At 37.8% G+C, this 144,179-nt stretch overlaps 8 protein-coding genes, 1 long non-coding RNA gene and 1 pseudogene across 17 annotated transcripts; 3 read left to right on the top strand and 7 right to left on the bottom strand.

The window, feature by feature from the left end:
- Positions 1 to 8,259: 8,259 nt before the first annotated feature.
- Positions 8,260 to 15,434, bottom strand: LOC116196491 (2-isopropylmalate synthase 2, chloroplastic-like). Its single transcript, XM_031526232.1, has 12 exons — positions 14,623 to 15,434; positions 13,432 to 13,645; positions 13,270 to 13,350; positions 12,739 to 12,831; positions 12,578 to 12,664; positions 12,051 to 12,151; positions 11,799 to 11,832; positions 11,625 to 11,699; positions 11,104 to 11,187; positions 10,761 to 10,895; positions 9,291 to 9,436; positions 8,260 to 8,724 (listed from the first exon to the last, which is right to left on the bottom strand). Exons 1-12 carry the CDS (start codon positions 15,324 to 15,326, stop codon positions 8,589 to 8,591), a joined length of 1,890 nt encoding a protein of 629 aa, XP_031382092.1. The 5' UTR covers positions 15,327 to 15,434; the 3' UTR covers positions 8,260 to 8,588.
- A 24,790-nt stretch (positions 15,435 to 40,224) lies between these two features.
- LOC116196838 (uncharacterized protein At3g49140) lies at positions 40,225 to 46,906 on the bottom strand. Of its 4 annotated transcripts, XM_031526748.1 has the most exons (13): positions 46,686 to 46,906; positions 46,470 to 46,588; positions 45,713 to 45,827; positions 44,840 to 45,059; positions 44,474 to 44,576; positions 44,314 to 44,378; positions 43,763 to 43,876; positions 43,328 to 43,426; positions 42,845 to 43,001; positions 42,409 to 42,515; positions 42,157 to 42,306; positions 41,052 to 41,147; positions 40,225 to 40,698 (listed from the first exon to the last, which is right to left on the bottom strand). In XM_031526748.1, exons 2-13 carry the CDS (start codon positions 46,501 to 46,503, stop codon positions 40,585 to 40,587), a joined length of 1,374 nt encoding a protein of 457 aa, XP_031382608.1. In that variant the 5' UTR covers positions 46,504 to 46,588; positions 46,686 to 46,906; the 3' UTR covers positions 40,225 to 40,584. The 4 variants fall into 4 exon arrangements, with proteins under 4 accessions (XP_031382608.1, XP_031382607.1, XP_031382609.1 ...); XM_031526747.1 differs by lacking the exon at positions 46,686 to 46,906 and having other exon boundaries at positions 46,470 to 46,633; XM_031526749.1 differs by lacking the exons at positions 43,328 to 43,426; positions 46,686 to 46,906 and having other exon boundaries at positions 46,470 to 46,633.
- An 8,174-nt stretch (positions 46,907 to 55,080) lies between these two features.
- Positions 55,081 to 55,578, top strand: LOC116193809 (glycine-rich protein 5-like). The gene has a single exon (XM_031522556.1). It carries the CDS (start codon positions 55,081 to 55,083, stop codon positions 55,576 to 55,578), a length of 498 nt encoding a protein of 165 aa, XP_031378416.1.
- A 30,533-nt stretch (positions 55,579 to 86,111) lies between these two features.
- Positions 86,112 to 86,638, bottom strand: LOC116193806 (prostatic spermine-binding protein-like). Its single transcript, XM_031522550.1, has 2 exons — positions 86,596 to 86,638; positions 86,112 to 86,422 (listed from the first exon to the last, which is right to left on the bottom strand). Exons 1-2 carry the CDS (start codon positions 86,636 to 86,638, stop codon positions 86,112 to 86,114), a joined length of 354 nt encoding a protein of 117 aa, XP_031378410.1.
- Positions 86,639 to 87,498: 860 nt separating this feature from the next.
- On the top strand, positions 87,499 to 92,827 carry LOC116197786 (2,3-dimethylmalate lyase). 4 transcript variants are annotated; one of them, XM_031528036.1, is made up of 9 exons: positions 87,499 to 88,009; positions 88,133 to 88,344; positions 88,840 to 89,121; positions 89,724 to 89,846; positions 89,979 to 90,129; positions 90,628 to 90,848; positions 90,977 to 91,013; positions 91,806 to 91,955; positions 92,524 to 92,827. In XM_031528036.1, the coding sequence occupies exons 1-8, from the start codon at positions 87,514 to 87,516 to the stop codon at positions 91,922 to 91,924; spliced, it is 1,641 nt and encodes a 546-aa protein (XP_031383896.1). In that variant the 5' UTR covers positions 87,499 to 87,513; the 3' UTR covers positions 91,925 to 91,955; positions 92,524 to 92,827. The 4 variants fall into 4 exon arrangements, with proteins under 4 accessions (XP_031383896.1, XP_031383895.1, XP_031383894.1 ...); XM_031528035.1 differs by having other exon boundaries at positions 91,806 to 91,966; XM_031528034.1 differs by lacking the exon at positions 91,806 to 91,955.
- A 536-nt stretch (positions 92,828 to 93,363) lies between these two features.
- Positions 93,364 to 101,714, bottom strand: LOC116197785 (clathrin interactor EPSIN 2-like). 3 transcript variants are annotated; one of them, XM_031528032.1, is made up of 14 exons: positions 101,481 to 101,714; positions 101,297 to 101,358; positions 100,495 to 100,580; positions 100,191 to 100,242; positions 99,592 to 99,671; positions 99,432 to 99,510; positions 99,130 to 99,213; positions 98,837 to 98,982; positions 97,766 to 98,068; positions 97,264 to 97,359; positions 97,018 to 97,172; positions 96,737 to 96,897; positions 94,810 to 96,415; positions 93,364 to 94,364 (listed from the first exon to the last, which is right to left on the bottom strand). In XM_031528032.1, exons 3-14 carry the CDS (start codon positions 100,527 to 100,529, stop codon positions 93,808 to 93,810), a joined length of 3,354 nt encoding a protein of 1,117 aa, XP_031383892.1. In that variant the 5' UTR covers positions 100,530 to 100,580; positions 101,297 to 101,358; positions 101,481 to 101,714; the 3' UTR covers positions 93,364 to 93,807. The 3 variants fall into 3 exon arrangements, with proteins under 3 accessions (XP_031383892.1, XP_031383893.1, XP_031383891.1); XM_031528033.1 differs by having other exon boundaries at positions 101,297 to 101,353; XM_031528031.1 differs by lacking the exon at positions 101,297 to 101,358.
- A 2,446-nt stretch (positions 101,715 to 104,160) lies between these two features.
- On the top strand, positions 104,161 to 104,716 carry LOC116193805 (annotated as a pseudogene).
- Positions 104,717 to 108,527: 3,811 nt separating this feature from the next.
- Positions 108,528 to 111,638, bottom strand: LOC116198108 (mitochondrial import inner membrane translocase subunit PAM16 like 2). Its single transcript, XM_031528452.1, has 4 exons — positions 111,377 to 111,638; positions 110,137 to 110,224; positions 109,003 to 109,136; positions 108,528 to 108,881 (listed from the first exon to the last, which is right to left on the bottom strand). The coding sequence occupies exons 1-4, from the start codon at positions 111,377 to 111,379 to the stop codon at positions 108,756 to 108,758; spliced, it is 351 nt and encodes a 116-aa protein (XP_031384312.1). The 5' UTR covers positions 111,380 to 111,638; the 3' UTR covers positions 108,528 to 108,755.
- A 1,631-nt stretch (positions 111,639 to 113,269) lies between these two features.
- LOC116197616 (extensin-2-like) lies at positions 113,270 to 118,734 on the bottom strand. Its single transcript, XM_031527795.1, has 3 exons — positions 117,425 to 118,734; positions 113,924 to 116,313; positions 113,270 to 113,806 (listed from the first exon to the last, which is right to left on the bottom strand). Exons 1-2 carry the CDS (start codon positions 118,596 to 118,598, stop codon positions 113,960 to 113,962), a joined length of 3,528 nt encoding a protein of 1,175 aa, XP_031383655.1. The 5' UTR covers positions 118,599 to 118,734; the 3' UTR covers positions 113,270 to 113,806; positions 113,924 to 113,959.
- A 2,635-nt stretch (positions 118,735 to 121,369) lies between these two features.
- On the bottom strand, positions 121,370 to 124,532 carry LOC116195083. The gene is made up of 2 exons (XR_004154577.1): positions 124,208 to 124,532; positions 121,370 to 121,690 (listed from the first exon to the last, which is right to left on the bottom strand). It is a non-coding gene; the product is annotated as an uncharacterized LOC116195083 (long non-coding RNA).
- Positions 124,533 to 144,179: the final 19,647 nt, after the last annotated feature.

The raw sequence follows: 144,179 nt of genomic DNA, 5'->3' as shown, positions 1-144,179 counted from the left end.
AAATTAATGGGGACAGAATTTCGGACTTTGACCCTATGCGACCCAAAAGGTCTAGCAATCCGGACGAGGCTCAATGAGATCCAAATCGGTCATTCACGAGATAGGTCCAATCCTCCTAGCAAGACCCACTCACAAGGCTCACTGGCGAGGGCCTGCCAGTGTGAGTTATTATGAGGAATTTTCTACAACGACAATATACACTTCATAATATACCGATGCATAAGATTGGAAAATATACTGAATATCTCGTCATGGTGGTAACACAATTTATCTCTAAACCCTCTATAAATATACGCACTTTACATGTTTTTAGGGTTGATCAACAATTTATCATTTTTACTAATATTCATGGCTCACACTAACCTGAGCGTCGAAGAAGGAAATCAGGCACCACCTTCAATCTCCCCTTGTGCAGGTGTTCGAGGCTAAACGTGGGCTGTGGATCAGGTCTCTTCATCGATGAAATGCACGCGAGTCACTCGTGATTTGGACTCGAATTTTGTGGTCCTAACATTGGAAAACGTTTGTGGGAAACGACACGCAAGGCTAGTGCTTTTCCCAATTTTACGTTCAAAAGCTTAGCAAGATGGTTTTTACTAGAAGTCAGGCTAATTCAGCACGTACCCGTCCCGGAGCTAGGGGCTCTGTCCATGACCCTGAAACACAGTTGCCCTCTGGTAATGGCGGCCAACAACCCTCGCTGATCACCAAGCCCTAAGCTACGACGGTCCTTCTCGCCAACAGCCAACGAACGACTCCCTTCTCCTCTGCTCCTCACCACCTTGCTTGAAAGAGATTCTCAGGCTGAAAAAGAGTTGTTGGAGGCCTTCCCACCGGAGACGAGGATCAGGTACGGGCCACCCTTCACTAATACAAGCAGATGGTTCTAAAGAATGTCCTCAGTGCTCCATAGGGCTCTCAAAGCATGTCGAACGCGAAGGACATCGAGCTTAATCAGAGTGTGGGGAATTGCTCGAGAAGTTCTAGAAGGACAAGAGGAAGAATAGAGGCCCACGCCTAGAAGAACCTTCGCTCTGTGAGGGGGATCTGCTGTTCCCCTAAAGATGGAGATGACAGTTGAAGAGCTTTAATAAACTTATAGAAAAGGATCAAAAGCACGACATTTACAATTTTTTCTTAAATATGGCATAACCTTTAGAAAATAGCACAAAAAAGCACGGCCTTTGTATTTTTTTCCTTAGCATGACATTTGCAGAATAGCATATAAATGCACGACCTTTACACTATTTCCTAAATAATCATGACCTTTACAAAATAACACCGAAATGTACGACTTTCTAGTTGAGATGCAATTCTAGCACGGCGTCAATTAGTCCGTCAAATATAAGACAACAGTTAGCGAGAGTTAACGATGCACAATATAATTGAACGAGTAGCAACTTGGCACCGTGAGCTCCATGTTAACTATTATCGTTCAATCATGTGGGGTCTACTCATCTAATAATATTATGTCACGTGACACCATTAACTTCACGTTAGCTGTTATGGATACAATTTGGCTAAATAATTTACATTATGCTAAATACACAACTAAACCCAAATGTCGTGCTATATTTAGAAAAAAATATAAAAGTCGTACCTTTATATGCTACTCTCCAAATGTCATGCTACATTTAAGAAAAAAATACAAAGGTCGTGCTATATTAAGGAAAAAGTGCAAATATCTTACTTTTTTAGGTAATTAAGCCCATAAAGAATTGAATTATGGAGAATGAGAAGAAGAAGCAGGGCATTATGCTCTTTGATGTAGACAATAAGAGTCCCCTAGCAAAGGAAATCCTCTTCACCACCATACCATGAAGGTTCGCTTTTTCCAGATGACCCCCTATGATGGCAAGTCCGACCCAAATGACCATATCTGCAGGCACATTATCTTGCTGTTGGGAAGAACTTTTGATGAGAGGGTGAAGTGTTTACTCTTCCTGAAGACTTTGACTGGGTTAGCAGCACAATGGTTCTACTCACTCTCCACAGGGCCTATCTCCAACTTCAACTGACTATGGGAGTCGTTGGTGCAGAGGTTCGCGGGCAACCAGAGAAAAATACAAGGATGTGAACTACCTATTCAGTATGGAGCAGAGACAGGGAGAGGTGCTTCGCGCTTGGTACGAACACTTCCTTGGTATGAACACTTCTTTGGAGGGGTTGCAGAGGTACCAGAGGTCACCGTGCATGAAACCATATCTGGATTCCAAGAGGATGCAGGCAGGGAGATTTCAAGAAGGACCTCATCGTACACTGCGCTCAAGACCTAGGCGACCTCTTTGCGAGGGCCAAGAGATACACGACCTGAAAGAGTCGCTGGCTGCAGAAAAGAAGTGTAACGACCGGTTAGGAGAAAAGCGAAAGGATCCCTCTAAGGACAAAAGATGCCAAGGGAAACGTCCGGAATAGTTTACTCCTCTCATTGCCCCTCGCTCTCTCGTTCTTTGTGAGGTGGCACAGCTAGGCCTGATCAAGCCACCTCCGCCACCCAAGAAAGGCGCAAATTTGGGCAATGACCTGTCCAGCTATATGTAACGTTAAAGAAAAAAAGGAAGGAAAAGTGGGGATATCATTGGCTCAACAACTAATCCTAGAAACATTGGAGAAGCCGACACAGTTGATTGGTTCAAACGGTTCAGCGCTTATTCCGCTTAAATAAGGTTTCAGGTTTGAGTAATTGTGAATGCAGAGTTGGGAGAACTTTATCTCTTAGTGGGTAGACCTGACTATACTGAATTAGTCGGGACTTAATTGGGCTTCCAGATACCAAGTTTCACACCGAAAAAAAAAGATGCAATTTTCTACAGATTGTTTGGGCTTTGAACCCTCCTTCAAAGACCCCATCAAAGGCCCAAACCCCTTTTGCCACCCTAGGTTAGCTTATTTTGAAGGAAGCCCATGGAGCTGGACAGGCGCACCAGGTAAACCAGACAATATCTTCCCTTCTTTTCATTTCTGATCTGGAAGTTCTGGGCTTCTGATGGCCTACAGCCTTCTCCTCTCCTCCTCCTCCTCTCTCTTGTCTGCCCATCGAGACCTCCTTCTTCCCTTCTGCCATACGATGCTATCCTTGCTGATGCTGAGGGGGACCCTATCCCTTTGTTGGAGCTTTCGTCCAGCGATAACAGGTTGATGCCCTCAGATGAGCCGGTGACACCGGCAGTGGAGGCACACAGATTGAAGTTCCCACGACGCCGTGAGTTTGCTACGGAAGGGGGAGCATACCCAAGAAATTTCACTGTAGAAGCCATGCAGAGGAAATGATGCAGTTAGATTCTAATAAGCTGATAGTGTTTTCTCGAGAGGGAGGAGAGCAAGTAATCACAGAAGAAGCACGGGAGGAGTTCCTACGGTCGCTATTTATGTAGTGGATGTTTAAAAATGCTCATACTATAAGGAGAGGTGATGGGTATTGCACCCAAGAATTTTTTGACGCTACTCTTATGCGATTTTTTGAAGCGATGAGATTAGGAGAACTTGATGGCAAGGATGTAGTGGTAGTAGTAGTAGTTCAGGAAAAGACGATCGACAGAGATGGTGAATGAGTTAAAAAGGCTTGCTTGAATGTTCTGTTAACTATGAGAGAGTAGCAAGGCCATTGAGGATCGGCGATTGTGGTGGGTATATGTGGGAAGAGTTCTCCATGAATCAGCTCAATATCGTTTTATGGAATGTCAGGGGCCTTAATGACCCTTCCAAACGTTGTTCGGTAAGAAGTCAATTGAAGGTCTAAAAAGGGGATTTAGGCCCGTTTGAAATTTGAAACTGATTTTACAATTGTGATTTTGATTTTAACTCTACCCACTAAACAACAAAAACACACGTTTTCCAAGTCAAATTTATAATACCATCTCATTTGTTTTTTTCCACAATCAAAATCAAAATCAAAGTTACTTTAACTCTGAAATCAAACGCCCCTTAGTTTGTTTACAACAGACAAAGCTGAATTCTAGTGATAGTAGTAGGGTGGCAAGCTCCATTGTTGTTGGATTGAGAGGATGGAAATGGAAGGAGTTGGGTGCGAGTGAAGCTTCTGGAGGTGTATTGTGTACTGGGAACAATCTCCACTTGGGTTGCTGGAGGGAGTGACTCTCCGTGTATGAGGGAGTTTCGACAACTCATTGTTTCGTTGATTGGAGGTTCTATGGTTGCAATTGATCCTATTCTTTTGGTTCCTTGAACAATGGATTCGGTTGATCAAGTCATTAGAAACACTAATTTTAAAGGGAAAACCGCTACGGTGGTTTCACAATTTGTTAGATTTTTCTGGGAGATGCTAATATAAGTCGCTGAAACTTAAGCATGGTTGATTGACCTAACTTATCTTTTTTCGGTGTGCATCACCTGGTATTTGGGAGCCTAATAAGCCCGAACTTGTCAGCTCACAAGCTCACTTAATCGTGGTATTTTTTTTTTTCCGTTCACAAGATTCAAAACTGAGACCTTGCGCACGAGGTGGTGGAACCAACCGATGTCGGTTCATAGTCTCACCTATTTAACTAGTTTGAGACAATCGCGTATGTAATACCAAAATGAGTCTAAAAGAGTATCAAAACTACTAAAACGTGATCGAAATAGTCTAGACTCTCCGGGACACTGAACTTGACCTAAAAACTATTGAAAACACAACTTCATCCAGAAATAGAATCCCAAAACCAAGAACCAAAGTGGGATGGCTAGCTAATAATGGGTGAAAACTGAATGTTGCCGCAGCAGCGGCATTTTTATGTTGGAACCAGCACTCTACTAAGGGCTAAGGCAATGTCCCCTTTTGCCGTAGCAACAGGTGGGCTGAACAAATTGAAGCACCAACAGCTTCCTTTTCCTTGATTCTTCAGTCGATCCAATGAGTCCCCAAAACTCCCAGGATCGTAATAACATCGAAATGCAAGGCACAGCTTCAACAAGAGTGGGAGAGAACCTGCATGTGAGGGATTTGGCTGGCGAGGTGGACACTGGAAGCTCCCAGGAATCGAAAATTAATGGAGCAGGATAAACCCGAGAACGAGTTGGTTTTGGCTAGCACGTCAAATAAGCAGGCCTCGGATTTGGTTGCTAGAGCTAGGCAGTGGTTCAACGGTTCGGGTCAAGACAGGTTGAACAGAAATTTGCTAAAATGAAATGAGACTTCTTTACCTTCATGATTTATCAGAAAATTGAGTTAGCAATATATGAAGCTTTCTTAAACTCATTAATGTACTTATAATGTTATTGACTAAAATAAAGTTTTTTCTGTCCTGAAGGCTGAGGCACCACGTTGGTCTTCGCCAGGAATAATTAACTTCTGAAAGAAGTGTGTCGACTAAAATGTAGAGCTACTCGAAAAAAAAAAAGTTTTTTTTTTGCTTGTTTCTCCTACATAAAATCTTGGATTTGACCCTTATGAATAGAGAAAATTATTTCTTAGTGTGTCGACTCGACTCAAAACTAAATTAATTGGGGCCCATTAAATTTTCTGATAGCAGGGTACACATCGAAAAAAAAGTCATTGATCTACTTTATCACCCCTTGATAGTAATTTACATTAGCATTCGAGTGGGAATATTAGAGTGAAAATGTGGATTGTCATGGCCCAACCAAACATTAAAACCATGTGGGCTTATAAAATTTAAAACAACTTTCCCAGGAGTCCACATATATTCTCACGTATCAAACGCCACCTTAGGTTTTTTTTTTAAATGGGACAGTAGTCACAACAACTTTTTCACCCCTCATTACGCAATGTTCAGACTCTCTTATTCAATAGCGAACATATCAGTTGAACTAAGCAATCAGCACAAGTGATGACCCTGTTAGTATAGCACCACCGAAAGCTTAGTATAGTTAATAGAAGTTGGTGTCCTCTAAGCCCAATGAAGGGCACACTTCTAGTAAATGTTTTGACACAAATACATGGAGGGATTTGAACTCTGGACCAATGTTATTAAAATCAGATCGGATGTCGAACTAGTGAAGTTATGGGTTCATGGGTCAATAGGTTCAATTGAAGGTTTGATGAGTCGAATCGCACGTTTAATTAAATACTAGATCGTGCACCTGCGGTACGTGCGGAACTCACACTTGCACGTATACGATATGTATCTTTTTTTTTTCGTTTAATCATCATGTATCTACACTCTTCGACCTTGCGCATGCAACATAATTTGATTTTTTTCTCCCCTAAATTCTTCGTAATTGGATTGATTTGGAAGAAGGAAAAAAATTGAAGTTAAAAGAAAAAAAATGAAAACAGAGGAAAGCAAATTGACCAAGAAGGTAGCCCCTTTCCTGATGAGTGAGAGGTAGAGAGAGAGAGAGAGAGGAGAGTAGAGGAGGGCACGAGAGATGAGGAGAGAGAGGGGAGGAGAGAAGAGAGACGAGGAGAGAGAGGGGAGGAGAGAAGAGAGAGTAGTTTTTTGTGTAAGTTTATAATTATATTCTTAATTTAACGGTCCTTAAATAATATAATGTAAATTATAGAGGTAAAATAGGAAACAAAAAGTTAGACGAAGGAGCTTCATCTCCTTTTTGAAGTAATATAGATTGTGATGAATTTTTATATTATGAAAAGTATTATAAAATAAAAATAGTTCATAAATTAAGTAAAAGTTTATTTGATTTTTAAATTACAATTCTACTTTGCTTTTTTTTTTCAGTTCAACACAATTATTTTATTTTATTTTTTTTAATTTAATAATAAATTCTCCCACATATTTTTTCTTAACCATTATTATAACTGATATTTAAATACTAAATTCTCTCAACTATTCATTACTTTTTTGTCATTTTCTCCAATCTTATAATAAATTATCTCGCATATTTTTTTAACAATTATTACAATCAATTTTTAAATAATAAATTCTCTTAACTATTTTGTCTTCATTTTCTTGAAGTGGAGTAAAGTTAAGAAGATTAATAACTCTACTCCAAAACCAAATGCAAACTAAAAAATTTAATTGTTATTAAGAGGTTTAAGGTTCAAACCTCCTTTGTCACACCAATTTTGCTAATATATTAAAATTTTAAAAATCTCTAGAACCGGCCAGTTCACACTCGAGTTGGTGCTAAAGAGGAATCAATGAAAGGACAACAATTCAAATTCTGGATTTTTGAATTGAGAGAGAGAAAGAATTCTCACTATTTCTTAGTTTCATGGACCCTCAGCTCAAAACCAATCGGTTTAATGGGGTCATGGGTTTAATTGTGCACATTAGGTCCAAGAAAACAAAATCGGACACGGATGGGGCATCCGTTCCTGGTCGAATCGGTTGGTTAGGTCCGATTTCAATAATAGCGCCCGAGACCTTAGGTTAGCAAACCACATGGGAGTAAGGTTAGAATCAATAGACCATCACTTTTGGTAGTTAGGATTTTAGGGTGTTGCTAGGGTAAAAGCCTTATTTAAAGTATAATTATATACCAAAGTTGGTTGGTTCAAGCGGTTAAATATAATTCTCCTTAGACAAGATCTCAGGTTCAAGTCTTGTAAATGAAGAAAATTCACGCTGGAGAGTTTTACCCTTTGATGGGTTGACCGACTCGATTGTATTAGTCGAAAGCTCATTGAATTTCCGAATACCGAGATGCACATCAAGAAAAAAAAGTGCAATTTTAAGGAGGCTAACTCTTACTATTTTGCAAGATAACTTGTTATTCAGAAAGAGTTTAGTTAAATTTTCAATTAATAAGTTTCTTACATAAAATCAAAGTAACTTTCTTATTATTTAACAAATATTTATTATATTAAAAAACAATAAGTTTCTTATTATTTAATAAGGTAGTTCACTGAAATTCGTTCGACGCACTATGACCTGCGATTAGGCTCTGAAAACTCTGAGGCACCGAATTGAAGATAAACCGCTCTATTGAAGAGAATACAACTTCCATTTCTCAAACAGCCCCAAACGTTTCCTTCTTATTTTGGATATAGCACTTCAGGTATTAAGTAATAATATTGAATCAACAGTGTCTATAATCTAGTGAGAATCCCAGTATATCCAATAATAAAAAAAGAAGAAGACAAATTTCCGTTTCACGAAATATCTAACTGCCAGTTCTTCGACAGCATACAATGTGACAATTCTCGATTGACCTCCAAGAAAAATACTCAGCTTTCCCTTAATGCACCGGACCGATTCGAACTTGATCAACCAGAACCCATTGAGCTTTCAAATATTATGGGACATACCGAGAAAAATCACTCAGCTTTAGGAGGTCCCCGATAGATTAAGCTGGAATGAATTTGTACTTGGGAAAAATAATATGCATGGACGATGACAAATGCTAGGAGAATATATATAGTTCGGATTAAACAGCTTCAGGAACAATAACCTTCTCATTCATTCTACAGTCCAGCTCAATCAATGATTTTGGAAGTCGAGTTTTTTCTTCACATATGTCAACGAAGACTATTCCACATTCTGCTTAAGACCTCACCCACCCTACACACAAAAGCTACATGTAAAAAGATCCAAGTCTGGTCCACTTGATTTCGGCAGATTTGATGCTTGTTGGTTCCGAACAAAGCAATCAAAGCTCCATGAACGGAATTGTTAAGAACTTGTTATCCCCAATACTTGGCTTCTCTATTTTTGCTTCAGTTTTCAAGCAGACACGGAGACTTTTTTGGCAGGTTCAACTGCCGTGGATGGACTGTTCACATACCCCAGCATCTTGTTTAATGCTCCGATATAGGCCTTCACACTCGAAACAACAATGTCCATTCCGGCACCGGTTCCACTGAAAATCGAGAAAAGAATGACTTGCTATGAGTTGAAATATTACAAAAGGGAGCTGGGCCTCCTGAACCCATGTAAAGAGAGAACAGTCGTACTGAAGAAAGTTCCAAGTTTCACAACTGAAAATGCTGCATCCAACAGATGTAAGTAAAGAGAGACCAGTTGAATTAAAAGAGAGATTCAAGTCTACCAAGAGAAAGCTTCACCCAACAGATTTTCAAGGTTCATGCAGATTTCGAAGTTTTTTCCTGGTTCATTGCGAAAATAAGATGGACAAGCTGAGAATATGTACGTGGAACATGATAATGGGCGTGTAAAAGGACTTTTATAAATTACCCCAGAAAATGAGTACTCAAGAACTGTCCACAAACAAAATAATATTAGGCTTCCATTTTATTACTTCCGAATTCAGAAGTTATATTGTCGATTGGCGATTTGGAACGTAGAAGAACAGATTCTTTAGGCCTTTTGTTGAGTTCAATCAGTTGTAAGATGATGCAAACTTCCAGGAACGAGTTCTATATGCAACAAAGAAAACCCTTCAAGTCCAAAAGCTTGTTCTTATACCTGAATGTCCGGTTTACTTGCTCCCCAGTTAAAGCATGTGTAGCCGTTAGATTGTTCTCTCCTCGAATCAAAACACGTGTAGTAGCTATTGCGTCAATGCCTTCTGTAACAGCGCTCATGGAATATTCAAGAAGGGTCACCGGTGCCTGCAAGTAAGGGAGAAATGTTCTATTATAACTTAGTGAAGTACTTGCAATAAAGGAGAATGCCAAATTAGTCCTACTACTTATAGGCCAGGACCGATTTGAGTCCCTTGAACATATTTTAGTTCAATTTAATTTCTTAACTCAATTCTGGGATGCCTCCATTGCCAGCATCATTGATGTGGTGGCTTGTTTTCTGTTAAATAACTTAACGTTTTTGGTTGATGGCATGAACCTGCAAACTGAAATTGATTACCAACCTGACCTGTTGATTATATTTGGGTTGGGCCCATACACTAAGGTCATGTTTCCTGGGCTATATAACCCTCACTGTCTTAGGGGCTGTCATGGCAGCCAATGAAATAAAAATTAGGGAAAAGTACAAAAACCCCCTATTGTGATTTGGGGTCCGGACCCCATTGTGGTTTGGGGTCCAAACAACTTGCACCCTGTGCTTTTCTTAGGAACAATCAGCCCCCTGTAATGTACTCTGTTAGCCATAGAGGGTTACGACATAATTTATTTTTTTTTCATTTTTAGTCCTCAATCTTTATCCTTTTAATCATTTTGGTTTCAATTTTTTTTCTTTTATTATTTCTATTCTCAACTTTCAATTTTTTCATTTTAGTCCTAGGAAAGAAAATAGAAAGGGAAGGAGGGGTCGGGGTCGCTGATTGAAGGCCCCAATCCCCGAATCGACCGGAAACTCCGACCCAACCCCTCCACCGAGGTCGCCGGCGTCCTCCATGGGTACCGACGACCTCGATGGAGGGGTCGGGGTCACTGATTGGCGGCCCCAACCCCCTAATGGAGCGGGGACTCTGAGTTGGAGTACCTGATCGATTTGCGGGCTAAGGCCGCCAATTAGAGACCCCGACACCTCCAACGAGGTCGCTGACGCCCTCCATGGGTACCAGCGACCTTGGTGGAGGGGTCGGGTGGTGGCCCCGACCCCTCTTTCCCTTTAGATTTTATTTCTAGGACTAAAATGAAAAAAAGGAAAGTAGAGGATAGAAATGATAAAAGAAAAAAAATGATTAAAAGGCTAAAGATTGAGGACTAAAAATGAAAAAAAAAAACTGACCTCCTATAGCTAACGAAATACACCACATGAGGCTAATTGTCCCAAACAAAAACACATGGTGCAATTTGTCCCGATCCCAAACCACAAGGGAGGTTTTTGTACTTTTCCCTAAAAATTATTGTCTTGTTGCAGAAACATGCCATGAAATAGATTGGCGACGGCAATGATACCAAGGAAACCAACATTTGAGGTGGTGCAAATATGGTGGCCAAAAATAATCTAATGGTGATTTCTCAATCGAACCTTCACGATTAGATCTACAGCTTTGTAGGCAGAATCTACTGGTCCAGTGCCTACAGAACAAGCAACATGTTCCTTCCCTTCAGCATCAAGCAGCTTAACAGTTGCCGTAGAAAGACCAAGAGTCCCACAAGTAACCTGCAGTGAGATACATTTTTCACTATCAATTTCTCTCTTCAATATTATAAAGCTGCAGTTATATCTTGGTCAGAATAATTTTTAGATACAGGTCTATATTATCACAAAGCACTGGAATTTAAAGAAAAATATTATCCATGATTCATTGTTGGTGAAGCAAGGCTGTAAACTTGAGAATCATTTAAAGAAGGATAGATTTAACAGGAACCTGAAGATCATGAAGCTTCCATACAACTGCTGGTTGGAAAACTTCATCAGATACGAGTGCTCTGATGTCAGCATCAGTTACACGCTGGGACACCATAAACAAGTATTAAAGACAAGAGCATCAAAGAGAGAGAAAAAGTGAATCCAATAATTACGATCTGCATGGCAAGGATGAAAATGAAATAAGTTATTTAAAAGAAAAAGAAGCTTCAGGCATATTACTAATCATTAGCTGTTTAAAAGCCTGTAATGTAATCACAAGCGTGCTATATTTACTGTTTCAACAGTATATGCGGTGAATGGGTGGTAGATTAGTTAAGGCCTAACGGCAACTAAATGAGAAGGCAGACGAGGGGTACGGAGACTTGAATGAAGCATAATCTTTTTGGAGATTAATGTAATTTTTTTTAATAAAAAAAGAAAAAAAGACTACTGTAAACTATTGCATTGCTGAGAAAAGGAACTTCATCAGGCAATCTGGATCCAAATGAGAGAAACAGACAGAATAAGTTAGAATTTTACCTTTTTCTGCTCAGCCACTTCTTTAAAACGCCAGAAAATATTCGCAAATTGTTCACTTTCTAGATCATAGCCCAGCTGAAAAGACAGAAGAGCATCGAAAACAAAGAATAAGTTGACCAGCAATGAAAATAATAAAGATTTTATGTTCCCAGGAGATGATCAATTGTTGCTCACCTCGATAAGTTTCATTTTCAAAGCATGACGACCACTGTACCAAGGAAACAAATTAAAAGAATAAATTAAGTTCACAACTTTTTTGTACCTTAGTAGATAGAGAAACACAGTTCCTAGATCAGGAAACCAACTGGCATTATCTTATGTGGAAATACATTATCCAAGAGATTTGGTTATCACTTCAAGAAACACGAATACTTATTAAGTAAAGGAACTCAAAATATGCTGAAACACTAGCATAAGGTGACATACCTAAGTTTTCCGAGGACAATACCAGCTTCATTTGATCTTTCGAGACCGATATCCTCTGGAGATATTATTTCATATGTTCCTTTGTGTTTAAGCATCCCATCCTACATATGTAGAATTATTCTTCAGTGGGGAATGACAGAAAACTGAAGAGTTATTTGCCAAACGAACAACAAATCGAGAACATTCAGAACACTCACCCACTGTAAGCAGAAAAGAAGTGCTATTACTACGTAAGAGTGCAACAATATCATTAAATTAAATTTGCAGAATTATCTCTCAAGGGGATTTTTCATTTGAGTATGAAGATTCCACAACATATGGATAATATACCTAACAAACCATGGAACGGACAAGATTGATCACAAGAATTACCAGACAAAACCACCAAATTACATAAACAGACAATTCAAGCAACATTTTATGTAAATCATAACGTAAAAATTCAAAAAATGATCTGCTGACCATCTTCAAGTAGTTCTAGTACGACAAGTATAAGGCTCAAATGACAATTTTATATTGCCACATACTTGATGAATACCACTTTCATGAGCAAAAGCGTTGGCTCCAACAATTGCTTTGTGTGGTTGAACATGCAAACCAGAGTACTCCTCCACCTACGAATGTATATCCTTTAGATTGAGCTATGAAATAAAAAAAAAGTGAGACAACAAAAGGTAATAAAAGATACCATCTTGCTGGTCAGGGTGATGTGATGTGTATTTATTCCTGTATACAGACCTCCCAGCGTATGGTCTCCTTTGCATTTTATGGCCATTACAACCTGAGACATTTTAGACATAAACATTTGCATCGCATGTCAGCATTGGAGGAAGACAAGATGTCAAAGAAAGATGAATAAAGCCCATAAAAGCTGATCTCCACATGACACACGTTTGATGGCCAGTGGTCCTACAAGAAGCCTATGTAAGTAACTTGCTTCTCCAACTCAATGGTAGAAAGGTTGAAATCATGAAATCAGGATGCAGAAATAGATTACCACAATCCAGTAAGGATACCACAAGACAGTATCCTAATTGACAAAGGGGTCAACCAAGCATATATTTATTTGACAATCGAGGAATGAAATAAGCAAGGAAGATCTGTTAAAATGAAGGAATGAAATAAGCAAGGAAAATTTGTTCCATTATCAAGTATTCATACACAATCACTTTCTCTTTATTTGTCCACCTCCTAAAACATTCAGAACTCAAACTCATACCTCCTCCAAGGATGCATTCCCAGCTCTTTCACCAATACCATTGATAGTTACTTCCACCTGTCTTGCCCCTGCATATGCTCCCTGAGGAAAGAGTTATTAAGACACAACTACCATAAAATAAATCAGTGAAAGCAAAATGTACCATAATTAGGAAAATCATACCGCCAAGGTATTGGCAGTGGAAAGCCCAAGATCATTCTGACAATGCGTAGAGATGATGACATTTTCGATTCCAGGGGTATTGGCCTTGATGTCAGCAATCAGTTTCCCAAATTCTTCTGGCAAGGTAATACCCACAGTGTCGGGTATGTTCAAAGTCGTTGCACCAGCCTTTATAACTTCCCCCAGGATCTCATATAGAAAATCTCTTTCAGATCTGAAATGAAATTGAGAAACATACGTAATGTAATATAGTAATTAAACATGAATCGAGAACTAAGTTCTCCAAGTCTTATCTTATTAACTCAATTGACTTCAAGGATATCGTTCGACCTACATAAAACACTCAATGATTAAAAAATGTATTACTTATTTGAAATGGTACTGATTGCCCAGTAATTCCCATCAATTTGGCGTTTCTCTTGTAAATCTTCTGAGTACAGTGTGCACCCTCTTGGTGCTCCATTAATAAAATTGGACCCTTTCATTGATTAAAGAATATGTATTTAAAACAACATTCTAGACAAATTTCACCGGAACTTGGAATCCCACATCTCACATATATCAACAGGAAATCCTAATAAAACTATTACGATTGTTGACAAGATAGTGTTTGAGTTATCATGGTACATGTTTGAGTCCTTACGCGCGCCCCCCCCCCCCCCCCCCCCCCCCACCCCCCCCATTCCTCAGATTGCCTGTCCTAGACCAAGCCGGACCAGGGACAGGAGTGAACTACCAAACCATAATGTCATACCTTCAAGTAAAGACTTATTTCCAGACAAGTAAGCAAGTGGTAGCTCAAACCCGATAACTAACATTATTGTTACATTTGTAAACGCAATTACAGTACAAGAATTCAAATTTACTCCCCTGGATATAGGAACACAAACCAAGCAAAAATTAACCCATGGTTATGCTAAAAACGACCTTATGGCACTTCTAATTAGCATTTCTACTAGCACAAGGATGAGTAACCTGTTTCACTAGTAAATGGACAGCTGCATGGTTTGGCTTGCATCTAGAAAATGAGCTGACTCCAACATAGTACCATGAAACAGAACATCCTCCTAAGCACAAAGACAAAAAGTGTTCCTTAATTAAAATAAGGAACAAAAAACTCAATCCTAAGTTTATCATCTGCAATTTCTAAATAGACCCACAAGAACAAAAAACGGGGAAATGGGGCCTAACCTGCCAGCGTCCTCGGGGCTGAACTCGACGTCCTCGCAACCCAAGCTTCTCGCATACCTCACCATGCTCCTTGCAATCTCGATAACCTGGTCCTTGCTCTTCTTCAGCTTGTACTCCATGTGGATTGGGCTCGTGGCGATGAAAGTGTGGATCCTCGGCCTCTTCGCGTACTTCACAGCCTCCCACGCAGCCTTGATGTCCCTATCATTGCACCTCGAAAGCCCGCATATAACCGGAACGTAGCCGTCACTGTCGACCGCGTTCCCCACCTCCTGCGCGATCATCTTCACGGCCTCGAAGTCGTCCTTGGAGGAGGCAGGGAATCCGGCCTCGATTATGTCGACCCCGAGCTTCGCCAGCTGCCGGGCGATGTCGAGCTTCTCCTTGGAGGTCATGGTGGCCCCGGGGGACTGCTCGCCGTCCCTGAGGGTGGTGTCGAAAATGCGGACGTAGTTGGGGTCGGAGATGCGGTTGGGGATGTATTCGGGGCGGCGGGAGGGTGGCGGCGGGGTGGGAGTGGAAGAGCATTTGATGGCGGCGGCGGAGGAGGAGCCGGTTCTGTAGAGAAAGAGAGGGGTCCCTGTTGGGGTAATGAAGGGTCTGGGTAAGTGGAAGTGACGGAGAAGGAGAGAGGAGCTCCGGTGGGGGAAAGAGGAGAAGTGGGTAGGGGAAACCTTAGGGCTTGTGATGACAGAAGACGCCATGGGAGGCGCTGCGAAGGGGAGACTGAGTTGAGTTGAAAGCAGGAAGAAGACAGCAAGGGAGAGAGTGAGCGAGAGAGGTATTAAGCGCGACAGTGAGGGATGGCTGGCCGGCTCTGACTCAGACCGTCAGAATGGGAATTTTTTTTTTTCCTATATTCGAAAGTCCAATTAAATATCAACAAACTCGGTAGAATCAGGTTCACCCATTAAAAAATTCTCGCAATGTGAATATTCGAAATCTTAATTAAACGGAACAAACGTCGAATTATTTAAATTAATACTTTTTAAATAATAAGTAAATGATATAATCATATAATTATTTCTTGCCAAAAAAAATTGTAAAATTATTATGCTGATAATGGCCAAAAAAAATTATTATATCAATAAATACGGCAGCCCAGAGTAACGGAAGTGGATCAGCTGGATACGGCTCTAGGGATCGGGGTCAAATGGAACACTAATGGTGGGGTCAAATGGAAACACCAATGGCTGATACACCACCATATTTTGAAAAATTTTATAACATAATATATATTGTATTAACTTCACCAAATTATATAATATTTTGAAATCTTTCATGTTATGATACGGCGTCAATTCTTTAATGGAAAGCTGAAATGACCGATGATGTGAGTCCACCTTGCACAACTAGACTTTTTGTGGGCATTGAAACTTGTCACAGTATAGCATGAAACTTTAAAAATTTTCACAATATGACACATATAGTATTAAAGGTCACGTTAGCTCTCCATTAAAGAATTTATGGAAAATTGACGTCATACTATGTCATGAAAAAATTTTAAAATATCGTGCAATCGTGCTGCAAATGAAATTAACCCTAAGGATAAGCGATGACTCGAGGGCTTTGCTCGTAATCTTGGCCTTGCCATGATAGTAGCAGCGGAACTTCAGGCCGTTAGTATTCGACTGGATGTGGCATGGGCTTTCGGCTTTCGAAGGATCTAATAAATTAAAACAGGGAGAGTGGGGTGCTTTTCCCCCACACGCGGATTTCACCCCTTCTCTTCTTTTTCTTTTTATTTTAAAATTTTATTAGTTAATTTGATATCCATAAGTTTTTTTTTTTTATGTATGATATCAAGAAGTCCATTGAGTCAAATAAATTTAGGTTCGAGCAATGTCAACCTATTAAGGGATAAAACTCTTCACATCGTGATTTTTTTCTAATTACAAGACTCGCACTGAGGCCTTACTTAATTATGTATACATACAATTTTTTTAGTGTGTACCACTTGAGATTTGAAAATTCAATGGGTCAGATTAATCTAGAGTCAAGCGAGGTCAACCCACTAAAAGATAAAAGCTCCCAATCGTGATTTTCCCTATCAAAAGATCCACATTTGAGACGTCACCTAATAGAAACAAACGCGAACCACCTAAAAATAAACGACATTGGTAAAAAACATATTTCAATTTATCACTAATCTAAGTAATTTCTACTTATTTGCAATGTTATAAATGTCCTTATATTTTTTTTACGAAATTCAAGATTACGCTAGCTTATTAACTGAGACCAATTCTCACTTAAGTATACTTAGTAGTGACAACGAGATGTTTTTAATAAACTTTGAACTCTTAGTACAAATAAAATTAGTTCACTTAAAATCAGTGGGTCACTTAAGACCTATTGTATAATGCTCATGATTTTCTAATTTAAAATATTAAAAATTGAAATTAAGATTACCTCAGAGAAATATTGGCTTTTTTACCACAAGAGGATTGATTAGTATAATCTTTTGGAAAATCTATTTATTATCAATCGAGGGGTCATGATTTTTAAGAATAAGTGATTTTATTATTAATTTTAGTTATAATCTAAATTAGTTATCATACAAACGATTATGGTAAACCAAATATTTTAAGCAAATTTTTTTCGACCCTCGTGGGTGTACACCCTAGTTATTTATAATAGACGTAGATTTCAATATAGTTTGTCAACTTAATTCAAGCTAGAGGACTATGCACCTACTATATGTTTTTGCTCGTGATGGCTATGCGGAGATTCATATCTAGCCTTTTAAGAGCCAGTAGAATAGTATCTCTAACATGTATTAAAAATGGGGGTGTAAACGAGACAAGCCAACTCATCGAGATTGATTAGAGGATAACTTGAACACGACTCGGCCTTATCAAGCTCGAGCCGAGCTATTTTTTATGCGAGTCCAATCGAGCTCGATGGTACTCGACTCGATCAAGCTCGTGAGTCTAACCTAGTTTTACATAAGATTAAATATATATCATTTTATTCGTGGACTTAGGCTGCCAAGTTCGTAATTCATGGACTGGACTAAATTATCTCATTATTTTTAAGCCCAAGTCTTAAAATAAATAAAATTTGAAATTTTGAAAAAAAAATAATATATAAAATATTCCAAACCCTAATATAAGACTTCAGACTTCAGTTCAGCCAGATTGTTCATTGCGTCCCTCCTTTCTTCTTGTGGGAACACCGAGCTCCACCGCGGCTAGCTGTTGCTCTAGCCTCCTCTTCCAAGCTCTAACTACTATCATGCTCCGGCTCTCATTCCATCGTGACCTTCCATTGTCTAAATCTTTGCAAGAAGAAACACTCAAACTCTTCTCAGAATCCCTAGTTCCTTTATCCTCCCGTTCTGTCGAACTCTAAGGCTATGTTTGGATTGAGGGATTAGGAGGAATTATGAGGGGTGGGATTAAATAATGTTTGGACGTTTATTTTAAGTGGAGGGGACGGGTTAGGAATGATTAGTTACTCTTCCAAACCCTATAAAACTCTATTCCACCAGTAGAGAGATAGGGTTTTTACCCTATCATTCTCCTCAGTGCCCGCTCCTGCCCGTGCTTGGCTGTCACCTTCTCGCTAAATCCATGTCTTCTCCTCAGTCCTTCCTCCCTCAGTGTTCTCTTAGGCAGTGAACTGCTATTGCCTCCACCTTCAATGATTTGTTCATTTTATTGTTGATTGCTTAATTGGTTGAATTTGAGTTCTTCAATGGTGTGCAAATCCGAATTTCGTCTTGTCGAAGCCCGCATGCATGCACACCAATCGCATGGGTTAGGAATGTCCACATTCTCAGAGGACATGTGATGGATACACGTGAGAAGGAGTCGCCACTACCTGTCTACGATCCTGAGGTCGAGGGTCGGTGAGTTGCTCTAGTCTAGGGGGCAATGGTTACACCTAGTTTGCTAAGGCATATGGTCTAGGGAACCGAGAGTTCCAAATTCGGAGGTTCTGTTACGTGCGAGCCTATATCCAGCACGCCCTATCGGTACTCTAGTTTGTCTAAAGCTTGTTGTTTTTAATTTATTTACTGCTTTATTAGATTTGGCTTACCTCGCTTGTTTTGACATCATAAATTCATGGAAATGATCGATTCAACTTAAGGGACCGAAAGAGGAGCGGATCCTCGGGTCAGGGGATTGGTCCACCGTCCTCGTATCTCGGCTAACTAGGCTATGATGGCCGGTTCACCGCATGGATCGGGCCCATGACTCGTGTGGTCTCGCTCATCTCGGTTAGACTCTACGCTTGCCGACCGAGATCGTTACATAAATAAATGTACAAATAAATATCTCACAATGTACTCTCCAATAGTAAATACAAATTATAACACATGGATCCCGACTGACTCACATTCGGCCAATATTCCACTCGCACTCATCGTGAGTTTTTAAAAAGATCGAAACCGAAATTAATGCGACGCGAGCTCATGAGAGCTGAGGATCGGGTTCGACTGAACCAACGGGTCCCAGGATGACTGAATGATCATTGAGATAGCCGTTTGACCAATCGAGCTCCTCGGGTGATTGAGATTAGACCCCATGCCGTACTCTGGTCATGCGCACTCAATGCTTGGGGACGTTGGATCCCGTGATTGATACTTGGGGCGTTGGACCCCCTATGAACTGTATATTATGGGTTCGGACTTAAACCATCAAGAAATAGACAAAAAGCAAACAAAAACAGACAAAGACAGATGAAAACAAATGAAAACAAACAACTTATGTGTTAATTACCGTGTTTATGTGATTATCAAATTATGAATCGGGGTTACTTAATAGACATGTTTCTATCCTACACAGATAAGACAAAGCAAGCATTCATGGTAAGAATCGGCCATGGGCCACCTTGGAGGAGCATTTAGCATTCGACATTGCTAAAAAAGGACTTGACAAACATGATGTCTATTGTTAAGTTCTAAGTATATGGATTTCTTTAAAATTCTTATGTTTTGTGGCACTAATAGATTAGCAAATTATGACAAATGTGTGTTTTGTTTGAATCCTAAACCTAGGGTTTTGCCCGCCCATTTCCCTGTGTTTACTTTATCGAGTGTGTGATTAATCTGATTTTGTGTTTTATTATAGATAAATCCAATCCAATTACAAACCTAGGGAAGTAGGAAAGCCAAACACCACGGGGTGCCAAGGTCTCATCTCATGCCTAATGAAGGGTCGGACAACCTTTCACGAGCCGTTCCCACTCACGTCTCTGGTCCACCTCCCTAAGCACTCGAATCTACGTCAGAATGATAGGAACACTTCGATTGGTAAAATAGGGCTATGCAGATAAGACCTGCGCCTGCACAGGCCATCCATATTTACTCGTGACTTAGAGTATTTCGATCACTCTAACCCAAGGATTATCGGTAAATCATAAACAAATAATCTTGCGCTTAAAACGACAAATTATTTTTTTGCAAAGATGAGACTGAGTGATGTGGGCCATCTCGGTCGATAGCCGGTATCGACCGATCCCTTAGATCCTCCAGGATCATGCGTAAACCCCAAGGGAGTCTAAAGACCGGTCGGTCTGCCCGGAAGTAGTCTAGGAAGAACTCCCTGTTCCAACCTGAGCCACCTCAAATCGGGCCCAGACTCGACTCAGGACACGTAAGTCCTTCCTAGATATCCATGCTACATGGACCATACGTCTCGATATTTGTAAAGAAAATGGGTTTGGAAAAGGCAGGGCAGCATCCATGGTATGATTGAAAAACAAGAAACGGATGTCCACAAGGATTTGATAGGTTTCAGGCTTGTGCAGCTCTGATACCATGTGAAAAAATAAGACCGAACTGATTGGAAAACCATACTGTCATTTGTTGTATTGGTTTGTATAGGGCAAATTATTACAATGTGCATATAAAGCAAATATATACGGAAGGAATTATGCCATGAGACTAGCCAATAATACACTGACTATACAAAGAAACATCTTATTGTATCCTAAAGTATAGAATGAGAAAATCTCGGTAAATATCTCAGAGATATTCCATATCCCGTGATAGCCACCTACCCCAATAATCGAGATCGGCAACCATCACTATTATGTTCAAGATACTCCATGTACTAATTCATAATTACATATCTCATTAACCGTGCTATAATATGATTGATTGTATCGATTCTTTTGGCAGGTTTATGCAAAAGTCAATATTTTTCACTGTGGTGCATGGAATGGCATCCCCATTAGATATGGGGGCTGGAGGAATTCTTTAGGTCGAGCTAATCAATGGCCGTCACGTGGCAATCATTGCTGCTGCACTGCATTGCACTTATAACAACAATTTTTTTTTAATTAAGGGACAACATCTTTTTTGCTCGTGTGAGCCGCTGCTCTCGTCGCGTGGCATATAGTGGGTCACGCATTTAAAGGCCTACTAGTTTCACGGGGTTTACATAAGAGTAGAAGAAGGAGAAAGTCAAAATTTTCTACCTGTGAAACTAACCCAAGACATACTATAAGAAGAGAAGTAGAATTATTGATCGAGTGCCCTAAGCGTGACGCATCTACAAGTATCCACACTAACTTCGTCGATGGATCTACGAGATCGGCTATTCTAGCAACCAACTCTCGGAAGAAGCATCGGTGCGACAACTAATTATTTAGACTAATAGGCCCATATATACCCACATGTATATATATATATATATATATATATGCACACATACTCGTCCATACAAACTCAATACTTGAGCTCTTATATTTATATATAAGAATGGGGCTTCCTCTTGATGAATGGCCAGCGTGGGATGGCTTAAAATAAGCCTCCCAAGCTGCCATTTGGATGCCCCTTTTATGCATGCTAGGTGGCCATGCAAGTATAGAATAGGTAGCTCCATTTTGGGCCATGATGTGTCTCTATTTATGTGTAAATCGGATCCAATTAATCTAATAAATTTGGTTCAATTAATCGGTCGCACCTTAACTTGTCGAATCTCTATTAGATAATTTTATTGTTTCAAAATTATCCCATCGATTTAGTCGTGTGTGACCCTGTAGGTTCCCGATTACGTTGACCGTAATATTGAAATCTCTATTTCAATATCACAAACAGTGAGCGGCATCTAGCAATACATCACTATTACTCAAGTAATTGGAAAGTCAATTTCTCGATGAACCCTGTGACTTATGTTACCATATAGTATTATCCATCTGTGCTCTATATCTCTATTGAGCCCAATGCATGGTCGATGTTATCCTTGTATAGCTCAATCTCTCTTTCTTAGTACTGGGTAAGTCTATCATAATAAATAAGCTCGATATCCCTATATCGACTCATTTGAGTATGCATACACTTTTAGACTTCATCCATCAAGTGGTTGTGAGATATTGCTCCCGTTACATAATAGAGACAAATCATATCTTGGTCGCTCATATTCTTCTCCATGCTCTATGGCATACACAATTATTGTCTTTATAACTAGTCTGTTACGATAACGTTTGACAATATTAAAGTATACGACATAACATGCAAGAATCCATAGTGACCTTAAATCAAAGGATCACTACACCATAGTTACTATGAGACTTGCTAATGACAGTCACGAAACAACCCATGTAGCAGTCTCATGGCGGGTCAGTCAACTACGCATTACTCCTAATGTATACGTACGATGTGACTCGATGTCTCCATATCCATGATCTGTGAAACTTGGTTATCAATAAATACCCGTACTAGTCTAACTGCGTTATCGTCGTCCTAATTAATGATAATACATTGACTACGGGCATTTAGGAATAATGTTCAATAATTATATGATCTCACAATCAAGTCACACTTAATGCCAATTGAACCAACCATTCCAAGGACGTTATCGTGTAAAATAACATTTAGCGTAATCCACACAATAACAAAAATGTCTCGTATTATTAAAAAAATACATGTCATATTACATAACTAATGACAGATTGCCTTTAGGGCTTACACCGATTTCCAACAATCTCCCACTTGCACTAGAGCAAATCTTGCATCTCCCTAATGCCTAAGGATCTAGCGTGAGTCTCATGCTACAAGAGCCATCGTAAGTGGATCTGCGAGATTCTCATATGTCGGTACTCTGTATATCTTCACATCTCTTCTGTCGATAATCTCACAGACAAGATGGAAGCGCCTAAGTATATATTTGGATCGCTGGTGAGGTCTGGATTCATTAGCCTGCGGAATGGCTCTAGTATTATCACAATAGAGATCCACTAGGTCTACGATGCTAGGAACTACACCAAATTCTATTACGAACTTCTTGATCCAAACGACCTCCTTTGCGGTATTAGAGGCATCGATATACTAGGCATATGTGGTAGAGTCGGCTGCTGTCTCCTACTTGGAACTCTTCTAACTCACAGTACCTCCATTCATGCAGAACACATACCCTAATTGTGATATTCTATTGTCCTTATTAGACTAGAAGCTAGCATTGGTGTAACTTCTTACAACGAACTTTTCTTTGCTTCCATATACCAAGAACATCTCCTTAGTTCTTCGTAAGTACTTGAGGATGTTCTTTACTGTAATCTAGTGTCTCTCACCTAGATCTGATCGGTACCGACTCGTTAAGCTCAAAGCATAGAAGACATCAGGTCATGTGCATAGCATAGCATACTTGATGGATCCAATACTTGATGCATATGTAATACTTCTCATGCGGTGCCTCTCTTCCTGAGTAGAAAGACTCTGAGCCTTCGAAAGGCTTATTCCATGCAACATAGGCGGCGATCTTTTTTTATAATCTTGCATGCTAAAGTGCCTAAGCACTTTGTCTATATATGCACTCTGATTCAGGTCAAGTAATCTTCTGGATCTATCTCTGTAGATCCTGATACCTAACACATAGGTAGTTTCGCATACGCCCTTCATAGAGAAATATCTTCCCAACCACATCTTCACAGACTATAGGGAAGGAATATCACTCCCGAGCAAAAGTATGTCATCTACATACAACTCCAAGAATACCATTGCGTTCCTACTAGCCTTCTTGTAAACACAACATTCATTTTCGTTCTTAGTTAAGCCAAACTAGTTGACTGCATTGTCAAAACGAAGATTTCAGCTCCTGGAAGCTTGTTTCAATCGATAAATAGACCGTTACAACTTGCAAACCTTTCCGATACTCTGTGGATCGACAAATCCCTTAGCTTGTATCATAGACACATCCTCGAGGAGCTTCCTATTCAGGAAAACTGTTTTGACATCAATATGCTAGATCTCATAATCATAGTAACTTGTAATCTCAAGCAAGATCCATATGGATTTAAGCATAACCACCGAGGAAAAGGTCTCCTCATAGTTAACACCATGATCTTGTCTGAAACATTTTGCCAATAAGTGGCCCATAAAGGTAATCACATTACCATCCATGTCAGTCTTATTCTTGAACACCCACTGACACTCAATGGGCTTTATCCTTTTAGGTGGATGAATCAAGGTCTATACCTAATTGTCACACATGGACTCATCTCAGATTTCAAGGTCTTAAGTTATTTCTCAGAGTCTAGGCCTGTCACGGCTTCCACATAGGTTGTGGGCTCATCATTATCTATGAGCAATATGTCATTATTTTGAGTCACGAGAAATACCATATCTCTCGGGCTCACGACCTATCCTAGCAGACCTATAACACCTTGTGGTACTTACTCTGTAACCTTGTCAGTCGACTAGTCAATGTCATTTTATGGTAGAAGTTCCCTAAATTTTAATTTCCTTCCACCGGTTCCTTTGAAGAGAAATTCTCTCTTAAAAAATATGGTAGTTCAAGCGACAAATACTTTTCCCTTGGTAGGATTATAGAAGTAGTATCCTCGAGTTTCCTTAGGATACCCCACAAAGTAACATTTGTCTAACTTTGAGCCAATCTTATTTGAAGACAATCTCTTCACATAAGCTTCGCAACCCCATATCTTTAGAAAAGACATATCGGGACGCTTTCCATACGACATCTCATATGGTGTCTTTTCAATTGATTTCGACGGAGTATGGTTTAATATGAGAGTTGTTGTCTATAGAGCATATTCGTAGAAGTAGTCGGGTAAGTCTGCATGACTCATCAAAGATCGAACCATATCTAATAAGGTTTGATTTCTCCTCTCAGCTAAACCATTCTACTGTGGTGTTCTGGGAGGAGTTTGTAATATCCGAAATTTTTTACATGATGAAATAGATAAAACCATATGAATTTCCATACAAATAAAGAATATTTAGAAAATTACAATCTCAACCGAATGAGTCAAAATCCCGAAAAATGCCAATGTTCCACCGCCATTTAGACTTGTAAAACACTGAGAATATATTTAGGGGTGAGCTTGACGTCCAGTGAATAACCATAACCTAAACGAGTCGGATCTTAACACGGGTTCAATAATATCATAAAAATATTGTTGAGACTTCCAAAATTCAGATCATCCTTGTGCCCCTTCCCAGCTCCCGACCGCAGTGGCGGCTCCACACTAGCAGCATCTCTGCTCCAGGCAGCCCTTTTATACTGCTCGGCTTACGACTGGCTTAGGGCACCACATGACTCACTAACTCCCATCAATCTTAATTGCATAACTCAAACCTGACTATCTCATTTCCAATATCATAATCGATCGCATAAATTACATGCATGATCCGTAACACTGACCTGGCCATGACAATGCAGTTCTAAAAATACCGACATAATGATAATAAAAGTACTAGTTTAAGAATAGGTTACTCACATTGACAAGCCCTAATACTCCGAAACATCGAACAATAATCGAATTTCTAATTTTCTAAAATAATAATTTTTTTTCCACTCAAAGCTCTCTGCTCCTCTCCATCTCTCGACCTCTCTCTCAATCTCAATTTTTAAGAATGACTTAAATGAATGGACGAATGAATGAGGTCAATATAAAGAGCACAAAAGTATGGCGGTGAAATATGCTGATGAGGTAATGATTTTAAAAGCAATATCGACACCTGTAAAGTTAAACATCAAGTCTATCTCATTAATCTTAATGATAAATGCAAACTAATTCTTTTAAATTGAAATATGTAATAAATTCGTATAGTTTCATATAATATTTTTCATCAAACAATATCTTTACAAAGTCATATGATATAAGGAAATTTGGGATGTTACAAGTCAGTTGGGATAAAATCCCAGTCTGTCTAAGATAGTCAACAAACTCATAACTCAAGTATTCACCTCCTCGATATGATCGAAGAACTTTAATGCTCTTACCTAACTAATTCTACACTTTATTTTTAAATTCTTTGAATTTTTTAAAGTAATTGGATTTGTGCTCCATCAAATGCACTTATCCAAATCTACTGAAATCATCAGTAAATGTAATGAAGTAGAGATACCCACCTCTAGCAAGCTTGTTCATTGGTCCACAAATATTGATATGTATGAGAGCTAGAAAATCACTAGCTTGCTCACCCTTTCCGGTAAAGGGACCTTAGTCATTTTCCCCATTAAGCAAGGTTCATATGTCTCGATTGATTCTAAATCAAATGAGTTCGGTAATCCATCTTTATGGAGTCTGGAGATGTGACTCTCGCTATTATGACATAAATGACAGTGCCAGAGCTAAGTCGAGGTCGAATCATTCGATTTGAGTCATTTGGTTTCCGCGATATAAATGGGCAAGTCAAGATCGAGAACATACAAACTATTACTCATACGTGCACTGTCAAAATATATATCACTCATGTACATAGAACAACATTTGTTCCTAATAGTGAAACAAAATCATTTCTTGTCTAAATAAGAAACAAATATTATGTTTATACTAATAACAGACACATAATAACAGTCGTCAAGATCTAGTACAAGTCTAGTAAGCAAAAACAGGTGATAAGTCCCTGCAGCTAATGCAGCGATTCTTGCTCCATTCTCAGCTTGTAGGTCCACTTCGCCCTTTGCTAACGATCTATTATTCCTTAAGTCCTGCACATTTTCACAAATGTGAGCACCACATCCGGTATCTAATACCCAAAATGTAGAAGCAGTAGATACATTGATTTCTATAACATGAATAAATGAAGTAGAAGTCTCACTTCCCTCTTTTTCATCAACTCCTAGAGGTATATCTTACAATTCCACTTCTTGTGGCCAATGCTGCTACAATGGAAATAGTAGGCATCTTTACCACCTTAGCTTTGGGCGTCAATGCACCCAAGTCATACTTAGATGCACCCTTAGCCTTCTTGCCTTTCTTCTTGCCCTTGCCCCAGGGACCATCATAACAGGCGACCCCATGCTGATATTCTGCTTAGTTGTTCTCAACATCTAAGCAATTTAGGCAATAGTTTATTGTACTCGCTCATGTTATAGTTCTTGACGAACTAACTATAACTATTGGGCAGCGACTACAAGATTAAGTATATGGGCAACTCTTGACCTAGAGGGAACCCCAGTCATTCTAGTGTCTCCACATACCCAATCATCTTGAGTACATGAGGACCTACAGGGCCACCCTCAGTCAACCTTGCTTGGAAAAGAGCCTTTGATACCTCAAACCTCTCATGTCAGGCATGCTCTTGATAGAATTGCCCGAGATGTACAATCATATCGTATGCCCCCATGTTCTTGTGCTACTTCTGTAGTTCTGGGTCTATTGTGGCAAGCACGATACGTCCGTTGTTCATGGCATCTTCTTGATGCTTCCTGTAAGCATCTTTATCAGCTCGGGTAGCATTGTCAAGCCGTGGCGCAGGAAGAGGTTGCTCCAAGACATAAAATTTTTTCTCCTATTTGAGAACAGTTCTTAAGTTTCGGTACCAACCCAGAAAATTATTCTCGGTCAATTTTGTCCTTCTCAAGGATTGATCGCAAACAGAAGGCACCAGTAGTGTTCACCGCCATGGAAATTACCACAAAAGTACGCTGAATAAGTATTATGACATAACAATATTAAATGAGAACTTTATTAAATATTGCTCTCACTATTTTTATCAAATCAATGACTCTCACCATTAATTCGGAGAATCTCATTCTCATAGTGGTTCAAGATTCATATTTCACCAAGTTCCGAGTTAGGGAGGGCTGATTCACCCAGAACTAACTATTTAAGTAGGGAACCCCATTTTCCCAATTGCATCACATGCAACTCTTGGTTAGTTGGGTGAATAACTCTTTATTCCGATCTATCCTATAGATTGATGCCCAACTCATTGCCTCTGAACTCATAATCTTATTAGGCTTGCTTAGTTAAGTTTGACCCACCGGTAAACACCACGCCTTACCAGAATAGATGAGGGGATCCTACGAGGGCAAAGCCTACACACTCATCGATCTTAGTCTTGATGAACGTTACACGGTGGAAGGTAATGGACTTAATGTTTTTGAGAAATTTTGTCAATATTTAAATCGATCTCATTATATACTATTATGTAACCATTACATAATAGTAACTATGTATAACTATTATACCAATACAACTATAGCCTAATCTAGATCTAACAGTCATGCATGCACACACTCATTGCAAGCATCAGGGACAAGCACACAAATACCAAGCATAAAATCTTATTTCATACTTTTATATACTCAAATTCTAACTAGTTAGGCTATGATATCAATTGCTAGTTTCTAGGGGTCTATAGAAAAGTAGAAGAATGAGAAATTTAAAATTTGGGCAAATTAAAAAAAAAACCAAAGTTTTGTAAAATGTCTCAGTTTTGTCCTAAATTTTGTTTTGTAACAAAAAAAACCATAAGTTTTCTAAAATGTCTAAAAAATGACCTCCGTTATAACTTCCGTCAATTTTTGCCTACGTGTGACTTACGTGGACTATTAAAGAGACCCACTAGCCTACGTGTGACCTACGTCGACTGTTAAAGGGACCCACCATCAGCAGCAAAAATTGACGGAAGTTATAACGGAGGTCATTTTTGAGACATTTTAGAAAACTTATGGTTTTTTTTGTTACAAAACAAAATTTAGGACAAAATTGAGACATTTTACAAAATTTGGGTTTTTTTGTAATTTACCCTTAAAATTTCTTATCCGTGAAACTAAAACTAACTCCAACACCTACTAAAAGAAGAGGAGACAAAAGTTTACCAAGAATTTTTCAATCGTCAATTGAGCGCCTCACGTGTGACACCTCTACAAGTATCCATACCAATTTCGTTGACTGGTCTTCGAGATCGGTGGTGCTAGAGGCCAACTCTCGAAGGAAACACCGATGCGACACCTAATTATTTAAACTAATAGACCCATATATACACACATGTATGTATATATATATTTATATTTATGAACACATACTCATCCATAGAAGCTCAACACGTGAGCTTTTATATATATATATATAAAAGCATGGGGGCTCCTCTTGATGAATGGCCATGTGGGATGGCTTAAAATAAGCCTCCCAAGCTATCATTTGAATGCCCCTTTTATGCGTGCAAGGTTGCCATCAAATGGTCATGCATGTGGCCATGCAAATATAGAACATGCGGCTTCATTTCGGACCTCGATGTGTCTCTATTTCATGTATAAATCAGGTCCAATTAATCTAATAAATTTGGTCCAATTAATTGACAAATTTAATCTCATTAAATCTTCGATTAATCGGTTGTACCTTAACTCGTCTAATCTCTATTAGACGATTTTATTGTTTCAAAATTATCTCGTCGATTTACTCGTGTGTGACCCTGTACCCTGTTTGTTCCCGATTACGTTTATAGTAATATTGAAATCTCTATTTCAATATCACAAACAATGAGCGACATTTAGCAATGCATCACTGTTACTCAAGTAATTGGAAAGTCAATTTATCGACGAACCTTGTGTTACCGTACAGTATAACCTCCATGTGCTCTATATCTCTATTAAGCCAAAGGCATGGTTGATGTTATCCTTGTATAGTTCAATCTCTCTTTCTTGGTATCAGGTAAGTCTATCATAACAAATAATCTCAATATCCCTATATCGACTCATTGGGTATGCATACACTTTTAGACTTCACTCACCAAGTGGCTGTGAGATATCGCACATGTTACGTAGGAGGGACAAATCATATCTTGGTCCTTCGCATTCCTATCCATGCGCTGTGACATACTCAATTATTGTTTTTAGGTTTTTGGCCTAAAAAACACATACTTTACAAAAAATTCCCTAATCTAGCACAAACTTTTAAAATTTTCTATAAATGCACGAAGTTAAAAAATTGTCCCACATCTAGCATGCCATTACCTTCTGTCCATGGAATGTCGTGAAATGCTTACGTGGCTGTTAAAGATTGTCTAGTTGGCCGTTATCGGCCACGTGTGTCCACCCCATTGGCCGGTCCGTTTTTCTTTTCCATTTTTGGCCTAAAAAAGCATGTACTTTACAAAAATTCCCTAATCTAGCACAAAGTTTTAAATTTTCTGTAAATGCACGAAGTTTCAAAATTGTCCCACATGTAGCATGTCGTTAGCCTCTGTCCATCCACCTCCGTTAAAAGCTGACGTGGCCGTCAAATTTGCTTAGTTAGTCGTCAATTGCCACTTGTAACCATCCCATTTGCGACACTTTTTTTCCCCTTGCAAATATTCCATTTTTCCACCGTTCTCTTCCTTATCCTCAATTGCACTACCAATACCACTATTGCCACCACTTCCAAACCCTCCGTTGAATTGTAGCCACCATTTGCTCGAACAACTTTGGGAAAGCAGATACAACGAACTCGAGCTCGTGGAGGAGGCTCGAGCAGCAGCTGCAATAGCTCAGGGGAGGCCTGAAAGAGGATGGACAGCGGCACAATAATAGCTTAGCAGGGAGCAGAGAGGCCTTCAGTAGCAGCGAATAATGGAGCGGTGTAAAGCACCAAGAAAAACAGTAGCACATAGATGGTGATGTCGATAACCTTCGAGGGGAGGAGATGGAAGGGTTTTGCTGGTATCAGAAATGACGAATGAAATGGGGGTGATGGTGGTGGTTGCTGCTACTGCTTGTATCCTTCTCCTTCGAGTTGTTGTTCCTCTGCTCGGCTGGGAGGGAAAAGAAAAATAGACCAGTCAATGGGGAGGACACACGTGGCAGATAACGCCCAGTTGACAGCTGTTAACAGCCATGTAAGAATTTCGCGGCATTCCATGGACGGAAGGTAACGACATGCTAGATGTGGGATAATTTTGGAACTTCATGCATTTACAGAAAATTTTAAAAGTTTGTGCTATATTAGGAAATTTTTGTAAAGTACGTGGTTTTTTAGTCCAAAAACTCTTGTTTTTATAATCAGCTTGTTACGGTAACATTTGATAGTATCAAAGTATACGACATTACATCCAGGAATCCATGGTGAACTTAAATCAAAGGACTGTTGCACCATAGTCACTATGAGAGTTGCTAATGACAGTCACGTAACAACCCATGCAGCAGTCTCATGGTGGATCACTCCAGTACACATTATTCCTAATGTATACTTGCGGTGTGACTAGATGTCTCCACATTCATGACCTGTGAGTCTTGATCATCATTCAACACCCGCCCTAGTCTAACTGCATTATTGTCGTCCTAATTAACGATAATACTTTGAGTAAGAACATTTAGGAATAATGTTCAGTAATTATATGATCTTACAATCATGTCATACTTGATGCCTATTGAACCAACTATCAAATGGTCATGCATGTGGCCACGCAAGTATAGAACAGGTGGCTCCATTTCGGGCCCCGATGTGTCTCTATTTCCTATATAAAACTGGTCTAATTAATCGAATAAACTTTGGTTCAATTAATCGGCAAAATTAACCTTATTAAATTTCTAATTATTCGGTTGCACCTTAACTCGTCTAATCTCCATTAGACAATTTTATTATTTTAAAATTATCATATCGATTTAGTTGTCGTGTGTGACCCTGTAAGTTTTCGATTACATTGACAGTAATATCGACATCTCTATTTTCAATATCACAAAAAATGAGCGGCATCTCGCAATGCATTAGTGTTACTCAACTAATCGAAAAATTAATTTCACAGCGAACCTTGTGTCCTATGTTACCGTGCAGTATAATTTCTTTGTGCTCTATATCTCTATTGAGCCTAAGGCATGGTTCAATCACTCTTTCTTAGTACCGGGTAAGTCTATCAGAACAAATGAGTTTGATATTTTTATATCGACTCATTTGGGTATGTATACACTTTCACACTTCCCCTATCCAACGGCCGTGAGATATTGCTCCCGTTACGTATGAGAGACAAATCCTATCTTGGTCACTTACATTAAAATCTTTATGCTCTATGGCTACCCAATTATTGTCTTTATAACCAACCTGTTACGGTAGCGTTTAATATCATCAAAGTATACAATATTACATGTAGGAATCCATGGTGACTTCAAGTCAAAGGACCAATGTACCATAGTCACTATGAGACTTGCTAAGACAGTCACTCAACAACTCATGTAGCAGTCTTACGGCGGGCTAGTCTAGTACACATCACTCCTAATGTATACCTTCAGTGTGACTTAATATCTCCACATCCATGACCTATGAGACTTGGTCATCAATAACACCCGCACTAGTCAAATCGCATTATCATCGTCCTAATTAATTATAATACTTTGATTGGGGACATTTAGAAATAATGTTCAGTAATCATATGATCTCGTAATCAAGTCACACTTAATGCCTATTGAACCAACTATTCCAAGGATATTATTGTGTAAAATAATATTTCGCGCAATCCACATAATAACAGAAATGCCTCGTATTATAAAGAAATATATCGCAAAACCGATGACAGATTGCCTTCAGACATACACCAATTACCAACAAGGCCAACATTATTATTTTTATTTTTAAATATAAAAAGTGTGGTCTGCTACTCTTGTTGCGTGGCTGTATCACGGGCGTGGTTTTTAGGCTTTCGCTACTGACTTCGAGGTGTTTTATTAGTACACGTGGCATGAGACCCAATTCAGGATTGGAGTTGCTACTACATCATTTAATTTGGCTAGTGAGCCACCTAAAGTGACCTACATGATCGGGGTACTAACTGTCTAAGGATTTTAAGTTTGACTCGATCTTTCTAGCCATAGAAATGGGTCTGGGAGTTTTGTTACGAGATTAGAGGCCTGCTAACCAATAACTCGCCATTTTGGTACCTTCCTAGGCTCTTGATTGTTCTAACACTTTTTATTCATTAAAGTCGAGTTATTCAATTCTAGGGTCAAGTCTACATTCGCAAATGTACAAGAAAATTAAAGAATGAACTATAGACTCCGCACGATACACATGCTTATAGAATTATACAGTCCGACTTAAAATGGGTCACATATTTAGCCAAGAAAGAACAAAGAAGGTCATACTTTCAGGCCGATCATATGTGGACCATACATTCAGGTCAAAATTCACACAGTGGGCCGAGTGGCCAAGAAATGGGCTAAGGCTCAAAAGAGAAAAATGGACTTAGGGTCCCCAACCTAGAAAAATTCTAAGTTATTTTCCTATATCTACTTATTTTATTCACGATTTCCTGATTTTATTCACATGGCCATATTTACGTGAATTAGTCGATTAATCTCCAAAATTTTACAAATAAGTGATCTTAATCCCTCAAGGTCAATTTGACCTTCAATTTGAATCTTAAGACTCAGTTAATGGGTTAATCACCCTTGATCCCCATGACATGTGTCAATATATATGATTATCCATCTTAATCTTGATTAGCCCAAGATTCACAAAAGAATGGGTTTTATTACATAATTAATTGATAATTAGCCGAATTAAAGACTTTAATCAATTTTAGAGTTATCATGACTCACCTCAAGGTCTCATAGACCTTTTTAAGGCCTAAGATGCCTAATTAGTGTCTAATTATCCCCAATCCCACATAATTAGTCTCAGTTTACGTGTGTCAGCACCCTATTTCGGCCCACCGGCTCCATAGGGGCAAAATCGTCATTTTTGTCATCCATCAAAGGAAAATATTTTCGGCTAATCGCTCAAGACGCACGACTTCTAAAAATGAGGAATTTTCATAATTCAACACCAATTTTATGATCTTTCAAAAAAATAATGCTATTTGGGATTTCATTGGATTTCCCGCGCGTCAGCGTCAATTTTTATGATCCGGGACCAAAGTTAAGGCCGAAAAATATTTTATTGCATAACATTGATCCATAAATTTTTATGAACACAATGCCGGTCCCGGATTATTTTTTTTTACATCCAATTGTAAAGATGAGAATTTTAATCTCTACGCGTGTTAAATTCGAATTTCTAAATCTAAAAATAAAAAGGTACAGCTGTAGGGTTGGTCAGAGTCGATCAGAAGCCCTGACCGGCTTCTAACCGTTACCCTTTTAAAAAAAAATTCAAAATCAGAGGCAACAGTCAACTCCTGACCGTTGCCCCCTCCTCCCCCCATTTTTTTGTCCTCTTCTTCCTTCCTCTTTTTCTCCTGAGCCAAGAAAAAAAGAAAAACCCTAGAACGAAAAAAAACTAAATGAAAGAGGAAAACCCTAACGACACTCTCTCTTTCTCTCTCTCATGTTTGCTCCTCCACAACTCCCTCCAGCTCACGCAAAACCCTAATGGAAAAATCCTAGCCGCCACACTCTTCTCCTCTCTTTCTTTCTTCTTCTTTTTTTCAACCGAATAAAAAAAATCGAAGGAAAGAAACCCTAGCTCTATACTCTCCCTCTCTCTTGGATTCTCTCATCGGATTCGGTCAAAACCCTGGCTGCTCTCCTCTTCTTCTTTCTTCTTCCCCACAGCAGAGAAAAGGACCTGAAAAAAAAAACCCTAGAGGAAAAAAACCCTAAGCTCCTATTCCACCCAGTCTTCCCTCTCAACTTCCTCTCAGCTCCGGTTCTTTAGTTCCCTTAGCTCCCTCACCAACGCATCCCTCTCCTTCGGTTAAAGTCCCTTAGCTTACGCTCGTCCTCCGTTTGCTCACAACTCATCCGCTCCACCTCCAGCTGACCCTCCCTCCTTCTGCAGCTCCACATTCACGCATGAGACTTCTCAACTCGAGCCCACTCTGTCCCAGACTTCCCTCAGCTCAGAGTTTTTCGGCCATCCTCAGTTTCTCCCTCATACGGGCGGACCCGAGCTCCCTCGACCAATGAACCACCTCCAGCGGTGCCCAGGAGTCTCCCGGGGTCGGGTGCAGCCGTGCCTAGCCACCATAGCCGCCCGAACCATCTCTTCCTCTTATCGATTTTCATATCAATCTCACGGGTTCTTGTGACTGTTTCAGATCAACACAAATTCTTGGTGCCCACGAGCCATTTGCAGCGGTGCTTGGGGATTTTCAAAGAGCTCAGACCTTCCTCGTCAAGTTGGAGAAGTAGTTTGGGTAGCCCAAACTAGCCACTCGCACTCCCAGACGCCATTTGCACCAGTCGGGTCTGCCAGACTCGATTGAGCCGCCCGACCCGACTAGCTAGAACCCATTCCCAGATTCCGAATTTTCCTCCCGAGATAAGGTATAAATCTCAACTTAGTATCATGCTAGGAGCCTTTTTTTTTGTATATTTATGCTCGTTGAGATGATGATAATCAGAGATGAATGATTGTGACCATGGAGATGAGCGGGTTTTGCATAGAACCCGATTTTATGAACTTTTCGATTTGTTTCATTTCAGTCCTGGGGGCATTTTTCGTTTCTTCTCAAATCAGTCCTGAACTTCTTGATGCGTTTCAAATAAGTCCTGGGTCATTTTTAGCATTTTTCGATCAGTCTCTGAATTTTCCAGAACTTTTAATCATTCCAGGGAACTTTTCAATCTGTTTCATTTTAGTCCCTGGAAGATTTTCCACCTTTCAGATCAGCCCCCAACTTCCAAATGCATTTCAAACAAGTCCTGGGCCACTTTTAGCATTTTCCGATCAGTCTCTGAATTTTTCAAAATTTTTAATCATTCCAGGAAACTTTTCAATCTGTTTCAGTTTAGTCACTGGAATATTTTCCACCTTTTAGATCAGCCCCCAACTTCCAAATGCATTTCAAACAAGTCCTGGGCCACTTTTAGCATTTTCCGATCAGTCTCTGAACTTTCCAGAATTTTTAATCATTCCAATAAACTTTTCAATTTATTTCAGTTCAGTCTCTATGACATTTTCCACTTTTTCAGGTCAGCCCCGCACTTTAAAATATATTTCAATCAAGCCCTGGGCCATTTTCAACATTTTCAGTTCATCCATAGAATTTTCTAATGATTTAAACTTTTAAATTTGTTTTAGTTCAATCCCAGTGATATATTCCATTTTTTTCAGATCAGTCCCGAACTTTAAAATCTGTTTCAATAAGGTCCCAGGCCATTATTAATTCCCATTCAGCCACAGAACTTTTCAAACGTTCCAAATTAGTCCAGGAAACATTTCAAGTTGTCTCAAATCAGTCCCCAAGATTTTAGCCGAATTTCCAAATCAGTCCCCGTTCCGTCGAAATTATTCTAATTCGATCTTTGAACAATTTATAAAATGTGTCTCATGATCGTGATTTATATATGATTGCATGCAATCGTACTTGATGTTTGGTTTTTGATTGGATGTAATCGTAAGTTAAATGCGTTAGATTTAAGCAAATCGCTTCGTAAACCCATAGAATCTAAGGCAAAGAATACATCAAAACGATTTAATTGATCACTTGGACTTAAACCGATGAATTAATTTTATTGTGTTCATTTTTGCCCATAGTCATGTGCTTGGAATGTTTTGAATGTGTCTTTGATTAAAACCTCACATGAATCGGTTTAATCACATAAATTTGATTAAAAATTGGATTTAACCCCCAAGACGGTTGAAAATTAGAGTTTTCTTTGGGCGGTCCACCAATGACCGTTCCGGTGGCTCGAGACCCACAAATTAATGCATTCGGTAAATTTCTAATTAACCTAAAATTCCACACATGGGGTAATTGGGACGTTAAATTTGGCTAAATTAAATCACTCGACTCTTTAAAATGAATTGCACGAACTGATTAATAATTTGTAATCGCGTCGATAGTTCAAGAATTGCTAGTCATGCCCTTTTAAAATTCATAATTTCAAAAACACCGCGCGTAGCATGGATATTTAGGGAGTACTCGTATGTCTTGACTTAAGTCTAGGCCCGATTTGAGGCGGCTCAAGTCGAGGCATACGAGTCCTTTTTGGACCACTTCCGGGCTGAGCGACTGGTCTCTTGGTTCTTTCGGGGTCCTCACGACCCCGATGGACCCAAGGGATCGGTCAACACCAGCTACCAACTTTCGATAGTCCGTGCCACATAATCTTGATTTTCCATGCACACACATATTTTCCGATTCAAGGGCTTGACTACCGGTTCTTATCTTGCTGTGACCCTAGTGTAGATTTGGGCGCTTAGGGAATTGGACTAGAGGCACGAGCGGGGATGGCCCGTGAAAGGTTGTCCGGTCCCACATGGGTCATGTGCAGAGATTTTGGCATCCACGTGGTGTTTGGTGCTCCTATTTCCCTAGGTTTGTGCTTAGAATGGGTCAAAACACGAAAAAACGGATTAATTACAAACTCGGCTTAATTAAACACGGGCAAATAGTCAAGTAAATGGTTGGGTTTTGGGTTTCAGAAAAAAAAAAACTTGTCATAACTGTAAAAACCATATTGTCACAATACATAAGAATCTAAAAACAACACACACATCCGAGACTTGACTACAAACATCATGTTTGTCGGGTCCACCAAAATAACGCCGAACACTACACGTCCTCTCTATCACCCCGCTTTGGTTGTTTTAGGATAAAATTTGCATGCCAAGATACCTCGGTTAATAATTAGTTAATTCACGTAAATTCGGCAATAATAAAACTCCATTGTCTGTTTATTTGTGCTTACTTGTTACATTCTCGCACTTGTTTGTTTTGCGGATCGAGTCCGATCCTTAGGATACAATTTACATGGGTCCAACGCCCCTAACCATCGATCACGGTGTCCAAGGCCCCCATACACCGAGTGTGCATCTTAATTTAATTTTCAGTCTTTTCCAAACCACACGATGAGCACTAGTGGAATAATGACTGAAAGCGAACCGATCGGGATTCAGTCGTTGTAATTTGTATTTTTATTTATTTGAGAGAACAATGTAAGGGTTTATGTGGTGCATTTATTCATGTAATAATTCCGATTGGAGAGTGGACGGTTTGAGAGTTTTTTTGAATTTACGGTGTCAAAACGAGCGAGTCAAGTGCAACTCTAAATCATGCGGTAAATAAATAAAAATGACAAGCTTAGCAAGTTAGAGTACCAAAAGGACGTGTAGGATATAGGCCCACATGTAATAGAACCCCCGAATTCGGAATTTTCGGTTCCGTACAGACCATTGCCTTAGCCTACTAGGTGTATCCCATACCTCTAGACCTAGGCAACTCACCGGCCCTCGACCTTCGGGTTGTAAACAGGTAGTGGCAACTCCTTCTCACATGCGTCCGTCGCGCGTCCCCGGAAAGGTGGACACTCCCAGCCGAGTTGCATAGGCGCGCGCATGTATGCCCCGACGAGACGAAATTCAGGTGTGCACAACATGATTAAATTCAACTGGACTCGAATTGACACAATTGATTATGCAATCGATTGGCCACGTGTATACACGAACAGTCCAACCTATGTGCTCCAAATTACATTCAATTAGACTATCATTACAAGTGGCCACAACCTAATTTGCTAATTTTCACTTGATTAAGCCTAATTGGACTATAACTTGTGAAATCAAACCTAATTAACATCTAATCAAGTCTAATCCCACTCGGCCATCGATACATCCATCATCATAAATTCACCACATATCAATTAGGAAAGAAATTGGAGGAATTTACAATATTTACAAATCCCCTAGCCTATTCAAGCTTAAGGAACCACTAATTTTCCTAATTAACAACTAATTGAGGCTAATTAACCACGAACTCAAGCAATTGAGGCCACGGGTCAATTCAGCACAGAGCGTACAGCATGCATATAAGGTCCATTTCGTGCTAATTTGGTGGATTTAAGCGAATTCAAGTATAATCGCAAATGGCTACAATCATAATTAGTCCAATTGTACACAAATCGAGTCAAATTGCATCTAATTGACCTCGAATTAGACCTAATTACTACACGACCAGAACGTCAACACGAGCAATTAAGCAAGATTAGACCTAATTAGCACTTACATAGACTAGTTACAACTAATTAGTACTAATTACACCTAATTATGCGCAAATTAACACAATTAACACCAAATCAGTCCAATTAATCATGCAATGAGTCTTTCTCGAGTACAATTAAGATTGATTAGCCAAATTTGACCCTAATTAAGTAAGATACTACTCAATTAATCCTAATTAAGCTCTAATTTATGCAATCTATCATCTTAGGCATTTAATCTTCGCATAATTACTCTAATTAAGCAAGTATCCATCGAAATACAAGCTAAATAGCTTGATTTCAGCTCTGGACAGAGGCTTGGAGCCTCGCATTACCTTGATTCCAAGAAATTTTTTACCGCAAATTCGGCGAAATCGGGATTCAAGCTCTAAACTATCCTACTAATTAAAGGAACCAAGGCTCAATTAAGGGATTTGGGTCGGTAATTTGGCAGCACTTCAGCACATGAAATTGGCCAAAACGTTCTTAATTTGAAAAATGGTCTTCTATTTATAGAGAAAGGGGGCTCGTGATTATTTTGTAATTTTCGAAACTGCAAGGATGAAAATGAAAGGATTTTTCAAATTTTGGTACTCCGGAGGGTGCCAGCTGTCTGAGCCTGTCCGTTGGCGGCAACTAGCTCGCAGTAACCACATCGTGCAGTTACTTACCACGCCTCCATAAAGAGACGTGGAAGGAAACCGCGCCAATGTCTAAAATTCCACCTTGGTGTTCGCGCCAATTAGAAAAATATTTTTCACTAGAAATCACCTTGTCGTGAATATTTTCGCTACGTGAGAATCTGGATTTCTCTGTCTCGAACTCCTGTCCTGTTGAATAAAATATATAAATCAAATGGTCTTTCTACGTTAAAAAGTTTGAGCAATTGAGTTTAAAACAAGGTCTTTGGAGAGTGAGCATCACGTTTTAAAATTTGTTTTACATGCACGTTCTCGGAAAATGCAATATTGCCAATTAACTCTTACAACTTTTGTAAAATAGGTATGGATAGTTGAAATTAGATACTCAGTATTCAATGACTCATTTTATTATTCTCGATAATCCGTTTTCATATAGGTAATCCTCAGGTGCTTTATCATTTTCTCTAATTTGGTGTGCTCTCCAAACAACGATCCTAATTCAGCGGAACAAGGTGCTTATAGTGGCATGCAGCGGGCCACGCATTTAAAGGCCAGGCTTTTATTTTTATTTTTAAAAATAAAAGGTATGGAACCACAACGGGGCCCAAATAGAGACGGACTATTGGGGTAGGAAGTCGCTCTTTTTACCCGATCCCTCTTTAGGTAACATGACGCCTATGTGGCACCATGTGGACCCTCAATGGGAACCCAAAGAGACCCTCCCATTCTAGATGCTCTCACAGCATCCCAGAATCTGACTGGACATCCTTAAGCTCAAGACAACACTGGCTTCAACTTCTAGATGGTCCGTGATCTCCCCACGGACGGCCATCCAATTAACATTTCTGTTGCAAAAATCTGATTCACATATGGCCATTGTTTTATCTAAATTTGATATTGTAACAGTTCCAAGTAAATGGCTCTTATAGCAATAACACTAAATTTCACATTAAATGATGTAGTTTTACTTAATTACTTGGAAATACAAGCAGTTATTTTGTTATTTCTGCATTCTGACTAATTCTCACTTGTACCTGAAAAAGAAGAAACCAGCTGACCCCTATCGCATAAGGATTTACAACACCGGCTCAATCTTATCCACTATTGTACATGACAATGAAACTAACTGTTAAATGTACAAAAGGCTGACAGTAGGCAAATGCAAAGAAAGCAAAATAAGAGGAACTTCTTCTCCCAACAGCCTAGTGACTCATCTTTATTGCGAAAACTGGCCTCCTTGCTTCTAAAGAAATGAGTAGCATCGATTATTCAGAAGAGTAGGAATATTAGTGAGAACTTAGATTGTTGTACCCGTCACCATGAGTCCTCAGCTTCTTTCGGCGCGATCGAGGAAACAGCAGCTGTTGGATTTGTTTCTCTGCGGCAGCTTCAGATGTTGCCTGCAGCGACATTCAAACATCCTCAAAACAGAGAAGGAATTTTCATGAGAAAAGAAAGAGGAAAAGTTCTCAGAGCATATGTAAGTTCAGATAAAAACACTCTCCATTTGATTATGGCCGAGCACCCAAGAAAAATGCTGGAAGAAATGCTCCTCGGAAATTAGGATCAGAAATAGCTATAACAACAGTAATAATTTTGAATATTACTTCCAAATGTGATTCAAGTGCAGATAAATCAGAAAGAAGCTTCGACGGTGAAAACTGAAGATATAAGAGAGATTCCAAAAGATACCAAAACGGGAAAAATGAGAAAATTGGTGTGCCAAACTGTAACATGTAGCATGTTTACTTACCCGGATTTTGAATGGGAAACGGTGCGTTTGTACTTCAATACCTGAATATATTCTTACATCCATACCCAGACTGTCAACTCCAATCAGATTTGCACCCTATGCAGCATCATAAAACCAATCAAAGTTCAAGAGAATCTGCAAATTGCAGGCTCCATATAAGGAAAAGTAAAGTTTGGAAGAGGATGAACAAAACATTACTCTCCACAGTAGGTTGAGAAAATGCAGGAAATTAATCACTCTGGATAGTATTACAGGAAAACAACAGCCAATTTGACTTTTATTTGGAATTCCAAAGCTCCTTCGGGTTTTTGAGGAACCCTTTTTCTCATTCTCAGGACACAATTAACTCAGTAACTAAGACAATGATTGAAGTTGATCCTGAAATATTAAGAGGGGATGGCATCATATCTAATAAAACCTGAGATTTATTCCTGTAAAAGAAAACGTGAGTTGTCACTACTTCAACATTAAAAGAAGTAAAGTTTGGAAGAGGATGAACAAAACATTACTCTCCACAGTAGGTTGAGAAAATGCAGGAAATTAATCACTCTGGATAGTATTACAGGAAAACAACAGCCAATTTGACTTTTATTTGGAATTCCAAAGCTCCTTCGGGTTTTTGAGGAACCCTTTTTCTCATTCTCAGGACACAATTAACTCAGTAACTAAGACAATGATTGAAGTTGATCCTGAAATATTAAGAGGGGATGGCATCGTATCTAATAAAACCTGAGATTTATTCCTGTAAAAGAAAACGTGAGTTGTCACTACTTCAACATTAAAAGAATCTGCTTCAGGAACCGTTCTGGTTCCTTAAAATTAACAACTAGATTTCTGTTTTAGTTTCATCCAGCCAAAAACTGAACCATCCCAAGAACAACTCTGCCAGAAAGCATCAGCCGGATAGCTAAAAGTTCTAAATGCCACACTCAACCGGGGACAGAGGTACTAAAATCTTTTATTCCACACTACCTTAAATCTATTCTATAACAGAAAACTAGATATGACATATCATTCTTCATTTGATATCAACTATCATTGGTCACCGTTCCATTTTCATGCAACCCATATAGTGAAAGTTCATATATTGGAAGTTGTCCTTTACCTCCACATGAAGACCCTTCTTCTTGCACAGAGCTTTGAGGGCAACATTGCACCTGATTCCCTTCTGAGCAAACCGATCTAAAATTGTTGAAGTAGAGTGTACAAGGAAATCAGGCTCCGCATCCAGAAAATCATCCCGATTAATTTCACACTGGCAAAAACCAAGAGAAAGTCTAATGAGCAGAAATCTAAACCAAAAGCTTAAATTATATGACAAGAGAATGTTGATGTGGGACCAAAATAAGATTTGGACCTGAACACCATATACGGAGAATAGCTCTATTTTGAAGATCTCCAACCTGTAGAGGGTGGAGTTAAAGCCGTTTCCATTTCTCTTGGAGGAGTTAGAAAAATCAGCAGCTGAAAAAGAGGCACAAGCATCAGAACCAGAAAAATTTTTCCAGCTGCAGAAAATTGGAAAAGTGTTTCGAGTTTTACATTTTCTACTCTAAGAAAATAAAGAAAACAAAAGGAAAAAAGCCCCTTCAACAAATCACTAAGAATTGTTTTTTCAGCAGGAAAAATCTAAGATGTTCTGCCATGTCAAGCCAAAAAACTTTTCCATCCATTCACTAGAAGTTTACCAGCACTTGCATATAAAAAAGGGTCTAGTTATTCAGGGATGAACCAATCAAGGTCAAATCTTTCATTTCACAAACACAAGAACTGAATTTCGGAGATACAGTTACCTTTCCAGTCCAAATCATAGACATCGCCATCATCATCATTCCGGAAAAGCCTTCTCAAGTAAGGCTCCTCGTCACCGAAAACTGGTACCAGACATCCCAAAATTGACACACCATTTGAAGGACTGTCCATATCCTTATCGTACTCCTTACTTACTGACTGAAACAGATGCATACTAATTTTGTGCGTATGAGAGAGAGAGATATGCTATACATGAGTGATCAAGATAATTAAAGCCTCAAAAACCTATTCTAGAGGAAAAAACAAAGCTTCTACGTATTTAAGATATCAAGGCTACCTTCATTGTTAAATAGAAGAGTAAACAGGACATGGTTATTCATAGTCGACTTAGACGCCCGGGGAGGACATGCGAGATCACAACACTCTCCCCCAAGGCGAGGAAAAGTAAGTTTTCTCATTTTCCTAAGAAACTGCAGAAATAAGTAGAAGTTCATGGGACCAATGATGTTAAAGCAGGCGATCACCTTAGACAAGCACTTGGCAAAATAAATGGGATGAACCAATTTCGATGGTTCTGGCATCCCCCAATCAACGGGAATGATGGATTCATCACTTTCTGCTGCCTATATGAAATCAGCAAGAAAAAGTTCTGAGATGAGAATGCCTCCTAACTAAGGTAAGAGGTGTTAGGAGGTAAGAGGTGTTAAATAAGAAAATCCACCTTTTTGGTTTTCAAGGGTGAAAAAGATTCACCCCAGTGCTTCCATTTTCCATTCCACGAAAGACGAAAGCAAGTTGGCAGTTTTTACAAAGAAAACACCGACTACTCAAAATGATTTATCTTACTCTTGACCTATACACTTTCTCAGATCATGATATAAGAAAAATGAAAATGCTATTGTAGCCAAATGGTTCTGGCTATAGAAACTACCAGTCTCAAATGCACACATTTTGCTCACCTCAATATAATCATCTTCAAAGGTATAATCAGCAGGAACAATACCAGGAATGTTCGGCTCCCCTGCCATCCACTGGTTCTCATATACTGGCATGTCCATCCCAATGAAGACACTCTGCAAGTTACCATCCCAGTTTCAATTTTCCTTAGGGCAACCCATACTTCAAAAGGAAAATCAAAGTATGGTAAGGTAATTAATTGAATATTAGATGTAAATAACCAGGTGAGAACAAAAATAAATAAAACGATTTGAAAGGCCACGGCTGATTACTCCAAAATCTCAAGCTTATACATAACAGTGTTGGGATATAAATTGTTTCTAATGAGAACAATCCAAACTGATTCCCACAATGGAATGTACCAAACCTCAGATGCACTGACACAAGGGCTAAATCATATGAAACTCTATGAAATTATAATAGCAAGATGAGAAAGCCACATATGATTCCATGCACCTGCTATCAGTTGAATCATCTTAATTACCGAATAATCAGTATATACATGAACTAAAAAAACAGTGAGTCAGTGCTTCAAATACAAGGAGATCCTCACCACAGGGTTACTTGCTCCAGGATCTTCTATAATGTTCTCACTATCCAAAACTTCAAAAATAAGATCTGAACAGAAGAGAGAAAACAATCGCGTCAAAGCAATAGAAGATTTGCCACTAAAAAAAAGACATCAATAACTTATAGTTGGATGAAAGCCAAACCTCCATAGTCATCAAGCACATATTGGAAATCAGCCCATGATATCTGTTCATGGGGCTCACAATGTACAGTCCCAGGGAAAACAAGCAAACCACTGCTACAAGCCTGGCACAACCCACAAGAAGGTCACTATTATCAGCTTCTAATTTTCGTGTGCATGTCCGTGTGCGGGTAAGTTTAAGCTTTGTGATTGGTTGCCAGTCAATTATAGTAAAGCACATAGATGGGAGCATTGCATCACATTTATCATTCCACAAACAACAATCAGGTGTAACTAGAAGAATTATAAGGGCCAACAAATGCCTGATAATAAATGAGGGGATAAACAAGGCATGAGATTTAAAAATCTTTCAAGCCCTGTAAGTTACCTCTATAGTCGTCCTAGCAATTTCAGCAGAAGTGAGTTTAGTGTCTCGGATTGTTTTGCCAGCTTTCACCTCCTCAAGGGGATGATAACCATGGTCACTTATGTAATTTGATGAGTCGGGCAGAGAATCAGAATAATCCGCAGCAACCGAAATTCTTGAAAGGCACAGATTTCTCCCTACGTGCAACCAATGAATTTGTGCTGATCCAAACAACAAATTCCTGCATCGACAAAATAGAGTAAAAACACTTTTGGTAGGACAGTAGGACAAACCTTAGCAGAATGAAAACTTCTTTCATGGACTAATGAACACATCAATATACAACCCAAACACTTTATATCTTTTCCTAGTCCCAATATCAGTCTCTCATTAAAATGAAATAATGCATTTGTACAGTAGTCTGAGATGACTGGGATAACTATTCAAAGTTAACAATCAAGGTTGCTCCTATCACCTGTTAGCTGGAAGATTAACCCCAATTAAGGAATTTGAATAAAACAAGAGGCAAGTGAGGGGGCTGGAAACTAGAAATAAGGTCTAGCACCATGTTAGAAGCTAGTTCTGACACATTGAAAAGCCTAAATTTGGATAAAGCCTTGAATGAACTAGCAGTTCTATACAAAAATGTAAATATTACCACGCAAAACTATATTTTTCCCTTAAAGGTTCACACGGAAATGAAAACGGATGCCTATCTCAAAGAAAATATGACAGCAACTAACCACAAACAATATTCTACATAAGTGTAAATGTATCTCTTTGTAAGTGCAGAAACAGAAAAAATATTAATTAAACGCAGATCAGTCAACTTCAACCGGTCCAATTAAGCAGACCTCTCAGTGAAGGCCAATGAATGCAAGTCACATCCTGTACCTCATGCCAGGAAAATCAAGTGTTCTTTGACCTTCAGGGGAAGGTTTCATCAAAGAGCTCATAATCCCATATGATGTTGAGCATTCTGGGTTACATGGATTGTAATGGGAAGAACCTGAAAAGAATTCACAAAGTGACTAACTGCAGCCCAAGTATAGACAAAATACTCAAAGCAACTAAAACAAAAGATGGAATATTCAGAGTTTATAGTTTCAAATAGCGAAAACCAAATGTCCAATTGAATAAAACATTTGCATTATTGTGTGTGTATCTTTGAGCCTGAGAAATGCTCAATTCCTACTTGAACATGGAAAATGATTCTCCTGTGATAGCTCCTATTCCGGAAAATCAATATTGAAGTGTCCATCCTTGAATATATATCATCATTGCCAAGTCCAAAAAGATACCCAACAAGAAAACCTCAGCTAATTACCCAACTTCCAACGAATTAATAGCATGCAGTACGTCTGCATCACATTTGACAGAAAAAGTTCCTCATCTAATTACCCAACTTCCAACGAAGGGGGGGAAAAAAGGGTGTCCAAAACCATCTATAAACGCAAATGGGTTTTCTCCAAAACACGCTAAAGAACCGAAAGATTGCAAATTGACAAAGAACCCCCCCCCCCCCCCCCCCCCCCCCCCCCCCCCCCCCCCCCCCCCTATTACCACTCACAAGCTGATGAATAAGAAACCGCTTATATAAAAATATAAGGTAAACGGAACAGAGGAGGTTATGGGTTGTGATCGGAGATACCGAGGGAGAGTGAAGAAGCAACAGCGATCGACATCAGAGAGGGGAATCAGCGGAGAAGAGGAGGAGGATGGCGATTGTTGTCGAGGTGAGGGTCGCCGCCGTTGATTCTTGGTCGGTCTCTGAAATATAAATATTTTTTTTAAAAAAAAGACTTCAATTAATAAAAATGATGATTCGCTCGCAGAAATATTGAGTCAGGCAGGAAAGGGCACTGACCGTTTCTGTTTGTTTGCTTGTCTTTTTTTTTTTTTTTTTTCTCCTTTCATTTCCATGTCTGTCCAGAAAATTGAACCCTTCGCATTATATGCCCCACACAGACACACATGCAGCAGAGACACCCAGTGAGTTCAGTTGCTCTCCATCTTCGTCATTTTCCTCAGAAGCCTCCATTTCTCTCATTATAATATTCCCCACATATTCTTTTTGCGGAAATTCTTCAAGCCAAAAAGCAATGGAGCTTAATGTCACTTGACTGAAGAATCTCCATATTCTTTTGGCATCTCTCCTTAGAGCTACACATTTCAATCCCTCACTCTCTCTTTTTTTTTTTGGCAACTAATCCCCCACCCTTTAGTACTATATATTACACCCCAAAAAGAAAAAAGGAAAAATCCCTCTTTTCTTTTTATATTTATTTTTTTGGTAAATATGTTTCTTTTTTTTTCCCCTATTTTTTGAGGTTGGGAAGGACCGGAGGCATGCTTTCAGAAACCGAGCACAAACTTGCAAGTATCTGAGTGGTCAATGCTTCCAGTAGACTACCTCAAAAATAGTGAAAGAAAAAAAAACAATGTTCAAATTTAATGAAAGGATACAATCACACTGTATTATGGTGACATGGTTAATGCACCTTTCAAAGGTGTATTACTCCTTTTAATATTGTTGGTACTACCTTTGGAATTTTTAGTGTTAGTACTTCCTTTGAAATGCTCAGTGCAACGACAAATTTTCGAAAGTATTATGCAAATACCACACTTTTATAAGGGAGTACTACACCTTTCAAATTTGAGTACTAAGATTCTCACTATTATATGATGTCATGATATCATATATATATATATATATACATATATGGGATTAATTTGAAATAAAAGCATATCCATGCAATTATGTGTTGATTCAAGCAACTGTTCTAATCTACCCTTTTCGGATAATTCAGTAATTAATAACTAGAATAAATTCTACAAGTGTCCGCTTATGGTTTCATAAAAGGATAATGACAACTCCTACTTTCAGAATAGGACACTAATCACCCCATACTTTTGCTTACGTGGTAGTGGGTGTCACATATACAACTAGCTGAGATGGCACTCAAATATTATTATGCTAATTTAGAAAAAAAAATTAAAAATTTAGGGAGGATATATAGGAGCACGATGGGGCTCCCCCGTCAACTCCCGCGACCAGCCCCTCTCAAACTGTTATATTATCTATAATCATCACCATCGTCATCAACATCATCTATTACTACCATTAAGGGAGAGATTTCTCTTTAATCCAACTCGCTTTCACTGTCCATGTTATTCATGCTGGATACACTAAAATTAATAGGAGCCAATAATCGAATATTAAAATGACAGTTTCTCAAAAAACCTATCCACTTACTTCTCTCTCCATTTCACCCTCAAATTCTTATTATTCTTTCCTCTTTTTTTTTGTTATATTGCCTTTTTTCCAAAATTGTGGTCGGGCAATTTATTTTATATAATTTAATATTTAATTGACAATTTTATCATTTTAATAATATTATAACAAATGTTATGAATATACGTGGGTAACATAGATTTCTATTACTTATCATTTGAATTGACAAATTAAATATCGATTTCATGTATCATTTCAATCCGGCCATTAATGAAAGTAATATTTTCTTTAGTGATTCCGCCTACCTCTAGTTAAATTTACCACAATTTAAAAAAAAATCATTGTAATTTTCTTTTCATATTGATCTTTTGTTAGCAGAGTTAATTGCACCAATGGTCCAAAAAGTTTCATAAATGTTACACGTTAGTTCAAAAAAAATTTTTGGTAACTCGTTGGTACATTAAATTTCAAAACAGTTTCAATACAGTGCATTCCGTCATTTCTTGCTTAATGTCGTTAGTTCAACGCTGATGTGGCTTATTACGAATCACTGTTATCTTTCTCTCTCTCTCTCTCAATTAAAAAAATACTCTCCCTCATATGTTTGTCCACCTCTCTCTTCTCTCTCCTCTCTCTCTCTCTCTCACGTCTCTCACTCTCCTCTTCCCACCCAGATCTCTCTATCCACTCTCTCCTCACTCTCTCTTTTCTTTCTCTATCCCTCTTGTTTCAACTTTTCCCGTAACCCCCTAATTCCCCTCCCCCCCTGCCATCGCTCCGTCACTTCAAAGAACCCGAGAGAGGAGGAGGAGAAGAAATGGAAAGAATGTCACATGCATGGGGGGGCCGGGCCCGTGTCTGTCAAACACGCCGAAGAAATGCACAGGCAACCGGTGGGTAATCTCAAAGCGGCAGAGCGGCGTCCGCACGTCCACAGCGTCCTCCATCTCCTTGGACCTCCTTGTTACTGACATCGTCCCGTACATAGGCTCCTTGTGAAGCCTCTGCGCCATCGGGTGGTTCGCGTTGCCTCCCGACGAAGACGGCGAGGAGTTAGGGAGAACCTAGACGGCACCCTTCGACGAACGAGGCCGCTTCCCCTCCCTCGTGAGCTCGACGAGCTCGGGAGCATGGTCGGCGACTTCCTTGAGGCTATTGGCAACCGCTACAAGGTGCGATCCGATGGTGGAGAGGGAGGAGAGGCGGCGCATCTGGATCCCGCAGTGGCACCTCTCGTGGCACTTCTCGGGCGAGTCGTCGTTGTCCTGGTTCAGCATTATGCAGTAGAAACAAGAGGGATTGAGAGAGAAAAGAGAGAGTGAGGAGAGATTGGATAGAGAGATATAGGTGGGGAGAGGAGAGTGAGAGACGTGAAAGAGAAGAGAGAGAATGGACAGACATAGATAGAGAAAGTATTTTTTTTAATTGAGAGAGAGAGAGAGGACAGTGATCCGTAATAAGCCATGTCAGCGTCGAACTAACGGCGTCACGTAAGAGATGACATAATGCACTGTATCGAAACAGTTTTGAAACTTAATGTACCAATAAGTAATCAAAAAAAATTTTAGACCAACATGTAACATTTATAAAACATTTTAGACCATTGATGCAATTAACCCTTTCGTAGCATGCAATATATTTATCGATCATAATGCATGTTCATCTTTTGACCAAAAGAAATGCATATTATTTACCCAAATAAAAATAGAAAAATGCAGGTTAAGAGAATATAGAGAATGACAGGGGAATATATACATTTGTCTTGTTGTAAATATTAACCAAAATAAGAATGTGTAGACATCATAATCCTAGATAGACAAGTTAGTCTACCTCAACTGACGTAGCCTGGTGCATATGCTTTCAAAACCAACCACCTAATTGGCACGATTAGTGACCGCACCAAACCCCTTTGGCTTGGTTATTTACTGTGCCAAGGGAGATCCTTCGTCCTTCCCTTGCTCAGCTTCTGCCACCTGTTCCTAGGAATATCCCCAATTTGCTTCATTTGTGATCCTAGCTAGTTCATTAATTTCTTCATTGAATCGGGGCGAAACTCCTCTTGCTTATAAAAGCTCCATCATTTGCTCTATTGAGGGAAGATTTCTCCCGTTTGATTTCTAAGGGAGAATTCTTTTATTTGTCCTTCTCAAAACCCGCATTTCTTCTCCAATCAAAACTTCATCGAGCTTCTTTTTTGTCTTGAGGAAAAAAGAATGTGAGTCGTGAATCTTCTTTTATCCCATTTGTTTCAAATCTCTTCTAGGTTACTCGAAAGCTTGCGTAACTTAAGCAGAAAGGCTCCTGTGCACACTGCTGATCACAAAGACCATTAGGTTAGTTCACCATTCGCAGTGCGTGACTCATGTAAGACAATCACTTCAGCCGCGACAAAAATGTCACTAAAACGGATTTTATCTCTTTATTTATAGGCGATTAAAATGGATTCCATGTGTATTGGGTGATTGAAATGGGTACTCTAGGCCCTTGAATGGTGATCGTGTTTGATGGTCTGATTCATGATGCTCTTAACTCGCTTGTGGTTTCATCTGGCCGCTAGAGAATACGAGGCTGATATGATCGTTTTGGTTTGATTTTTCTTTCCATGACCAAATAACCACCTCCCTTGATCATCTAGGGACTTTGATCAATAGTTTGGTTTTGGTATCTCATTTAACACTTGTTTGAAATCCAATACACTTCAATGAATTTGTTTGTGTTCCCTTATCACGCATCTTAGTTTAATTAGCATTTTCATATTTATGCATCTTCTTCTATATCTAGCAAATAGCGTTAGGTCATGCTCATGCCATATTTCTTCCTTTATGAATAATGGGCTAGTAAACTAGGATCAAAAGAAAAGGTTTGCATCCATATAGCCTAAGTCATCTTGCTCATTAGGTTTGCATCCACCGCAAGGATATAGACTCATTGATACACGTCTACAGCCAAAATATAACTTTTTGGCGCCATTTGTACTTTTTGTAGCGGAAAAAAATAATTTGTGCCTACTGATGAATTTAATTGCCACGAGCACGTCGTGGTTCATAGTTAATAGCATTTGCCTCGATTTAGTCGTGGCAAATTATTGAAGTCCAACAATTAAAATAATTAAAATATTAATTTAAAAATCATATTATTTAAAAAAATTAAAGAAATGAAAAAAATTAAAAGGAAATAAAATATTAATTTTACGAATAAAAGTTTGATGTGTGTATATATATATATATATATATATATTTTTTGTATGAAAAAGTATCAATAAAGAGATGGTAGCCTGGTGGAAAGGAGATAGAGCTACAAAGGAGAGGTCAAGGGTTTCGAATCCTGTCATATATTGTTTCTACGTAAATTGTTATTCGTAACTACTAATCAGTTGCTAAGACATTAATATCACGAGTAAGTAACGACAATTTTTTCAACATTAATATATTGTGGCGAATGGTTGTATCTTAAGTTTATAAGATTTAAAATATTAATTTTCATTCTATAGATTTATAAGTGTACCACATCTATTTGTTTTACAAATAGAATTGCCACTATATATATTTATTTATACTTAGTATTGTAGCTTATCTTTACTGTATTGTGTTTGTTTCGATTCCGATAACTTTTTGACACATAGCGTCAAACAAGAATGTACTCAAAAAATAAACATTCTAACACGAAATATTGAAATTATTGTAATTTAAATAAGTTATAAACTTAACTGAAGATTCTAATATTAATATTATCTAAAAAAGCACACATAAATGTGGGAGAAGGGACCAAAATCTATCATAACAGTATATGGAATAAAGATAAAAAGGAGACACGTAGAAAATAAATAAAAATTTATTGGAAAAATCAAGTTTTTATCTATTTAAAAATCACACACGAGAATGCTTCATATTGGCATAACTTTACATTTACAAGAAAAAAATAACTAGGACATTTTAACCTCATAATAACAGGGGATTACTTAAATTGGTGACCAACTGAGATAAATTTGTTATATCTAAAGAATATAAAATATAAAAATTAATATACATATATATATAAAGGACAGGTCTGAAGCGGCCCCTCTAATTTTAACTAAGTTTTAAAGTTCGTTGAAAGTATCTCATAATCACGACGTAGAAAATAAATACAAGTTTATTAGAAAAAATAAAGTTTGAATCAGTTTAAAAATTATACATGAGAATACTCCGTATTGGCATAACTCTACATTTCAGAGTGTTGGGCCGGTTTCTCTCCTATATGGAGAATGGTGAGTGCGGGTGTTGGAAGTAATCCCACATGGAAAAGTTGAGAGGAAATCCATAGGTTTATAAGAGATAACGGTCTAGCAACCCATAGGCTTAAGGTTTTGGGTTGCGGATGGGCCCGAATCCAAAGTAGACCTATGGATTTGGCCTAACAAGTGGTATCAGAGCCCAAGGTAACGATCCTAGGGAAGTGCACATGTTATGCGTGGAAACCCACACCGCACCAAGACCCGAGTGTGGAACTCGTGACTAGTGAAGGGCCTAACAATTGGCATCCGAGTCCGGAAGTGGAAGCCCGGCTCGAAGTCCTCCATATAGTCGAGAAAGGGGGAATTGTTGGGCCGGTTTCTCTCCTATATGGAGAATGGTGAGTGCGGGTGTTGGAAGTAATCCTACATGGAAAAGTTGAGAGGAAATCCATAGGTTTATAAGAGATAATGGTCTAGTAACCCATAGGCTTAAGTTTTTGGGTTGCGGATGGGCCCGAGTCTAAAGTAAACCTGTGGATTTGGCCTAACACAGAGAAACAAGAATCATGACATTCAAACAACACAATAATAAAAGATTATTTAAATTGGTGACCAATTGGGACAAAAGTATTCATATCTGAGGAATATAAAAATCAAAAAAGAAATATACATATATATAAATGTATACATGTACATATACATATATACGTATATAAAGACGGGCCTTAAGCGGTCTCGCTAATTTTAAGTGGGTTTCAAATTTTATTAAAAGTATCTCGTAGTCACGAGTAAGTCAATGCCCAAGCGAGAATTGTCAATGGATTGTGGTACCTTGCATTTCATCTTTAAAAAAAAAAAGATATTTCTAATGTCACAATAAGAAAAAGCTATTTAGATTGGAGATGAACTGAAATTAAAATTTTTATATATTAAATAAATAAATTATTAAAAATGTAAAATAAGAAATATTCTCCGTTAATTTTAATGTTTGAAAGTTATTAGAAGTATCTCGTGGTACTTAAGTCAAAGTCCAAGCAAGATTGTTCAGTCAATGGGGTGGTGTAAACTTTTATTTGACCATAAAAAAGAATTAAGATATTTGTGAAGTCACAAGAAATTAAATTACTTAATTAAATTTGCATTTATTATTATTATTATTATTAGTAATAATAATAATAATAATATAGATATTACGGTAGGCGAAAGCAAAAGCAAACAGTACTGCAATGCCATGCAGTGGTTCATGCCTAAAAGGTTTCTCTTCTTCTCACAACTTGCTGAAAACCCAGCAGGTCAAATTCAATGGCAATTTCATTTTCGAGATCTGCCCTTTATTGCTCACAACCGTCCCCTAACTCTGCAGTTCCAAATTTCCAAGAATCCCAATCTTTGGGTATATATATATACCAGTTCGAATGTGGCAAAATTACCATCTGACATAACAGTGTGCCGCTTGATGTGTGTTAAGTGATTGAACAAAGGTAAGGCATCAGAAAAATCATGGCAAGTTCGGGGGTGACCTTACATTTACATCTAAAAATCACACATGAGAATGCTTCATATTGGCATAACTTTACATTTACAAGAAAAAATAACTAGGACATTCTAACCTCATAATAACAAGGGATTACTTAAATTGGTGACCAACTAAGCTAAATTTGTTATATCTAAAGAATATAAAAATATAAAAATTAATATACATATATATATAAGGACAGGTCTGAAGCGGCCACTCTAATTTTAATTGAGTTTCAAAGTTTGTTGAAAGTATCTCATAGTCACGACGTAGAAAATAAATACAATTTTATTAGAAAAAATAAAGTTTGAATCAGTTTAAAAATCATATATGAGAATACTCCATATTATCATAACCCTACATTTCCGAGAAACAAGAATCATGACATTCTAACAACACAATAAGAAAAGATTATTAAATTGGTGACTAGTTGGGACAAAGTATTCATATCTGAAGAATATAAAAATCAAAAAAGAAATATACATATACATCTATATGTATATAAAGACAAGCGGCCTCACTAATTTTAAGTGGGTTTCAAAATTTATTAAAGTATCTCGTAACAATGAGCAAGTCAATGTCCAAGCGAGAATTGTCAATGAATTGTGGTACCTTGCATTTCACCTTTTAAAAAAAAGATATTTCTAATGTCACAATAAGAAAAGGCTATTTAAATTGGAGATGAATTGATATTAAACTTTTTATATTTAAATAAATAAATTATTAAAAATGTAAAAATAAGAAATATATATTTAAGGGGCTCCATTAATTTTAATGTTTGAAAGTCATTAGCAGTATCTCGTGGTACTTAAGTCAAAGTCCAAGCAAGATTGTTCAGTCAATGGGGTAGTGTAAACTTTTATTTGACCATAAAAAAGAATTAAGATATTTCTGAAGTCATAATAAATTAAATTACTTAATTAAATTTGCATTTTATTATTATTATTATTATTATTATTATTAGTATTAATAATAATAATAATATAGATATTACGGTACGGGAAAGCAAAAGCAAACAGTACTGCAATGCCATGCAGTGGTTCATGCCTAAAAGGTTTCTCTTCTTCTCACAACTTGCTGAAAACCCAGCAGGTCAAATTCAATGGCAATTTCATTTTCGAGATCTTCCCTTTATTGCTCACAACCGTCCCCTAACTCTGCAGTTCCAAATTTCCAAGAATCCCAATCTTTGTGTGTATATATACCAGTTCGAATGTGGCAAAATTACCATCTTATATAACAGTGTGCCGCTTGATATGTGTTGAGTGATTGAACAAAGGTAAGGCATCAGAAAAATCATGGCAAGTTCAGGGGTGACCTTACTTTTACTGGTGCTTGTCTTCATGTTTTTGGCTGCGCATGGGACTGCTCGGGCGATCCCTGGCACTCTCAATCACCATGATGACAACATTAACAATAATGGTAACGATAATAACAACATGAAGCATGAGGTCAATCCCAAGGATGAAGCTACTCCGTCTGAGTGTGGTGGCAGCGAAGACCAGCTCGATGATCAGAAGAACTTCATTCCTATTGGTGGAGGGATGGGAGGTGCAATGGGCGGCTTTGCTGGGATGGGAGGCTATGCGGGTATCGGCGGAGTGATGCCAAGGCTCGGTGGGGTAGGGGCAGGAATGGGGAGTGGTTTCGGGATGGGTGGTGGTTTTGGGGCAGGTACTGGGGCCGGGTCTGGGATGGGAGCTGGACCATGGGGTGGCCTCGGTGGGTTCCCGATCGGTGGGCTTGGCGGTGGCTCCACTGGTGGAGATGCAGGCGTCCCCCTTCCTCTCCCCTGATTATGTACTTACTCTTGCTCCCTTTAGAGGGGCAGGGTTGAAGCTTGCTAGACTTTAGAATAATTTCATCAGCTGTCTGTCTTTATTTAATTTTTTTTTCTAGGTTTATTCGGTCATTCCCCGGGTTGTTAGGGTGTCTTTGTAATCTCCGTAATGTTTGTCTTCGGGTGTCGTTGCACTCTTTGGTTGCTTTGTTTGGGCACCTGACATGTTTAGGATATTTCCACCCACGTCCTTTTCATCAAGAAAAACTAGGGGAGTGAATAAAATTTGGCAAAAATAGATGCCTAAACTGTAGACCAAGCAAACTTATGCTGAAAAATGTTGAGTCTGATCAAAGTTTTTAGAAGATATTTGGCAAGGCTGCAACAAAGTTGCTCTTAAGCATGAATTAAATGAAATAAATTAAACTATACATGAGTTTAAGCATATTATTTTATAATTTGTTGAGTAAATTCTGCTTACGCTCTTGTAGTTTAGTTAAAAGCCGGCTATATAGCTTTAAGAATATGACATTTTTCCCTCCTGCATTTGTTGAAATGACAGTTCATATGACGCCACGTGCACATATCTACTGATTTCCACTAATTTTTTTAAAATTTAAAAAACGAAAAATCCAAAACAAAAGTATGAAGTTAGGGAGGGCCCGTGGTGGCAGGCCAGCAGCCACCTCCCCTTAATGTAAGAGCAACTACAATACAAGGGTCCCATCTCCATTTTTGGGGGACCCACCTTAGTGCCACCTACATGAAAATGGGGACTCATAGTAAATGGAAACTCACCCGACAATGATAGTCCCATCCCCATTCCAAAAGAAAATATTAATATTGTTTTTTTCGCTGGCAGCAGCTGGCCCCGTGTGAACCCACTGCTGCCCCATTGGCTCTTTCATCTTCCTTTAAAAGGAAAAAAATAAAAATAAAATAAAAGGTGAAGCTGTAACTGGGGCAGACTGCAATCACGCGATAGGCTCTAATTGGAGTGTGCCGTAGCGGGGACGCTCCCTGCTAGTAGCGAATCGACCTCATAGGGAGTAGGGTTGGCAAAAACGTACCCGGCCCGACAGCCCGCCCGGGCCCGGTCCGAAAAGACCAGGGCCCTACGTATCTCGAGAATTATGTTTACACTATACTAGTACTAGTGATGCTTTCAGCTACTAGACTCTCACCATCAAGGGTGCAGCATTCCACCGCTTTGCCTAGCTCTATCATGTGCGTTACATGGGTTCTTTTTCACATATTCATATATCATTTCTTATCGTCGTAATTATTTACGTTTTGAAACATAATTTTTTTATTAAAAATAATAAAAATGTTCAATTATTAAATTATAATTTCAAATACTTATCTTAAATTTTTTTGTTAAAAATAAAAGTTAATTATTTTTTTGCCACATAGTAAGTTAATTATTATAATAATATTTTGAAACCATTTATTTCAATTGATATGCATCATCATAGTTTTGTTGATTATCAATATATATTGACATATATTAAGTTTAGTAATTAGAGTAAAACTTCATTTCGCTCGTTTTTTTAAACAATATTTATGAGATTCTTATTTTTAAAATGTTACTTTTTTACATAGCGTTATATCATAATATTTTTCATTTATAAGACCATAACCATTACAAAAATTATATTTGTGAGTTTTAAGCTCATAATGCTATATCATAATAATTTTCATTAATAAGACTATAACTTTTTTATAATTATAATTTTCTTTACGACCTTAAAACATTTATATACCATTTTTATAACATTTATTTTGAATTTTGAAAAACATATTGGCTTCTTAAAACAATAAAATATTTTTAATAATTAATTTCAAGTTTCATATAATAATTTAATAATATAATTAGACTAATTTTGCTATTGTCAAACAAACAGTCGCACTTAATGAGCATTATATTATATGTTTATTTAATTCATATCCATATAATAATATCCAATTAAATAATTCATTGTTATGTAATTGTAAATTGACTATTTTAACCTTACTAATTATGACCTTATCTAGAGCGAAGTGGAGTCAATTTTACTATAAATGGGGATCTTGGATACATGCATCAGATAATTATATCATATATTTATGCATTAGATGAATCCTCAATATGTCCAAATAAACCATCCGCATAAAGTTCCCTATACTAATACATTAAATACGGAAAATTTAGGGTGGAAATTTATATACTTTTGGTCATCTCCATAATCGGCCATTATGAAGCTATTGATATGGACTTCACGCCTTTAATTTTGTCCCGATTAGCCGTTAATTGTTCACATAGCAATTTTTTTTCAAAAATTAGACATAAAATTAAAAATTAAAAAAGAAAAAGAAAAAGAAAGAGAACCCTCACTCAGCCTCTTGTCAGGTTAGGTGGTTGTCAGGGTTGAGGGACCTCATCGACGTTCCCCACCCCCAAGATGAGGCGACCTAACTGGGAGTAGGGTGGCCAAAAATTGGGTCGGCCCGATAGCCTTGCCCGGGTCTAGTCCAATAACACCGAGCATGGGCCCACGTATCTCGAGAATTTAGTTTACACTAAATCTTGGATATATGCATTAGATAATTATATACTATAGTTATGCATTGGATGAATCCTCAATATGTTCAAATAAACCATCCGCGTAAAGTTCCCTATACTAATACATTAAATCTAGAAAATTTAGGGTGGAAATTTTATAAGTTTGTCAATTTTTGAACTTTTTGTCCTATAAATATTACTGCGATTGTTTACCAATATATATATATTACTGCAACTCGTTCAATTCTACACATTTAATAGATGTACTTTTGTCCATTCGTACTTAAAGATAACAGGTGTTGATGTGAACATGAACACCATCAAATATTTTTCACATGTCATTAAAATAATTTCGTGAAAAATATAAAAAAATAAGAAAACATATTTAAAGAAACGAAATAAAAATTATAAAAAAAGAAGCTGGCTTGATGGTTGCTGGGAGTGAGGGGCTCGCTGATAGCTCCCACCAATTCGAGGTGAGGTCGCCTTTGCACGAGCTCATCCTGGGTGGTGATGGTCACTGGTGTGGCCCCCATCGACGGTTGTTCTTTTTTCTTTCCCATAATTTTCTTAAACCTATCCCAAAAAGGGCTGGGTTGTTTTCGAGTGTGGTGGCCTTGCAGGTAGCCCCGCCCCTCTAGATGATGTCACCAATGCCGACGAACTCATCTCCGAGGGTAAGGGCTACTAGTGAGGCCCCCACCCTAGCAATCCACCCAACTCGACAAGGGGTTAGTGTTTTTTTTTCTTTTTTTTCTAGACTTCTATTTTTAAATTTTTTTTCCTAATTGGGTCAAAATTTGATAAACTTGAAGGACTTTCACTATATTTTTTCCATTAAATATGATAAGTATCATTTTAAATCTTATTATTAAATAAATAAATAATAAATAATAAATAATTAAGTTTTATGTTATATTAATCAAAACCGATTCCCAGACATGAGGGAGCAAGTACTTTGTCTTTTTACAATTGCCCATTCATTCTCTCTTTATCCTACATAGTGCCACATTGGCGCCACCTCACTCGAAATGGTAAGGGGCATGCTCAAGGGACTCCCCACTCCAATGGTCGGACCTTCTTGTGATCTCACAATTTTTTTTATTCTTTTGAAAAGAAAAAGGATATTTAAATGTGTGGCCTGTTACACCCTCCATGGCAGGAGCGAAGGGCCCACACGGCAAAGGAGTTGTTGGCTCTTTTGTCATCAATAAAAAAAAAAAAAAAGCTGCTTGTGCAGTGGTGGCCCTTCATTTGCTTGGAGCGAGTTCCCATTCTCTGAATATGCTCCCTCCAATGGGAGAGGTTCTTGGGGCCAGTCCCTATTCTATTCCTGCCACGTGGACAACTGGGACCTGTCTGGGGCACATTGGACATGGCCTTAATGCTTTTAAAATATAAACGGAGAATAATGTCAAAAGTGTAAAGTGCGGTGAGAAAATTTTGGATGATCTTACATCAAAGTGTGGTATAACGATAACTCCATATATTTTTTTTGTAGATATAACTCCTTGTATTTAACTTCGTGCGTTTTAATCAAAAAAAAAGTGTAGCACAGTAGCACATGACCTAGCATATTAACTTAGAAATCGCACGTTCGATAAGTAGTTGGACTACCCATACTTCTTTATTAGTTATTTAGCAATTTTCTATTATTGTATTAGGTCTTGGATCTTATAATCGAAAGGAAAAAAAAAAACCTTCAACTTATGTTCCACTTCTGCTGGCTCGTTTACCTTGTATTAAGGTCCATTCTTCTGTTCCTCCTATATACATCACAATTAAATTAACAAAATTAATTGCCAACAAAAAAGAAACTATATAAATCAATTATAATTAAAAACCATTCTTCTTTTCCTCCTATATACATCACAATTAAATTAACAAAATTAATTGCCAAAAAAAAGAAACTATATAAATCAATTCTAGTTAAAAAAATTCCTCTTTGATATAGCGTAATCGCGTACGTTCTCGTCTAGTAATCAAGAGGTTCCAAGTTCGATATCCATGGGGACTATTCATGCATCTTTATTAACTATTATGATTTATATTTCACTGTATTAGACCCACAAACCTTCCTTGTGACAAGAAAGAAAAGAACTCCTCTTTGTCAATACTCCTACATATGAGAATACTTGACTGATTTCCAATTGTTATAAAATTTAATTACCTAGGTAAAAGTTGCTTTAAAAAAATAAATTAGAAAGTTTTCATCTTAACATCACATATATCTTTTATATTTATTTTACATGTCACTTGAATCTATTCTTTTTTCTTTTTCTTTTCCTGTGCTTTTATCCTTCTTCATATCATTCCAAGATGGTTTTGATGAGAGCAATATATTATTTGTAAATGAGTTATGTTCGTATATTTCTTATTTAATAATTTATGAACAATTATTTGCAACATGTAAGAATATCCTAAGACGACCTAATTCTAATGATGTAGAATTTATAAAGTACGATCAAGTTAAATACGGTTCAACATGAGTACAGTAAACTAAAATCATACGTAATAAAACTTAAATCTTGTACTGCTTTCATAGGAAAAAAGAGTGCTTAACAAATAAAAAAAATTAACGATTTCTAAATTACAAGAATAAGTTGGACTTCTCGAATGTATATAAACAAAATTAAATGATATATAGTTAGATGAAGGATGTAAGAGAACTTGAAATTTGATATAAAGTGTACACGGCTTACCTTTTATATAGAGTTGGGAGAAAGTAATATATTCAATCTCGTTTATGATTGATTGGTATTCATATAATTGATCATATTATTAACACTATTAACACTATTGAAACATGCAATCAAATGAATATATCAGGCTTTGCCTGCTATAACACTTATAAATATGATATAATAAACTAATTTTATAGCATCTGGTTAAGCATATATCTATCCTATTCGGTTATTATACATCGAAAGGCGTAAATTGATTTAGAGATGAGTGGATGCAGAACAATTGATTATGCAAGCAATGAAGATAATACAAATAGATTAATTTTGAAATACTAACATCGTTAAAAAATACGTTAATAAACGAATAAATAAAGTGTAAGGGAAATCAAATCTGAACAAGAAGACAAATGAGACAATCCATCTCATTTGCCATCAAATCCCACATAATTAGTACTTTTTTTATTGAAACGGTAATTAGAATATTTCATATATCCATTGCAAAAATAGATAAAAGAGAAAATGTCCAATCGATATTACAAGAGCGGGATATCATAGTTTATCTGCCGAACAATCTACAAAGAAAAATATTGTGAAAATCACATCAAAATAAACATAAGTAAATTGAAATTTTCATCTTGAAACCGTTTAATCCCTATCACGACCTATTTGTAGCATTTGGCTATGGTCTTCAGTCAGGGAAGGGGATCCTCAGCCTTGTCCATAATCCATGGAAAAATTCTACTTTCACGAAAAAAGTGGATAAGATAGGGTGTCTTGTGCCAGTATCGGAGTGCAAGATCTTACTACATACCACATTCCCTAGATAGTCAAACCTAAGGAGCTAGGGAATCTAAGCAGTTAGAGCGCTTAGATCAGTTCAAACCTGCGACAATCGATTGATCTTAATAAACATAACCCTAAACAGTCTAATCCCAAGACAATCAAACCTAAGCTTGCATTTGGTTTTTGAGTTTGATAATGATTTAACTCAATTTGTTTTTGTGCAATGATTGCAAGTGTTGACGAATATATTGATGTGTGAGAATATATATATGTATGTATATATAGATAAAAAAAGAGTAGATTGAAATTTTATTATTAAAAAATTGATATGTAGTACACTACAGCGAAATGGATTTTTGTCAATTTTTTCGTTGCGATAATATGGGAAATGTTGGGAAAATTTTGTCAGAATTGGTCAATCCCAACTTTTTGAAAACCACCGGGATTGACTAGTTTTAGCCAACATTATTCAAAACATCGACTTTTGTCAACCCTATGCCAATATTTTTTGAGTTTTAGCCAACGCGAAAGAAAACGTCGCCTTTTGTTTACTCTATGCTAATGCTTTTCATCAACTCAACTGTCACGACCCGAAATTTCGATAGAACTTTTCCTAAATTTCATCGAATCCATTATCACATGAAAACTTTTCACATAAAAACTTACTTCTCATAAATTTCCAAAGTATATAACCAATCCATCAACTCTGATAGGTATATACACTTTTCCGGAGATTTCTTTTTCGCTCTCACATCAGTGATACAACTAACAAAATCTTTAGGTCGTAACATTCTAAAGTCCATTCTATACAAAAATGATATCTATCAAATAACTAAGATTCCTACCTAGTCTTCCAAGCTGATCCCCGATATCAAAAAGTGGTTTCTCCGCGTAATCGGAAGCTTATCTGGAAAAATGTATGTAGGGTGTGAGCTGTATTTCAGTGAGCACTAAATTCCAAAGCAAAATGAATAATAATAAGAGATAAATATATTTTAGACAACCAAATATTCCTATAGATAGTAGTAGCATAACCAAGTCTATCAATTAATTTACCAACACGACATATTAGACAATACGTATAAATAATTACTAAGTTCATTCATCAACAATCAATTGCCCTTATAACCATATAAAACTATTATTATAATTAACATTTAACCCAACATCATCTTGCGCTCATAACCTAACTAAATCAAATTAGCAACAACACGGCTTCAACATAATAATTCAAACAATCATAACAAACATCACATTTACAGTAATCCAACCAAACAAACAATATACAACACAACCAAATCAATATAGCCATAGGGTTGCATTTCCTCGCAACAGAGTTATGACGGTACCGTGACCCCGCACATCTCGCTCATACCATTCTCAACTTCCAATATCCACATCTCATAAGCGGGGGCCGCCTATTAACCTCCGACGGTAAGAGTTGACCTCAATTTGTATTCCGCGGGGTCTTAGCGGTTGATTAGGCCCCTTTTTCTATTCTGCCGGGTCCAGCGGCCGATCATGCCCCAATTTGTATTCCGTCGGGTCCAGCGGCCGATCAGGCCCCAATTTGTATTACGCTGGGTCCAGCGGCCGATCTGGCCCATTTTGTAATCCGCCGGGTCCAGCGGTCCCATAACTATAGTCAAACAACAATCACAGGCACAGTCAACTGCAACCATGCCATCACACATCATAAGCCCACACCAAATCCTTATTCCCCAAATTATCACAGTTCCGTATACACAAACACAACCACAATCATTTTCCAATTGAATCACATTATCATCATATTTTTCTTACACAAGCCACATACTCAATCACACTGCATATCCCAAATCAAGGTGAAACATAAAAGGTCATATTTCTCAGATCCTTTCCCACAACATTGCAAGACCGATTCCTTAATCTAACTACCACTATATTCGTCTTAAATAATTTATATAATTATAACACATAATTTCACAAGGAAATAGAGTATTCATATAACATACTATAATTATATATATCATTTCACAATGGAATGAAGTACTCACCGACGACTCCAAGAAATACAGCTCATTGGATCGATCCTTTTAGTGCTAGGATTCAGTCTCCACGATCCCTATTATTCGCATACCTTTGATTAGATAATAAAAATATAGCAACATCACAGGAACTTCCAATATCTCCCACAATCTTCACTAGAAACCTATTATTTCCAATGAGTTGTATTCATTATGCCCATTTCTAATTATGAAGTTAACCTCATTGAAATCTACTCGCTCTAAAAGCACACACTGACCAGTTACGAGTTACATTCCCAATTAAGAATTTAACCTCATTAAAACCAATTTAAAGAGACATAATCATCCTTTGTAAAATGCTCACCCTAACTAACTTCAACAAGCAACATAAATCAAAAGGGCTACTAACAATCGATGGAGTAGTACCATTCAACCTAAACGGAATACTTAGGTCAGCACTAACAATGCAGATCCATAAATCTAATAGGAAATAAAACCAAATAATAACAGTTACTCTTACAATGCTTTCAATACACCTCAACTAGTTTGGTATATTTCCCTTAGTCATCCACTAAAGCAGAATTCCTCTCTGACAATTCATTCAGACAATATTGAAGCAATTTCTTAAGAAGATCAATTCCACGCATAGGCAACTCAAACAACAAGAGCAACGGATAATAAGGTGCTTAAACCCGGCTTCAAATGTTTTAAAACAACAACAAATTTCTCCTCAATAACCTCACCAATCCTGGCTCGTATCCTAACATAATAACACACCAAAACATGTAACTTAAGGACATGCTCTGCTATTTTACTTAGGTGGATAAGCAAGACCACCTCTAACTTGGCAATCTACAATCCACTTAATCATGATTATAGCTCATCAAATGGAATGCATATATGAGTAAGAGAAGCATCTTACAGTACAAAACTTATAAAATCAATCTCATTTAATCTAATTACTTCAACCAAAGCTAAATCCATAGATATTTCCATCTTTTATCCAACCAATTAAATCAATTGGAATCATCATACATAAAATGAGAACATGAATTCAATCTTGCATTTTTTTTCCTAATATTGATCAAAATCATCCGAATTTCATAGAATCAATTCATAGAAATGCCAATTCAACTCAGCCATCACACGTCAAATTTACAGCTAGACAACCACATCATCTCAACATATAACTCAATTCTCTGTTAATCCCTATAAAACTCAAACAATCATATCCCATCAGCCCCCTTCACTATCGATTTAATTGAACCCCAGCTGAGCTAAGATGAAAGAAGAATAACTTAATCAGCACCTAATCATAATGAATAAGAAAGTCTAAGGTGAGAAGAATCAACTTACTTCAAGAACCCGAGCCTAGCCTTCCTCTCCTCCTTGGTTCCTTCCTCAACTCACTCTGTTCTGTCTCTTTCTTCTCCCATCCTCCGTTTCTCTATTTCTCCCTTAACTCCCGCAGCAGAATAGAAGGAGGGAAGAAAAAGAAAGCAACTGAACCGAACAAGAAGGAAGAAAAAAGAAGAAGAAGTGAATGGTAGCTCATGTCTTTGTCCCTTTTCTTTCCCCAACTCTCTCTGTCTCTCTTTCTATCTCTTGCTCTGTTTTCTTCTTCAGGTTTTCCAGCCCAAAACGAAAATCGGAATAAGGAAAAGAAAAAAGTCAATGGCGGTGGATTTGGGGTGAGCTGGGGGGGGGAGATGGGAAAGAATGTCTGGCCACGTGGGGCCCTTTGAAGCCTTTCTTTATCTTTTATCTTCTTCGTTTTTTTCTTTTTTAGACTCACTAACCAAGAAGAAAAAGAAAAGGAAAAATGGAGATTTGAGGAGGTGGAAAGAGATAATAGGGGAGAAGAGTGGATTTGTTGTGGTAAGTTCCACCATCAAGAAGACAACCCACTAATCAAATCATTATTTTATTTCCATTTCTTTTGGTTATTATTATTATCTCCAAATATTCTAAAACACTTGCTAAAAAGAGATATAGGCCTATACATAGTATACATTCTATATAAATATATATGTCTGAAAATACCACTTATAAAGCAATTATGATTTACGTAATATAATATGTGTGTGTGTATATTGCTAGTTCCACGGGGTCAACGGAAGCGAAAAGGAACAGAAATTCAAAATTTCCTACCTGTGAAACTAATTCTAAGACCTACTAGAAGAATAAGAGTAAATAAAAGCGTACCTGGAATATTTAAAGTTGTCGACCGAGCGTCCCACGCGTGACGCCTCTACTGGTATCCACACCGACTTTGTCGACGAGTTTTCGAGATCGGCGGTGCTAGCGACCAATACTCGAAAGAAATACCGATGCAACACCCGAAATTTTTAGACTAATGGACCTAATTTGAATTGAACAATTCAATTCAAATTATTTATACTTTATATGCATACACATATATGCACGCACACATATATGTCTCTGCACATATAATTATATGTGTGTGCTTTTATATATATAAAAGTATATGCATATACACACATACATGCATACATTCACACACACATTATATATCAGTACATGCACACTATCCCCTTTATATAAGCAATATGGGGGGAACAAAATTGAAGTTCCCACCGATGTGGGATTAGCATTAAATTGCTCCTCACATGACATGTGTCCATACACATGTCTATTAACATAAAAGCCATGTGTCACCGTATTAATCGTGCATCAATTTTGGTCCATTTAATCTAATAAATCGAGTCTAATTAATCGACAAATTTAATCTCATTAAATATCCGATTAATCGGTCGCACCATAAATCATCTAATCTCAATTAGACGTTTTTATTATTTCAAAATATCTCGTCAATTTAATCGTAGTGTGTGACCCTGTAGGTTCCCAATTACGTTGATAATAATATCGAAATCTCTATTTCGATATTATAAACAGTGAGCAGCATCTAGCAATGCATCACTGTTACTCAAGTAATCGGAAAGTCAATTTCTCGACGAACCTTGTGACCTATATTACTGTGTAATATAATCCATTGTCCTCTAAATCTCTATTGAGCCCAAGGCATGGTCGATGACATCCTTGTATGGCTCAATATCTCTCTTTCTTGGTTTACCGGGTAAGTCTATCAGAACAAATGAGCTCGATATCGTTATATCGACTCATTTGGGTATTCATACACTTTTAGACTTAACCACCAAGTGGCCATGAGATATCACTCCCGTTTCGTAGGAGGGACAAATCCTATCGTGGTCACTCACATTCTTTTCCATGCTTTGTGGCATACCCAATAACTATCTTTATAACCAGCCTGTTAGGTGGTGTTTGACAGTATCAAAATATACGACATTACATGTAGGAATCCATGGTGACCTCAAGTCAAAGGACCATTACACTATAGTCACTTTGAGATATGCTAATGACAGTCACGTAACAATCCATATAGCAATCTCATGGCGGATCAGTCCAATACACATTACTCTTAATGTATACATGTGGTGTGATTTGATATCTCCATATCCATGACCTGTGAGACTTGATCATCAATCAACACCCACACTAGTCTAACCGTATTATCGTTGTCCTAATTAACGATAATACTTTGACTATGGACATTTAGGAATAATGTTCGGTAATTATAGGATCTCACAATCAAGTCACACTTGATGCCTATTGAACATACTATTCCAAGGATATTATTGTGTAAAATCATATTTAGCGCAATCTACACAATAACAGATATGCCTCGTAATATAATGAAATAGATATCATATTACAGAACTGATTATAGATTGCCTCTAGGGCATACATCGATTCCCAACAATCTCCCACTTGCACTAGAGCCAATCTGGCATCTGTCTAATGCCAATAGATCTAGTGTGAGCCTCGTGCTTGCGCTGCACAAGAGGCTTCGTAAGTGGATCTGCGAGATTCTCATCTGTTGGTATTCTGCATATCTTCACATCTCCTCTGTCGATGATCTCGCGAATGAGATGGAAGCGCCTGAGTATATGTTTGGATCGCTGGTGAGACCTGGGTTCCTTAGCTTGCGCAATGGCTCCATTGTTGTCACAATAGAGATCCACTGAGTCTACGATGCTAGGAACCATAGCAAGTTCTGTCACGAACTTCTTGATCCTAACGGCCTCTTTTGCAGCGTTAGAGGCAGCAATATACTCGGCCTCTGTGGTAGAGTCAGTTACTGTCTCCTGTTTGGAACTCTTCCAACTCACAGCACCTCCATTCAGGCAGAACACATACTCTGACTGCGATCTACTGTCGTCCTTATCGGTCTGGAAGCTAGCATCGGTGTAACCTCTTACAACGAGCTCTTCTTCGCCTCCATATACCAAAAACATCTCCTTAGTCCTTCGTAAGTACTTAAGGATGTTCTTTACTGCGATCCAGTGTCTCTCACCTGGATCTGATTGGTATCGACTCGTCATACTCAAAGCATACGAGACATCGGATCGAGTGCATAACATAGCATACATGATGGATCCAATAGCCGACGCATATGGAATCCTATTCATGCGGTCCCTCTCCTCTCGAGTAGAAGGACACTGAGCCTTCGAAAGGCTTATGCCATGTAACATAGGCAGCGACCCTTTCTTAGAATCCTGCATGCTAAAGCGCCGAAGCACTTTATCTATGTATGCACTCTGACTTAAGCCAAGCAGTCTCCTGGATCTATCTCTATAGATCCTGATACCTAGCACGTAGGTAGCTTCGCCTAAGTCCTTCATAGAGAAACACCTTCCCAACCAAGTCTTTACAGACTGTAGGGAAGGAATGTCATTCCCTATCAGAAGTATGTCATCTACATATAACACCAGGAAGATTACTATGCTCCCACTAACCTTCTTGTAAACACAGGGTTCATCTTCATTCTTAATGAAACCAAACTCTTTGATTGCATCATCAAAACGAAGATTCCAGCTCCTAGAAGCTTGCTTCAGCCCATAAATAGACCGTTGTAGCTTACAAACCTTTTCGGCACTATGTGGATCGACAAAACCCTCAGGTTGTGTCATATACACATCCTCGAGGAGCTTCCCGTTCAGGAAAGCAGTTTTGACATCCATTTGCCAGATCTCATAATCATAATAAGCTGCAATTGCAAGCAAGATCCTTATGGATTTAAGCATAGCCACCGGGGAAAAAGTTTCGTCATAGTCAACACCATGAACTTGTTTGAAACCTTTTGCCACAAGTCGGCCCTTAAAGGTAATCACATTACCGTCCATATCAGTCTTCTTCTTGAAGACCCACTTACACCCAATGGGTTTTGCCCCTTCAGGTGGATAAACCAAAGTCCATACTTGGTTAGTGTACATGGACTCCATCTCAGATTTCATGGCCTCCAGCCATTTCTCAGAGTCAGGGCCTATTACGGCTTCCGCATAGGTTGTAGGCTCATCATTATCTATGAGCAATACGTCATTGTCTTGAGTCACGAGAAATCCATATCTCTCAGGCTCATGACGTATCCTACTAGACCTACGAGGCTCCTGTGTCACCTGTGTAGAAGATTGTGCCACAACAACTTGTGGTACTTGTTCTGCAACATCGCCCGTCGATTGGTCAATGTCATTTTGTGGTAGAACTTCCCCAAGTTCTAATTTCCTCCCACTAGTTCCTTTGGAGAGAAACTCTTTCTCAAGGAATACCGCAGTTCGAGCGACAAACACTTTGCCCTCGATGGGATTATAGAAATAGTATCCTCGAGTTTCCTTAGGATACCCCACAAAGTAACATTTGTCCGATTTAGGGCCAAACTTATCCGAAGACAATCTCTTCACATAAGCTTCGCAACCCCATAATTTTAGAAAAAACATCTTGGGACGTTTCCCATACCACATCTCATATGGTGTCCTTTCAACTGATTTCGACGGAGCATTGTTTAATATGAGAGCAGCTGTCTGTAGAGCATATCCCCAGAAGGAGTCAGGTAAGTTTGCATGACTCATCAAAGATCGAACCATATCTAATAAAGTTCGATTCCTCCTCTCAGCTACACCATTCCACTGTGGTGTTCCAGGTGGAGTCAGTTGAGATAAAATCCCACACTGTTTAAGATAGTCAGCAAACTCATAGCTCAAATATTCACCTCCTCAATCTGATCGAAGAACTTTAATGCTCTTACCCAACTGATTCTCCACTTCATTCTTAAATTATTTGAACTTTTCAAAGGATTCAGATTTGTGTTTCATCAAATACACATATCCAAATCTACTGAAATCATTAGTAAATGTAATGAAGTAGAGATACCCACCTCTAGCAAGCTTGTTCACTGGTCCACATACATCAGTATGTATGAGAGCCAGATGATCACTAGCTCGCTCACCTTTTCCGGTAAAAGGGGCCTTAGTCATTTTCCCCATTAAGCAAGGTTCGCATGTCTCGATCGATTCTAAATCAAACGAGTCCAGTAATCCATCCTTATGGAGTCTAGAGATGCGATTCTCGCTAATATGGCCTAAACGACAATGCCAGAGGTAAGTCGGGTTCGAATCATTAGATTTGAGCCGTTTGGTTTCCACATTATAAATAGGCGTATCTAGATCAAGAACATACAGACCATTACTTAAATGTGCACTGCCATAATATACATCATTCATGTACATAGAACAACACTTATTCTTGATAGTGAAACAAAATCCCTTCTTGTCCAAACAAGAAACAGATATTATGTTTCTACTAATAGCAGGTACATAATAACGGTCGTTAAGATCTAATACAAGCCCAGTAGGCAAAACTAGGTGATAAGTCCCTACAGTTAATGTAGCAACTCTAGCTCCATTTCCAACTCGTAGGTCCACCTCGCCCTTTGCCAACGATCTACTGTTCTTTAGGTCCTGCATATTTCCACAAATATGAGCACCACACCCGGTATCTAATACCCAAGATGTAGAAGTAGTAGATACATTGATCTCTATAACATGGATACCTGAAGTGGAAGTCTCACTTCCCTTTTTCTTCTTCAACTCCTCTAGGTATACCTTACAATTCCGCTTCCAATGTCCAGTGTTGCCACAATGGAAGCAGTAATCATTCTTCGCCACCTTGGCTTTAGGTTTCAACGCACCCAAGTCAAACTTGGATGCACCTTTAGCCTTCTTGCCTTTACTCTTGCCCTTGCCCTTTCTTTTGGTCCCCTGGACCATTAGAACGGACGTCCCCTTGCTGATATCATGCTCAGCTGTTCTCAACATGTTAAGCGGTTCAGGCAATGTTTTATTGTAGTCATTCATATTATAGCTCATGATGAACTGACTATAACTGCTGGGCAGCGACTGTAGGACTAAATCTGTGGCCAACTCTTGACCCAGAGGAAATCCCAGTCTTCCCAGAGTCTCGACGTACCCAATCATCTTGAGTACATGAAGACCCACTGGGCTACCCTCAGTCAACCTTGACTGAAAAAGTGCTTTAGAGATCTCGAATCTCTCATGTCGGGCCTGTTCTTGATAGGGCTGCCTGAGATGCACGATCATATCGTACGCTTTCATGTTCTCGTGTTGCTTCTGAAGCTCCGAGTCCATGGTGACTAACATGAGACATCCGACGTTTACGGCATCATCATGATGCTTACTATAAGCATCTTTCTCAGCTTGGGGGGCATCGTCAGGTGGTGGCGTAAGAAGAGGTTGCTCTAAGACGTATAGTTTCTTTTCTTGGGTGAGAACAATTCTCAAGTTTCGATACCAACCAAGGAAATTATTCCCTGACAGTTTGTCCTTATCAAGGACAGATCGCAAATAGAAAATACTAGAAGTGCTCCCTGCCATGGTAACTACCACAGAAATATGCAAAATAAGTATTACGACACAACAATATTTAATGAGGACTTTATTAAATATTGCTCCCACTATTTATATCAAATCAATGACCCTCACCATTGATTCAGAGAATATCATTCTCATAGTAGCTCAAGATCCATATCTCACCAAGCTCTGAGTCAGCGAGGGCTGATTCACCCAGAACTGGCTATTTAGGTAGGGAACTCACTTTTCCAATTGCATCACATGCAACTCTTGATTAGTTGGGTGAATAACTCCTTATTCGAATCTATCTTATAGATCGATGCCCAACTACATGCCTCTGAACTCCTAATCCTATTAGGCTTGCTCAGTTAAGTCCGGCCCACTGGTAAACACCACGTCTTACTAAGATAGATGAGGGCATCCTGCGAGAGCAAGGTCTACGCACTCATCGATCTTGGTCTTGACGAGCGTTACACAGTGGAAGGATATGGACTTAATATTTTGAGGAATCTTATTAACATTTAATCGATCTCACCATACATTATTATGTAACCATTACATAATAGTCCACACGTATAACTATTATACTAACACAACTAGGACATTGTCCATGTCTAACAGTCATGCACCGCAAATATCAAACATAATCATACCAGTACCAAGCATAAAATCATATTTTATGCTATTATCTACTCAGATTCTAACTAGCTAGGCTCTGATACCAATTGCTAGTTCCACGGGGTCAACGGAAGCGAAAAGGAACAGAAATTCAAAATTTCCTACCCGTGAAACTAATTCCAAGACCTACTAGAAGAATAAGAGTAAATAAAAGCGTACCTGGAATATTTAAAGTTGTCGACCGAGCGTCCCACGCGTGACGCCTCTACTGGTATCCACACCGACTTTGTCGACGAGTTTTCGAGATCGGCGGTGCTAGCGACCAATACTCGAAAGAAATACCGATGCAACACCCGAAATTTTTAGACTAATGGACCTAATTTGAATTGAACAATTCAATTCAAATTATTTATACTTTATATGCATACACATATATGCACGCACACATATATGTCTCTGCACATATAATTATATGTGTGTGCTTTTATATATATAAAAGTATATGCATATACACACATACATGCATACATTCACACACACATTATATATCAGTACATGCACACTATCCCCTTTATATAAGCAATATGGGGGGAACAAAATTGAAGTTCCCACCGATGTGGATTAGCATTAAATTGCTCCTCACATGACATGTGTCCATACACATGTCTATTAACATAAAAGCCATGTGTCACCGTATTAATCGTGCATCAATTTTGGTCCATTTAATCTAATAAATCGAGTCTAATTAATCGACAAATTTAATCTCATTAAATATCCGATTAATCGGTCGCACCATAAATCATCTAATCTCAATTAGACGTTTTTATTATTTCAAAATATCTCGTCAATTTAGTCGTAGTGTGTGACCCTGTAGGTTCCCAATTACGTTGATAATAATATCGAAATCTCTATTTCAATATTATAAACAGTGAGCGGTATCTAGCAATGCATCACTGTTACTCAAGTAATCGGAAAGTCAATTTCTCGACGAACCTTGTGACCTATATTACTGTGTAATATAATCCATTGTCCTCTATATCTCTATTGAGCCCAAGGCATGGTCGATGACATCCTTGTATGGCTCAATATCTCTCTTTCTTGGTTTACCGGGTAAGTCTATCAGAACAAATGAGCTCGATATCGTTATATCGACTCATTTGGGTATGCATATACTTTTAGACTTAACCACCAAGTGGCCATGAGATATCACTCCCGTTTCGTAGGAGGGACAAATCCTATCTTGGTCACTCACATTCTTTTCCATGCTTTGTGGCATACCCAATAACTATCTTTATAACCAGCCTGTTACGGTGGCGTTTGACAGTATCAAAATATACGACATTACATGTAGGAATCCATGGTGACCTCAAATCAAAGGACCATTACACTATAGTCACTTTGAGATATGCTAATGACAGTCACGTAACAACCCATGTAGCAATCTCATGGCGGATCAGTCCAATACACATTACTCTTAATGTATACATGTTGTGTGATTTGATATTTCCATATCCATGACCTGTGAGACTTGGTCATCAATCAACACCCACACTAGTCTAACCGTATTATCGTTGTCCTAATTAACGATAATACTTTGACTATGGACATTTAGGAATAATGTTCGGTAATTATAGGATCTCACAATCAAGTCACACTTGATGCCTATTGAACATACTATTCCAAGGACATTATTGTGTAAAATCATATTTAGCGCAATCTACACAATAACAGATATGCCTCGTAATATAATGAAATAGATATCATATTACAGAACTGATTATAGATTGCCTCTAGGGTATACATCAATTCCCAACATATATATATGTTTCTATGTATATATGCGAAACTGTCGAGTTTCACATCAACACTTTTCAAATGTTGGCCTTTGTTTTCTAAAAACATTATGGGTGAAAAAAATCTCCGCTCATTTGAAATTTTTTATTAATAGATTGTCATTTGTTGTCAATAGATTGTCACTTCCCCACTGGATGTTGTTAAACATGTTGTCGAAGTAAGAATATGTGAGCGTAACATGTTTTCATCTTATGACAATCCGTTATCAATGGTATTCACAGTTCATAATATAAAGGGCAATGTGTTATATCTCCTTATGAAAATATGTTTTCATTGAACACAAAATATTGTCGAAGGATGATGCTAATGAAATAATTCTTTCGAGATTAAATTTATGATGATCTTCAATTTTGTTGATTATTCCAAATTCCCATTGTCTCTTTATCGAAAGACCGATTTACTTACGAAAAATCTTCCAAATAAACTTTGGATATGCTCTATTCAGGAAACTACATAGCTTTGAGCCCTTTATGGGATCATGTACAAGTTTCGAGAGGCCCGATAAAGAAGGCACCGTTGTGCAAACTCACAGTACCTGTTTATCAAAAGAAAGATTTACTTAATTTACTAAGAAATCAAATTTTGTGCAATATTTTGGACAATATTTCAAAACAATAAATTGTCTAATATTGGTGATTACCTTCTCCACTTTTTGTATGAAAATTCGGCACATGTCTTCTCTTATCGAGACAATTCAATCCATAACTCAATATCATCGGTGCTTTTTCATGTTTGTATGGAAGAAGATAATTGTTTCACATGAATATGGAAAGTCTGAAACCAATCGAAACCATATTGATAAGGATAGAATTGAAGTGGTAAGAGACTTGTTTCTCCCAAAGTTGACACACTCAAATTTAAACTAAACCGAGGTAATTGCCATAATTTGAACCATACAAAACAACTTTGACTTCCTCATGATCTAAATTTTCACGAAATCAAAAGACAACATCTCGACAAGCATGACTGCATATTACAAGAGATTAACTTAGCGATTGTAAGAGTGTCTACTTATACCCATTGAGAAACACATAACTATATAAGTTTGTGAAATGGATTTAAACCTATCAAACTAATTAATTCTAATTACTACAAATCTAACTACGAATATTAGTTATTGTTATGTTAATAGAACTAAACATCGAGTACCTCTAGAAATATAAGTTAACGTTAAATATATAAGGCGTATTGTGTCATAATGGTCTTGGACAACACATTGTCACCTTATAACAATTTGCTGCTACTGGAATTCAAGCATTATAATAAAAGGGGCACATGTTGTCACCTTATGATAATTTGTTGCAACTAGTTCCTTATAGGATAACAGGTTGTCTCTTAAAATAGACATGGGCCGAAGTTTAAAGCATCAGCACAAGGTTTTTTGGGTCGATGTTTCTTGAAAGGTCGACTAAAACTGTTTAAGCCGAATCTTCAAAAACATTGGCCCTTCCTTCTTCTTTTTTTTGGAAAAAAAACTCAAAGGCTGAGCGAGAAAGTTCTCGCTCGGCCTTTGAAATTTTCAAAACTTCAATAACTTTCCCCGTCTCTTTGTTATGTTTATATGTTTGTATATATATATATATATATATATATATTACTTCCTCATAAATTTTTCCCACATCGCCATCTCCATCTATCTCTCGTTAATGGCATCCTCATCCCTTCTTTTCAATTTTTTGTCGATCTAAGGAAATGATCACCCTCTTTCATTCTCCATCACCTTCACCATCTCCATCCTCACCTCACTACCCCCTTTACCTTCACAACATCTTCGACCATTGTCATCTTCTTCATCATCTCCTTGTCTTCCCCATGTCTGTGCCTATGAAGTGTGTCCAATGTCTGAACTCTCATTCACTTGATTGGTCACTGATTTGAGAGAAGGGAAGGGAGGCCGACATCTGAGGTAAAAAAGAGAAGCTAGAACGAATGAGAAAGAGAAAGAAAGAAGAGAGGATGAGAGATTTGAAAATCGGACCGGACCAACCGGCTAAACCAATTCAATCGGTTCTCTCATAAGCTCTCCTATTGTGTTAAATCTGAAAAATTGAAGGGATGTAAGCGGAGTCGAGCACAAGACCTCCTACTCCCTCTATGTAAATTTGCACATGCTCTAGACCATTAAGCTATTAGTTTCTTTTTTGTTGAAGTTACCATTTACATGATTTTATAAGCATTTTGTTAAGTTTTGTAACACAAATGAGTGGACAAAGATACCTTCTCTTTCTATTCTTTTATTTATTTCTTCCTAATTATTTTATACTTATCAATTATCATTATTAATCAATCATAATTTTATTAGTAATATATGTATTATATAATTTTTAATTAAACATGCGGTTCGACCCATCAAGCCCGTGAACCCATACCTCGACCGGTTCAACATTCGGTCCCATTATGATAACAATTCTTTTTATAGATTGAGAGATGTTGACCATGGATTCATAGTTTATTCAGGAGGGGCAGCTTGTTGAGAACATGCCGAGGGACAACAAGAAGAACGGATTTGGTTTTGTGGAACAATGAGGAGCTTAGCAAGCTACTGGGGTCGATTGAGATTCTAGGGTTGGACAACAAATTGTCAACAAATTGACAACCTGTTGTCAGTGATAAGCTGAGTTTACCACTAACAATAGCTTGACAATTTGTTGACAATCTGTAGCCTATATTTTTTATTAAATTGACCTAAAAAAGGCTTATGCCGACGTTTTTTGCGTCGGCCTAGGCACAGGTTTGGCCAATGCAGTAAAGGTCGGCTTGGGCATAGTTTTAGCCGGCACAACAAACGATGGCTTAAGCATGGTTTTGGCCAACGCAATAAATGTCGTCGACCTATGCTCGGTTTTTGCCAAAGTTTCAAACGTTGGCCTAAACTTGATCTTTAGCCGACGTTTCTCAAACATTGGCCTAGGATTTTTTTCCCCGACATCTTCCAACAAACGTCAGGAACCCTCTTGCAACTGTGTCCAGGTCGACGTTATTTCAAACATCGAGAGAAACGTTCGGAGCATTTTTCCCGACGTTTTTTGCATTGGCCAAGGTAAGAAAAACGTTGGGAAAAACCGACCTCATTGTAGTGATAAATGTGAAAGTAGATGATAAATTTATTATTAAAAAATTAATTATAAAAATGATTACAAAAAAGTATGTCAGATAATTTATTATTAAATTATATAAAAAAATAACAATATAATAATTGTATTGTAGAATTGAGTAAAAAATAAAGTTGAGTTGAGTAGGATTTTGATTTAAAACCAAACGAAGCCTAAGGAACTAGAGCAGCTAATTTGGCGTTTAGTTTCGAAGTAGAGTAATACTATACTCTACTTAGTGAAATGGAGACTAAATAGTTGGGGGAAATTATTATTAAAAAATGATTGTAATAATAGTTAAGAAAAAAAAATGTGAGAGAATTTATCATAAAATTAGAGAAAATGATAAAAAAATGAATAGTTGTGAGAATTTAACATTAAAAATTAGGGTTAATTACACTGGTGGTCCAAAAAATTTTACTAATGTATTAAGTTGGTCAAAACAGTTTTTTTTACTACTTGATGATACAAAATATTTCAAAAGTGTAACATGATAGTACAAACCGTCAAATCGCAACTGACGCCATCAAGCGACGCTGACGTAGCGCAAACGTGCCAGGTCCTTTTCTGACGTGGCCGAAACAGTAATCCCTCTCTCTCTCTCCCCCCCCCCTTCCTCTTTCTTCTTCTTCTTCTTCTTCTTCTTCTTCTTCTTCTTCTTCTTCTTCGTCCTTCTCCTCCCGCTCCTCCCTTCTATCGCCCTGTTCCCGAAGAAGAAGAAGAAAAAGAAAGAGGGGGGGAGAGAGAGAGAGATGGGTTACTGTTTCGGCCACTTCAGCGTCGTTTGACGGCATCAATGGCGAGATGACGGTTTGTACTATCATGTTACACTTTTAAAACATTTTATACCATCAAATAGCAAAAAAAACTTTTTGGACCAACTTGATACATTATTAAAACTTTTTGGACCACCAGTGTAATTTACCCTAAAAATTAATTGTAATAATAGTTAAGAAAATATATGTGAGAGAATATATTATTAAATTGAAGAAAAAATAAAGAGTAATAATTATGTTGTTGAATTACGAGAATAATAATATATTGTAGTAGAGTTTGATTATACTTTTTAACCAAACAAAGCCTAATCAGTTAGAGCTCCCTCAATCGGTTTAAACTAGTGATAGTCAATAGGGGAACCGAACCTATTTATAATCAACAAAAAGAAGGCAAGTCACATAAACTGATTTGAATAGGCGAGAGGAAGATCAGACCGACAGGAATTGCAATCCTATATATGATGGCGGGGATGTTGTCGTTGAAGGGGGATGGGGTTGTCGTAGATGAGAAGCCACTACTAGTGTGAGGAGGAGGGCCAAACAGGAAGGTCGGAGAGGTAGAGGGCAGTCAAGTCGGGACCATCAATTAGGTATGGACTGGCAGTCGGGTCGGAATGTTAGTCAGGTCTACCACCGATTGAGGGAGCCGCTTTCTTCCATTCCCGAGCTTTGACGCCACATGGAGTAAGCCAATCGCCCCTGCTCTTCACCACAGGGCTGGCCGAAAAGGGAGCGAGTGAGGGTCATCGGAGGAGAGGGGAAACCACTGCCACAAAAGCATCGCTCTAGGAAGGAGAGGAGAGGGAAAGGGCAACTGCAACTTTCGGGGTGTCCTACTGACTGCCCCCGACACAGATTTGCAACATGAAAAAGATTAGATAGCAGTTCAGTGAGCCCCATTATAAGATGGCGGAAATGGACAAACAGTAGTGGCCTGGAGATATTGGAGGTTACAGACAAGTCCCGGTGGAGACGACTAAGACACCAGCCTGAAGACGACCTAAAGAGTGGCCGACGAGTGCATTGGGCTGCTGCAACAAGTCACCGACGAGCTCCACTCCTACCTTTACAGTGTCGTTCTTCCAAGGAAAAGAGAAGAGAAGGAGGGAAAAGGGAGAACCATCGGGGCAACCAAGACCACCAAGAGAGAAAGGAGGGGTTCGACAATTCAATGGTAAGGGCGGTGGAGCCAGACATGCCCTGCCGAGGCCGGGCATGCCGGCAAACAGAGCTGCTATTAGGGTTTCTCTGTGGGGGGCGCTAGGGAGAAAAGAGAGAAAATAGCTTAGGTAAGCCTACTGCCTCTCATAATCAGTAATAGGGAAAAGTATACTCTTAGTCTCGTAAGTTTCGTCATTTTTGTATTTTTGTCCTTTTTTTTTTTGCATCCTTTGTCTTACTTTGCTTTTCTATTTTAATCCTTCTATTAAACTTTTCGTTAAATATGCTAAGTAGGATTACCTTGACTGCCATGTCAGCAGCACTTTATTAATTTTTTACTATTTCATTTTCTTCCAATTAAACCAAATCTAGCAATTGGAAGTGTGAAATGAACCGAGTTAAAAAAATTTAGCTAATTACATTTATCCCAGTCTCCTTCGGGATTTATCTTAAAATTCTTAGAATAATTAAAACTAAGAAAACAAGGAATATCAAACAAGGAAGAAGATGAACGACAATGACAGCAACATCTCTTCTTCCCTTTGGTCCAGAATCAGACATAACATAAGCAAAATAGCAATGCAACTCCTTTTCGAACAGAAACACCAAAATTATTTGGAAGGGGCAAAGGAGCAGGCGGTAATCAACCCAGTTAAAAGTAGTCGGGAAAAAAATTCGAGAAGCATGAAGGAATGTTTGAAATCAACTTCTTCCTCTGCCATTTCTTCTTTTTATAATTTTGGTGAAGGTGATGTGAAATTGAATTTCCATAAATGTATAATTTTGGAGTAGAAATTCTTTACATTACATGTGGACTTTTGAAAATACTTATGTATAATATATAACACCGGAAATTATCGACTCAAATTTTCGGTGGATCTATGAAGAACTAGAATAAGAGATGTCCTAGTTGTTCGCCTTTTCCTTCTTCTTTCCCTGATTATTTTATTTTATTTACTTTTTTCCCTCTTATTCTTTTTTGCCTTTTTAAATTTTTTTTGTTAAGAAATTGTTAAGATAAATAGGAAGAGGAACAAGGTGAATGTCCCAACTCATCCACTAAAAATTTCAACGGGTAAATTGCACTAGTGGTTTAAAAAGTTTTACAAATGTTTCAATATGGTATAAAATATTTTTTTGCTATTTGATGGTACAAAATGTTTCAAAATTGTTTCAATATAGTACAAATCATCATCTCGCCATTGACGCCGTCAAGTCGATGTTGATGGTACAAAACCGGTTTTTGTGAGATTTTACATGATGGTGCACAATATTTTGAAATTGTAATTTAATCGTACAAAATGTTTTACGTAAGTTACATGATGGTGTAAAATTTACAGATCTTGTAAGGGACGGCTTGACGGTGTCAATAGCGAGATGAAAGTTTGTACTATACTGAAACAATTTCGAAACATTTTATACCATCAAGTAGCAAAAAAAAAACTTTTTGTACCATATTGAAACATTTGTAAAACGTTTTAGACCACCAGTACAATTTACTCAAATTTTACTAACTAGCTTCAATTGCTATGTTTGGTTCAACTTGGAGGAAGATGAAATAAAAAAAAAATGATGATGTGTCACTGATATGGCATCAAACTAAACATATTTAATGGAAACATTAACGGAAAAATTAAAATAGAAAAGTAATGTAAGATGAACGATGCAAATGACAAAAAAAAAGGACGAAAATAGAAAAGTGATCGAACCTACATGACTAATAGTATAGTTTTCCCTCAGTAGTATTGATATTTTGGAGATTGTACAGATTGCATAGAATAATTTCTTGTTTATAGTTTCATATTGTGGGTCATTGTACACGCTACAAATGTAAACGTCCATCATATCAGAAAGTTAGAACAAAGTTTTCCCAAATCCTCTGTGTCTCTATACTCGCGTATGGTATCAGAGTCTTAGGAGGAAATCTTGCTTCTTGTTCTTCATCCCTGTAATGGCCGACACTAGAAATTCCTATGGGTTTAAAATTTCTCTTACTTATACGGATCTAGGTCCATATCTATTTGAAAGCTCAAACTGTTAAGTCTTTAAGTATATAGACACATTAGATCACTCTTAATTTTTCTGTGTGGGATTCTTACCCTTACCATCCGCCTTCACATGCAACGTATGATATTTTGTTTTTCTGCCTACACGTTGTCACGTGCCCTTAATCACACTTATACGAGGTGCATTCTTAACTACTCTCGGACATACTAGGCCCGCCATGGTGTGGGTGAGCATGCGCGCGTGAGTGCACATACGCGTAACTTGGGTTATGATTCCATACTGAAATTCCATTGAGATTATACGAACTTAGGTTCATATTTACTTAAAAGCTCAAGCTATTAAGTATTGGTACCGAAGTCACATATAATTTCATTAGATTACTCTTAGTTTTTCCATGATGGATTTTTACTCAACATAAAGATCGTAACCCAGTTCAATTTTCTATAAACTTATTTACATATAAACGTGATTAATTCTATAATAAATATAAATGTGATCAATTCTATAACAAAAAAGAACGGTAATAATGTTATTTTTACCATATCGTACTTATAATAAACATAAATATATTAGGTTATAAAAATAAAAACATTTTAATAATTTTACATAAAACTTATTGATTCAATTTTCTGACCCGTCACAACACACATACCATTATGCCCAAGTAACTTGTATTTTGTGGAGTGGACCATCCATATTCCTTACTTTGTCTTATTTCTTTTTTTTTTTCATTATAAGAGAAGTCCATAAATCTAGTACAATAAAATAACGAGACATAGATAGTTTCACTAAGTAATCGATCTTGGAACCTATTGATTACCAAATAATTTCATATGTTACTACACTATACCCACTTCGAATATTTGTTTAACTTTTATTAAAGGTTATTAAAGGGTTAAAATTGGTCCCTTGTGGACTTTTTGGACATTTTCTTGGCAAGAGTAGGTTTCACACTCCACAGGGTCCCAACCTATTATCTAATTCATTTTACTTCTAACAGTTTTAGCATTAGAATATCTCCAGCAGCAACCCTTGCCGCATCTCTCATGCCCACGTGGTGTGAAGAGAGACGCGCGGCAAGCGTCTCTGCCGCTGGAAGGAACCCACGCCTCTCTATAGAGAGACCGATCCATGGGTAGTTGCTTTCCCTTTTTCCTTTTTCTTTTTTTAAAATTAAAATTGTGGGACCATAGTAGAAACCTGATCAGAGACAGAGCATTGAAGTTCTAAGTTTTTTTTTCCTTATGGATGTTGTCAACACCTAATTTCGGTCCATCGGCTCTAGGGGGTAGAATTGTCATTTTCTCAATTTTTTACTTTTTACACAATAAAAAAATTTTAAAAAAAAATTTAAAAAAAATTTAAAAAAAATTTTAATTTAATTAACTAAATAATAATAATAATTTTTTTAAAAAAAAAATTACTGTTCCGGGCAGGCCTGGCAACGGCCACCCGCTGCCCACGATCTGGCCGGCCGCCCAGAATAGGAAATCGCGGATTCCGCGATTTCCTCCCCAAATCGGCTGAAATCTCGACCAAAAAATTGCAATTAAAAGGGGGGAAACCTAATTCAGCAGAAAGGGAAGGGAACCCAGTGAAAGAAATGGCGAAATTCCTCTCGAATTGGGAGAATTTTGCAAATCGGAGCCCGATTGGAACCGCGCCGGAAAACCGTGAAATCTCAGCAATCCCGACCGTTCCGGCCACCGGTGAAGCCCAGATCGGAACCGGCGTCCCCAGGGCGGCGCTCAGAACACTCACACGCTTCCCTTCGCGCCGTCGTTGCGGCGCCCAACGGCCGGAACCGCCGCTCTCAGCCGCTCGGCGCCGCCCGTGTTACCGTCCGATCGCCACTAACGGGCTTCGGCCCATTGCGTTTCATTGCAGGTCCAGCCCGTCAGCCCAGCCAGCCCAGCCCGTCAGCCGCGGCCCGACGCCTTTCGCGGCCCAAGCCCAGTCCGATCCTAAATCCAGTCCAGCCCAAGACCTCTCCGGGCGGTTTCCTCCTTCAGATAGGCTGACCGATCCGATCCGACCCGACCCGTCCGTCCGGCAATTTTCTTATATTACAGAAACGTCCCCAAACTTTCGGACTATGTAAAATCTCAACTTAGCGGCATGTTTAGGGCTTCATATTAAATATCGTGTTTGCTTGGATGATGATGACATGAAATAATTGCTTGTTGCTTGCATAGATTATCGAAATTATGTCTAATTCGATTATTTTTTCTTTTTGATTTGTTTCATTTTAATCCTGCTGCAACTCTTCTTATTTTTTCAAATTATCACAAATTCTGAAATTCATTTTAAATCAGTCCCAGGACATTTTTAACATTGTTATCATGTCCCTAATTTTTTCTAGAATTTTATACTGCTCCAGTAAACTTTTTGACTTGTTTCAATTCAGTCCCTAGAGAATTTATTAATTTTTAAAATCAGCCCTAAATTTCAAAATTCATTTCAAACATACCCTGGGCTATTTTATTATTTATATCACATCCTCCAAACTTTTGAGGATTTTAAACCATCTCAGGAAACTTTGCTATTTGTTTCAATTCAGTCCCTGTGACATATATCCCTTTTAAAAATCAGTCCAGAGTTTCAAAATTATTTTCAAACGCGTCCTGGGCCATTTCATTCTTTCCAGAACGTTCCCTGATTTTTTTTATAATTTAAAATCGTTCCAGTAAACGTTTCAATTTGTTTCAATTTAGTCCCTGCAACATTTATTCATTTTAAAACCAGCCCTGAATTTCAAAAATTAATTTCAAATAAACCCTAGCCCATTTTATACTTTCCCGAACATTCTCCAAATTTTATAGAATTTAGAAAAAAAATCATTCTCCAAATTTTTTGATTTGTTTCAGTTTAGTCCTTGAAACTTTTCTCCTTTACTTTATTAGTCCTTATTATTTTACATTATGTTGTTCGATCTTTATGTAAATTTTTCGAGATGATTGGAAATTAGAGTTTATCGGGCGATCTATTATTGATCGTTTCGACGGCTTGAAACCCAAAAAATAAAATAAAGCATTCGGCAGATTTTAATTAAACTTAATGATTTCACCAATCGAGTAAACGGGACGTTCATTTGACTAATTAATTCACTCGACCTTAATAATTTTGCACGAATTGGTAATTAATCGGAAATGCGCGTCGATAAATTGCAAATACGTGTTGACGCCTTCTTTTCAAAATTCGCAAATTTCATACTAAAATCTGAGACTCGTGATCCGATGTGGCATGGACGTCTGGGAAGAACTTGCATGTTTTGACTCGAGGCCTCCTAATTTTAGGTAACTCAAGTCGGGGTGTGTGAGTTTTTTTTTAGATCACTTCCGGATAGATTGACCGTTTTTTTTACTTTTTTTGGGGTTCTTGCATAACCCTAGAAGAATCAGGGAATCAGTCAGCGTCGGCCACAGGCCGAGGTGGCCCGCATTACGTAGTCTCTCTCTTTTCAAAAATAAATTTTCTATACAAAGGCAAAAAGGCGTATTTATAATTTATTGTTATCTCTGCATGATCTTGGGTAGTTAGATCGGGAATAACGGTTTAAGATACCAACATTCGACTTAATCGCATACTCGGCCTAATAGAAAACAGAATGGGGATAGCGGGCTAGGCACTAGGTTGTAGGATTCTCGTGTCAAAATCCACATTCTATAATAACCTATCATAATCAAAGTGTCACGATACATAACAATTTAAAATCAACCCACACATTCGAGACTTGATCACGGACACATACAGTCTGTCAGGTCCGGTAAATGATGCTGAATGCTACATGCCATTCCCCTCTTGCCTTTTGCTTGTTTTAGGGTAGGATTTGTATACCAAGATACCTCGGTTAATAATCAATTAATCAACGTAAATTTGGTGATAACAAAACCCCATTGATTGTTTATTTGAGCTTGCTTGTTACATCTTTTGCACTTGATTGTTATGCGGATCGAGCCCGATCCTTTAGGACTCGATTCACACTGGGTCCAACGCCCATAACCGTCGATTACGGGGTCCAATGCCCTTATACACCGAGTGCGCACTTTAATTTCAATTTCAGTTTTTTCAAACTACACGGTGAGCACGAGTGGAATAATAACTGAATGCTAACCGACCGGGATCCAATTGTTATAATTTGTATTTTATTTATTTGAGAGAACAATGTGAGGATTTATGTTGTATGTTTATTCATGTAAGAATCCCGGTCGGAGAGCAGACGGTCGGAGTGTTTCTTCGAATTTACGGTGTCAAAACGCGTAAGATGAGCGGAACTTAATTAAGCGGTAATTAAATAAAATGGCAAGCCTAGACAAGCTAAAGTACCGATAGGGCATGCGAGATATAGGCTCGCATGTAACAGAACCCCCGAATTCGGAACCTTGGGTTTCGCAGACCATATGCCTTAGTAATTAGGTGTACTCTGTACCCCTAGACCTGGGTAACTTGCCGGCCCTCGACCCTCGGGTCATAAAATGGCAAGTGGCGACTCCTTCTCACGTGCGTCCGTCGCGCGTCCCCGGGAAGGTGGATACTCCCAAGCCGCGTTGCATTTAGGCGCGCGCATGCGAGCCCCGACGAGACGAAATTCGGGTGCGCACAGATGTCTCTCATTTATTAGACGCTTACGTAGCGAAAATCGGACCCAATTTAGAGACTCATGGATTCTCTCCCATTTAAGATGGTCCTAGGAGAATTCTATCATGACACGCACGCATATTGATCGTCGGATACAAACGTCTACACGGGCTCCATGCACATCTGACGCAAGAGAGCCGAGTGTTACAGTGACCGTGTGTAACTGTAGATGATCGCCATTAATATTCATTATCTTTTCCAAAGATAGTATATTTTTGTTTAAAATGTGATGGTAAGGACATCCTATCTACTTGCACATTAGATTCCTCGAGCATGTCTAAATAACTCATGCATGATGGGCCTAAAATTTAGACTGTTTTTCAGGGCACATTTTTTATTTTTTCACACCATATATAACTAACTTGGGCCCTTAGATCCTCTCGATATAATTTGGACTGTCCATTTTTATAGTTTTAAAATTTCAAAAACACCACTAAAAAATCACGATCTAGTCCCTTGGTTATATAAAATGTAATTTTTGTCAATTCTAAATAATAATAATAATAATAGTCACTCAAAAAAATCGTAGCGTTATTTGTTGTATTTTATTTTTTCGAGGATAAAGTTGTGGTTTACAAATTTAATTTTTTTGTAGGAAAATTAATTATATGTTATAAATACATGTGATTAGACCACACATAATCTAATTATACCTGTTGGTTTCTTCCCCCACCTTTTTCCTTGCTTTTTCCCCTGCTTCTTCAACTGCAACTTCCCTTACAGCTTCCACTATTTTATCCACTGCTGCACTCTCTCCAACTTTCCCTGCATCATGATCATCACCAGTACAATCATCATCTTCATCCCCATCTTTCCATAGTACCCATCGATCATCTGAATCACTATCATCTAAACCATCAAAACCATCATACTCAAACTCCCATGCATTTTCATCTTGTTCTTCATCTTCGCTATCATCTCCACTGTCATCTTCATTATCATCTTCATCAAAAACTACAAATTACAGAACTCGATTTGCAAGTTCTGCTACAATAGTATTTTCTTCATTTTGGATGAAATAAAACTCAATTTCTCTCACATTTATAGCAGATGCATATAGTATGTGAGCATCTTGGTCTGTCTCAAAATCCCTCAATCCTTCATGCACTTCTAACTCGGGAACCAACCAGAAGATCTTCTTTGGTTTTTTATATCCATGCTATCATCCATTACCTATACCTGTATTTAAAAAAAAATCAGTATTGCTTTGAACCAACATTAGTGAACCACAAAAGAAACAACAAGAAGGGACCACAAAGAAAAATGGACGACAAAAACCAAGAAGGGACAACAACCAAGAGCAGTGAACCACAAAAGGGACGACAAGAGGGGACGACAAAGAAAAAGGGTTAAAGGCTGTGATGAGAGGAACCAAAAACAGACAACAAATTGGAAGTTTCTAACTGCCATTCGACAACATTTGCTTCACAACAGTATGGGAAAATAACGAAAGTCGGCTTTTTGCCATTCCCAAATATTCCAACTGCAATTCAACAACAAAAAGTGAAAAGGGAAGGGAATCTTGATTGACCGATGCCAAGGAACGGAATGGAATCACCCCCAAATTGCTTTGATCGAGTATATTGCTGCCACAATTAAAATTTTCGCCTCTTCAATGTGCGATTAACAGATCTTATTCGCCCAATTTCGACAAACCGAAATCAAATTGTACAATGATTACGACATTTGGGGCTCTCTATTTGACCTAAAACCCTAAACGACAACGTCTGTCTGTGACTTTTAGCGGGAATGGCTGAACTGGTTAGGTGTTAGGGCAAGCATGTAGGCGAGAAAGGCAACAATGCCGTTCAAGGCAATTTGGGGAGGTTGACAAAGTTACGTCCAGCTCATCCGCCACGTGAGATTTCTATCACGATTGGCACGCGTAAGATGACGGAATAACTAAAACTTCATACGGAATGGAGATTGAGGGACAAATACACTGGAAAAAAATTTCGATGGACCAAATCCATGATAATGGGATCTTTCCGGAATCAAAACCTCACCCGACTCTTTTTTTTTTTTTTTTAAAGAAAACTACAGCGATGTTTAAGACTAAACTCCACGAAAACACAGCTGCTTTAATTCATTCATTTCACCTGCATCACTCTGAAAGCACTGCTGCCGCCGGAGCGGAGGCTCGGGCAATGGAGCTTTCACTTTCCGCTGTAATCAGTAGCAGAGATGGCGCTCCCCCTTTCCTTCCCCCTCCTCAAAGCCTCCAATCCCTCCACTTTCCACCACCATCTTCATCGTCATCCTCTCCTTCCTCCTCCCTCCTTCCTCACCCCCCTAAACCTGCCCGATGCTCACCACTCAAGAGATTCAAACCCCTCCTCCCCGCGACTTCCCCGAGGAGGCCCTTCCGTTCTGCCGTCGCATGCTCCGGCGGCAGCACAGCACCCGCAGGGGACCTATCACCTGCGAGAGCTCTGAGGCGGATTCTGGAGCTGCCCGGAGTCCACCAGGGCCCCGCCTGCTTCGACGCCCTCAGCGCCAAGTTGGTCGAGAGGGCTGGCTTCGATTACTGCTTCACCAGTGGTATTCTTTGCTACTTAATATTGGGATTGCCCTTCTCTTTTCGATCTTCTTAAATGCGATTGCTTTCGTAGTAGTGGAAGATGATCCGTGAGGTTGACTGGTTGCTGAAATTTCTTGCGCTAGGATTTTCGATTTCGGCTGCGAGGTTGGGGCTGCCGGATACAGGGTTGATTTCCTACGGGGAGATGGTGGATCAGGGGCAGCAGATTACAAGAGCTGTTTCCATTCCTGTCATTGGAGATGCTGATAATGGCTATGGGAACGCGATGAACGTCAAGAGGACTGTGAGAGGATATATTAGAGCTGGCTTTGCAGGAATCATTTTGGAAGATCAGGTAGGTGCATACATTAGAGTATATACATACATTTACATGTCAATGCGTCGAAAGTTCCTTCTTGCCTATTGGCCTGGCCCTCTTTAGCATGTGAAATATCATATCCTCGATGGAGAATGTATTAGTCGGGCTGCAGTTCATATCAAGGTTACATTTTCCTTTTACGGGTGTGGAAATTTAAGAAATGTTTTGTGTTGGAAAGAGCTAGTGGGCAGACCTATATGTGATGTCGACAAGACTGCGATCAGTGTTCACAGATAACCTCTTTTTCTGTTCTAGTTTTGCCCTCTTTTCTGCAATCATGCTGTTAAAAATCTCGGTAGTCCTTTCTATATTCCAGAGCAAGCATCTAATCTGCTTTTTGCTGCATAAAGCATTGTGCTTTTTGTTCTTTTATAAAGTATGTTTTGGCGCTTTGCAATCTTTCATTGGCGTATTTTTCTGAATGTACCCAAGGTATAATTCACATATCTTATGAAAAATAGTCATTGTAAGGTGTCTCCGAAAGCTTGCGGTCATACTCGTGGCAGGAAAGTGGTGTCTAGAGAAGAAGCGATCATAAAAATTAAAGCAGCTGCTGATGCTCGGAAGGAGACTGGCCTAGACATTGTTATCGTGGCACGAACTGATTCCCGCCAAGCTATCTCTTTGGAAGAGGCACTGTGGAGGTCACAAGCTTTTGCTGATGCTGGAGCAGATGTCCTTTTCATTGATGCCCTGGCTTCAAAGGAAGAGATGAAGGCTTTTTGTGAAATCGCTCCTTATGTCCCTAAAATGGTACAGTATGTCCCCCTCAACCATATTATTGAAAAATATTTATCATGAGTTGTTGCCTTATTGTGCTTTCTCATTTCCATATCTTTGTTTGTGAGAATTGACTTTTGCTTTTGGTTTTGCTTTTTCTTCTGATGTAAATTGGCATCTTCTTGGTGCCTTTTGGATGATGTTTTCATATTTGCCCCTAAACAGGAGTGTCCTAATTTCTGATATACTCAAAAGTAGATAAGAATTTGTCCAGATATAGAAATGGTGTAATGCTAACTCAAACCTGTGCTACTCTTTTACAGTACCAGATCTAACTTCACCCACAAGAATGGCCTCAAACATCTGGATAAATAAACATCTTTGTCTATGGCCACGAGAAGCAATTATTTTACTCATCGGGGCTTTTCAAATATTCTCTACTCAACCAATGGAATTTGTATATTTTGAAAGTTCTTAGACGCACGTATATGTTATATGGGTTCATTCTCTATTTGGCGCTTATCGCTTCTGAGATGGGACCTGCAAATAATATTACCAAAGAAAAACTGAAAAAAAGTTTTTTGGGAAACTGATTTTCCAGCTGTAACTCACAGAGCACATGTCTATCTGAATAGGCCAATATGCTTGAAGGCGGTGGGAAGACACCAATATTCAATCCTCTTGAGCTCGATGAAATTGGATATAAGCTAGTGGCTTATCCTCTTTCCTTGATCGGGGTGTCCATACAAGCAATGCAGGTACCTTTTCTTCATCATTTATTTTGCCCTTGGGTCACATTTAAATTTTTGCAATTATATTAGACTTGCTCTTGGCCCACTTGAATTTTTCTCTAGTCTGTTCAGGTGTTAGTATTTTCCTTTGAGTTGCAGGATTCACTTAGAGCAATCAAAGGAGGACGAATTCCACCTCCTGGAAGCATGCCTTCATTTGAAGAAATCAAGGAAATCTTGGGATTCAACATCTATTATGAGGAAGAAAAGCAGTATGCTACCAGCTCCAGTCAACTACCTTCGCAGAGAGGTTGGTACTCACTAGGTCCCTTTCATCACTGGTCCAGCATCACAGAATTATGACTAAGTTATTGGATCCTGTTCAAACAGATGCCCTTTATTTCCAGCAAAAATAATTTTTTACTCCCTTGTCACGCTTTCCTTGGCTAATAGCGCTAGCCAAAACTTCAAGGTTTTTATGAAGGAACACAAGTTTCTCTTGTTTTAGAAAATGAAGGAAAAGAGTTTCATAATTTTGTTCTTCTTGAAAAATGTAGAAAACAAGCAAGATGTGCTGGATTGAATTTCTTGATATCTCTCTTTTTGGTACGGTAGAAAAAATTCTTTTGCGTTCTACAATATATAAATACCTGGAAACTCAGGAAATATGATAAAATCAGGAAATATGACCCCTTTTCAAAACTGAACCGCTTATGCTTTCCTTCAAAGTTCCTATCCTCAATGCTCCTACACAATTCAACCATGTAATTAATTTTGGCAATCTTGCTAATGCAAACTCATGTTCCAGTGAGCAGCGATTCATATAGATTGCAGCAGAGGTCTCAAGAAGGCAGTGAGCAGAGGGTTGACATTGTCCGAGATCCCATCATTGAAGTAATAAATCCCAGAGTGTATGACAACTATGGAGGAGATGGGTCACGAGATGCCTTTTCTGGAATATGGTCTCGAAAGTTAAGAGTTAGAATAACTGGAAGAGATGGATTCGAGAGACTTGATGTTAGAATTCCTGTAAGTTCTAGAAATATTCTAGTTCTCATAGAAGTACCTCTAGTACGGGTTCCTTATACTTTCTATAAGTTTTCTCCCTATCTTAATCATGGTCTGTTTTTTAACACACACTTGTAATTTTCATGTAGGCCGGATTCTTGGATGGAATCACAAATATAATACCAGGTAACATAATAATTTTCCTCAGTAGTAGGAATTTTTGTCTCATCATGATATGAGGAAGATAGCAATATATTCAGTGTAATGTAGGAAGTGGCTCTGTTTCTAAAAAAGTAGAGACAATTTCTAACATGGTTAGGAAGGGATTTGAAGAATCAATTTAAAAACTTATTTCCCAAAACTTGGTTGTCAAAGAAAAAAATTGTAGAAAACATTGTTTGGTTTTTCTGGATAGCATTCTATGAGGAGAAAATCCTATTGCCGACTGCTCTTTTTCCCCTTGACATTGTGGAAAGCTGCTGACGCTGCCCTCTCAAGGCCACATCCCAAATTGTGAGATTATCTTAAATCGAGGCCAATCTTGTGTAACCCAACCCAGGCCCAAATGACATGAGTTTGGTCAACGCAAAGCTAATTTAAGCTCCAGTGGATAGATCAAAGTTAAAAATTGGCTTCACGGCTAGGCTAATCTTGGCCTAGGTGGCTTGATCTCATTATGGACTAGATTTTCCTGATTGCAATTGGGTGAGTGGAAGCTGTCAGCAATCTTGTGTAGTGGTGGTGACTGCCAGGTGGCCAATATGGCTTTGGCAAGATGGCTGAAGCACCGGCTAAGCAGTGGCTTAGGGGGCCAGTGACATCTCTATGGTTCTGTGAAAATAAATTGCAGGATGAAGTTTGACCCTTAAAATGGGTAAAAAAATCTGTTTTGTGAAAACAAACCAAGAAACAATGTTTGAAAATGAAAATTTTGGGAACTATCCTAAATGCCTCCTCACCTTTTTATTATAAATTCAGCACTGGGGGGAGTAAACATCAAAGAATTGCTGGCTGAGGCTGCTGGCGAAGAAGGTGGGAAGCTCTTGTTGGATTTTAAGGACACAATGGGTGACAGGATTCAAGTCTTTCTGGAGTGACTCTTTCATGCTAACTCAGCTTCTTTTAAAGGTAAAAGAATGGTAAGAACACATACTTATGTAATGATACTTTTATGTATCTTAAATATTCGAGATCATATAAGAAAGAGAAAGGTACTTTGAGACCTGTCAGATGACATCAGAAGTAGATTTCTGTTGTGTTATATGGGCCTTCCTCCTCCCTAGCTTCCTTACAGTCTGCAGTTATGAGAGACATCAGAGAATTCCTCGTTCAGTTTCCAGGAAAACTGAAACCTTGAACAACCACCTGGTGGTTTCCTTGTTTCGTTGTTGTTTTAGTTATAAATTTAAGGTAGCAAAAACCGCGGAATGTTCTAAAACTCTGTTTCTTTGCGTTTTTTGGACTCATCCATTACTCTGAAAGTGAAAACATTTGAAATTGGATAATGCCAAATTGAAATCAAACATACCTATACTGCTGCTAGAATGCTGAAATTTACAGAAGTAAAGCAGCTTTCTCAAAAGCTCTCTCTCAATTCCAGTGTACTGCGAAATTTCTGTTCCTGCTGGCAATTTCCTTCAACTGAAATAACTTTTTCCGATAATTGGGAGTGATATATTTCGACTTTCCTGACCAGACTGCAGGAGTAGTTTAAGCGGGATGACTTCAAGATGCCATTATCCAGTCGATGATCGGTTAAAGCAGTTAGGGCAATGCAGAAGGCTGTTTTGTGCTATCAGTAAGATGCAAGTCTCGAATCAACTCCCATTCTTTAGTTGCTGAACTTTTAGGGCCAGTTGAGCTCATGAGAGCATGAACCGTTACATCATTGATGTCTGCACTTGGGATCAATGTGTGTCCCTCCTACAGAAGTATTACTGAAACTTAATATAATCCAGAAAAAAGTTAAGAAAATGTGGAAATATAGCTTTATATGCTCATTCAAGTGCTCTATCTTCATGCATTTCGGACGAGCCGTCATGCTGAAATATGCGATTTGGCATCTTCCTTGAAGAACCCTAAGTCAGTCGTTGCTGATTATTGGTGGCTGCACAAGATGTGTTCTTCCAATGCTGTGTTTCCTTAGACTTTCCTGTCTCCGGTTTCATGCTAGTTCGAGGTCAATTAGTCTTGGGAAACTAATTTTGGGGGCCCACGATTCAGCCCAATTGAATAATCGACTTAATGACGATCAATCCAATATAATAAGTCTCAAATGATCCTACCTAACTTTAATGTGACGAAGAATCAATAAGATTGTTTCAATTAAAAATTGGTAAGATTGTTTCAACTAACAGTAATGACCAGATCTTAGATCTTAAAGCTGAGACATTTACTTCAGCAGTTCATATTTCTGGCATGAGGTCAGCTTCTCGGAATAACTACCAAAATATTTGTGTTGTCTACAACATCAGACAACCTATAGCCCCAACTGCACCGCTGTCCTGCTGCCGAGGCACAGCACACAGTTCCTTCATCTTCAGCATAAGACGCTGCAAATTTGCAAAATCAATGAGGTCTGATAATACAATTATTGTACAGATGAAACAGGTCATCTCAGTAATGACATTTATTGTTCATCCTCAAAAGTTGAAACATATACCAGAACAGAATTCCTCCCTAGACTGGCAAAAGAATATGCTTTGCACAAACACAAATGAAAGACTGTAATAACTCATATCAGGGATCACATCTTCGTTGCCATTACAGAGATCACGACACCTGCACTCTATCTCGCAGTCCCGCCACAAAATCTTCCTCATCCCGAAGGAATACACCACCCAAAGAATCACCAAAATCTTATCCTTGTATAATGATCCCAAAAAAACTGCAGCTTCCAATGCTTTGCTCCCGGGCTGCAATTAAACAACTTTCTTGCCTGAGATTGGCCACTAAGATTTACCTCTCGATGAATTGTTTCTCATCTGTAGCCTCCACCATAGTGTTGTTGAGGATATCCACTCCCACCCATCATGGGGTGGTTGTACCCACTCCCGGGCTGTTGCATTGGGGGAGCTCCTTGCCCCATTCCAGGGTTCATCCCCATGCCCATGTTATTGTAACCCGAGTTCATCCCCATTCCCATCCCCATGCCCATGCCGCCAATTGGCTGTTGATTCATTCCTCCATAGCCTGCTCCCATCCCACCCATGCCCATGCTGCCAATGCCATGACTACCACCCATGCCCATGCCCGAACCATGGCCACCAACCATTCCCATGCCCATGCCGGGACCATGACCACCACCCATTCCCATGCCTCCCATGCCACTCATGGCCATGCCACCCATGTTACCAGCAATGGGATTCGAGGGAGGCCTGATAGAGCCTGCCCGCCCCATTCCTGAACCCGAACCCATAGCTTTGCCCATGGTGATTGTCGACGTTACTGGAGTAGCAGGCTGTTTCTCCATCCGCTTTTCTTTCCTGTTTATTGAGTCAAAATCAACTCCTATATCTGCCAAAGGATTGGTTTTTGCTGCATCATGAAAAAAAAGAAAAAAAAATACTCAGCATCAGCTGCCTGAACAGAACTGCCCTCATTATACGGCCCTAGTGAAGACCATTATGTCCATCAACCAATACATCTAAACTCTCTTTAAGGAAAACGTAATTTCAACCCCTTATCTTACCAAACCCTGGCAACTTTTAAAGCAGAGTAGTTCAGGCAAGAAACAAAAAGTGATCTTTTGTGTAGCAGTTTTTTAGTCTCATCAGGATCCACAACCTGCTGATCGATCTGGCAGCCTAACTACTTATCACTTAACTTCATCCATCAGATTATTGATAATCGATCGAGCACACAACTTTTTCTAGGGTTTAAAAATCACGAACTTAAAGGTCAGCCAATTCATGGAAGAAAAATGAGAATATTCTCTGGAAAAACCATATTGCATAGGATGGCTAAAGCATAAGGCACTCACGTCCAGATATATTCAAGTCGACAAGCCCTCGGTTTAGAGTGTCAGCCCACACAGTTGACTTGGTCTGGAATTTTTCCTTTGATGGTTGTTGAGGAACAATGGCCAGTGGTCCGGCCGAAGATGAAACTGGCTGCTGTGAGTTCATGTGCGACTGCTGCAGTCCAGTTTGAGGAAGCATGTTGCCAAGGACGTCTCTGTTTGCTGATACAGCTTGTTGGGAAGTGGGAGGACCAGAAACCTGCTGTGGGAAGAAGTTATTGTTGTTAAGCTGCCCAGCAGATCCATTCGGAGTTTGAGGCATCATATTATGTGAAAATGTGCCAGCAGAAGGTCCTCCAGGCAGTACAACGCTTCCATTGGTGAATGGTGTAGACGCATACTGAGGAAATGGAGCACCAGTATTAGGCTGCATAGTCTGTCCATTATTAGTCTGAGAAGCTGAATATGTAGAAGAAACTGAAGGTCCGGTCTGGTTTTGGAAGTTTCCATGATTGAATGGCATGTTCATTCCAGCTTGTGCCTGAGGGGGCATTTGCAAAGTTCCTGTTGTAGGAGGTACAGCCAGTGAACTGAAATTCCCATTGTTAGGCTGCATAGCTTGTCCATTTTGAGATTGAGATGAAAATGGAGAAGCTGAAGGTCCAGTTTGGTTTTGGAGGTTTCCATGGCTAAAGGGCATATCCATTCCAGATGGTGCCTGAGGAGACATTTGAGAAGTTACAGGAGTAGCGGGTCCTGCGTGCGGGCCTAGATCCCCATTGTTCAGCCGCATAGCCTGCCCATTCTGAGATTGAGCTGAAAATGGAGAAGCTGAAGGTTCCATTTGGTGTTGGAAATTTTCTTGGTTAAACTGCATATTTGTCCCAGCTTGTAACTGAGGAGACACTTGTGAAGTAGTGGGAGCAACCGCTCCGGCTTGCAAACCAAAATCACCATAGCTATGACCGCTAGATTGTGCAGGCAAAGGTCCTGTTTGGGGTTGATACTGTCCATGATTGGACTGCCAATCTGTTCCAATTGGGGCTTGATGAGTCATTTGTGGAGTTACTGAAGTAGTGGACCCCGCCTGTGAACCAAAATCTCCATAACCAGCATCTGACTGGCCACTTGGTGCTGAAAAAGGAGAAGCTGGATTCCCCGATGTATGATATAAGTTCCCTTGGTTAAACGGCATATCGGCATGAGGGGACACTTGTGAAGTTGATATCGTAGCAGGTCCACCCTGAGTACCGAAATCTCCATAAGCTGTAGTACTCGACTGTAGATGTTGCGCACTTGGAGCTGAAAATGGAGTATGTGCAGCGGTGACAGGAGAGGGACCCGATGGAGGGAGAATGCCAGCCAAAATATCAACTTCTTCCTCAGGGTTTGAGGCGTCTTGAGATGGGAACTGAGATGAGTCTGGTGAAGCATAAGTTAGGGCAGTGAATGAGTCCCCAAAATTAAAGTCAGGCAGTGACGCTGCCTGCTGATGCAGGTCAGAAGTTTGGTTTGTACTCAGTGGGAAAGAAGATGTTGATGTGTCAGCAGAGGGTTGAGCTGGGTTGCTGTTGCCATTTGAAGGAAGAGCTTTGAATGGAGCATCACCAAATGGATCATCAAATGGCTGCACAATTGAATAAGTAATATGAATCTGGCATTTAAATTACAAAAATATTAAAAAAAGGTAAGCTAGCGTCCATGCACTTAAGCTATGGAATATAAGGAAATCCTTTTGCAGTATATATATAGATATATACACATACATACATATATATATATATATCATTTTGAATCGTGCAAGTGCACTATAGAAAAATTTCTCTGGTTCAAGATTCAAAGTGAACGAGAAAGACACTAAGATCAGCATGGATTGGCATAAGAGAACAGTCTCTCTCTCATAAACATAAAGCTGTATAAGGCCACTGCATATACAAACAAAGGATACCTGTTGCATAACATCAGATGCTCCAAGACCAGTATTAGCAGCAAAGGCTTCAGCTTTCGGCCCAGTAGATGTTGCTGGCGTGACTGCCAAAGGATTTGAAGAGAAAGAGTCTGAGAATGAGCCGAGCAAGTCCATTTCAGCATTGCTGTTAGTAGGAGCAGCTGAGAACAATAAAACAGAAAACATAAATTAGAGGGATGAGTTTTCATCACATACAAATATTCCAAAACTGAAGCGAAGCACCAATAATTTATTCCATCAGATATTAAATTTTTCTATACCTGAAACAGGGACTCGTGGATCAAACTCATCAAAGCCCTCAACTTCTTGCTTTGCAGGGGGTGGAGAAGGGCCATGTGCATTAGCAGGGCTAGCATCATGGCTTACAGTGGGTGAAGAAAGTTTAGGAACAGATGCTGACGGAATCTCTTGGTCCCTGAAACGAACAACAGTATAACAGAGTGAAGAACTGAACGAGTAAGAAGTACACCTGCGCTTTAAAAATCCTTCATGCTACAGGCACATACCTTCCATTTTGCTCGGGACTTCGAGATTCACCTACTGCTTCTTCATAACTAGGAGGCCCACTGATACTTTGGTCAGAGAATTTCCGATCAAGCCCCCTGCCAAATAATAAAAAATAATAATCATGTACTGCAACAAAAAATGCTTTCAGAGGAAATACAAATTCATGCAGATATCCAATGCCAGAATTTGCTAAAAGCAGCATGCATCTTGTCAAACTGCTGCCCAAAACTAAAGATCTCCAGATTTTATGGTCCAAGTTGGCACAACTGATGCAAAAGAATAAGTTCTCAGTCCGAATTTTGAAATCAAATGCAAAGGAGTACATAATATTTTCACTATTACAACAATAGCAATAGTAGTAATAGTAATGATTATAATTCCTATAAATTATTTCGACAGAAAGTTAAAAAACTCCAGAAAAGGAAGGTGGGAAGAGACCATAAAACAAGTAAATTCAGATGAGATACTATATGAGAAGTGTCAACTAAAGATATCACATACTGAGCCGAATATTGACCATCATCAGGAGAGCGATCTCCATCCACGCTTCTACTCCTCGATCCATTTTGGTGATCTTGGTAGTCATCTTCCCTGTAACCGTCTCTCCCATAACGTTCTTCAGAATCCTTGCTGTAGTGATCTCCATCACGACTATAAGAATCTGCATTTCGACTACTGCGGTCATCATCCCTGTAGCCCCCTTCTCTATCTCTCCCATAGCCATACTCATCTCTGCTACTGTACCGATCGTCCTCATATCCTCCTGGCCTGTACATTCCACTGCCTGGGTTCGTATTGCGGAACCTGCCCAAGGAAAGAAAATTAATGAATACTTCCTGCCATGTAAAACCTGAAAAATATATAAACAGTGCAAATTGTCCGAGCATATTTATGCTAAAAGAGCTATGCAATACATTAAGGTTCAATGCTATAGACTACATAATTTTACATTTCCTAGAGAAGTACAGCAAAAGATTATGCTTTTGGGATAGACTAATAGGTAATGCGAGAAAAGTTATCTAAAATATGTCAACAGAACTAGCACTAACTCATCTCCCTAATCACATGACCTGATAACTTTCACTTTTATAATGACAGTATTAGGCTGACAATTAGCCATACAAAGACCAACATCTATAAATATATGGTCCAGGTGTTGCCAGTTAATATGAACTCTCAAATGTACCATATGTAAATGGATGAAAAATAAAAGGCAAGTAAAGAGCATATATAAATGGATGAAAATCAAAAGTAAAAAAGAAAAAGCTCTTAGAATTTGATTAATCTTATTACTGTAACTGCTTCCTGTGGCTGTAGACATAGAACTTCAGTTTAAAGTATTGAACAGTCTTAACAGAGGCATATAATTGGGCATGTTATACAATAAACTGTCAAATGCATGAGGAAGCTCTTCAGTTCTACCGATCTAAAAGCTAAACATATTTCTCATAGGCAGGTTTAAGCCGAGCTGCATATAGAAAGAATAGTGCTGAATAGATGAGAAGGATCTGCAGATAAATACATATAAAACATGAGCATACTATAGCTGATCCTTTAGATGGTTTAACTCACTTGTCCCTATTTGCAGCTGCCTTCTGTCTAACTTCCGCAATTCGTTCTTTATCATTCACAAGCATAACAAGACTCTGAGACTTCCTTCTGACGTTGCTCCCTTGATCCCTACCACCGGAATCAACATATTGGAAATCGGCCAATGTCTGGTGCAAAAGAATCAGATAACAAACCCAGTTATCAGCAGCTAGGTATGTCGGCAGTAAGCAAATAATAAGTATCCAAAATAAATAAATAATTAATTAATTTTTAAAAAATAAAGCTTTCATTTGCTCTATGTAATAGAAAATTACCGAAATTTGGTATGCATGTTCCCTGATCTCATCAATGACCCTTTCAGAACCATTTGCAACTAGGTACTCCAAAACAATCAATGCCTGATAGGAGAGAACATTTAGCAATTAGCATGACAAAGATGCGGCAACGCAAAAAGAAATGCATCAACTTCCACCCAATAATTTCAAGCAAAGTTTATCCTTTGTAAGCACGTATAATTTATAAGACCAGGCAACAGATATAAAAGAGGATGGACAAAAAGAACTGTTTCAGTTCATTCGCAAAGTTAATATTAAAACTGAAAGGATGTGGACATTACTTTATAGACATGACGCCAATTCTTTCCTGTATCGTTGATGCGCTTCCAGATTACCGCCATGATCATCTGACATTCATGACTGCATACATGCTCACCACATAAGTCAACTGAAACATGTTAGGTGATGCAGGAACCTAAAAAACTGCTTATTCAAGCTTACTAGTTTTTGGAGGCTGCAGCAATATCAGCTAAATGTGTCCCATGTGGACCCCATGCTTCATTGCTAGTAGCATCAAGAACCTACAGAACCAGAAAAAACAGGCAAGTTAGAAAATTCCTTCAACATATTGTGCAGTAAATTAAATACCAGAGCCAGCAGATTTCTTATAAAGGACTCCAGTAGTTTGCAAATTTATGAGCTCTGGATATTGTTCCATGGTACCCTGAGTGAACCAATACCTCAACTAATACAAAACAAAATCAAATTGTATAGTCTTATGCAGTTCACTGATCAACTTATCTCTGGTGTGCTATAAATGATTCCATGAGCTATTTCCCAATCTCAAGGGGATCAGATGAGGGTACTGTAACCCCAAACCAAGACAGAAATTTCAGTGACCATGATCTCATGATTCAACTTGGCTTTCATGTATTTTAAAGGTTCCATGATCTCCCTATTAGATGAGGGCAGAGTGTCTCCAAACAACTACAGAAAGTTCCAGTGACCATGTGATCTCATGCTTCGACACCTTCATGCAGAGAGCAAACAGCAAATGTCTGAGAAGAAAAAATCCAACAAAAGAAGGCACAAATGATTACCTTCTGTTCTATTCCTGGAACTTTAAGCACCTTCTTGTTCACTTCTCTCTTGCTGGAAAGAGGGCAGGAAAATAAACAAGCAAGTCATAAGATGATCAAAAAAGTAATCAGGAAAATAGAGTGCAGAACGTCAAAGACAAAACACAATAAACAATTATCAGTTGATTTGTGGTCAATAATGCTGCAAGCATGAGTACGAACTCAGGTCAACTGAAATGTCCTAACGAAAATACTCATGATCAGGAAGACAATGTCCGTATTGAAGATGCTCTGATTGACCCATGATGATGAAACTGTAACTTACAGGTCCCTGACCGTTTGTCCAAACACCTTCTTCATCTTTGCTGCTTATAATAGGATTAGACCTCTTCAAATCTGCACCAATTGCACCTAAAATACAAGAAAGTAGCAATTACCTTACTGAAAGTTCAGGTCTGTCCAAAGAAGTACAAAAACAATCCAACTCCCATAAAAAGGAAGGACCTGACCTGACCTGACAAATCCCACTATCCTACAACTAAAATCTGCACCATCATCTCCCCCACTAACCCTTTTCAAACCGTCCACAAACAAGCAAGTTTTGAAAAGATTTAAAAGACCGGATTAGTTAGCACTAGCCTCTCTAGCAAGTGCTCAAAACCAGCAAGTTTTGAAAAGATTTAAAAGATCGGATTAGTTAGCACAAGCCTCTCTAGCAAGTGCTCATTCCATCGTCTGTACCACGGGTCAATATTTTAAATTGGCTCGGATATAGATGCAAATCAAAGTACTGAACCAACACTCGAGTTTGAGCAGACCAACAGAAAAAACGATCTCGTACGCGCCAGACTAAAAGAAAAGTCTGTCCCTAATAGCTAAAGTTTAATTTTTTTAAAGCAAATACGATACGCATTAGGAAAAGAGTGAAAAAGATTATTGTTAAAAACAATGAACCGAGAAGAATTCCCGATACAAATGAATCCGGGAACAGATTGAGAAGCAAACAAGAAATGAAAATTCCGAATTCGATTTACTTCAGAGCAACAATCAATCTGGTCAAAAACGCCGGCCGGAAACTACAGATATCCGAATTTCATGTTCCCCGAATACGCAAAACAGAGCAATACCAATAAGAAGTCGATCCGATTCTCGAGATCAGATGGAAACCAGCTCAAATTCACCGCCTAATCTGGCACCGGAGGTCAAGATTCCATCACAAGAGCAAAAGCCGAGGTATTTATTGATGAGAGAATCAGTTGGCAGAATGAGATCGCGGACATGGCCGAAATCGGGAGGGAGAGGAGATCAAACCTGCAGGTGAGATCGACGGCCGGCCGAACTTCCGATGGGAATTGGAGACGCGGAGTTGGACACAGGAATGCGAATGAGAAGAAGACAGAGAGAGAGAGGGGGAGAGAGCGAGACAGAGAGGAAGGGGAGGAAGATGAAATGGGGGCAAATGAGCTTCCGACCGAATGAGTTGGGTGCAATGTTTCTCTCTCTCTCTTCACAATATTCTCTTCTTTCCAAATTCGAAAGAGAGAGAGAGAGAGCACAACATACAGGAGGAAGACAGCGCATCTTCCACGCAGAGAATGAAGGGGAAGAGGAGGAAGGTATTAACATGGTCCCGGGTGCATGCGCCCTGATTCGATTTTCTGGGCCTAATCGCTGCTGTGATGGAACGTATGCATGCATGCACCCGGAGCGGCTGGTAGCTTCTTCAGGTGGAGGCGGGCTGCTAATTTGTCCACCCGTTTCTTTTGTTTTCACATCATTTTCATCGCAGCTTAAATTTATTATTAATTAATAATAACAGAATTTGGAAATCTTTTGAAATCTATTCGCAGAAACTATGAGATGAAGGTAGGGGCATTCACGGTTTCGGGGATAAAATTTCGGTGCATCGCTTTCATTAGTTTAGAAATTTTGAAATTCATCCCCGAGAATTGAAATTGAAATTAAGAAAATAACCGACCCTTACGAGTACAGGTTTTCGCTGGTCGGTTTTCGGATTATTCGAGAAAAACACCTTAAGAATAAAACTAAAAATCAATAACTGCAGAGAATGGAGAAATGAAAAAGATCTTCAAGAATCAAGAGTTGTCCCCTTCGGCCTTCATGATTGTGAGGCATAGCTTCGCAACAGAGATCGGAGGAGATGAAGAAATATAGGGTTTGGAGTGAAATTGAGAATGATAAACAATTAGAGGAAGAGGGAGAAAGGTAGTTTTGAAGTAAACTGTAAATTGTGATGTTTTGATTGGCTATGATTGGGTTGAGCTATTGAACTGGACTTTCAAATTTAAATATAATTTTAATTTTTTTATATATTATTATGTAAATTCGGTTTGGATCGGAATATTTATATATGTAATTTTTAAGCATGAACCCGTAATTGAAATCGACAAAAGGATGAGAAATCAAACCATACTCTAGAAGAACCGAAAATTCGAGGCGGTTTGGATCGGGTTTTCGGGACAAGGTTTTTTTATCGGCCCAAGATGAAGGTAATTAAGTGGTATATTTAGGCCCAAAAAGAAAATGTAGGTGTTATATTCCACATTATTCTATCCGGTGAGACACAAGGCTGGCTCGTAGTACTGTCCATCGAACGAACGCGGGGACATCGAAAAAAGATTAAAAGACCAAGGGAAAAACAAAATCTCGTGACGATACTCATCATTTGATTCATCTGGAATTATACAGCAAAATAAACACACACACACACCCCTATCTGTACCTATAATTAAGATTGCTAGCCAAAGTTATTTCTCTTTCTTTTTGTTGTCGGTGGGAACCTTTTTTGTCATAATAAATACTTTTGCAATTATTCGGGCGTAAACTTTTTAAATTTTTTGTCTTTCTTTAATTTTATTTTTCTTTTGGGGGCTGAGAATAGAATAATATTATTGTAGTTTTGAATCTTTTGATGACTGCAGCAGTGCAAGTCTGACCAATTCATTGCTTTTCAGTACTTGCTGGTCTCAATGATTCTTCTACAAGACAGTCTAGAAAGTTAGACTGGTCAGCATTCGGGGATGAGGATTCGAGTGGTTTTCTTTCTAACACGTATCACCGGATATTCAAAAATATAATGGTGTATTTAGTTTTAGAATTGAGTAGAGTTGAGTTTTAATTTTAATTGAATTATAATGATTGTGTCGTTGAATTATGAAAAAAAATGAAAAAATAATGAATAGTTAAGAGGATTTAGTATTACAACTTGAATTGAATATAATGGAATTGTATGTGAATTTATATATGGGATCCACATTTTTTACTTTGAAAAATTAATTTTTGTTGTATAATGAGTAAAATTAAAATTAAAATTAAAATATTAAAATTTGATTGCGAAATCAAATGGAGTGTAATAAATTTTGATTGATTCAATTTCGAGTTTGACCAATGACAAAATAGAACTCTTCTAATTACATATTTCCTTCATTCACGAAAATTGTATCCGAAATTTTATTACGACAAAGCGGGTCAAGCGACTCAAGCCACTCCAACCAATCCAAGTTGGGAGGGAAGTGGTTTTTTTGTTTGTTTGTTTGTTTGTGTCTGTTTATTGCTTGGGGAATTCACAGTACTTCCTATCGGTCTCTTTCTTTATGAGAGTGGCATCCTTTTAATGATGAATCTAAGGTGCCCTTGTAAGGGGCCGTTCTAGGACCTTAGGGCACGTTTGGTTCGCAGGATTAAAATAGACAGGGAGTAGAATAGATATGGAATAGAATAGACAGTGATTAGAATAGACAGGGAATATAATGAAAATTCTGATGAAATTTTTGTGTTTGATTGGAGGGAATAGACAGGAAATAGAGTTATAATTCTAATGTTTGGTTGGGTTGAATAAGGAATAGAAAGAACATGAATAGGATAAAAAGACAGAAATGCCCTTCATATAAATATAATGGGTTTTATAAGGTAAATTAATTTTTTTAAAAGAAAATAAAAGAAGTTACTGTTCATCTTCTTCTCATAGACGATGAACAGTAACTTCTTATCGGATCAGCTCGAACTCGAACTAGAGTTCGCATCTAGCGATCCCGACCCCTACTCGACCTTCAATTCCTCCAAATCACCAAACCGTAATCACCCCTCTTCCTCCTCCTCTTCCTCCTCCTCTTCCTCATCGTCTCACTCCTCTTCCCTCTGCAAGAACTCCCTGTGTGATGATCCTCATCGTCGTCGTCTTCTCCGGCACCTTCCTCGTCTCCTCCTACTTCTCCTACATCTTCAGTTCCATCTCCCTCCTCCTCTCCCACCCCACCATCCACCTCCACGTCGATCTCCCCCTCATCCCCTACGCCATCGGCTTTCCTGCCTTCTTTGCCGCAGTCGTACTCTCCTTCGAGTGCCTCTGCGGCACCCGCTCCCGAAGATGCCACTGCGCCAGCTGCAAGGGCCTCAAGAAATCCATGGAATTCGATCTACAGCTCCAGACCGAGAGCATTCTCAAAGGCCATGGCATCTTTATTGTAATAAGTCAAGAAAGTAGAGGGCATTTTCGGGTTTTCACTACTATTCCGGATGCGGCATAGCTAATCCTCACATTCGGGGGAGGCACCCGTATTCCCCATCTAATCCAGATAACTATCCCGATCCGGAATACTTATTCCTCGTACCCTTGAACCAAACGTCGGAATAGGTATTACGTACGGAATGGATATTCTGTTCCTTACCTCAACCGGTGAACCAAACATAGCCTTAGTCAAGCGATATGAGAAAATATTAAATGCAATTACAGTAAAAAGATGAATGGTCTCATTGTAGGTGACAAATTGTGAATTTATAATTATTTCTATTTCATTTTTATCCTTTTTCAAGCCCTCGGATTCACTTTTTGCGCTAGAGCCATATAAAATTAATATAATTCTTAAATGACAAAATTACTGTCGAAATCCTAAAATTATGCAAGAAGTAACTAGAAGCTAACAACGTTAAATCCAGTTATGGATCTAGAAATTTAATTCAAGGGGAGTGAAATTTAAGAGAAGGCAAAGGAAATTAAAATAGTAAAACCAATGGGGCAAAATACGACAATTTCATGCATAAAAAAGGCAAACTCAGTGTAAAATATAAAGAAATTTGTAATTTTTTTTCGAGTCCAAGCGAGGTGACCACCCCTCGGCGCCCTTGGATTTGTCCTTGGTTAAATTAGTCTATATGTCACCTCCTGATTGGTTGAATATAAAAAAATAAAATGAAAAAGAACAAAACAAGAGGGGGAGCGAAGTCCCGTCGGTGGAGGCTCTCTCACTGACTTCGTCCCAACATGCAAGGTCGTCGGACCCCCCACCCCCTCGGCAAGGTTGCTGGAAAGTTTACCCAGCGACCTTGCCGGGGAGGAGAAGTGGCCGATGAGGGAGCCCCCATCGGAGAAACTCCCCTCTCCCCTCTCTTTTTTATTTTTATATTTTATATTTTTAAATTTTTTAAAGTTTAAAAACTAAAAATATTATTCAATCAATTAGGAGTTACCACAGGAACTGATTTAACGGCGTCAACTTCTAGTTATGGTTTTGAATAAAAAATGTTTAACGAACTAGATGTTTAGGACTACATGAACCAAAATATTTTTTTTTCCCTAAAAGAACCTAAATAATACTTTTAGAATTAAGGTTTAAACTTAATGTTGTGTTTGGTTTTAGAGTTGAGTTGAGATGAGTTTTGATTTTAATTGGTTTGTAATGACTGTGTTCTTAAATTATGAAAAAAAGCGTGAAAAAGTAATGAATAGTTGAAAAATAATAATTGTATTGTTGAATTGTGAAAAAAGTATTGAATAGTTGAGAAAAAGTAATGATTGTGTTATTAAATTGTTGAAAAATAATGAATAGTTGAGAGTATGTAGTATTAAAAATTGAATTTAATGATTAAAAAAATTGAAGAAAAAGGTGAGAGGTTCCATAATCACTTTTTCTTATAATTTTAAGCAGATTTGGTGTTTGGTGAGAATTTTTGAAATCACGATTTAGGTCAAAATCGTTGTTGCAAATGTGATTTCTTTTAGCAGGTTAATAGGTACTTATGAAAATTAGCTTCTGCTTATTTTATTTCAAGTATTACTAATTTATTTTTTCTTACTTTCAGCAGTTTTAAATTAATTTTTTTCAAATACTTTAGCTTATTCCAGCACTTATTTTTCAGTAATTTTATTTTAGTACTTCTCCATCAGCAATAGCACTTCCAAACCAAGCCTAGAAGAGGAAGCGATAAACTAAGCCAGGATTCATGGGTTTGCGGTATGTACATCTAATACACCAATTTTTGTTGCAGCTATATATATATATATACATACATGATTTTATATAGTTAGATATGAATTTAAAAGGAAAATATTCAACAGCTTTCGTGTAAAATAAAATTTTCAATTTTAAAAATAGTAACCATCATTATACAATACAATTTTTTTTATCAATGTATCAAAATTTGCACGCCTATTAAAAATTATCTAAAAATGCATAACTTTTCACTTTTGTGTCAAATTTGACTTAGTTGCGAAGGATTTATCCAAAATTAACATCATAGCCGACATGGTGCAACTATTTGGCTTGTTCTATGTGTGCTCTTAATCTACAGCCAAATCATCATTTCCTATCAAATTTGGACTGAATTTTCAAGGTGTGCTAAATTTCGCACGAAAATGAAAGATTGTGTAGTTTTAGACAATTTTTTTTCAAGGATATGCCAAATTTGACATATTGATCAAAGGTTGTGCAATAGGATATTATTTGCCTTTGTAAAAATGAATATATATGCCCTGTAACCTTCGACATTTTCCTAGTTAGTTATTACAATCCAATAAATGTACTTGAAATAATTTTTATGTTGTTGGAATTATATCTGCATAGATCCTTTCCCTAATCTGTAACTCTTCATTTCTGCTTATTTGCCATTTGTCTTCCTTTAAAGTTGTCTTTTCTCCCTTTCTTCAAAAGTAATTTCTAATATGACACCATATCAAATTAACGCAACCATATGAGTTGTTAATGCGCTGCTATACGCGAGGCAAACACACATCACGCGAATATAAAGAGACGGATATATAGAGGCTACAATTGAGAGAGGAAGAGATCGAGAATACCAAGGGCAGCCAAGGCAGAAAATGTTGGAGTGAATGTCCAACTAGTATTAGACTAATTCAGTTGGAATCAGTAAAACCTATTAAAAGGTAAAACTCTCTTAATCAAGAATTTTCTCTACTCGAAAGATTTGAATACTAGATCGTCATTAAGTGTAATTAGCATTGAAACATTTGGATCAATCCATGTTAACTCTCTTTTCTTTTAAGAACTGGATTCAACATATAAATCCCACAGGCAGGAAGAAAATAGTGATGCACACAGGGGATGTCTAAATCCCATGCGTGCAAGGATTACTTAAAAGTTAATTTTACATCCTTCTAGTAATTTACACATAATAATTTAAGAAATTAGTGGGAATAAATTAGTTAAATTATTAAAAAATTACTCAAATTTAAAATAAATCACACCAATTTTAAAGAATTTTCTCATGTTTGTGAAATAAATGAAGGAAAAACTTTGGAAGGCCGTCCTAACTCTTCTACTGGAGGAATGTCCTTGCATAAAAGTCGGATCTGGGGCAGCTTGAGGAAGGCTATCCACGACAAGTTCATGGATGATCTAATCTCACGACGTGACATGAGAAAATACAATTAAATTGCATGAAATATAAATATTAATGCTAATAACTCGAACAATTGTCACAATTATTATTCTTTAAAAAAATCTTATTTTTAGGTGAAATTAAAGAAATCTTATTGGTTTCTCGCCACGTCAATATGAGATAGGATCATTTAAAATTTTCTCACTATCCAAAAAATGCTTCCTTTTGCCCACAAATTCTTCGCCTTCCACACACAAGCAATTGTAGTTATCTATATGTATCTTATTTGTACGGGAGGCTAGCAAGATCTCCTGCCGTTATATCTACTAGTCGCCCTAAAATCCAAATGTATAGCTTGTGAAGGGAAAGGTAAATGCCAATAAAAAAAAAGGGAAAGGTAAATGAAACGGACATCGATTCTCACAAAAACCAAGAATGAAGGAATTCTAAACCCACCCAGCCATATGAGGTCGCATTTGGATTGTAAGCACATAGGGCCACCAACAGGAAGGCTATGCCATAAGCTTTCTCACCCTTCACGTGATGCATCCTGCCAACCCGACCTGCAGAGAGTATGTTGGGAGTCCTCCCCAATGGTCTGGTCGAGTCCATGATATCGAACAGGGATTTAAGGTCAAGTTGCACCCATGGAGCCGGGGTAGGAAAGCCACTCCTTGATATATATATATATATATATTAGAGATCTATCTCACAAATTCACTGTTACGGGCCAAGTTTCAAGGGCTTTATTATTTCGAAGACTACCAAAACTGCTGCTAAAATTAAAACTGCATCACATTCACATGAACAATTAACTGACAGAGACCCAGACAGTTCCTTAATACTTTCAAGGCCCACTTATCAAATCAATATAGCACAAGTTCAAGTAATAATAATCCTCTCAAGAGGGTGAGGAGAAAAAACGAACGAAGACTGCTGTCACGAAAATCCTCAACTCGGAGCACTTCCCCCTTTCCCTTTATAGACGGCGTCTAAACATTCCTTGGCTCTGTGAACCTTTGACTGAAGGTAGAAGCTCCCGTTCTTAGTGTTCCTCTCAAACAGCACATCGTATTTCTGCAGGAGAAGTTAAATACATTTCTCAGATACACTTAAGTCATATATGAAAATCAGAAAATGAAAGGGCAGCTCATCAAAAGAGAAACTTCAAGATGAAAAAGAGACAGAGTAGGAGGACCTTCAGTATCTCTTCCCAAGCAGTCCCCTCTGAGACACCAAGAATCTGCCTAGCCTCTTGCTCTGTCATGGCCTTGCTTGCTCTATGGATAGTGTTCTGCATTGCTTCTTGTGCGGTGCCATTTTTTGAGGCATCTAGAACCCAAATAAATGATCATTTCAGATTGTAAGCACTAACATAAGTCCTATATGCAGCTAAAACAGGGAAATGTCATCCAGTCGTTTTTCTTAGAAAACAAGGCAGATTATATGGCCAGTGAGAAAAAAAAAGGCATCTGTTTAAAAGCATTATTGATCTCAAGGATGATTATAAAACTATGCCCAGCCTATAAGTAGCATCCTTTATAAGTGAAGTCCTGACTGATGGTAAACCCACATGTTTAATACTCATCAAAAAGCTCGAGGTGAAGATTTCAGAGGTACCTCGTGGACAAAAACGGCTGTGTTTAGTTTTAGAGTTGAGTAAAGTTGAGTTTTGATTTTAATTGGTTTGTAATGACTGTGTTATTGAATTATGAGAAAAAGTGTGAAAAAATAATGAATAGTTGAGAGAAAGTAATGATTGTGTTGTTGAATTGTGGAAAAAGTAATAAATAGTTGAGAGAATTTAGTATTAAAAATAAAATTGAATGGTTAAAAAATTGAAGAGAAAAGGGAAAAGTAATAATTGTATTGTTGAATTGAAGATAAGTGGAGTAGAGTTAACAAATTTTTAAAAACCAAACGGGCACGATTTCAGAGGTAGCTTGGGTCTGATAACGTCTGCAATTCACATGGTGGTGTCGTGAAAAATCCACCTTGACTCTTGGGAAAGCCCATAAAACAATTACGACATACATTACCACAGCAAACTAGTCTTAATCACCGAACAATATATCAACTATAGAAGACTCTGCAACACCAGTGAGCTGTCCATTATCATACTCAATTGTATTTTATTGAACATCTCATGATTCTTGTACTCACTCTATATGTGTCTATGACGATAAACTAGTAACTAGAAATTTACATTAGATAACAAAACAATACAAAAGCTGGCAACAAAAATAAGATCAGAAGCATAGTTTGTTTTTAAACTATCGGCACAAACAGTTTTTGATGGATTCACATGGAGTTGTATCCACACAAAACTTACTGGCAAGCGCCTGTCGATAAGCTTGAACAAATGCCCGAGCTAAAATACCACCACCCATAACAATCAAGTTGGCAAGAATCTTAGCAGCCTGTATAAACATATAAACTACTTAGTTTCATTTTACAAAAGAAGGATAAGCAAAATATACAAAGAAAAGCAAATATCAACAAGTAATCAAAATCCAACGTTTTTAATCAGTATATGGAAAGAAATGGGGCTTCCACTCACAAATTCAATAGAAAGGCCACTAAGGGGGATCCAACTATTCCTTTTCAATCACCAATGATCACTCAATTGGACAATCACACCCTTATCCTTGAAATACCATTCCAATTCCCACTCTAAAACAGGCCAAAAAATAAAATAAAAGATTTAACTGATCATCTCATTCTTCATCTCTTCGCAGGTTGCAAACGAGCTTCAAGTTCTCTTACTGTCTCATTAATGCTATACGGACTCCTTTAATTCATTTATCTATTTGCTAACAAAGGTGTTTAACTAGTAGCCAGGAGGCCCGAAAACAAAATAATCTACTATGCATTAGCTAGCGAACATTTCATCTTCCAGTAATCATAGTACCAAATAAAAATCCCGAAAGTTGCCTCAACAAAAAAGAACACCTTCACTGTTGCCCCTTTTTATACTTAAATACCTGAAATGAAAGAGAAGCAGTCCTAAACTATTAATTGCCTAGAGCTGCACCCGTTGAGATTCAGCTCTAAAGAGAACAGTTTGACGAGGCTCATGGACTTCCGACCAGAAAACAGAAAACCTTAAAGGGCTATCTATCAACATTATCAGAGCTGCTGCCCTCGATAACAAACCTTCATAAAATTCCAACCAAATGCCTAACTGAATTGTTCAAAGACTAAATGTCCATCGATCAAAGGTGATGAACACTGAACTTCCCATGAACCTCCCGATTAGGAAAATTTTTCCTATGTTGTATTCCTCAACAAAACCGTTGCATATAAATCATTCATTATTCTCCGATCGAAAAAGTAATGATCTTTTTACTTGCGGAAAACCAATCCCAGACAGCGCCCGAGCCCAGAAAACAATATGCACAGATAAAGAAGAATACAGGTATTCGAGCAATCGAATGTATACACAATCACAGGGGGATGAGATTAGGAAACCCTAAGCAGTGGAAAACGACAACAGATCAATCGTGCAGCGGATTGATGGGATTTCGAAACAAAAGAATAAAAGAGATGGACGCAACGGAAACAAGGCGTACCATAGTTTGGGATTGCGATGAGGGCTCCCCCGCCCCGCCCCGCCCCTCCCCTCCCCTGCGCACAACAATGAAGCCTCTCTTAGGATGGACGGAGCTTCTCGAAGGATCGATGGAAATAGTCGGAAATCACAGGGATTGTTTTGGTCTCGGGAATTTGGGGCCGAACTCGAAGTCGATTAGGGCTTTTCTAACTTTGGGGTGGATGAATTGAACGCCCGATGAGATGACAAGTTGACAACACAACCCGTGGGAGCTGCAAAGAGAAGAGAAGCCTTATATATGTATACATATATACATACACATATACATATATATATATATGTATGTATAGATAGTAAGAGGCTTTCGCGTGCGAGAAATTTTATTTTATTTTATTTTTCAGGCGGTTCTTTTTGCAAGGTAATCTCAATTTGCCCCCAAGTTATCTTGACTTCATATTTTGCCCCAATAATTTTAATTGTCTCCTTAGTTCAAGGGTGTGTGGTCCGGGTAACCCTCTATAATTTTCTCCATACTCGGACTCTACCATGCATGGAACCAGCTCCTAAATTTAGAAATAAGAGCCTACCCTATTGAGTCTCGAAATCAAATCCCCGATTATATCATCGATTCATTTCGAGTATCAATTGTCAAAACCCAATGCAGTAATTAAAAAAAATAATGATCACTTCAATTTATTGATTCATATGATCAGATTGAGCTACCAATACATAAAGCGGTACACTAAATCAGATTGACACGGCAACTGGGTGGAGACTTGAGTTTGGTCGGTGAAATAAAAAGCACACAATTTTGTGGATGGTGCCACAAACTAGAAGATGAAAGAAATACTATAAAAAGTGACGCCTCATGCAGCAAGGGCAAAGCATGTCTGTGCATCAGACCAGCAACAGAAAAAAGATCGTCCATTCCTGGCGTCACTGCCACAGCCCTACAAGCTGAAGCTCATAGGATCCTCCCGGCCTTATTGATGGCTCTGCAAAAACGGACGGAAGAAAATTTGGCTCAAAAGCAGTTCTCTTTCAGATATTACTTTCGTCTATAGATGCTTTTCAGATTGGCACCCGTATCTGGTTCCCTGCTCAGAAAACCTCCTTGCACATTATCTGAGTCATCTTGATTTCACGTCGAATTTTGATGCTTCTTATTTGTTCGATGGATAATGCCCTTGTAATGGACCTCCTAGTTTTATGATAAATAAAATCTCGTCTCATTCATTCCCTTTGGATGGGCTTGGGCCCATTGGCCAGCCCATCAACAATTTGGATTAAGAAACAAAGAAAATTTCCTTCTCAATCACTCTTTTTTTTTTCTTTGTTTTTTTTCCTTGGCTGACCTCAATCGCATTTTCTTGTTCTTTGGTTTTGAGCCCGAATAGATTTACTTTGGATTTCAGATTGGCTAACGGAAAAAGAGGACCTGAAAGAATGTGACTGACTAGGAGAATATATGGACCCATTTCCTAATGAAAAAGATTTTTTCAGATGGGGGAACAAAAGGTCAACAACAGTTTCTTCAATATAATATATCGACAAAGAAATCACCACGATAAAGCATACAATTCTCCATATATTTCAAACATGTGTATCCAAACGTACATTTGTAATAACAATCAGTGAAATGTCAGACCGAGGCATTGCCATCGAATCTCATCAACTAATTAGTCAATAAATTATTTCCGCAGATTGCGATATATATATAATATATATTATATATATATATGCATTTATATATATATATATATATATATATTTTTTTTTTGGGTAAAAGATTGCCATATATTTTGGATTGCTATAAGGTTGTAACTTGTCTGCGGTTTGTATCCACTGTAATCAAACTAGTATCACTGGTCATTATAAATTTGGTTAGATATATATGTATAATTCAAGAAACTTTGGAGAAAGAATTTTCTTCTCTTTTATTTAAAATGCAGACTCGCGTGGCACATAACACAAGAGGGTTGTCGAGGTCCAAGAAACAAATTAACGTTGACAAATAGCAAACCAGCTCCAGAGTAGACTATACAAATAATAAATTAAGGCAATACATCTAAGAGAAAATATACAAATAATAAATTAAGGCAATACATCTAAGAGAAAATTTTCGAAGGTGAAAAAGGAACCACAGAAACCAGGGAGCACTTCCATGTTTCTATATATAATATGCACATCTCCAGAGCTCCCACTTGCTTTTGCCTTTTCTTCCCAATTGAAAAGAAGCCTCCGAAGGGACCATTGATGTTGAGACTTGATACAACAATCATGAGGCGCAGTATGCCCACAAGAGAATAAGCAGGAGCGGAAGTAATGTCTCGGTCCGACTCTGAAAGGTTGCGCTCAAAGAAAATGCTCGGACGCTTATTTTGTGAATCGACATGTATAAAACTCTCTTTCATGGAGCCCTCTTTTATTACATTCTTCAATCTAAAATCTGCAAGAATATATGGAGAGTTCAGTTAACATTTCATTACTTCTAGGATCCATCATCCCAAATATTGGGATTAATTAAGTATAAGAGTGGATTTCTCGTAAGAGAGCGTTTACTTACATGACTGAGCTTAAGTTGTGGCTAAGCTTTTTGAGCTTAGTAGTGTGTTGGAGGAGGAGGTGATGCGTAGATGTAAACTGGTGAAGGGTGTGACTTCATGGGCGGTGGAGGTGATGAGTAGTGGTATGGAGGAGGTGGTGATGGTGAAGGGGGTGGTGGAGACTTGTAAACATACGGAGGAGGTGGAAAGGGCGATGGAGGTGGTGGTGACTTGTAGTGGTACGGATGTGGCGGAGAGGGTGGAGGAGGCGGTGGGGATTGGTAGTGGTAAGGAGGTGGTGGTGATAGGGAAGGTGGGGGAGGAGAATTGTAGTGGTATGGCGGTGGAGGTAATGGGGATGGAGGTGGTGGAGATTTGTAGTGGTAAGGGGGTGGAGGGGATGGTGATGGTGGTGGTGGAGACTTGTAGATGTATAGAGGAGGCGGCGATGGGGATGGTGGAGGAGGGGACTTGTAAATGTATGGTGGTGGAGGAGATGGTGATGGTGGTGGTGGAGACTTGTAGATGTACGGAGGAGGAGGTGATTTGTAAACATATGGTGATGGAAGAGATGGTGATGGTGGTGGTGGAGACTTGTAGAGGTATGGAGGATGAGGCGATGGGGATGGTGGAGGCGGGGACTTGTAAATGTATGGTGGTAGAGGAGATGGTGATGGTGGCGGTGGAGACTTGTAGATGTAGGGAGGAGGAGGCGATGATGATGGAGGTGGGGGAGACTTGTAGAAATATGGAGGAGGAGGTGATGGTGATGGAGGTGGTGGAGATTTGTAGTAGTAGGGTGGTGGTGGAGAAGGAGATGGCGGTGGCGGTGACTTGTAGACATAGGGTGGAGGTGGTGAAGGAGATGGTGGAGGGGGGGACTTGTAGTAATACGGTGGTGGTGGAGAGGGTGATGGAGGTGGAGGGGACTTGTAGTAGTAAGGTGGTGGGTGAGACTTCATTGGTGGTGGAGGTGGGGACTTGTAGTAGTATGGAGGTGGTGGAGACGGTGAAGGTGGAGGAGGAGACTTGTAGTAGTATGGCGGTGATGGATGTTTCATCGGCGGGGGAGGTGACTTGTAGTAGTATGGTGGTGGAGGAGATTTCATCGGCGGAGGAGGGGACATGTAATAGTATGGTGGCGATGGATGTTTCACCGGTGGGGGAGGTGACTTGTAGTAGTATGGGTGTGGAGGAGACTTCACTGGCGGAGGAGGGGACATGTAATAGTATGGCGGTGATGGATGTTTCACCGGTGGGGGAGGTGACTTGTAGTAGTATGGCGGTGATGGATGTTTTACCGGTGGGGGAGGTGACTTGTAGTAGTATGGGTGTGGAGGAGACTTCACTGGCGGAGGAGGGGACATGTAATAGTATGGCGGTGATGGATGTTTCACCGGTGGGGGAGGGGACTTGTAATAGTATGGCGGTGATGGATGTTTCACCGGTGGGGGAGGTGACTTGTAATAGTATGGCGGTGATGGATGTTTCACCGGTGGGGGAGGTGACTTGTAGTAGTATGGGTGTGGAGGAGACTTCACCGGTGGAGGAGGGGACATGTAATGGTATGGCGGTGATGGATGTTTCACCGGTGGGGGAGGTGACTTGTAGTAGTATGGAGGAGGTGGTGAGGGAGATGGTGGAGGAGGCGATTTGTAATAGTACGGTGGTGGTGGGGATGGAGATGGTGGTGGTGGAGATTTGTAGACATATGGTGGTGGAGGAGGGGATTTGTAAATGTATTTAGGTGGTGGTGGCGGTGGGGATTTGTATAGATATGGTGGTGGAGGCGGCGACTTGTAAATGTAAGTTGGCGGTGGTGGCGGGGGAGACTTGTAGACGTACAGTGGTGGAGGAGGGGACTTATAGATGTAGGTCGGCGGTGGTGGAGGTGGGGACTTATAGACGTATGGTGGAGGAGGAGGTGACTTGTAAACATATACGGGCGACGGGGGTGGCGGTGATTTATACATGTAAGCCGGCGGAGGCGGGGACTTATACACGTACATTGGGGGTGGAGGCGGCGGTGATTTGTAGACATAGGTGGGTGCTGGAGGTGGCGGGGAAGTGTAGTAGTAAGGAGCCGGTGGAGTGGGCTTCGGCTTCTTGCACTCTTCGTATGGAGTCTTGGGAGCATAAGCAAACGGTTTAGCATATAGAACAACCTCGTACTCGTTCTTTGATTTCACCTTCAAGGATGCACCCTTGATGCCCAGGTGCAAGTTTGTCGGGATCTTGCAGGGTGAGCCCTTTGGCGGGGCGTGAAGCTTGGCCTTGCAGGCTTTGGCTCCTCCATACTTGCCATAGTCAAAGCCGTCGACCTTGATGCTGAATTTACCATTGATCTTAGTCTTGCCATAGGCCTTGATCTTCTTCTCACCTGCCTTGCACGTAATCTCCACAACAGCACCTGTGTACACCACAGCACGATATAACTTAGTCGAAGAAGTTAAATAAAATCTTATGAATAATAAGATTATATTAATGTGACCCTGAATCATACTTTGTGACTATAACATAGAGAAGACAAATGTTTCATGGCTGAGGGTGTAAACTGAAAGATCAAAATTTGGAAGACTAAATCAATTCAGAGGACGAAAATGGAATTTTCTTTTGGGGCATCTAATAATAATAAGAGTCCAAGAACTAGAAAGCACATCTGCCTGCACAGTTATTTACCTACTACATAACCAGTTTGTTTTTCTTTCTTCTTATAATCAAATTGAATATTGTCAACAGGGTGGTTCATAGACAAAACGAATAATTGCAATTTCTTTCGAATTAAAATAATATGTTTCACCTAAAAAAAATGTGGAACAAAATATATTATGGAAGAAAAGGTGGACAACTGATTGAATCAATATTTAGCTGATCTAGCTAATTAAGCATGGGAAACAGAAGTCTTGCATAAGAAAAACGCTATTATATATACGTGTATGTACTTGGAAAATATCATAATGGGAAAATAATTAAGTAGGACTTGAAATTTTACGCCGTTCTTCTCAAACTTTTTTTTGTTAGCCAGATCAAATAAATTACTTCTCAATCCTCTGGAACTTATAATCTCTGTCAATTTGCGGTGTACTGACTCCGATTAATGATATCATCAAACAACACGTTTTCTTTTACAACGTCCTATCTAGTATCAGAAACAATGATTCTTAATTATAGTCAATGTCAAAAGTAAATATAATTTCTCATATGGTGCTAAACAAGGTGATAAAAATTACGGGACACATAAGAAAAGTAAGCATATATTAACTTGATTATCTATTATTTCACCCAAAGAAAAAGAAAAAAAGAAACACAATAGTCGACGATCTATTAACATCGGCTATAAACTAACAAATGACTGACAATCAAAATAACGATATTATCATAACTTTTACTCCATCTAACAAGAAAAAAAGATAAAGTCTAAAAGGTAAACCAATCAATTGAAATGGACGCTGGTGGGCAAATAATAAATTGACGAAAATCATACCGTCAAAATCATATGGGTACTAAAATATTTCACATACCTTTGAGGTGCTTTTTGTCATGAGACTTGGTCGGATGTTCCCAATCATAGCATCTGTAGCAGTAGACTTTCCCCACTACCTTGACCACCAACTCATGGTGGTAAGGGACCGGCGGTGGTGGAGAAGGGTAATGGTAAGGAGGAGGATGGGATTTTGGTGGTGGCGGTGGAGATGTATAGTAGTATGGTGCCGGCGATGGAGATTTCTTCGGGGGTGGTGGTGATGAGTAGTAGTAAGGTGGAGGGAGGGGGTGCTTAGGTGGTGGTGGAGATGAGTAGTAGTACGGCGGAGGAGGCGACGGAGAAGGTGGTGGAGGAGATTTGTAGTAGTAGGGTGGAGGGGGAGACGGTGATGGTGGTGGCGGAGACTTGTAGTAATACGGAGGAGGTGGAGATGGCGAAGGCGGTGGTGGAGATTTGTAATAATATGGTGGCGGAGGAGAGTGCGTAGGTGGTGGCGGTGACTTATAGTAATAAGGTGGGGGAGGTGATGGAGATGGTGGTGGAGGAGACTTGTAGTAGTATGGTGGTGAAGGAGAAGGTGAAGGTGGTGGCGGAGACTTATAGTAGTACGGTGGTGATGAAGACTTCACCGGTGGTGGTGGAGACTTATAGTAGTACGGTGGTGGCGGGGATGGAGACGGCGGTGGCGGAGACTTGTAGACGTAAGGTGGTGGCGGTGAAGGCGAGGGTGGTGGGGGAGACTTGTAGATATAAGGAGGATGTGGTGATGGAGAGGGCGGCGGCGGGGACTTGTAGACGTATGGAGGTGGAGGTGATGGGGAGGGCGGCGGCGGCGACTTATAGACGTACGGAGGTGGAGGAGACGGTGATGGTGGTGGCGGTGACTTATACTTGTAAGGTGGTGGTGGAGGAGACTTGTATACGTAAGGTGGTGGTGGAGATGGGGATGGTGGCGGAGGAGATTTGTACATGTAAGGCGGCTGGGAGGGATGCGATGGCGGAGGTGGCGATTTGTACTCGTAAGGTGGTGGCGGGGAAGGCGAAGGGGGTGGTGGTGACTTGTACACATAAGGCGGGGGAGGAGAATAGTAGGGATAGGCATCAGCAGAGGCTGAGCCTACACTGCAAGAGACCACTGCCAAGGCCAGTGCCACGGCAAGTGCAGGCCATTGCTGGCCTCGAGGCGGGGAGCAGCCCCCCGAGGGCTTCATCGCTGGTGGTTGCCGGAAATTATCCCGCCAATGTCCTCCTCTCCGATTACTTCTTCTCTCTATCAAAATTTGAGAGAGCTGGAAAGGGAAGATCACCGGAAGAGTGATCTGGTTTAGTTGGGGACTGAGAGCTTTGGCATTTGCAGGCAATATTTATAGCAAAAGTAGTCGTTAGAAGAGAGCTGTCATAGAGGACTAATTCAAATGTCCAATTCTTATTTTCTTGTACGGAAAAAATAAAAGAAATTATTATTGAATTCATTTTGCCCCTTTATAAAATTAAGCAAATTGGGTATATCTAGCTGGCTTTCACAATTTTCTAGAGGCGAGTTTGGATGATCCCTTACCATATTTGAGATTCACACATTTAATTTGTTTTGATATGGGGGGATCGTATGAGTTAATTAAACTGGTATGTATTAATTGATAATGGTATGAACGTGTATATGTTCATCAACTGTATTTTTTTTTGGTGTAGATCATCGACTAATTATTTTAATTTAGTTCTAAAGGTGTCATTTGTTTTTAGTTTATTTTGTTTTACTTTTATGGCTAGAGTATTTATTTTTTTAATTTTTTAATTTGTTCTGATCATATTTCTGCTCCTCTTGTTATAATTTCGATTAATATGTTTTCTTGGAATCTAATCAGGAACCTTCTCTCCTCTAGGTGCTATTGAAATAAAATGTGCATAAAATACAAACAAACACAAAGCGGAGAATTTCGATTTTTGAAGAATTAGAGATGGATCGAAGGCAAAGAATGGACAGGCTTGAATATAGGCGAATAATGATCAACGATTTTCATCTAGCGATATATTCAATCGCAAAAAAAAAAAAGGATTGTTTGAGGGATTGTGAAACGAAAACCTTAAAAATGATGATCACAAAATATATATATAATTGGATATAAATTCCCACACCCTGTCGAGGCAAGAATTGGCAAGAATAAACATTACACGTTCTATATCTAATTTTAATAATCCATTAAAAGGGCACTCACGGGGTTTTGGTAATTGAGATCTGTTTTATCTTCTGTTTTTCTTCGTATACTACTACTGTCTCTGTAGTTAATAATTTCATGCATGTGAATTATTAATTTCATAATGGCCAATAGCACTTCAGGAAGGAAGAATTGACTTTTCTTTTTTTCTTTTGTTCGTTTTATTTTATTTTGTGTTTGAGCTGTGTAATTCTTTTTTGAGCTAAATGCATGTGAGATGAGTTCCTCAATAATGAGGGAGTGGCACATGGTGAACACTCAATCAATTGAAGGTGCAGCTTTTCCAGGAAAAAAAGGAAATTTGAAGTCCACCAAAAAAGGAAGAGGAAAAAAAAATAGCGAAAGAGCGAAGAGAATTGGACTTTAAATATTAAAAGAAAAGAAATAGTTATTTTGACTTTGAGTCTGTTTTCATTTCGTGCAAGGAAGAATAACAACAATAATTGCTAAGGTTCCTTTTTTTCACTAGCTGGAACCAAATTGACCCCATCGACCCAAAATTAGATCCGACACTTCTTATGTTGTCCTCTGGACCACCTGGGACATGCGATCCTGCCTCTTTTTTCAACTTTGTTGGGATCGGTGGATTCAGAAGATTTATGAGCAGAGCAAACAAATTAGTACTTCGAACAATATAAGTGTTGCAGGTTAATTTTGGATGGTGCCCTGAGAGTAATCCATCCACCGATCAATCATTGGTGATAATCTGCTGTCTTCCTGAACTTTCGATTGATTTGATACAACTATCAACGATTAATTTGCACTTCGAACAATGTTAGTGTTGCAGATTAATTTTTTTATCGTCCCCCGAGCAGTAATCCATCCACAGACATGGTGTTCATTCGTTGTCCGACTGAAATTTCTGATCAACGTGCTACAACTATCGAGTTCTAGATCATGTAATTACCATTCTTCTATTTATTACTAGAATTTTTTTGGTAAAACCTTCGCTTTTCCTACTACTACTAATAATAATAATAATAAATGCTTTTTCTATAATGAAATTCAGTTTAGATGGTGCGTTTTTTCTTTTTCTGGGAAAAAAGGGCCATCATTTAAAGATTAAAATTGATTTAGAGAAATAATTAGAATTTTCTTTTTTTTTTGTTAATAAGGGCCGTGCATATAAAGTGCGTATTCTAATTTCCTCTTTACAGCATCAAACTGTCAACGTAAATTTTCTACCGAAAATCCTTCGATTAATCTTTGATTTCTATACATCAAAAGGCAATGATTTCTATACCGAAACGTTGGAGCTCCAAAAAAATTAATTATGTCACGCATCACGACCGTAGTACCGCGCGTTACGTAATTAATTGGTACATACATGCATAGCTTGTACAGACAAACTATCTAAGCTTGGAGTTGTCGATCAAAGATTCGTAGGACTAATTACGGGCATGCAGGACAACATTATACTCCAAAAGAAATCTTTTTTTTTCCCCTTGCAAAATGACAATATTCATTAACAGCTACCGATCTTTTTCAATTCTGTTTACTATATGACTCCTGCTGTACTCTGAGGAGATGATGCGACTCATCTGCACTCAATAATTACCATACTAACACAGTATCACTAATTATTAGCCTTTTATTTTTTTGGGTGAAAATTATTAGCCTTTGTTCAGTCAACCTAATCGTGCCAATCTCTATCAGAACACCTTTAATTCAACTCTCCTTTTTGAAAATTATGATTCCCCTCTAAAAATTTCCTAAAGCAAAAATACAAATACAACTAAGGAGAATTCTCTTATCTGCAATCCTTTATAGAGTCTACTTAACTTGACGACCAGGGATTTAATTATGTATGTTATATATATACATATTTCTCTCTAGAACTTCATATATATGACAATTAATTAAAAGCCTCCTGGTGATAAGCTACAGGCTGCTATATTTATCTACCTGGTACATGTGGAATTAATGTCAACAGCTAGAAAAGAAGGGTTTGGTACTTGTGGAATTAAATGTCATCCGCCTCGAACTGATTCCAAGAGGTCCTTGGTTAGAATTTCATCAGTCGAATTCTCTGTACTCCTTTATTTCTCATTTCTCTAAAACTTTTCCGGGTCTATGGACCTTGTTTGTAACTGCAAAGAAGAAAATACAAGCCAGACAGTTCTTTATGTAAGTCCTAGCCAATGTACGTGCACACCATTGTCCAAAAAAAGAAAAAAAAAAGTAAAGATGATCCAAAAAAGTAAAGCTTGTGAGCACGAGGTAGAATTTGTTTGCTGGGATCAAATCAGTAAAGTCACTACTAAGTCGGTCACGGATCTTTAGTAGTGGCGGCTTACCGAGCTTAATTAATGTCGCTTGATTATTCCTGTTGAAACTCGTTTTTCATGTCATAATATTCATGTATGGGGCAGTTTATACGGGTTCTCAAATAAAATGCTGATATCGCGAAAGCTATTAACTTAGGGGGAAATCAAAATTTAATTAGGGTTAAAGTTGGATGGGCTGTCAATGTTCCAAGACAGATAAGATGAAAGAGCCATATCTTATATATAGATATATGTATATTTGAACATGGTAGGTTGAAACTTTTGCCCTTCTTATGGATGCTGTTAATTAATGTGCCAAATCACACCAGGCAGATAGTAGTTTACAACTTTCCCTCTGACTTTTTTATTTCTTTGGGGATGTCAGACATCATCAGCTCTAACAACAGTTGGATCCAATCACAGAGTAATTTTCTTTTAAGAATAAATGAATGTCTGCCCCTCTGATGAGTCAGTGCCGGGTGAGGTAATGGGCTGTGAAAGTTCTAAAGAGATGAAGTGTTGGCCATAGCTAGACAATAGAGTTGTTAAGGATATATGGTTAAAAAATTAACACTATAGTTTTTTGTTTTCTGTACCTCACCAACTTTTTTTTTCTTTTTTTGAATTAAAGGTTAGGTCGAATTATTAGTCCACTGTAACTGTTTCAACTAAGGAAATCTAATCGCCACGAAATGTTCCTTTCGCTATAGCTCGCTGAGACTTTAACTCAACTTGATCACCGCAGTCCCACTTACACACTAGTGAATTAAGTCCAAGGCCTACTGAATCAAGTATTATGGGCCGGCGATCGACATCCTATAATACACCCACATAGTGACGAGCTCTACGTTTTCAGTGAGGTTCGAACTCGTCATGTTCAAGTTGAGCGCTTGATACTTAACTACTATACCACCGTGCTGGTGGTCTGTACCTCACCGACATACTTGTCACTTATGAGAGTAAAGGAAGATTTATCGTCTACTCAGGAAAAAAAGAAAAGAAAAGAAGAGGAGAACAATTGAAGACATAAATATATCAATATAAATTGTTTCAGGCGATTCAGTGTCTATTTTTCTTAAGTAACGTTTCAGGTGCCAGTCTTTTGAATGGAGAAAATCTACGGTTTGGAGAGTTTTATAACTTAAAAGGTTGATTTGGCTCAAATCTGGATTAGTCGAAATCGACTAAATTTTCGGATAGCAAGTGATGAAAAAAAATATATATATATATGTATGCATGGGCATATATATATATATATATATGTATATATAGTAGAGCTAACTATATATGGGTAGAACTCTTGGATGGACTGACTCATCGTGGTGTCAATTCGACACCAACAGAGACATCAAGTACCCATTGCTCGGACTCGAGGGGCCTCAAATTATTTATGTATAGAATCTTAACAATGTTATAACATCCTATCGCCGGTCGTATATCTGCAATTTTTTCCGTGAATTGCAATACGACCCTCCACCCGCCAAGTCCGTTGTATCGTGAATCTTTTCCCTTCATGTGAAAATTAATAATTCTCTCTTGGAATTGTCTACTTGGGTTATCCCTTTGTGACCGAATTAGTAAAAGCTTCCGGGTCCACATTGCGAAGAAACAAGATAGCCCATTACCATAGTTGGTCCTTGGTCTAGATATACAAGCACAATGCGAAAACTCTATCAATGAAAGCAGTTCTAGTGTTTAGACAGCAACAGCATGCAGTTTACTAATGTCTCTCGGATGACAACCGTATATGTCCACTCGAGGAAGACATTGAAACCAATGATCTATAACTCGATAGGGTTATCTCAGTAATTAAACAGCGTGCCTCCTTCAGTTGAGATTTAATTATATCTGAGTTATCGCAAGATCATCTAAAAGAGTATTATCTATTAGACCACTTGCACGGCATATGTGATCGGACTTACCCACTCCATAAATTTTACACCAAGCCATAAAAATGAGTCAAACGAAATCCTAGGCATCCTTATTATTAGAAAGAAAAGACTAACCGTGTTTGGCTTTTCGGTAATTGAAATTAGCTATATTGTAACAATTGTTACAAGAGCATCGCTATTTCCTCCGAATTCAGAGGCTTCCAAAGTGTCTATGGGGGCAAAGTTGCAATTGAAGATAAGGTGAAGGGCATTTTATAAACAAGAGACAAGTCAGACTTCGGAGGAAACACCATTTTCCCTGTTACAAATAGGAGATTATGAACCGAGAAACTCCTGAGTCCAGATTATAGCTAGATAGATGCTTTCAAGGAAGGGCTTTAATGAAGTATAAGTGGAGGGCAGTCAAACTTTTGGGGATGATAGGGGGAGATGAGTTGTCAGCACTTACCATGATGTGATGTCGTGGGGATTGGAATAATAACGGACAGTAAATGGGAGGCAAAATGCATACACGATAACTAACTTCGAGGAATTACTGTATCTGAGTAGGTACTCATTTTTAGGGCACCGGAGAGGACCACATGAGAGATTCCCTGATAAAGCATGCATAAAACTTCAATTTAAATAGCGTAGGTGAAGTGGAACATGTGCAGGTTGTGTCATTTCGACCAGGTTCATCCCCCTGACCTAACTCTATTATTAAAAGTCTCTATCCCCGGCCTTTTTCGCCTTTTTCCCTTTGCAAGAAGATAAAAAAACTGATATCGTTTTCTCGCTGGATCTAAAGTAAATATATATGTAGATCATATCTGTAACAGAGAGCACACATGCAATTTATCAATCATTTTTCGCGTCTTTTGTACACCTGTCTCATTTTTCATTAGATTTACCGGACGATTTGGGAAAATATAATTCAGTGCATTGGCTAGCTCTCAATTGTATTTCAGAACACGAGTTTCTGATGGTGGATTTGCGTTTGGTTTCAAAGTTAAAGTAACTTTAATTTTGATTTTGATTGTGGAAAAGGACAAATGAGATGAGATTATAAATTTGATTTAGGAAATGTGTGTTTTTGTTGTGTAATGTGTTGAATTAAAGTAAAAGTCAAAAAAATTTTGACTTAAAAAATATATATTTTTATTATGTAGTGTGTTGAGTTAAAGTTAAAGTTAAAAGTTAAAAGTTAAAATTTTTTAATTCTTAATCCAAAATCACCTTTATATTTTGGGATTTCAAATCACCGTCCATTCACCTTCACTGATATATATATTTTTAATAGTGGATACTTTACTGAATATTTAGTTCTCTATACATTGCTCTTGCATGGGCTAGCTATGCAAAGATAAATAAATATAAAATATATAAATAAACAAATAAAAAGATTGCATATTGATTTTGTCCCCAAAAGAATTGCATGTTGGATTCTTATATTTGGGATTTCACATCACCGTCCTTTCACCTTTACTGATTTTTTTTTATATATATAGTGGATACTTCACTGAATATTTAGAGTACGTTTGAATTTAGAGTTGAATTGAGTTGAGTTTTGGTTTTAATTGGTTTGTAATGATTGTATTGTTGAATTATGAGAAAAAATATAAAAAAGTAATAAATAGTTGAAAGAAAGTAATGATTGTATTGTTGAATTGTGAAAAAGTAATAAATAGTTGAGATAATTTAATATTAAAATTTAAATTGAATGATTTAAAAAAAATTAAAAATTTTAAAAAATAATGATTGTATTGTTGAATTGAAGATAAGTGGAGTTGAATTGAGTTGAGTTGTAAATTTTTTAAAAAACAAACACACCCTTAATCCTCTATACATTGCTCATGATGGGCTATCTATGTAAATATAAATAAATATAAAATATATAAATAAACAAATAAAAAGATTGTATATTGATTTTGTCCCCAAAAGAATTGCCATAAAGGTATATTTGCTTCTTCAAGGATCAGCAAGTCATCCAATATCGAGTCTTCCTTTTTATACACTTCGACCAAAACCAAAGGGTTTCTCCCCTCGTCAAAATCATCTACGTTACACTTTCCTAATGGTTACAGACACACACACATATATATAACCCCGAATAAGATTCCCTTGATTTTTTATTTTTTAAAGAAATATGAGACCGAAGCCCAATTTCAAGTATTTTTTTCATATGAGTGTTTTTTAAGGTATTTTTATTTCTTTTTTTAGGGTAAATACACATTTAAACATTCTAACACGTTAAAATCTAACTCATTAAAAGTTCACCAACCACGACGCAAAGAAACCTAGTCATCTTGTCCTTTCACATTCTTCGAATGTCCAGACTCAAGCATGCATCATGGGCATATCTATATGGTGGTGGCAATAGTAAATATGAAGTTGTCAAATGTACTTAAGCCTATCTAAGGACATGACGTTAATATGAAAAGAAGAAGAGACATTTGCCAGGCTGAGGGTACCTGTAACTTCACCGGAAAGGATAAAAAAAAATCTAAAATAGGTTTTTCTAATGGTTATATGTACCAATAAATTTAATAAAGTTCCTGCATTATTTGTTCAAAAGAGCATTTTTAAGGTATAATTATATGAATGTTATGGGGTAAAGTATATTATATATTTTCTTTACCCAAAAAAATTTATATATTTAGAAGTTCTTATGCAAATATCTAACTTACTAAATCTAATCAATCACACGCAAAAAAAAATCTAGTTAGTTTTGTCATTTCATTTTCCTTTTAAATGAAGAAACTCCTTATTTATTTATTTACTTATTTATTTTGTTATCAGGAAAAAAAATTGTGTTGTCAGATTTTTATGACGTGAAACTTATAAAACGAAATTAAATTAAGAAAAATTAATCGTGTTCGTAATATGAGGAAAACTATTCATTTAAACGTGGTCAATTATCTTGCGGCCAGCAACCCCATGCCATCGTCCAGGCTAGGTGACCCCCATTGTCGTTGCTTGCCACCGAATGCAGCTGAGAAAGCGTCTAATCGAGGGTGGATCTCATGGGGCTGTTATGTGAACTCACTTAGAGGCTTTTACAGGCCCTACATACTGGTGATCCTAGGCGACGGCAATGGGTCGCCGACCACCCCATTGCAATTACGGAGCCCATATCGTGGAGCACGCATTGGCTGAGGTGACTGTGCAGCCACCGGACGTCTCTTTTCTTTTCTTTTTTCGATTACAATGAAAATTCATGGGCCTAATATTTTCTTTTTTTTTTTTTATATTTGTTGTTTTTTTACAATTTTCACATTTTATTGTAAGGCATGAGTATTTTAACAGAAAACAGTAGAGTTGAAGTGAAAATAAAACCACATGATTTCTAGGGAAATTTTTAAAAAATATATAAGCGTAGATCTAAATTTTTTTCGATGCATTTCCTATGACATTTAGCCAGCAGAGGTAGTATAAACAATATGGGTTTGTAATTCGAAGTCATAGAAAGAAATCAGAAAGTATGCCGGCTATGTTCTGCCCTCATTTCGGACCTGGCGACTATCTGCCAGTGGCAGGCTCTTGGCAAAAAGCAAGAAAGTGTATGGCACCCTAGCTTCGGCATATTCCATCCCTAATTTTAAAAGTTATTAACTTTTATTAAATGTGATGTGATTTATCAAAGATGAAAATATAATGTAACACAGTGGTGTATACTTTCGCCTGATAATCAAGAAATTTTAAGTTTGATATCCGTTAGGGACTACACGTACTATTAAGTTAGGATTTCTATTTTAATATGTTAGTCCCGTGAACTTCTTGATGTAACCGAAAAAAATGCCTTGTGATTTTCTCTTATATTAGTCAATACTCTCCTTATATGTGAGTTGAATCAGTTTTGATGAGCTATCACATGGAATTGATTAAATTGAGGAAGAGAGCGGAGATGCAAACGCGTGCGCAATACATACCTGCGTTCCGATATCATCTTGATGCAAATAGACAATGGAGACAATTACACTTGTCTGCACGGTAAATCCTAGTTAGGGTCGTGGGATGTATTTATGTTAAATCAAGAGTCGCACGAAATCACAGGATGCCCCTCGATGTTCACTAATGTGCACATAATTTATACAATTAAATCGTACGTACGAAATTGTATATTTATACATATATATATATATAGTTATCCTTTCAAATCGGTGTGGAGATAGATAGAACGTGGTGAATTTTTGGAACGTAACCCATCTTTTCACCACGTCACAGACATTATTTATTCAATCAATCATCAAAGAAGAAAAGTCTTTGTTTATGATTTATCAAAGGCAACAGGACACGAGGAAAAGTCCACAATGTGTTGCTTATTTTCTTGTTGCATACTCCATTGAACATTCGGATATTCTCGAGACACGAGATGGGACATTTTGCGGGGCGTCTAAGGACCATATTATTAATATGATGTTTCCTCAATAGATAAATAAGTAATTTATGATTATCAAATGGGAAGATGCCATGAATTATGCGTTTGCTGCCAAGGAAATTATACGGACGTACATGCTCAACCCATGTCCTGTTCAATTAATGTATATCACGTTCGTTCGGTGTTTTCTGCGATAACATGCAAATCCAAATTATGCGGGTGCCGAGTCAACATCAAATTGTACCCCATATGAGAAGTAACATTAAATTACATTATCATACATTATCATTGAGACCAAGACTATTGAGAAGCATGTTTTCATCTTCAACTATATCTTACATATATAGAAGAATTAGACTGAGGGATTTATGTGTGGCTCTAACGGGGCTTTCACTGCGGTTGAGAGTCCTTTTATTTCGTTCCTTTGATATTCAATCTATATCTATGTGCACATTGTTCGATCGCAAAATCATGTGGACAACATCATAATATAACTTCCTTGGGGATTGATAGTGTCTCATTTAATTATGTGAGTAAAAATATCATGTACACGTCACGGTATGTGCTCGTCCTTTCTGACTTGCAAAGGATAATATATGAAAGATTTCAATAAGCGTCATAAGATCGAGTTTATATATCATATACAAGCTCAAAACTAATATCGCGGCTTCCAGATGCAACCTTAAACATACTTATCCATGCGCCAAAATGTAGCAAGCCCTTATGGCAAGGAAAAGGATCAAATAAATTTCTGAGGAAAAAACATAAAAATATTTAGAAGTGATGAATTACAATTACTCATGCATGGTTCCTTCTTTCAAAGATCGATTGCTATGATTACATGTTTGCCTTGTCTTTGGTCTTACTCTCTTCATATTTTCTTTTTTTTTCCTTCGTTTTTTTTTGGTAATATTTCCTTCTTCTTTTTTCTTTTGGGTGAATTCTTTCTTCTTTTTATTATGAGTATTTTTGATGTTTTAATTATTACATGTTTCACTTCGCCCAATCAATCATTGCTAGCTGCAACCCCGGAAGCTGCCTCGCAGCTGAAGAATTAAAAATATTTTCTTGACAATGTAAAACGCAAATTTTGTTTGTGGTCTTAACAAAACAAATAAACAAAAGTTTGTTTCTTTTCTCCACCGAAAAAAAAAAGGAAATTTGTTTCTTCAGCCTTCTTTTTCTTCTCAATCTGTTCCAGATTACAGAATAAGATGTCTTTCCATTTCTTATTTCAGATTAGTTAAATATTAAGAGCAAACAAAAGAAGAAAATCCCCCTTGCCTATAATCAAGGCTCCTTAACATAATCGTGCAAGATGGCGGCAAATATACATATATATATATATGTATATGCACACACACACACATGTCCACTTGTTCATTGTTCTCATTAAAATTAATGCAGAATGTTCGACTGAGTGAAGACCTCTGGATGATTATAATTGATCCAACAACTGAGCTGAATGACCGATAATAAGCTCACACAATGAAAGAGTTAATTAATAAGATTATGACTAATCTTTGAGCATTATATATATGTGTGTATATATATATATATTCATATTCTAATTAAGCTAAATCATCGCACAAGATGTTATGGTAAACTTTACATACGTACAGCGATAAATTACTTGATATACCATCATGTACTACTGAGGTGCTGACATTTTGTCCGGATTATACTTTGTCTCCAATAGGGAGATATTAATTAGCAATCCATCTGCTTTGGTTTATCTGGATTTGACTCGGTTACGAGCACGTGCTTTTCATATATTCAAATGCATCGCGGGCCTTACACTTTAGTAAAAATTTCCATCATTATTTTGTATTTTTCTTTTTCGAACATTCGGAGGATGTAATCAGTGTACGCCTTGGAGAATATATATTGTCGAAGCATTTATGACTTGTTTGGTTTGCAAATACGATTTTAAAATCACAACTTTAACCTAATTCTGCCAATAATAAAATAAAATAACTCATACAAAGTCAAAGAGTGGATCTCATTTATACCATTTTTTTACAACAAAACAAAATAACTCATACAAAGTTAAAAGAATGGACCCCTTTTATACCACTTTTTTACAAAATCAAAATTTAATTTTAAAATTCTACTTTGAAATCAAACACAGCATTAATCATTTTCAGGCCAAAAATGAAATGATATATTGTATCCAATTATTGCAAGTTACATTGCTTTACATAAAGCTCTTGAGCTTGATTGAATTTTTACGGTCAAAAGTACCGTTTGATGGTGACAGTTAATTTGGTTATTCCCTTTTCCAACTCAAAATTTCTGAGTGAGATCTATTGATTTAAGATTTTTTTTTTCAGTAAATTATATCTTACCAACGAGACAAGGAAAACTCAAAGATTGCAGCTAAGGAAAAGCTGACTATTAATCATGGGATAAATTACCATAAATTTTGCTTATATCTAGAATTTTATTAGTTTTTCCTGACCATATCATGGTGATATAGGATCATAATATTCTCTCCTTGATTACGGACATAAATTTGTTATCTTGGTGCAAACTGTGAACAAAGCCAAGAATTTTTTTTAATAACTATATATATAGCCCTTTATTCATGCATACCAAATATGCTATTATATTGCGAAGACAAAAAAATACTAAATGTATCTGATGATCCATTATTGGGTCAATTTTCTACTAAGTGGTTGAATAATACTCATCGAGTATTTGCTCTAATTCTAACCCTCTCATTCAAATACGTGCAGACAGACACTGTAACACAATTAAACCATGATTCCATGACGATTCAGGAAGTGGGGAAAATTTGGACGATAAAAATATCAAGGGCCAATCTCAACAGACGGGAGAACTTTGGGGTTTGAATTGAAATTTACCAAAATAAATGTGGTTCCTGGTCAGCGGCCACATTCCAAGGCAGGCGGCTAATCAACAGGACAAAAAGATCGGCAACGAACAGACACGCCTGGCTGCTTCGCCTCTAGGTATTATTTTTATATAGGAAAAATAGTCACATATAGTACAATTTTTACCTTATTTTCACTTCATAGTACGTTTTTAAAAGTTGTCACGATTTAGCACGAATCACCATTTTATTCCCGAATCTAGCACACCGTTAAACTCCATCTAAAAACCGTTAAACACCGTTAGACAGAGTGTAACGGTGTGTTAGATCGGGGAATAAAAGTGTGATTTATGCTAGATCATGATAACTTTTAAAAACGCGCTAAGAAGTGAAAATAAGGTAAAAATTGTGCTATATGAGGTTATTTTCCATTTTTTTATTTGAAGATTCACTGTCAAAAAAATATGAAAATTAGTGTGGAGTTTTATAATAATATCAGGAACATGGGTTAAAAGTTTAAGCTATTTTTGAGGTCGGACGATTCATATAAAACTATCAAAATCAGAATACCGAAAAAGAGGTAAATATTTTTTATCTGAAGATTCACAGTCCAGAAAAATTTGAAAATCTATGTGGAGCTTTATAATAATATCAAGAATATGGGGTAAAAGTTTCATCTCGTTTTGAGATTGGACGATTCACAAAAACTATCAAAATTGGAACACCGAAATGATAGGTAAATATATTTTATTTGAAGATTCATTATCTAGAAAAATATGAAAATATGTGAGGAGCTTTATAATAATGTTAGGAACATGGGGAAAAATTTTTATCTTGTTTTGAGATCGAACGGTTCACAAAAACTATTAAAATCAGAGTATCGAAAAGAATGGTAATTATTTTTTATCTGAAAATTCACCAACCAAATTTTTTTGAATTTTTGTACAGATCTTTATAATAATATCATAAATGTGGGGTAAAAGTTTCACCTCGTTTTGAGATCGGACTATTCAAAAAAGCTATCTAAATCACAACACCGAAAAAAAAGGTAAATATTTTTTATCTGAAGATTCACCACCCAGAAAAATCTAAATATTTGTGTGGAACTTTATAATAATATCAGGAACATAGGGTAAAAGTTTCATCTCATTTGGAGATCGAGCGATTTACAAAAACTATCAAAATCAGAACATCGAAAAAATGTATAAATATATTTTATTTGAAGATTCACCTCTCGGAAAAATTTGAAAATCTGTGAGGAATTTTATAATAATGTTAGGAACATGGGGAAAACCTTTTATCTCGTTTTGAGATCGGACGGTTCACAAAAACTATCAAAATCAGAGCACCGAAAAAAAAGGGTAATTATTTTTTATTTGAATATTCACTGTCCAGAAAAAATTAAATTTTGTGTGGACCTTTATAATAATATTAGGAACGTGGGATAAAAGTTTCACCTCGTTTTGAGATCAGACGATTCCCAAAAGCTATCTAAATCACAACAATAAAAAAAGAGATAAATATTTTTTATTTGAAAATTCACCATCCAGAAAAATCTAAAAATTTGTGTAGAGTTTTATAATAACATCAGGAACATGGAGTAAAAGTTTCACCTTGTTTTGAGATCGTACGGTTCACAAAAACTATCAAAATCAGAACACCGAAAAAGTGATAAATATTTTTTTTTGCAAAAATAACCCCATGTAACACAATTTTTATCTTATTTTTACTTCATAGCACGTTTTTAAAAGATGTCATGATCTAACACGAATCACCATTTTATTTCCGGATCTAACACACCGTTAAACTCTATCTAACGGTGTTTAACGGTTTTTAGACGAAGTTTAACGATGTGCTAGATCCGGGAATAAAATGGTAATTCGTACTAGATCGTGACAACTTTTAAAAACGTGCTAGTAAGTAAAAATAAGGTAAAAATTGTGGTATATGAAACTATTTTTCCTTTTATATATTATGAATAAACGGTCTGGCCAATGCATCGCCCCTTTTATGTTATATATATAAATTCCACATCAGTTGTTTTAGGTATTAAGTAAAATGCATACTTTTCCTATATATGTTTGCACCACATCCTTTCGTGCAAACGGGGAAGATCAAAAATCCTTTAGATCCTAGAAAAAGTAAGTCCAGTTGCTAAAGAAATATTATTAAACGTATATATACATATGATATAGTAAAATAATATGTGAGAAAAGAATCTCAATTAATACACGCATATATCTATACATGTCTATATATTTATTCATCTATATCTATCCATCTATCTATATATACATTCAAATAATCGATAAATATATATATATATATATTTGTATATATACCTCCAAATAAAGTACTACAGTTTCGTGCATTTTGGTGGAGAGTGAGAACGTTCCACAACTTCGTGCATTTTGGTGAAAGTGAGAAAATAATTTCAAACTCACGCGATTGTTATTTATTTTATATTATTTTAATAAATTATTTATTTATATTATATATTTTATTTATATCATATATATTACTCAATTTTCTATGAATAACAAAAAAGATATATCCGTAAAATATTTGTTTCAACTTGTGGGAAAGCCCTGTGCTACACACGGAGGTGCATCAATGACTTGTTCATCGTTGAATATATGTATTACTCATATGTATAAAATACTTATATTCAATAAATTGATCCTCACAATTAATATATTTGAATTCGCTTCATCCATACTATTTAAAATAGTGCAAACAATCTCGTTAAAATCAGTGCACCCTTTACTTTTAATTTGATCATAGTCAAAATAGTAAGTTTCTAACTATTGTGGCTGGGCTTGTTTGTATATAAAAGGGACTATTTTCACATGCCATATTCATTCCAATACATTCTTACGATGGTTCACACTACTACTTCAAAAAAGAGGCCATTTTAAATAAAACATATGTATTCGTCTATTGCTTTAACAGACTGCAATCACTGTTAGAGAGAAATGATAACTCTAGAGCTAATTCAAAATCTATCTTCCATAATAGTTAGTTAAAAATAAGTTGTACTATTTTCTCGAAATAAGTATGCGTAAAAATTAATCCGCTACCCATTTTATTCTTTATTATTCTACTTTATTTTTTAAGAGTAATATAAACTGATAATATTGCTTCATCGAAAATTATGTTGGTATAACGTGTGCTAATCATCCAAATCAAGGAACTTATCATAATCACATAGTACATGATGTGACATTCTGCTTATTGGATATCTTTTCATGACAATCCATGGTTTGTAATGTATATTAAGTCAGTTTTAAGTATTACGATCATTCCAGTATACACTCTTTTGCTTTACGCATTGGCCCCACCTAGAACTATTAACTAGCATGTTCAACAGAAAAACAAACACCAATTATATATTAGTGCGAGCCAGTTGTAGTTCGCACTGTAGCTAAAATACTTCGAATTAATAAATTCGATTGTACAATTATTTTAAAATTTTTCAAAGAAAAAATAAAGTTAAAAACGAAGTTGATTTTTTTACAATTATAAAATAAAAAATAAAAAGCAAATAAGTATCTCAAATAAATGTAAAATAGACAAAATAAATATTAGAAAGTAATTGTAATTTTTTTAAAATAATTGTAAAATAAGTATCGTAAATTTAAAAATAAACATTATAAAATAAATACTAGTTATTTATTTATTGTAAAATAAATATTATTTTTAAATATAGTAAAATATATTATTTATCTCAAATAAATATTTTACAATAAATATTTAGTCTTAAGTAAATACTTTCAAATAAATATTTTCAATAAAAAAATGATGTAAGTAAATGATATTAAAGATGAGAATAAAATAATTGAAAATTAAAGTTGAAAATAAATCAATGAAAATAAAGTTGATATTAAAAAATCTAAATTAAGAAAAAAATAGACAAATCATTCTACGTGAAGAAGAGTGAGGGGGATGAGGCTGTAGTGGCTCCCTCGGACGCCAGCACCATCCCTTTAGACTTGACTGCCGAAAACATTAGAGACGGACGATGACCTCTCTAGGGCGGCCGTCGAAGCCACCATTGTTTGAATCTTCCCCCACTTTCTTTTTGCACGAAGCGAGAGAGAGGAGGAAACGAATGGTGGTGGCTCCAATGGTGGCCGCTATCGCCCAGAGGAGGTCCTGATGACCTATGATGTCACTGGTTACCAAGTCTGAGGGGTTGGTGCCCGGTGCCGAAACAAACTGGTCTTTTTAGTAATTTCATTTTTTTAGGTTTTTAAAATTTAAAAAGGTTTAAAAATTTTGATTTAGTAAACTAAGTTAATAGAGCGGGTTTACTTGGTTTAGCTACTAAACCGATTCATAAGGTTGGTTTAGTAATGGTGACGCGACATATTGTAATCGGTACATGTGTCAAAATGAATTTGGAATAACTCTGTGATATAGTGAGCAAAATATGCACAAGTAGAATGTAAAGGACCATAAGTATAAGGGGGTAAAATATGAAAATTATGGACGTCCATGATTAAAACTTAAAAAATCTAACGGCTGAAATTAGTTGACCACTATGGAAAACAGATCAACGTAACATAGTAAAATCAACTTATTTAAAATGTCAAACCATCGTCATCAGAATCAGATTGGACCAGCCAGTTCGATCAGTCGGATAGGGAATCAGCACTATGATCGTTCCGGTTTTACCTGTGGACCCAAAGTGTATAAATGAATCCATGAACCCAATTTTCAAGAAAACTCACGTGAACCGATCGGTTCTATGAGTTCTCTTTTATTTTTAAAAATTGTCAAAATAGCAATGATTGGATAAGAAATTGAACTTTAGACCTCCAACCTATTACAGTGAAGTCTGTCACTGATTAATCCACCGAGCTATCAACTTTTTGTCGTGCACTTTCTACCATTCTCTTGTCATTTATCTCAGTGACTTTTATAAATGTCTATTAATAACCATATTTTAATTGTTTTTCTTAATAATATTGTAATTATTGCATATTCATCAAATTATAATTATTTTCATTGGTAATATTATTATTTATTTAAATTTTACTTAAACGTGCGGTCCGATCCATCGAACTCCAGGTTGAACCCATAAATTCGTGAATCCATGCATCGATCGGTTCGATATCCGGTCTGATTCTGATAACACCGTGTCAAACAGTGTGATTAAGCAAATAGTGCTGTGCAGAAACTTTTAGGACAACATTAACAACCACAAAATTAGAAAAAGGTAATGCGATAGCAATGTCCTAACTAGGAGAATGTTATGCTATTAACTTCAAGCTAAGATAGTGCCTCTTTTGTTGTTTTTTTCAATATTCTTGACAATCAATAATCTCAAAATTCACTGTTTGTTCCGACAAACTTTTTCTGATTCTCGAAAATCATCTTTCTAGTTCATTCAAAATTCGTTAAGATGGAATCTGTTTTGTGATTTCAGTGGTGGAGAGTACTTTGTAGGTGCATCTCGGCTAACCAAGGGAAAATTCATAGGGTACTTTGATTGACAATTATCATAGCTAACTTCTTAGAAATGCATTTAATGAGGATATGGATCAAAAGATTATGATTAACAAAATTACTTCATCAGGTGAGGCCACATGGACAAATCAAAACGGATGAACTACCGAGATATGGTCAACTTAATAAAGTACGCCAATCCTCTCTCTCTCTCTTTTTCCTGATGAACTCCATATTATTACATATAATTGCTGCTGTTAAATCCCCTAGAGATTTTATTTTTATTATAGACAAAAAAGAAAAAAACACAGTCGTGAAGATTCTAGAGTATGAAACTACTCTACTTACTAAATTATGCATATAAGCATCATCATCATCATCATTATTATATAATGTAAAGAGTATCGTGAAAATTCCCCTTTTTTTTCCCTTCATCATGAACCCCTTAATTAATATGATGCCAAGATTTTAAATTTTTTTTTTTTTGGGTTGCAGAAGGGGGGCAGATTTTAAAATGTTCAAATTGTATGTCTTGGATTCCAGTTGTATCAGTCGTGATTTGGTTGCCAAAACCATCTCCATTCTCTCTAATTATTCCCGGATTACTCTTCTTCGTTCATTACAATAAGCACCCTGCAGATTAAATTATTTTCCAATTTTCCTTTGACTTACTAATTATTAATAAAATAAAATATGCCTAAAAAATAATTACGAACGTGTTCGGTGCCATGCAACGGATAACATCTCTCCATGTGGGTACTTGCGTATGAACCTCACATACCCAATCAAATAATAGAGAACATATAGAAAGAGGCGGAAGGAAAGCATCTCAAAGAAAAATTAAAATAATTTTATTTTATAATAATGATATAATGAGAAAAAATTAGTAAAATTATTATAATTAAAAATAATTAGGATAATAATTTGAGCAATGAATACTTATTTTCTCGTTTGTTATGATCCGATTAGTATTTTCTCATACTAGGTTTAATAGACTATCGAAGAATTTGTCCGCATCTATGGAGCATCGTATAACATTCAGACCGCTTAGTTCCTTTTTCCATCACCCATTAATCCTCAAATTACAGATCAAGGTTCTCCTGAGTCAATCTAGTGGGACTAAGCGGCAATTTCTCCAGAAAAGTCTATTAGTTATTTCCGATCAGTGGATATGCGAAATATTGCAAAAATCCCACGTATCAACAAATTCAATTTCGATAAGCTATTAGAATTCAATGAAAATATTTTGAGAAAATGACTTATGGAGTTGAGCAAGAAAAGAGTAATTTTAAAGATGTCATGTGACCGACCTATCCAACGGACTGAGGCCTCAGCTGGACGTGACTATGTGACCATATCATAAACTTAATCCCCTAATGTCGATGGTTGCATCATTGGACTGGGCGCATATGGTTGTAATGACCTTGGCATTGGCATGCTCATGTTGCTAAATTCAGGATGTGGTTACTTTGGTAATGTCGACCTTGGCATGCTCATGAGCTTATAAATACACTAAAATTATATAAATTTAGGATCGAACCATCAACCAATAGGAAAAAATATGCTCACTTCTGGAGAAAAATAGCTTTCACTGCTAGCATTTTTATTAGGAAAAGATTTTTAAGCAAAACAAACACTCGGACCAGGAGGACAATATCATTAATTTATTGATGTGGGAAACTAAGATCAATTTAAAACATGGAAGGAAAATAATAAAAGATAGCTCTTGGACTAATAAAATATAACACCCCCCGTTTCACCTATATATATATATATATATATATATAGCACCGCCCATTGTTTGGTATAGTTAAATATGGCTTCTTCTTTTTTCTGAAATTGCGGCGGATGCGGAATTGCATTAAAAAGGAATAAATCAACCTATACAAAAGTGAGACATTGAGATTGCTATAATATCACCAAAAAGTAGAAAATTAAGCCTGGGTAGGTAACTAGTGGTCATACTATGAGTCCCGATAATAAGCAATAATGCATGATTGGCCAGTCAGTCCCCGCAATTATTTCCTTCTTGATAGACATGCTCTACCACCACCGTCCAGTCATGTTGGAGAAGTCTTCTAATATCAAACACAAGAGCTTCATTCCACCCTGCATGCTCACGATTGGATCGAAGCGTGTACCCTAAACCGCCTCTGAATCCACCTCGAGGATCAAATTCCTTGCTCCTAGCTGCCATGCCATTTCCAGGCCGACCTTAACAACCCACAGTTCAGAAGTAATCGAATTGGCAAATCCGAGATTATAAGCAAACCTGCCCCTCCACGTTCCAAACTCATCTCGAACAAGAGTTAAATATGGCTTTTAGTATGCTGTCAATAAACATATAATTCTACCCTCAATTCCGCTGGGCGCTTTTTAATATGAAAAGATTTTAATTCCCAATTACATGATAAATTGTTGGATTTAGTATGAAGAAATAGAAAGACAAACATAAAGGGGAACATATAGTTCTACACATGATAATCGAACCTGGAACTCTTGACTACTGAGTGAAGGCGTGTATCACTGCATTAGACCGTCTATCTCAATATAAAAAGTATTGAGAGTTATGAATTCCACATCAAAGAAATAGAAAAAAAAATCTTTAGGTTTATAAGAAATAGAGATTGTGTGCGACAACTTATAATGAGTTTTCTACTTGGAGTGTGAATTCGGCCACTTATAAACCCGGTGAAAATATTAAGAAAGAATTTCATCCTTATTTCACATCCACGTTTATAATGAGTAAGTTATTAAATTCTTTATCATATAAACTTATCAGGCACTATGCTTAGTTAGTCAGGAGGGTTGAAGAACTTTTCCCACGCAGTAGCCTCTTCTCGCTCTGTGGCACAACCGATTTAATTAAACTCGACTTTGGGGTCTTCTACTAATGTTATTGTGGATTAATTATATATTAACTATTGAAATTGCGTTTTCTTTTTTCGGTGGAAATTTGCATTTTCCTTTGTCGCTATGTCAACTGAAGTTACCTTTATTATTCGTTCTATGACTTAATTGAAAATTCACCAATTCTATATGAAATTTTTTACAAGTAAATCGTAACTTCGGACATTAAATTCTCGAGTTAAATGCACGTTGCCCCTTGATCTATTAGGTGAATTTAGGTTTACCCCCTGACCTTCGAATTTTTGCGGAGTACTCCTTGACCTTACCGAAAAATAAGCAAGGTGCCCCTTCAACATAATTCCGACCAAATTTTCAGCCAAAAAAGGTACATGCCACTCGCATGTCATATTAAAATGGATAAAATAAAATTGTCACTCCATTAATTGCTGCAAAAAAATAATAAAATAATAAAATAATAAAAAAGAGAACTTAAAGGTTGTACTATGAAACGTTTTACTGACTTTGCAGGAGAGTTTGAATACTATGGGCTCAATGTGACCAACCGAGCATGATAATTTTGGTAGGATCATAAGCACAACCTTTCAATTCCTCTGTCTCATGTGCCTAAAACAAGCAAAGGATAAGACTCGGGACAACACTAATGACCAAGGAAGGAATAGTTCTATCACTAGTCGAGTCCTTTTATACATGCAGTTGTTCAATAACATTTGATGGAAAATCGGTCGATCACGAAATTGATCCATTATAACTTGCACCAACGAAGATGGGGTCTGCCTGCTCATCGGTGATGGGGTCGCCAGCGAGATGGTGGCTGTGGCTCACTAGAGATGGGGCTGCCGGGGAGATGTGAATGTAGTTTTCTCTGGACTTGCTTGGCGAGAAGATAGAGTGGGTGGATGCATGGTGCCCTAATTCCCAAATCAACATTCTCTTCTTTTTCCTTTATTTTTGGTTATTTCCAATGAATGGAGTGATAATTTTGTCCCTTTTAATATAACATGTGAGGGGCATGTGTCTCTTTTGGCCGAAAATTTGGCCGGAATTATGTCAAGGGTGTACCTTGCTTATTTTCTGGTAAGGTTAGGAGTACTCCGCAAAAATTCGAAAGTCAGTGGGTAAACCTAAATTCACATAATAGGTTAAGGGACAAAGTACATTTAACTCTAAATTCTCTTTTCATATATATATATATATATATATTTTCTTTCTTTCGATTATAAAGGATACTTTTAGTCCTAGTAAAGGAAAACAAAAAATTAAAGAAAAAGGGATGGATAATTTCATTTACTCCTTATCCCATATATATGTATGTATGTATGTATGTATGTTTAGATAGTAGGGGAATCAAAAGAAAAGTGATTTACATGGGAAACTTTTATTCTCAAATAAAGCCAACCCTTTCTCTCTTTTCCCCTCCGTTTCGCTCCTATCCGAACAGTCCATATTTCAATGATTGACCAATCTAACTTTTACAAATCCTAAGGTGAATCTGAATTTTGTATCAGCTGTGTCTTCAAATGTGGGATTAGTATATATGATATGCAACTTGCAACTGTATGAATTTTCACAACCTTTGATTCCATGTGAGGAAGAACATTTTTATAGTTGGTTAATGAAGTTTAGGTCCAATTTCGGTTCTATCATAGAATTTTCAGTATGTAAAATTTAAGCACTCAATATTCAACACATGGATGGAAAATTTTCAGTATGTATCACTTTAGTAGGCAGATGATCTTCATTAAATGGATGGAAAACTGATATCTAAATAAATAAATAAAAGTCCCTTTTCCAAAATGGAAAACATCAAATTTGAATATAATTTTTTCTTCTCTAATTCTCTTTCCTTGTATCTTCAGTCATCTACAGCTACTTTAGTCACGTAAACTATGTTCATTTATGTCAACGACAACTTATCTCACATTTTGGTATGACATAAGGTTATGTCGATCCAATTTTTCGCGACTATATTTGGAATAATGATCCACTTATGATAGGGAGACTCATGCAAAATATATTTACTTATTATACTTCCCAGTAAAGGTGCGCCATATATCTCCATATGAGAATTTTCAATGCCACCTCACTTAAATTCTTTATTATTACACGTATAAAAGGAGACACAATTAGTGAGATCTGATTGGTGGTGAAGTGTAATTAACCTCATTCAGCAAATCAACTGGACAGCAATCACTTGACTTTCGAAGTTGGGTGGCGGTTGTTTGGGGTTAGTTTATATAAGACAATTAACTAATTAAGAGTGTGGTGTCACATTGGCCTTAAGTGGCAACTAAACACTTCAATTTTTCGTAATGAGTAGATAATTAATTAATACTGTGCCCACCAACTTTGTCCCCACTGGGCGGGATCTAATATATTAATGGTTCGGTTCCTCTGTTGTATGATCAATATAACAAATTCTTAAATAAATTTAGCAAACGGTTTGCCTCTTAAAATATTTGAGGGTGTAAGATGTGGGTGTAAAGTGGCCCTCAACTTGATGCCATTTTGATGCTATCTCATCGCCATGGAATCTCTTGCGAATCCTCCTCGAGAGCCTTACTAGCAGTAGGGTTATGTGTGGGTATCGATACAACTTTTTGATATGTATGCCGGACTCCAGACATTGAAGCAAAACCTGGACGTAAAATAACTAAGCTTTTGTTTCATATCAGTTCAGTCATTTGATTAAATTATGGTTTGTGTCGGTTTTAGGCTGCTTAATTCGACATACTTTGGCTAATCTGAGCCACCCCGAATTCCACAACCACGTTATAATCGTGGTTGGCAAATGAACCTAATTATAATAAAGATCTGTATCGTTGGGTTCAATTTTTTCCCTTCCGGTTTTGCGATTTTATTTTTTTCTTTTGGTCCAGCCATCCACATCCCATTCCCTCTCTCCAAGGATGATGAAAATGCCTTCCAAGCTTACATCCTCGATGAGGAAGTACCATCCGATATTCAAATACATTGTGATGTGTACGAATACCAATTACAGTATATATTTCGTAAAAAAGAAACAAAGACTGTCAATTATATTTTGCTACATATTGTCAGAGAAGCCCCACATCCAACATATAGGTACCCACTCATAAAAAGAAAGCGATATATATACGTATTCTGGATAAAAGTAAAGCGCTATTAGAAAGGCACGAACGCATGATATTTGAGGATCAATTAAACATCGATCCCAGTATGCAACTAATCATTATGCGCGAAAAATCCAAGGCTTCAAATACGTGGTATAGTGAGCTTTCGTTCCTTTCAAGATGACACAAATTAGTAATTTCATTTGGAACTTAATATGATGTGGGTTAATTAATAAGCTAGAGACTAATATATCCAAGTCTTGGGCTCAGGTCAGGGTTCGGGTCCAAACCAGCTGCCACCATCCCTCGGCTAAGATCACAACACCTTTTGAGATTGCCGATAACCATATCCAAGTGGTGGTGGCCATCAACGATACCCCTACCTCTTAACTGAGGCCACGATGCCTTCCAAGGTCGGACCGACCTCATTCCTAGCAATGGTGGCCACGGCTGCACCCCTCACCCCCGTCTCAAGTATCAGGCTCAATAGCCCGGAGAAGAGGCCTCACCAATATCCACTCCTTCCCGAGGATGAGGTTGTGCGTAACCTCAGAATGTGTTGCAACATCATCCCGAGGGATAGGGGCTTACTGGAGTTGCCCCTGTCCCAATTAGGGCACCCATTGACGGCTAGGCATTATTTTAATTTTTCTTAAAGCTTTAATACTGTTACTTATAGATTGTAATGTTTTTGTCTCATATATATATATATATATATATATAGATATATTGTGGTTATAAGGGAGGTCACAGGTGGAACGTAATGGAATATAAATCTTAATAATTATTAAAGGAACACGGATAATCTCACAATAAGTATTGAAACTATCTTAATTACCAAACTAAACTGTGCATCATAATATTACACCCTCTTTATTTTTTTTTATCTTTTTTTTTACTAATCCAAGAACAGAGCAATGCCATGTCAACTAAAAGATGGAGGAACATATGCCACGTTTGCTAAGAGACATAAAAAAAAAAGGGATTGGTGTGGTAATATTTGAAACAATAACGAGATTTAACAGAAAAAGAAAGAAATCTTAAATAATGAAAATGGATCCTTCCGCATATCGAGGTGGATATCTGTGAAGCCCACAATTTTTTCGTTATTTTTCTTTTTCAAAATTAAATAGTTAAAAATTTTCAGAAGGAAAAACAAAAATTACGAAAGTTTTGCTGGTGGTGAAACGGTGGAGCGTGCATTCTTTCAGTGACTGGCCCTGTGTTTTGTTTTGCTTTCACCCTCTTGAATTTTTCTTTTTCCCCCTCTTTCCCATTCTAAAGATTGGGACCTTCTTTCTTTCCATCTTTTGTTCTTTATTAGATAGTGGAGTTTGTTTCTCTTATATGTTTTTTGTATTATCTAACTTTAACCTTCAATTATTTTCCTTCATTCAAAACTCTCAAATTGAATATTATTTATGAAAAGAGAAAATATTGAATTTTAAGTCCTTTTAACAATTTGGGAATTTACCGATGTGGTTCCAAAATAGTTATTTAGATAGAAGAAAATGTTTATATCCTAATTATATTTGATACTTTGCAAATTCTTTTATCTCTCCAAATAGTTTATAATACGAATCGTTAGAAGGATTAACAAAAAGATTTCATATGTATACATATATATATATATATATCTCGTATAGATAGATAACTTTCTATAGCAAGTTATTAAAATTTGTTATTCTTAACATATCCTTATTTGGGCTTTCTTTTTTCTAGTAATAGTAGGCAGACAAGTGAGTTGCACGCATAGTACAATATATTAATGAAATAATAATTAAGATTTATTCTATTATTATTATTATTATTATGT

Source organism: Punica granatum, chromosome 2 (genome assembly GCF_007655135.1).
Source record: "Punica granatum isolate Tunisia-2019 chromosome 2, ASM765513v2, whole genome shotgun sequence".
NCBI classification, from domain to species: domain Eukaryota; kingdom Viridiplantae; phylum Streptophyta; class Magnoliopsida; order Myrtales; family Lythraceae; genus Punica; species Punica granatum.
The sequence above is the reverse complement of the archived record's forward strand: the minus strand, read 5'-3'. Positions and strand labels throughout refer to the sequence as shown.

Excerpts from the sequence above, each read along its gene's own strand:
- LOC116196491 (XM_031526232.1), bottom strand. The coding sequence starts at position 15,326 with ATGGCGTCTTCTGTCATCACAAGCCCTAAGGTTTCCCCTACCCACTTC. Across the intron at positions 11,700-11,798 it reads TGAAAATGAAACTTATCGAG|CTGGGCTATGATCTAGAAAG; the intron begins GTGAGCAACAAT and ends CTGTCTTTTCAG. Across the intron at positions 9,437-10,760 it reads CTGTAGATCTAATCGTGAAG|GCACCGGTGACCCTTCTTGA; the intron begins GTTCGATTGAGA and ends CCTTACTTGCAG.
- LOC116196838 (XM_031526748.1), bottom strand. The coding sequence starts at position 46,503 with ATGTCGATCGCTGTTGCTTCTTCACTCTCCCTCG. Across the intron at positions 42,516-42,844 it reads CTATGATTTGGACTGGAAAG|CTGCTGATTTTTCTAACTCC; the intron begins GTAACTGTATCT and ends CCTCTTTTTCAG. Across the intron at positions 42,307-42,408 it reads TCTCCGTATATGGTGTTCAG|TGTGAAATTAATCGGGATGA; the intron begins GTCCAAATCTTA and ends GGTTTTTGCCAG.
- LOC116193809 (XM_031522556.1), top strand. The coding sequence starts at position 55,081 with ATGGCAAGTTCAGGGGTGACCTTACTTTTACTGGTGCTTGTCTTCATG.
- LOC116193806 (XM_031522550.1), bottom strand. The coding sequence starts at position 86,638 with ATGGATGATAGCATGGATATAAAAAACCAAAGAAGATCTTCTG. Across the intron at positions 86,423-86,595 it reads AAACCAAAGAAGATCTTCTG|TTTTTGATGAAGATGATAAT; the intron begins GTTGGTTCCCGA and ends TGTAATTTGTAG.
- LOC116197786 (XM_031528034.1), top strand. The coding sequence starts at position 87,514 with ATGTTTAAGACTAAACTCCACGAAAACACAGCTGCTTTAATTCATTCA. Across the intron at positions 88,010-88,132 it reads CGATTACTGCTTCACCAGTG|GATTTTCGATTTCGGCTGCG; the intron begins GTATTCTTTGCT and ends TTCTTGCGCTAG. Across the intron at positions 89,847-89,978 it reads TGTCCATACAAGCAATGCAG|GATTCACTTAGAGCAATCAA; the intron begins GTACCTTTTCTT and ends TTTGAGTTGCAG.
- LOC116197785 (XM_031528032.1), bottom strand. The coding sequence starts at position 100,529 with ATGAAGAAGGTGTTTGGACAAACGGTCAGGGACCT. Across the intron at positions 100,243-100,494 it reads GGACAAACGGTCAGGGACCT|CAAGAGAGAAGTGAACAAGA; the intron begins GTAAGTTACAGT and ends CCCTCTTTCCAG. Across the intron at positions 99,214-99,431 it reads ATTGGCGTCATGTCTATAAA|GCATTGATTGTTTTGGAGTA; the intron begins GTAATGTCCACA and ends CTCTCCTATCAG.
- LOC116198108 (XM_031528452.1), bottom strand. Across the intron at positions 109,137-110,136 it reads TTATCGACAGGCGCTTGCCA|ATGCCTCAAAAAATGGCACC; the intron begins GTAAGTTTTGTG and ends TTTGGGTTCTAG. Across the intron at positions 108,882-109,002 it reads CTTGGGAAGAGATACTGAAG|AAATACGATGTGCTGTTTGA; the intron begins GTCCTCCTACTC and ends CTTCTCCTGCAG.
- LOC116197616 (XM_031527795.1), bottom strand. The coding sequence starts at position 118,598 with ATGAAGCCCTCGGGGGGCTGCTCCCCGCCTCGAGGCCAGCAATGGCCT. Across the intron at positions 116,314-117,424 it reads TGACAAAAAGCACCTCAAAG|GTGCTGTTGTGGAGATTACG; the intron begins GTATGTGAAATA and ends TGGTGTACACAG.